General features: G+C 42.9%; 4 protein-coding genes across 4 annotated transcripts; 2 read left to right on the top strand and 2 right to left on the bottom strand.

The window, feature by feature from the left end:
* Positions 1-10838: 10838 nt before the first annotated feature.
* SERPINE3 (serpin family E member 3) lies at positions 10839-25163 on the bottom strand. The gene is made up of 8 exons (XM_063125849.1): positions 24902-25163; positions 23156-23389; positions 20598-20795; positions 17841-18039; positions 14532-14632; positions 13468-13554; positions 11824-11907; positions 10839-10882 (listed from the first exon to the last, which is right to left on the bottom strand). The coding sequence occupies exons 1-8, from the start codon at positions 25161-25163 to the stop codon at positions 10839-10841; spliced, it is 1209 nt and encodes a 402-aa protein (XP_062981919.1).
* A 28045-nt stretch (positions 25164-53208) lies between these two features.
* FAM124A (family with sequence similarity 124 member A) lies at positions 53209-67935 on the bottom strand. The gene is made up of 4 exons (XM_063125489.1): positions 67868-67935; positions 64649-64680; positions 58180-58919; positions 53209-54130 (listed from the first exon to the last, which is right to left on the bottom strand). The coding sequence occupies exons 1-4, from the start codon at positions 67933-67935 to the stop codon at positions 53333-53335; spliced, it is 1638 nt and encodes a 545-aa protein (XP_062981559.1). The 3' UTR covers positions 53209-53332.
* A 6775-nt stretch (positions 67936-74710) lies between these two features.
* Positions 74711-78537, top strand: C4H13orf42 (chromosome 4 C13orf42 homolog). Its single transcript, XM_063125488.1, has 3 exons — positions 74711-75127; positions 77075-77222; positions 78296-78537. Exons 1-3 carry the CDS (start codon positions 74711-74713, stop codon positions 78535-78537), a joined length of 807 nt encoding a protein of 268 aa, XP_062981558.1.
* Positions 78538-86070: 7533 nt separating this feature from the next.
* LOC134398234 (guanylate cyclase soluble subunit beta-2-like) lies at positions 86071-109128 on the top strand. The gene is made up of 16 exons (XM_063125486.1): positions 86071-86103; positions 86419-86492; positions 87704-87798; positions 88941-89101; positions 90919-91015; positions 92916-93127; positions 94778-94871; positions 97121-97224; positions 97541-97757; positions 99651-99971; positions 101224-101372; positions 102070-102216; positions 103559-103713; positions 106245-106399; positions 107475-107579; positions 109001-109128. The coding sequence occupies exons 1-16, from the start codon at positions 86071-86073 to the stop codon at positions 109126-109128; spliced, it is 2247 nt and encodes a 748-aa protein (XP_062981556.1).
* Positions 109129-109654: the final 526 nt, after the last annotated feature.

Genomic DNA, 109654 nt, shown 5'->3' with positions numbered 1-109654 from the left:
GCCACTAGGGAACGAGCGATATCAACCAAACTCACCAGACATGCATAACTAAATGGCAGGGATGCAATAGGCCACAAAAGTTGCCCCGAAACCACGTTCAGATACCCGTTCCGGGCAAAAACGCATATTGCGCAAAACGGGCCGTAACGGCAGCTTCCCAATGAGATAAGTGAACCAAACTCACCAGATGCACATAACTAGGTGGGACAAATACAGAAAGCTCCAAAAGTTGCCCCAAAACCACGTTCAGATACCCGTTGCGGGCAAAAATGTGTATTGCGTAAAACGGGCCATAACGGCAGCTTCCCAATGAGATAAGTGAACCAAACTCACCAGATGCACATAACTAGGTGGACAAATACAGAAAACTCCAAAAGTTGCCCCCAAACCACGTTCAGATACCCGTTCCGGGCAAAAACGCGTATTGCGCAAAACGGGCCGTAAAAGCAGCTTCCCAATGAGGAAAGTCAACCAAACTCACCAGATGCACATGACAAGGTGGGACAAATATAGAACGCTCCAAAAGTTGCCCCAAAACCACGTTCAGATACCCGTTCCGGGCAAAAACGCGTATTGTGCAAAATGGGCCGTAACGGCAGCTTCCCAATGAGATAATTGAACCAAACTCACCAGACACACATTACTAGGTGGGGCAAATATAGAAAGCTCCAAAAGTTGCCCCCAAACCACGTTCAGATACCCATTCCGGGCAAAAACGTTTATTGCGCAAAACGGGCCGTAACGGCGGCTTCCCAATGAGGTAAGTGAACCAAACTCACCAGATGCACATGACAAGGTGGGACAAATATAGAAAGCTCCAAAAGTTGCCCCCAAACCACGTTCAGATACCCGTTCCGGGCAAAAACGTGTATTGCGCAAAACGGGCCGTAACGGCAGCTTTCCAATGAGATAAGTGAACCAAACTCACCAGATGCACATGACAAGGTGGGATAAATATAGAAAGCTCCAAAAGTTGCCCCAAAACCACGTTCAGATACCCGTTCTGGGCAAAAACGCGTACTGCGCAAAACCGGCCGTAACAGCAGCTTCCCAATGAGGAAAGTCAACCAAACTCACCAGATGCACATAACTAGGTGGGACAAATATAGAAAGCTCCAAAACTTGCCCCGAAACCACGTTCAGATACCCGTTCCGGGCAAAATAACGGCAGCTTTCCAATGAGGTAAGTCAACCAAACTCACCAGATGCGCATTACTAGGTGGGACAGATGTAAAAAGCTCCAAAAGTTGCCCCGAAACCACGTTCAGATACCCGTTCCGGGCAAAAGTCTGTATTGCCCAAAACGAGCCGTAACGGCAGCTTCCCAATGAGGTAAGTCAACCAAACTCACCAGAAGCACATTACTAGATGGGACAGATATAATAACCTCTGAAATTTCCATGAAAGTCAGGTTCTGTTACCCATTCCGGGCCATAGTTCATATTCCCAAAATTAGCTGGAAAAGAAAATTATGGGTGAGGAAAATGAGGCACTATCTATTGTCGGGAAATTGCCTCGAAAGGCAACTTCTATGTGTGTGAATGCAATCAAATAAACTACTTTCATTGTACTAACTGGAACATTTAATAAACTTTCTCAGAATCCAGAGTGAAATTCTGCAAAGATGGTTTCCTACAGAAGCCCATAATTGTCATGTGGTTTGGTAGTGTGCTTAAAATATCAGTCTATGATGATGGCATTGTTGGGGTTGGGCTGTCTCATTCCATCATGAAGCTTACAATGACCTGTGGCTATTCACATCTTTCAACCTAACTTATTCCACAGGGTTATTACAAAATTGGGAAAGGCCATTGTAGTTCACCATGCGTTTCTGGGTGGCGGGTGGGATATAAATGTTCTGTCAAAAAAGCCCAGGTCTTTTGAGGATTGCCATGGGAGTACTGGAGGCTGCATTCCAGGAAGTCCAAAATCACGGCCCCCAACCCCTTCCAGGGCTGATGGAGGCCTTCCCCTTCAGCCCTTTCCCCCAAGAAATTGGGTGCCAGTCCCGGTTGCCCTGGAGATCTCCATTTTTCCAGAGGTCTCCCGGGTTTTCCGGGTCATCTGGTCACCCTTATCACACCAGGAGACAAAGCGTTAATGCCCACATTCCACAATCTTGACAGGTACCCCTCCCCTCCCCAAACATGGAATTTATTTTTAAAAGCCAATCACACAATTTTTAATTGTATGTTAGGTGTCTTGAATAGGTTAGCCCCATGTGAATAAGAGGGAGCTAGGTTGACCATTTGTTTGATTCAGTATAACCCATTGTCATTGGCTGTGATGTTCTGAAGCTTTATTAACATATATGCTTCTTTAGTCATATTCTTTATGAAAATATGAATACAAGAAAAATAACCACAAACAGTAAGAACAAAAACAATGTACATAATATCTATATACTCTCTCTCTCTCTCTCTCTCTCTCTCTCTCTCTCTCTGTGTGTGTGTGTGTGTGTGTGTGTGTAAATGTAAATGCTAACATATAGCACCTGTTAACATAAATTTTTGCCTACAGTGTAGATTATTCATTTCTCACAACACTTTGGACATTTGAATATACTACGAGAAGCTTGATTTATCTCAAGGCAAGAATGATGGTGCCAGTCCTGACATGCTCCCTCGCACAGAACCATGGTGTCCTCCTTTGGTTTCTTGCACTGATCACCCATTAAGCACAAAGACCAAGATGAAGTGTAATACTGTTGTATTGCTGAAGACAAGAACTGGATTGTAGAAAATGTTCCTTTCGGTGGTTTTCTAGAAACAGGACTATTGAATTGCTTAATTTCTCTCTGATTTATTTGCTTCTTTATTCTCTGCTGCTGTCTCTGCATTAAACTTGGCCGTGGAAGAAGTGATTTGTGCTTGAGAAGTTCATTTGCAATCCACTGCCGTACAGGCACCATGACTGCTGGGAAAGGGACAGGTGAGCCACTGCATAGCACATGTGCAAAGAGACATACAAAAAGTTTGGTTGACTATATTTGTCCCACCTTGTCATGTGCATCTGGTGAGTTTGGTTCACTTATCTCATTGGGAAGCTGCCATTACGGCCCATTTTGCGCAATATGCGTTTTTGCCCGGAACGGGTATCTGAACGTGGTTTCAGGGCAACTTTTGGAGCTTTCTATATTTGTCCCACCTTGTCATGTACATCTGGTGAGTTTGGTTCACTTTCCTCGTTGGGAAGCTGCTGTTACGGCCCGTTTTGCGCAATACACGTTTTTGCCTGGAACGGGTGTCTGAACGTGGTTTGGGGACAACTTTTGGAGCTTTCTATATTTATCCCACCTTGTCATGTGCATCTGGTGAGTTTGGTTCACTTATCTCATTGGGAAGCTGCCGTTACGGCCCGTTTTGCGCAATATGCGTTTTTGCCCGGAACGGGTATCTGAACGTGGTTTTGGGGCAACTTTTGGAGCTTTCTATATTTGCCCCATCTTGTCATGTGCATCTGGTGAGTTTGGTTCACTTACCTCATTGGGAAGCTGCCGTTACGGCCGGTTTTGCGCAGTACACGTTTTTGCCCGGAATGGGTATCTGAACGTGGTTTCGGGGCAACGTTTGGAGCTTTCTATATTTGTCCCACCTAGTTATGTGCATCTGGTGAGTTTGGTTTACTTTCCTCGTTGGGAAGCTGCTGTTACAGCCCGTTTTGCGCAATACACGATTTTGCCTGGAACGGGTGTCTGAACGTGGTTTTGTGGCAACTTTTGGAGCTTTCTATATTTATCCCACCTTGTCATGTGCATCTGGTGAGTTTGGTTCACTTTCCTCATTGGGAAGCTGCTGTTACGGCCCGTTTTGCGCAATATGCGTTTTTGCCCGGAACGGGTATCTGAACGTGGTTTCGGGGCAACTTTTGGGGCTTATTGCATCCTTGCCATTTAGTTATGCATGACTGGTGAGTTTGGTTGATATCGCTCGTTCCCTAGTGGCCGTTCCGGCCATCCCATTCTGTTCCGGACGTCGTTTTGGGGTTAATAGTGATATAATATTGGTATGGTTTTAGTCCTAAAATATTGTTCTTAAGTGTTGCTAACACATGCCACTGCTTTTGGTATAATTTTTTAATATAATGGGGCTGTTCCGGCCTGTTCCGTTCCGTTCCGGCTTTTACACCGTCCCTCCCTGAAGTTGCAAGTAAATACTTATCCTTTTACAATTATCTTTATTTCTGCCTCATCATAACCTCTCGTTTCTACCTCTTTGACAAATCATTTCAAAAAATCATTTTATAAACAACTCTTGCCCTGCGTATGGAGGAGTCTAATCGGAACCGAAAGTGAAGGCTTCTTTTTTTAATATCTCTTTGGTGGCTAGGATGGAGCTCTTTTGTAGCAACTTCATTCAATCGTGCTACCTTCGTTCACTCAACCCGTGCCGGATATAAATGGGAAGTTTGATAACAGGCGCTGTATTGCTTTGCTGGATTCATATACAAAGCATACTGTTAACTTGGCAGGGTTGTAGCTTGGGGGTTCTCCTAGAAACATCTATGTCTCTTGAGGCTCAGGTGGCCTCAGTGGCACAGAGTGCCTTCTACCAACTTCAGCTTATCTGGACAGGTATAACCTGGTTTCAGTTGTCCATGCTCTGGTAACCTCCAAATTAGATTACTGCAATGTGCTCTACGCGGGGCTGCCTTGAAGGCAGTTCGGAAGCTGCAGCTTGTGCAAAATGCAGTGGCCAGACTGATAAACCAGAACCAAAAGGTTCGAACATATAAGACCGATTCTGGCCCGTTTGGATTGGCTGTCTATACGTTTCCGAGCCCAATTCAAGGTGCTGATTTTAACCTATAAAGCCTTACACGGCTTGGGACCACAATACCTACCCGTACGCTACACTGAACATCTAAGGTCCTCCTCTGAGTGCCTACTCCAAGGGAAGCTCAGAGGATGGCAACAAGAGAGAGGGCCTTTTCAGTAGTGGCCCCCGCAATTATGAAATGATCTCCCCAATGAGGCGTGTCTGGCATCAACATCATTATCTTTTCAGTGCCACGTCAAGACTTTTCTCCCAGGCAGTTAACAACATATGCTGAGTTGTTTTTTAACTGACCCCAGAATAGTTGTTTTAAATGGATATTGTTGTTTTTATGCTTTTGATGGTTTTACATTTTTGTATATTTGTTTTTAATGTTCACTGTTTTTAACTGTTGTAAACCGCCCAGAGAACTTCAGCTATGGGGCGGTATATAAATGTAATAAATAAATAAAGCCGCTGTTGTTGAAAAAGCATGTCAGTTTTCAAGGTATCAAAACATACGGGGAAGACAGTCCAATCTTGCAGCTCCACCGAATGTCCTTGCACTAGAGTAAAGCTGCTGGTTTTTAACACAAACGAATTGTTACAAGGTAGCTTCTGTGAGCAGTACTGACTCCATTTTGAAGCAACCCAAAACCCCACCTACAGACTGAGAGCATTCACAGAAGGCCTAGGTCAAGTAACCATTTCCTGATAGACTTCTTCAGATGCCTTCCCCAGAGACAAAGGTAGGGGTAAAACTAAGCAGAATATGAATGCTGGATGGCAAGAGTTTTACCTGGTAGCCCTGTTGCTGAACTCTAGGCGAAAATCATTTTTTGTAAAAAGAATATTGTCAACAAGTACAGCCATCAATCGCCAAATCACCCTCTTTTGTTCCCATAGCAAGTAGATCTTTAGATAAGATCATACAAAAACCCTCAGGTTTGGGGGAAGGTGGAAGGAGGCTAGCTCCCTCTCTCTCTTGAACCAGAAGCACAGAATATACTACACATTCCAGCTTGTGAGAGCAAGCTGCCATGGGTGAGTGCTTTGCCTCGCTGTATTTTTTTCCTCTTCACCTAAGACCAGGAGTTGCAACGCTCCCCAGTTCTGGTCTACAGGAAAGGGCTGCAGCGCAAGGAAAGGTATATTGCCTTTAAAGATTCCCTCTACTCTTTCCCCTGCTGTCAGTGTGTGTATGTTCTTAAGTCTCAAAAAGTCTATTTTTCAGTCTTCAAACTGCTTCTAAGCCTCTACTTGCTCAGCTAATTTCCCCAAAACTAGCTTGTGCCTCTGTATTTCTTTCAACCTCAATAAATGTGTCATTGTGGCGTTATCCCCTTCAGTGCTGTAAGTTTCTTGAGTAAGAATCGCCTTACTGAGCCACAGACGCTCTATTGCTAATGTCAAAAGATTCCTTATAAGTGGGTGTAAGTCTCATTAGAACGTGTGCAAGTTTGTACACGGGTCTAATGAGAGCACATCACGTAACAAAATGGTGTTGATCTTCCCAGCAGGGTACTTTGGAACATTTACTTATGCCACAAATAATATCTTCACAAGTGTTCACATACATTCCTGCCAATAGATAATGCTAATAGCAATACCACATTAGATGTAAAGATGGGCTGGGGGAACATGAATGAAATTAAATTACTGCCAATCCTTTGGCTGTCAGCACCAAGTTTACTTCTGTAAGTAGGGCTTCAAAGAAGTTAACAGTAAATGTGATTTTCACAGAACCAACAGAAATGTTTAAAACTCTGAACCTAGTGTGTCCGCGTATATTTTAGTATACGTGAAGTATTAACATTAAAAAATACCTTCTTTATATAAGAACTTCTTTAAGTTACTCCTTTTAAGCACACTGCTAAACTCGAGAGTCACCAAAACAAAAGGAAGATCTTTTTTCAGGATCCACTTAAGCATTTTAAGGGTGTCAGCGGTCTTGAAAATCTACCCTGAGCCCAGGGAGATTTTGGATGGGCAGATCTGGTTGGATCAGGTGGAGTACTCCCACCACCAGTGTGTGTGTTTGTGTGTGTGTTTCTGTTTCTTCACATTCTCTAACCTACTGCTTTCATATACATGGTGATTTCCCTTCACAAAATAGTCATAGCCTTGCCCATTCATCTCATCAAACTGTCACCCCAAAATGGTGTAGTAAATGAGTTAATCCTCTTTTGAGAGGAGAAAACTCTAGTGGCTTTAGAATGCTGTATTAATTCTCTCCCCCACCTCAAGCCCCAATGTTCCAAGCTGTACATTGCGCTCTGCCTGCCTGCCACAGACCATAGTTGAAACTATGTGTTATTATGCCTGCATAAATGAGGAGACAAGGGGCTCATCTACACCAAGCAGGATATTCCACTATGAACGCGGTATAAAAAATAGGGATGTGCTCCGCTCCGATTAGAATCGGAGAATCAGAAGTGAATTGGCCTGCTCCGCCTTGCCCAGAGGCGGAGTAGAAGCGGACCACGGACCCTTAGAAGCATGGCGAAGAGAAGCGGCCATAGGCGGAGCACTTCTCTTTTCGCGGAGCGCTCCGACCGCCATTTTGGAAAATTTCGCCCATAGGATTGCATTGCGGAAAAGAATAGGGGATAACTGTGTTGTTTTTAAAGCTATCTTTCTGAAAGTTCGTGTGCTTAGAGAGTCATGGCTGGGGGTCATTTTGAGCCTACTCTCAGCTCTCTGCGTGGTGTGGTTCGCTTGCTATAATTTTTTTAAAAATCGGGTAAAAAAAGCGGGAGAGGTACCTTTTTGAAGTGCTGAGAGGCAGAGTCATGATCACATGATCCCAAAGTTGGAGGAGGGGATAGGCAAAATGGGATACTAGTAATTTGGGATACTGGGAAACTTCTCTTTCTTAGTCTGAACGGACTTTTCCCAGTGTTTTTTAAAACAGTAGCCCTACCAAATGCACAAACACAACCTGAAATCATATACTAAGCAAATAAATAACAGATAGGAAACACAGCACTGCTACCCACCCTAACCTTGGTGAACAACTGAATAGATGTGTTGCAAGGGGATGAGGTCCCCTAGAGCATGTGGACGTGCCCAGTGCACACACACACTGTGTCTTGCCCTTGGAGGGTCATCAGAGTCCTCCAAAGAGTAACCGGTGGAGAGAGACTAATGCCTATCATGAGTTGAAGTGTTAGTTTGCTTCTTAAAGACTGGTCCCTAGACAGGGCCAGTCAAATTGGCATATCCCCCTCCCCCTGGGCACGTCCACTTTCCTCTTACTGGTAAAAGACAGATATAGCCTTTTTTTAAAAATTCTTCCTGTTGTTTATTCAGCAACACTGCTGCTTTTAATTCTACCCCTCCTTTGTTTATTTATTTATTTATTCCATTTTATATTTACACCCCATAGCCCAAGCTCTCCTGGCTTTTCCTCTTCAGTGAGGTCAGGCAGGCTTTCATTGTGGTTCAACTCCTTGTTGTTGTTGTTATTGTTGTTAATATTAATTAGTACTGCTATTAACATTATTATTTTGTTGTTTAGTAATGGCTGTGATCACAGTGCAGTCAATCAACTCTGAAGCAAGGATCACAAAGCTTTACTCTTATCCTCCTAGCCTCCTAGTTATGGGATGCAAAAGAAAAGGCATCCCTCTGTGCTGCTCCCGCCTCACAGGGATGGTTTGCATTACTGGCTTTGAAACTATCCTTGGCTCACTTCCTTGTGCCCCCAGAAATGTCTACTCCATGCCTGCCTGCCTGCCTTCCCCCACCCAGGGTGCTGCTGTGGTGGGACATCTGCCGGGACTGACTCCCCCATACTAGATCTATGGCATATCTCTGCCTGGCTCTCTGCCCGCCTATCCTCCTCCTCCTCTGTGACTGCCTCGCAGGGATGGTTTGCACTTTGCAATGCATGACTTTACTGCTGGCTTTGAAACAAACAATCCTTGCTGCACTTCCTTATGCCCCCAGAAATGTCTGCTGCCTGCCTGCCTTCCCTCCCTCCTCCCCTGCCCGCCTCGCAGGGATGGTTTGTGTGTCTTGCTTTGACTCAGGGGATAAGTCCTTCCTGCGCTCACTTAGACTTTTTGAAGTTCCAAATCAATTTTTCAAGTGTGGAAGAAGATTCATATAGGTTTAGCTGTACTCCCCAATTCATGGCATGTTGGGATTTCCTTTGAAATGGCCCCATTGAGCTGTCTGCAGCTTTAAATCCCTGAGATACTGGGGTGTCCGATTTTCAAATATTCCCCCAAAATCAGGGGATGATGGGATTTGTTTGAGTCTTGGCATGCATGTGTATACATACATGAGGTGTAATGGTGCCTAATTTGACATTTCTAATGTGAAAATTGACGTAGTTCTAGCATGGGACTTGATTTGGGGTGAGTTAAAAGGTTAAAGCTCCGCCAAAAATCAGGGGATAATGGGATTTGCTTGAAACTTGCCATGAATGTGGATCTAGATGGCATCTGTGAGGGTGCCCACTTCAAAAAAATTTATCTGTCAAAATGTCAGAGCAAATCCCATGTTTGAAAATGGGGTGTCCAATTTTCAAAAATTCCCAAAAAATCAGGGGAGGCTTGGATTGGCTTGAGTCTTGGCATGCATGTGTATATGTCCATGAGGTGTCATGGTGCCAAACTTGAGGTTTCTAACATGAAAATTGATGTAGTTCTAGCATGGGACTTGATTTGGGGTGAGTTAAAAGGTTAAAGCCCCGCCAAAAATCAGGGGATAATGGGATTTGCTTGAAACTTGCCATGAATGTGGATCTAGATGGCAGCTGTGAGGGTGCCTGCTTCCAAGTTTTTATCTGTCAAAATGTCAGAGCAAATCCCATGTTTGAAAATGGGGTGTCCAATTTTCAAAAATTCCCAAAAAATCAGGGGAGGCTTGGATTGGCTTGAGGCTTGGCATGCATGCATGTCCATGAGGTGTCATGGTGCCAAACCTGAGGTTTCTAACTTTAACAGAAAAAAAGTTGTAGGGTTTTTTGGATTTCAATGCAAGCCTATGGGGGGAAAAGCGGAGCTCTGATTCGGATCCGGAGCTTCGCAGTGGAGCGGAGCGGACTTTAGGTAGATCGGAGCGGAGTGGACCGATCTGCAATTTGCGTATGTGGAAGAGAAGTGGATCGGGGGGTCCGTGCACACCCCTAATAAAAAAGACAGGAGCCACACCACTGCTTTATAGTGATATTGAAGTGCACTGCAGGATCTACACTACTGCTTTATAGTGGTACTGAAGTGCACTGACAACTGTTGGGACCCATGACACATCTACACCAAGCAGGATGTAACACTATGAAAGTGGTATGAAAGCGGTATATGGTATGTGTCATGAGTCCCAACCATTGTCAGTGCACGTCAATACCACTATAAAGCCGTAGTGTGGCTCCTGCCTTTTATATACCGCTTTCATACCACTTTCATAGTGTAGTATCTGCTTGGTGTAGATGAGCCCTTGGTGAGGATCTTTCAAATTGCTGGTGTTTTATAAATGAGATTAGCCATGAATGGGGTGTCATAGGATGTGCTACAATTTTGTTGCCTTTTGTATGCCAAGAAGATACTGAGACCAAGGAAAGCTCTAGATAGCACCTTGTTGTGTTGGGTTGAATGCTTGTCTTATGAGCAGTTATAGGTATTAACACTATCCTTAGACTGATTATCTTGGTAGAAAAAAGCTACAGATTGAAAGAGAATCAATAGATTGCCTAGGGGTAAAACCAGGAAGGGAGGAAGCATTAATGGTAGGGAAAGAGCCTGAGGTGAAAAGGTTAAGAACTTTTGCAGTTTTAAGAATGTTGCAGTTTTAGTAGCTGTACTTTGTAAAACAAAGGGACATCAGTGAAAGCAATCACATATCATGTAGTTCTACCTTAAGGCATTTTGTTTTTTGTTTTTCAGAAGATTGTAACTGCTTTAAACAAAACAATGCTATATAAATGGCAAAGAGCATCCTTTTTTTATTATTTATAGCCCTAGGCTCCCCACAACTTCCTCCTGATATTTGCAAGACTTAAAAAGTGCTATTTAAATATGCATTGTATGCTTTAATTGTTTGGGAAACAAGACAGGTGGAAGCATGGATCAGACAAGTTTACTCTGTAGGATTTGTAAGTCTTCCTATGAACAGAATTGAACCTGTAAAGAAACAAAAACAAGATCATTTGCTTATTCAGTCTCATTTTAGAAATGTGCTCACGCTAATGCAACAGTACTTAAACATACTTATACAACAGAATAAGCATGTGTAGGTGAACAGGGAAACAAATGTACTGCACACTTACACTTGGAAGTCAATAACGTTTGGAAATTAGAAGCTAAGATATCCATAATTTAACAGCTGGAATATAATTAGAATCATAGAATAGTAGAGTTGGAAGGGGCCTATAAGGCCATCGAGTCCAACCCCCTGCTCAATGCAGGAATCCACCTAAAGCATCCCTGACAGATGGTTGTCCAGCTGCCTCTTGAATGCCTCTAGTGTGGGAGAGCCCACAACCTTCCTAGGTAACTGGTTCCATTGCTGTACTGCTCTAACAGTCAGGAAGTTTTTCCTGATGTCCAGCTGGAATCTGGCTTCCTGTCACTTGAGCCCATTATTCCATGTCCTGCACTCTGGGATTACTTACTGGGATTAATTACTTGCATAAGATGGCAAACAAAAAAAGGACTCACAAGCAATCAGGCAAGCAACATTGAACAGAGCCTTAAAATGTGAATATCTATCTATCTATCTATCTATCTATCTATCTATCTATCTATCTATCTATCTATCATCTGTGGTGAGTGTGCAGGAAACAGGGCACTCATTCCATTGCAGCCCCACCAGTTCATTAGTTAAACAACCCAAGAATTGGCATTACATGTGAACCAGGTCATTGAGTCCTGCTGCATAAGGAGAGCAGAGGGATGAACATGCCTATGCTGACATATCACAATCTTTAATGATCTGTATATTAGTTTTCTAAAGTACAGAACTGGCCTTTATGAACTTCAAGCTATGTTATATGTTACAGAAAGCAAGTGCAGTTTGCTATCATAATAATTACTTCTATGAATAGTTTTTAACTCATGCTTACCTGTTCTGGCTTGTCTTAGGAGGAAATTAAAAGGTCTGTCAGCTTTGAAGACAGGCGCCCGGGATCTTTTTAGCAGTACCATAGCTGGATTATTAAAACATTTAGTGAATGCCTGGTTTCATTATTTCCCTTCGCTCTTTTCCAGAAGCCACACAGAAAAGTGAAAATTACCACTCTAGCATTGAAATATGCAGTGCTGATTATAGTAAGAACAAGTGGGATGTAACAAAATGTTGCAGTGTGGAGTGCGCCTGATCAGGGTTTCAGACACCCAGCCATGAGCTTTGTCAGAATAATCTATTTCATTCACAACAACAACAGACACTCAGTGTTCTGCAGTCACTGACCATGGTCAGTCCCCTACTTGGGCTGTTTTGGGGGTCTCCCCCCATTAAAGATTTTTAAAAATTATTCTATGGTATTTCTGCAAAGCTTGCTGATACCTCCACTCTTGCGCATGGGCAATGCAGTTTTGGCAACACTTGGAGAATGAGTGCACTATTAGTGTAGGATATGGGAGAATGAGTGCACTATTAGTATAGGATTATGTTACACTGCACAACTTCTCCTACTTGCACGTGGTGGTTCTGATTGATTGATTGATTGATTGATTTAAACTAAAGGTTCCTCCAGGTGGCAGTTTCTGGTTTGGGACCAGAATTGTGGGAAGAATCACCTAAAGAAAAACAAAAGTCTGAGAAGGTTTGTGCAAATATCCTAAGCCAATCCCGCATTTCTTGTGCTGATCCCATTAATTAGGGTGACCATGTGGAAAGGAGGACAGGGCTCCTGTATCTTTAACAGTTGTAAAGAAAAGGGAATTTCAGCAGGTGCCATTTGTATGCATACAGCACCTGGTGAAATTCCCTCTTCATCGGAATAGTTAAAGCGGCAGGAGCCCTGTATCTGGACACGAGGGAAGGGCTCCTGAAGCTTTAACTGTTGTGCTGAAGAGGGAATTTTACCAGGTGCTGTATGCATACGAACAACACCTACTGAAATTCCCTTTTCTATTCAACTGTTAAAGATACAGGAGCCCTGTCCTCCTTTCCATATGGTCACCCTACATTAATCTCATGATCTCAAGTTTGGACTGTGGTTTGAATTAGTTCAGTGCCTCTTTCTATGCCTTGGAAGTGCATAACATGCTGCCTGGAAGAATCAAATCTGTAGGTCTGTAGGACAATTGTTTATGAATGGAGTATAATTTAAGTAAACATTTGCTGTTATCCAGATTAATGCGTTGGGCCTGTTCAGGCTCTGTGGTTAGTGAAACTGTGGTTCTCTGGGGTTAGCACTAACAACAAGCCATGCTGTCGCAGACAACACTGTAAGCCATGGTTAGAGCCACTAACCCTGCTGCAGATGATCCGATTTGGGTTAGATACAGCCTTCCTCAACCTGGGACGCTCCAGATGTGTTGGACTACAACTCCCAGAATGCCTGGCTGGGGCATTCTGGGAGATGCAGTCCAACACATCTGGAGGGCCCCAGGTTGAGGAAGGCTGGGTTAGAAAATGACTAGGGTTTAGCAAAATGCATTACACACGACACCTTAAAACCTGCTGCTTAACCAAAAGCCTTAACCAGCAGAGTTTAAGGTGTCTTCTGAACCAGTCCATTAACAATTTTGATCTGTTCTACCTGTAGTACCCGAGGCTCTTGTACCATCTTCTGACACTTCAATCTTTGCTTTGTGGATGGCTTCCGAGACATAAAGACTTTCCTGTTCTAGCAAACAAAATGATTAATAATTATTGAATTTTTCAACGCAAAGCCAAGACAACTTAACTTTACTTCGTTATTAAAGAAGAAACAGTTACAGAGAGATTACATAGACATGGGGAAATTGGCATCAAAACGTACTGAAAGAGTTGACTGCTGTGACTTAACAGAATGAAATAAAAGCTTATGGAAGTTATACTATTTCCTTCTGGAAATGATAAGGCACTGGATTGACATCTTTTGGGTGTGTTTTATTCTTATTAGGCTACACTCAACATTAGAGAGTGGACTTCCACACAAGCAACAGGGCTTCCATTGAAGCAATGGAATTTCTCTTTTTGCTCTCCTCCTCCCTGCAGCCTGGAAATCTGCCCACAGCAGATTTGGGCAGCTGCAAGGGGAAGGTGGAAGCTGTTCTGCCATCCTTTTCCATTCTGTTGGGAGATGGAACAGTACTGGATATCAGTGAATTGTTGTGTGGCTGAGGATGTCCTGTGTCCTTCTGCAAAATGGCCCTTTCCTAAAGCACACAAGATTTGGCACATAATGGCATGCAGAAGATCCCTTAAGTACTCTGCTGCCTACTTTCTCCCTAATGCTTCTTCTTTGTCTGGATAGGGCTTTTCAAAAGGAACTGGCAGTGTTTTGATCAAAGACAACTTGTAGTTAGGCCTTCTGCAGTATGATCACATCTAAGGCTAAAATTAGCATAAGCAGACTTTTCTGCAGAACACTTTTTAGGTGGAAGGAATTGAAATTAAGCCCCAGGGTGGAGCAAAAGGACAGAGCATAAGGGATATTCTGGGGATCTCTCTCAGGACCTGGCTTATAACCCTCTCCAGATTTGGGAGCCTTGTGGTTGCTGTTTCACAGCCCCAGATCTCCAGTCAGAAGATTTGTTGTGCTGAATCACTGACACAAAATAGGAACTGTAAGGTGACTCGATACATTGCTCAAGCACGTTAGACAAGTAGTAGACTTACCTGAAATGCCTTTAAAATCAGCCTCAGTTGGATCAAACATGTCTGTAATCCCCAACGCAGGTAAAACTATTTTGAGGTCCAAGTGGTTGTGAATTTTGAATCTGAAAAATGGTGGATGGACATTTTTAGCCATGCCCCTCACAACCTGCCCCATTTTCGTTTTGCTCTTCGTTGTAACCCATCTGGTTACAATGGCCATGGCTTTAATTTATTTCAGTTTACTGTGTTCCATTGAACATAAGCCAAGGCAGGCATGGATATTGTGCCTTTTTCTCTGGTACGACCAATAAACTGAATGTACCCAGATAGTCTGATCAATCTGGTCACTTCTTCTTTTTCAGTGACTGGGTTCGCATGACACCTTCTTTGTCAATTTCTTTGTATGTTACCTATTCCACTTCTCTCCTCTCTCTGACAGCTGAAACTTACAAGGAAACTGACCAGGCTGCTGTCTATATGGAGGTGGGTTGCCCTGCGATGAGATCAAACCCTGTGCTTTCACTGCTGCAGGGCAGGGGCAGCGGCTAATTCCAATGCTGCAGCAAAAGCGCAGGATTTCTGGTGCTGGGCTTGCCCCTTGGACTCTGCCCAGGCGGAGATCAACAAATCAGGTGTTGCCATCTGCCCTGCCATGCCTCTGCTGCAACTCTGGAGTGAGGCTAGATAACGGATATGCTGTACTCTCATCGCTCCAGAGAAAAAAGTTGGGGTAAGTCCCACGATGGCTTTGAGGTGGTTGCTGTGTCATATAATTGATGCAACACCCCAGTGCAGTCACCCCAGAGCAGCCACCCCAGGGCTTTTGGCATGTATAGGCAGGCCCCAAGGAAGACTACACATATCGGACAGCTGTAAGTGTGCACTTGCAAAAGACCAGCAATCATGATTATCATGATCATGATAATAATCTGTCACCAGCATCACATAAAAAAACTATACAGAAAACCTTCAGAAACTGGGCCTGCCAAAATACATCCACACCAACATCCAGAAAGTAGGCATATTTAAAACATGCTCAATTGTCAGGAAATTCCTGGATCAGTAAAAGACAGCATGACCTGGCAAAACCCATCATGTCTGTCTCAAAAAAACTGCCATGAGCAAGAAAATAAATGATGATGATGATGATGATGATGATGATGATGATGATGATGATGATGATAAAAAATTACAACTCCATTTGAGCATTTTTGAGACATCAATTTTTTTTATATAAGTTGGGGAACAAAAAGAGATAGCAGTCAGAGTGGAGAGGGGGAGACAAGACAGAATTTGCCATGAAGTCCCCTGGGATACATGCCAGAGCCAGCTGGAGGGCTGGGGGAGAAAGAAGGCAAGAACAAGCCATGGCAAGCCCAACCATTTGTCAGCCACACCATGGGTTGTTCCGTGAACAATCTACTGTGGCTTATTTGCAGTTGGCTTAGTGTGATGTGCAAACCCACCCAGTGTTTCCAAGATGCAACTTTTTATTGCTGTACCTAATGCTAAAACCTAGTCCTTGTCTTGGTCATTACATCTAGTTTAAACTGTTGCCTCTTCTTGCTTACCTTCCATTCTGCTATTCCTGTCCAATTCTCTTGCAAACCCTCTTTCTCAATTGATGCTATGATAATATTAGCCAGGCCCCTTAAGACCCTATACAGGCCACCTGTCATGTTTTCATTGGCCCTGTTCAGAAGACACTTTAAACCATGGCTTTAACCATGGTGGTTAAGACAGAAAGTCAGGCTGTGTTCAGAAGACACCTTAAACCATAGCTTTAACCATGGTGATTGAGGCTTTCTGGCTTATTTATTTATTTATTTATTTATTTATTTATTTATTTATTTAATTACATTTATATACCGCCCCACAGCCGAAGCTCTCTGGGCGGTTTACAACATTTAAAAATAGTAAACATTAAAAGTATACAATTTAAAAACACACACACACACACACACAAACACACATAAAAACAGTATAAAAACAACAGTATCCATTTAAAAACAACAATTGTGGGGTCCATTAAAAACAAACTTAACGTTGTTAAATGCTGTTAAAATGCTGTTAAAAATGCCTGGGAGAAGAGAAAAGTCTTGACCTGGCGCCGAAAAGATAACAATGTTGGCGCCAGGCGAGCCTCATCGGGGAGATCATTCCACAGTCGGGGGGCCACCACTGAAAAGGCCCTCTCCCTTGTTGCCATCCTCTGAGCTTCCCTTGGAGTAGGCACTCAGAGGAGGACCTTAGATGTTGAGCGCAGTGTATGGGTAGGTTCATGTCGGGAGAGGCGTTCCATCAGGTATTGTGGTCCCAAGCCATGTAGGGCTTTATAGGTTAAGACCAGCACCTTGAATTGGGCTCGGAAACATATAGGCAGCCAATGCAAGCTGCCTAACAACCATGGTTAAAGCTGTGGTTTAAGGTGTCTTCTGAATGGGGCCATAGTGTACTTTTAAAGTTGTCCACATTTTTGTCCTTGCAGATGGACCAGTCTACAAATTCCCTTTATTGTGCAGACAAAGTTGGAATCTGCCTCCATAGGATCATTTTTCAGGGCTGGCGTCAAGGGTAGGTATGACTGAGCACCTGCTGAGGGACCACCCTCCAACAAAGTCCCACTAACAAGAGCCCCCTGGACTTACTCCTCCTCTTCACCATTCCAGCCTACCTTGTTCACTGGCTTCTTGCTCTAACCCAGAAAACAATGCTGGCGAGAAGGAGGAGCCGTAGATGCCACTGCCTACTTGCTCACTGGCTCTCTGCCTGTCTATCAAGCAAGTGGTAGCCATGCTGAGAGAGAAGGGGAGGAGCAATAGCCGCTGGTGACAACAGCAGTGAGAAGCAGGCTCACTGAGGTACCTTTTGAGGGCATCTTGTCCAAGGGCCCTTCAAAACCCAGAGCGAACCCTGAGATTTTTCCACATGATATCGCCTGGTGGAGACATGGCAGGACCGAAAGAAATGTTGTCTTTGGTTGGGCTTTGAAAGCATAGAAATGGCAGTTATGGTCCCAATACCCTGCTACTGTGCCCTTCTAACTGTTCATGTGCTTTTGGCTCTAATGGCATCCAAGAGGCCTTGTGGTTTCCTAGACCGGTTCTTAACTTAAAATTACACTCTTGCAAGCCTGCTGAACTGACTGAAGCTTGAGGAGCCCTTATATTTCTCGGCCCTCTTCTCCTCACCCCAACCATATTCAGAATCCCATAGCCATTACCATTTTGTCTAACATTCAACCATATCCATAATTGTCACACATGTACATCTCCCCCAAGTACTGCACTTAAAAAGGCCCATGCAGTTATATTCACATTGACCACTTACCTGGGGAGAAAGATATCCATCTTTGTTCTTCTCAAGCTGTTGGACCACAACGGGAAGGTCCGGGCTGACAGGTATGCCTCAATCTTGTCTAGAGATGTTCTCCTGTCAGATGGAAGCACCACAAACATACTAACCATCTCCCCCAAATAGGGCAACTCAACCACATTGATCCGTTCCAGAGAATCCATTAGGAATTCACCTGCAAGTTGGAAAACAAAGGTGCTGCATTGTATTCTTAAAGAATCGGTGGCTCAATGAGCACATTTCGTATTAATACTTTAACATCTGTATAGCACTTTCAAGGATTCAAAGAGTTTCACATGCATTATGTAGTTGTGGTCCTTACCACTATCCTGTAAGGTAAGTCAGTATTGCTATCTCCTATATTGCAGACAGGGATGGTTGAGGCTGAGAAAGAGTGGCCTGCCTTACTCCAGCTAGTAAGCTAATGGCAAAGGCGAGATTCAAACCAGGATCTTCCTGATTTCTAGCGCAGTCTTTTAGCCACTACACTGCATCAGCTATAGTAGTGGAGTTATATGTCCCCCTGGATTCTAATGAGTAAAATTCACCAGCAGAACAGTATTCAAAAGCTCATGTGAATTGAGGGGGACATTTGATATCCAGAGCAGCTTGCAAAGATAATAATCCCCACAGGTTTACAATATAAAAATGACAAGACATGGAAACCATGCTGCTTAGCCACAAAATGGTTAGAGGAATGTACCTTAATGCATTCCATTAACTATTTTCTGGTTAAGCAGCATGGTTTAGTGTGTTGTCTGAACGGGGCCATGAAAGGGAAGGGGACTGGGAGGTAGGAGGAGAAAAGTAAATTCAGGCATTAGATGGTCGGTTGTAAAGTTCAGCAGGTCATGAAGCTGGAAGTGAACCCAGCGGAAGAGCAGTGGCTGCTTCCTCTTCCCCTGAAGTCCTCAGCAGGGGCAGCTGGTATCAAGAGGTGAGCGGGCTCTGAGCTGGAGTTATGTTATCCATGCATGACAGGTGGGTGCCTGGCTGCTGCTCCCTCTCCTTCTGAATACAGTTTCCTCCCCCCACCAGAGTATACCAAAAGGGATTTGTAATGAAAAACATAATATGTGACCAACTTATACTTGCAACTCAAGTGCATGTTCTCAAAATCAGTGTAGGTGCCATGAGGACTTGGAACGCATCTTTTATGGTCAGTTCCAAACTCCACTGCAAGTTTTTTTTTTTTTTTTTGCGTGGGAGATACAATGTTTGACAAGGATGCTTTAATATGGATGTTCCTTCTAACAAAGTATATCTGAACGGAAGTGCAACAATCGCCACATGAGGTCTGTCTAATCTTGAAACTTGCACGCTTAAATTAGTCCACAGCTTTCCCTTTTAAAAATGCAAGGTTCTATCCCTTTTGGTAATCCATACAAGATTAAAATGTAAGAAGATTGTACTTCCAGGTACGATCTGCCTCTGAAGTATAGAGGGAGAGAGACATTAGCTGGCATTAATTCTTGGGCATGCAAGCTTGTCAAACCAACATTTTGTCTGCAAAATGTCCCCCCAAACCTACTTTTTTCATGCTGTTCACTGGCCCTTTTCAGCTGGTTTTGTGCCATTTTTGTTTCTTCAAAGTTCTGCTGGCAGTGTGATTCCAGCCAATCAGGGACCATGTGGTCAGCATGATGATGTCACATCACCACAATATCATGAAGCCAATTCAGAGTGAAGACAATGCTTAGTTGATGTTGCTGGGCAGTAAGCATAGTAGAATCAAGCTTTTTGAGAAACCAGAACATTTATTCTGAGGCTGCCTTCAGACAACCCGATAGTCAATGGTGGGGTTGTAATCAACTCATCAGTTGTTTAACTAGAGGGTACTCCCCACACAACACGACAATAATCATCCATGGTGTGGATTAAGATTAGCATTGAGTTGACTATTAGTCCACCTTGAGTTGACTCATTCATCCCCCATCCTCTTTCCTCCCATCAGCCATTGTTGCCAAAAATCTATCCAGCTGGAGTACAGTGGCAGCCACCACTTTGACAGCTCTACCCTCGCAACTCTGTGGCTGACGAAATAACCAAAGGTGGCCAAGGAAATAACCAACGGTACGCTCCACACAACATGATAACCAACGGTGGTTCAAATAGCCAACTCAGTGCAGCGTTGGTTAGTTGTGTTCATTATTTCAGCCAAATAACCAACCGTTAAAAAACTCCCTCCACACAACACAATAACCCATGTTGAGTTAAATAACCAAATGTCAATAATTTGAACCACCATTAGATATCGTGTTGCCTAAACCCAGTCTGAGAGTGACTGCTCTTTCCTGAAAGGCTTAAGATGGCTCCTTCCAGAATAATCATGGCTTGGCTATTTCCCCAAGTGGGTGAAGTAACATTTCCCCTTCCCTTTTCTTTTTTTAAACATCAAAGTACAAAGTTTACAGTCAAGTGGATCTAAGGTAGACCCACTGAAATCAATTGGACTTAAGTTAGTCATACTAATGTCCCTTTGGTTTCAATGCGTCTACTCAAAGTATGACTAAGTCTGGATCCAATTCATTTATATTCGCATAAATTAATTTTTACCGAATTACAAAACCCTATACAAAAATTAATTTGCCCAAAATAGTGTAGGAGCATAGCTTGCCCCATTGCATGTTCTGGGGCGGGAGGGTTCCTCTCCCTTCCAGCTTGCTTCTTCAGACAACATCCATGTGTTGAAACCTGTTTCTGCACCAGAATTCTCAAGCCTGATATAATTACCGTAATTGACTTCTGCGCTGAGATACATAGTAGGCACTTTTAGGGTGATGCCTTCTGTAGTGGTAAAGGACAAGGTCTGAGTATCTGTGAAGGTGAATTTCCTTTGCCAGGTGCTTTTGAAGTACATGGTGCTCACGACAGCTATCTGGCTAAGGGGGGAATCAATGGTTTCCAAAGGCAGACTATTCATTTCTTCATCTGAAAAGGAGAGAGTGCAAAATATAACGGCTATTGCTGAAGCAAATTTGAATTTGACACATTTGTCCTTCTATATCTGAAAGCATTATTCAGAATTAGAAAGGACTTCATCTTTGTTTTTAGTGAACACCATATTTTCTGGCCCTCCTTATGGCAATTTGGAAAGTAATCTTGTCAGGTCCACCAGTCATACCCCTCAGTCAAGTAATGAAGGCCACTGAAAAATGTAACAGGACCACCAGGGTAAAATTCCTCTGCTGATCTCCAGATATAGGTAAAGCAATGTTATTCATTCATATTTTATTTCTAGACTGACATTTAGGACAGTAACCCTCCTGTAACAACAGTAACATCCCATATAGTAATAGTTTTATCACATACAGTGATAAAACAGCAACAATTCATAAAATCAGCAAACACCAACAATAAAACATCTGGCCTAAAGTAAAGCCATAAAGAAAGTTCAAACATCAGTTATCCAGCTCAGAAAACAGAATAAGAGTTCAGGAACCCCATTTTCATTCTACTATCCCTGGAGTGATGTTGAGGGCACGGCTTCTTCTACGCTCCACTCACAAAAGGGGGTGATTAGACAAATTGACAATCAGGCAGGGCGTCCCATCTAACAATGTGAAGCAAGATCCCCCTGCCAGGGATGGGTGAGAATTTTGTTTTGAGGGCGGGGGAGTGTTTTTTAATTAAGAATGTACCCAAATTTTCAAATTTCTTCATATTTGACATGGAAAGAACTTGGGGTTAACAATAATTAAATGTGGGAGAAAGTGAAAGTGACAGATTTGTTCATCCAGGCCCTGGACTTTGAATACTTGGTTCTTGAAGGTCTGAGGGCTTCTTTAGATTAAGGGGAAATGGTGTTTCCTTACTGGGGTTTTGCTTCCAGCTTCTTCTGTGCAATTGTAATGGGCTTCATTACATGAGCAGAGGGGGCAACCACGTGGTCTATAATTGAAAACTTCCCCTTCTCTTGGTGCTAACAGCCTTGAATGGAACAGTGCCCTCTACTGGGTGCTTTGTAGCACGATTTCGGCTGCACATGGTAGGAAATCCCATGATATTTTATTATTATTATTTATTTATATAGCACCATCAATGTACATTTTAGAAGAATCGGGATATCCAGGTGGTTTTTTAAGAATGGAATAACCAGGAGATGTGCAGGGGGTTGATGTCATTGTCAAAAGGACCCACAAACGTCCATGAGTGGCCAGTCACAAGCATCCCTTATTTCACTCGTGTGAATAACCACTGACTTTGAATCTCTGCTTATTTAACATATTAATGCTTAATTAGCCTTATCTGAGTGATGTGTTTTTATGCAGTTCTTTTACATTTTATGGATTCATTGAATGCATTTTTAAATTTTTGGAGCAAGAGAGGCAGGGCAAAGAAGACCTCAGGGCCTGCCCCAGCTGGTCTCACAGTGTCCCCCACCTCCCTGACAGGGCTGTCTGCCATCAAGTTTCTGTGGGAAGGATCCCAGGAAGGAGAGAGAGAGGTACACAAAGATAATTCCAGACTGTTCAGAACCAGCTACCAGCCTTCCTCAACCTGGGGCGCTCCGGACGTGTTGGACTACAACTCCCAGAATGCCCCAGCCAGGCTGGGGCATTCTGGGAGATGCAGTCCAACACATCCGGAGCGCCCCAGGTTGAGGAAGGCTGAGCTAGACTCTCCCTGACCTCAGGGCCACTTTTTCCAATTGCCTTGTGGGAATGATGATGATGATGATGATTTTAAAATTGTTAGTGTGATTTTTTAAATGTTACTTTTAAGTGCATTGGTATGTTTTGTATCCTGAAATGTGGCATATAAATAATTGTAAGAAATAAATTAATAATAATAATAATAATAATAATAATAATAATAATAATAATATAGTTCTTATCTTTGTTGTAAGTCACCCTGAGAACATGGTAATTGTGCAGAATATAAATCTTTTGAATAAATGAATAATTCTATAAAAAAAAATAGGGATAGGGCCATAGCTCTGTGATACAGCACAGACTTTGCATGCAGAAGGTCCCAGGTTCAATCCCAGGATTGAAAGTCTGTGCTCCAGGCAGGGCTGGAAAAGGCCCCATTTGAATCTCTGGTGAGCTCCTGTTGCCAGTCAGTGTTGTCAATACTGAGGATGAAAAACCAGAAGTCTGACTCAGCATAAAGCAGCTTCCTCTGTTCATACGGGGACAGCAGGTGCCTCCCCCTGGGGCCTCTCCTCAACATGAGTTCCAGAGCGAGGGTGCCCTGCGGTGTGCTTGGCTGGCATCTCAAAATATCTGGTGCTAAACATGTACATTCCAAAGCGGCGAGAGAGAAACGTGGAGTCATTGTCCCTTTACCTCCAATGCTTGTGGCAATCCACTCATTGATCTGCACTGCGGTCCTGTTAGGCTCGCTGAAATTCGTCTGCTGCACTGTGTTGTTTGCCCAGAATGCAGCATGCTGAACGAACCAAGGTGAAAGATGAATTCCAGCTTGAACAAAGAGCGCGCAGGCTAGTTGTGAAATGGTGCCTTGGCTTGAGTTGGCCACCTCTTTGTATACGGTGTGCAAAAAGTCCTGCATGTCCTGATCTATGTACAAGAAAGGCCTTTGGGTTATCATTTTCTTGGACAATGTAGAAAACACAATGGTTAAAAAGAAATGCCATCCAACACTATTACTTGCCAACCCTATGATCTTTAGAAGGCCATTTCAGAGATGGAAGAGCACCTGCTTTACATGCAGAAGGTCCCACGTTCAATTCCCGGCATCTCCAGGTAAGGCTGGAAAAATTCCTGCTTGAAATCCTGGAGAGTTGCTGCCAGTCAGTGTTGACAATACTGGGTTAGATGGACCAAGGCAGCTCCCTGTTTTTTATTTATTTATTTATTTTATTAAAACATTTGTATCCCACCCTATATCATTGGGAACTCAGGGCGGAGTACAGATAAAAACAATTCAAGCAGAATAAAACAATAAATAATATACACAGCTAAAAACATATTAAACCATTCACATCCAATACTGGCAAAAATTTAAAGCAGTAAAAACAACTAAATTACATGCACCTTTAGGCAAATTTAGCCCTCAAAGACATTAATAAAAAGCCACGTTTTAACTTGGCACCAAAATGAAGTCAGCGTCTGCACCACTTGGGCCTCTAAGGGGACGGCATTCCGCAACGGGGGTGTTACAACAGAGAAGGCCCTCTCCCATGTCCCACCATAATATATGTCTTGCACTTGTGGGAAGTAGATAAGGGGTCCTCTGACAGATCTCAGATCTCAGGCAGGCTTATATAAGGAGAGGCGCTCCCTCAAGAACCAAGGTCCCAAGCCATTTAGGGCTTTAAATGTCATTGCCAACACACTGAATTCTGACTGGAAATGTATAGTATTCCTGTGCCCCAATCCTCTCCCCTGTTATCTGCTGTAGTCTTGCGATTTCTTTTCTGGTTCTCTGCCCAAAGACACATCAGTTCCCTTACAGATAAATGATTTAAAATCGAATGAAGAGCAGATGTTGGGAACGTGTATGTACCAATTCCACAAGACGTCTAGTCAAAGAGTACTTTGCTGAGACAATTTTGACAGCTTACATTAGAGAACCAATCTGTACAATAAAAGCAAGGCAACCAAGGATTAAAACATATTTTCAAAGACCAACTATCTGAATACTTGTTTTAGCCTTGAACTATGTGTAATGCTTACAAGCTATGGAAAGCGGGGTGGATTTTTTTAGAGGCCATAGCTAGACCTAAGGTTTATCCCTGGATCGTCCAGGGGTCAAACCTGTTCATCTAGGTGACACACAGGGGATCCAGTGCTCAAGCAGGGGCGAACCCTGGATGATTCCAGGATAAACCTGAGGTTTAGCTGTGGCCTTAGTTTCATTTTTTTTAATGAACGGTGCATGAACTCCAAAGGGGAAACAGCTTTTTAGGATTTTATCAAATGGTGAAATGATGGCAGCAGTACTTTAAAAATCTAACATTTCAATTTTGAGACTTTTAGAGTGCAATCCTATACAGGTTTAGACAGAAAGAAAATACTACAGATCCCAGCATCCCCCAGCCAGCCATGCTGGTTGAGATGGCACCTTACCATGAATGCTGTATCCCAGAGCATGCTTCAGCTGGGCAAAGGTGTTCCCTTGAGCTCCAGCCTGCAGAAGTTCCAAGGAGAGGGAAATACTGGCTGGGGAAACAACCAGGTTGGTTCTATTATCATCTAGTTCTGCCAAGCGTTGGTAAAGATTGAGGGCAAACTCCGTTTTCAGGTCCTTTGGGTCATCGTAGTGCTCGCAGCCTCCAGCGTTCAAAGAGCAAAGTGACAGAAGAAGGGTCATAATGGGAAGAGACAGCATGAAGGCAGACGGGTGCACTGCCCAAGGTTGGCCACACCTGCAAGCAGCAGTGGGGAGACACAGTTACTGGCACAAATGGCAACTGAATCATATTCTGACATAAGGTTTGTAATGGGCGAGAGTCTTCCACTGTACACATTGGAAATAGTTTCAAGTTGAGTAAACATTCCGTGTGTGCATGAATGTGTTATATTGATCCCAGAAAATAAGCGATACAAAGTAAAAGAAGAAATCCAGAATCCACAATGGGGCAGTATCTTTATTAAGACCAAGCAAAATTCCACAAAATTGTGCAAGCTTTTGAATTCTCCAGAATTCTTCATCAGTTGGTAGAAAAAACAGGGGGTGGGAGAAGAAGCAAGAGACAGGGAGTCTTTCTTTCCTCATCCTCTGCCTTTTGTACCACCTAGCCTGAAGAAGAGTTCTGGATAACTCAAAACCTTTTGTGGAATTTTGCTTGGTCCTAATAAAAGTAGTGCTCAGCTGTGAATTCTGGATTTCTCTCTTTCTCTTTCTCATGGATCAGCACAGCTTCCTTGGTTTTTTTAAGATAAAAAGGGAGATTTTTGGTTTTCGGACCTTGGTATGTCTATGACAAGAGTACACAAGCATTATATACACCAAGCTCTGTAATAGCAAAGGAACAGTTTTTCAGCTACACACAGACAGCACAATTACTACTCATGCAAAGTATTTTTAAATCAGGCAAAATAGACTCACCAGATAAGCATAAAAGCACTTGACGCGTCTCTCTTCACAATCCGAATGCACACTTTCAGGAACACTACACCTAGTTCTGTTGTGGGATTCTATGCAAATGTCCACACCTGTGTGCTTTTTTCTCTTGAGAGCAACTAGCTTCCTCCGACGTCTTTACTGTAAGCTGTATTCGATTGTGTTCGGCTGTGCTTCAGCTAGACTTATGCCTGGTTTTGGTCTATTCCCTACTGCAATATATAATGAAGTCGGGTCTTAGTCATAAGACTACACTGAGAGTCAGAGATCGTGGTCTCTGCCGGCGATGTCTGTACCACCCTGCCCAAATTCCACTTAGGCTCTATATGGCGACTACACAGCAAATCCCAAGCGAGGAACAAAAAAAGAACGGAGGGAGAAAGAGCCAGCAAGCACGGTCCAAGCCTCCAGAGGCGTGTGACCGGCTTCTACTAAGAAAAGTATCACCTACCAGCATCACTTCCCTCCTTCTCTCTCTCTCTCCCTCTCTTACCCTTTTTTACACATTCCATAGATTTCTCATTCATTCACTAATGGAGGTAGAAATCATGTCTGATGTGTACACTTATCTGAACAGGTTCTGGGGGGAAGGTGGAACAACCACTCTAGACCAAATTAGTTCCACAACTCCTCACTCCAATTCTAATGTTTGAGTCTTACCATCAAGTATTAAAGAACACTTGAAAGGAAAGAGGTCCTCCCAATTGATCGTTCTCACTTCTTTGGGTCTGGCTAATCATTCTCTCTTTTCTTTCCCTTTTTAAGAGAAAGAAGAAGGAAAACGGACAGAGGGATACACATCACACGGTGGCTAAAGTGTGATGTGGCACACGGTGTGATGTGGCACACGGTTGCACAGTGTAAAATGGGAGATTTGCAGATACGTAAGACATCAGTTCTGCTCCAGATTCAGAACTGCCAATAAGATCCAGAACCCCACCCCAAATTTGGAAACATTTGACAGATTTGGATAGGGATACTCATTGGACCAATTTGGGTAGGGATAAAGAACATAGTGGAAAGGACTGGAAGTTTGAAGGGGACCTTCTCTCTCTCTTTCCACCATCATTGACCTCTAGAGTAGCTTTCCCCAGCCTGATGCCCTCTAGATGTTTTGGATTTCAACTCCCATCAGCCGCAACCAGCATGGTCAATGGTCAGGAATACTGGAAGTTGTTGTCCAAAACATCTGGAGGGCATCAGGTTGGGGGTGGCTGCTCTAGAACAGGGATGGGTAGAAGGTAGGTCTACAGATGGTTTGGACTTCAACTCCCAGAAACCTCTCCCAGCATGGCCAATGGTCAGGAATGCTGTGAGGTGAAGTCTAAACATCTAGAGAACTTCTTTCTCCCACCCCGGCTCTAGAGGAAAGCATAGTCTGAAGTCATATGATGCAACAACTTTGCTGAAGCTAGAGTGGTCTGGATCTGTTCAGTGTCTAGATGGAAGCCCAAATACAGCAGTCTGAGTTCTACAGGGGAAAAGTAGTATGTAAGTGAAATACATACATTTTTTTAAAACCTGTACCCAGAAGTTGGCTGCATGACTGATTTGTTCAGAACCCATGCTTAAAATTGTGATAGTAAATGCATTTGAAACCAGGTTAAATGTTAAGAAGATGAATTCCATTGTAAGTGTGGCTTTGTTAGCACCATATATCTGGGGTGGGTGGGGAGGTGATATTTAATATTAGCAGCACTGCAAACAGGACTTAGCAGCAGTACAAGAATGACATTACTGTTACGATATGAATTCAATGTGCCTAAGTGTGCTCTAACTCTGACAGAAAGCTCTGGCGTGGGCTGGTCCATGAAGTCACGAGGAGTCGGAAGCGACTGAACGAATAAACAACAACAACACAAGTGTGCATCAGTAACCTGCAAGGAAAAAGAGAGAGGCAAATTGAGAACTGCAGTGAACGCCACATGTATAATGGTCTAAACAACGTACAGAAATAAAACATGGAAGAAGGCCAGATAGATAACACAGCTCCACAAACAAGAACAGGAAACTGAGAATCTGGGGCAGAATTCAAATAGGAAGATGACACTAGATTAAGAAGTTATAAACTCAACAAGGATGTTTAACTCTTTCCAGTTAAAGGCTTATGGAATTTCATGGATTGGCTTATGCTTTCAGGGATCTGTTCTTCCAAGAAGGGCAGTCCTCTACTTGAACGGCCTGTCCTGTCCAAGATATTTTTTAAAAAAAACCATATGAAACTGGGAGAACTGGAGCTTTGAAGTTTACCGTAAACAGTTAGCATCTGAACATCAGATTGAGCAGGCAAGCACGTATGTCATAATCTGCCCCACTATGGTGAAATATGTTGTATTTCCATTTAAGTTATAACAATCCTTTCAGTTCTGGAGTGGGGAGGTGCACAGAACCTTAACCAAAACTTAGGGTTAGATTCAGAGATGCACCAGCAGGGAAAATTCTGGGACTGATGCTATTCTGTGAACAAGCGGTAGCAGAAGACAACAGTTTGTAGTCAATATTAATCCTACTTAGAGTAGACCCATTGAAATAGATGAGATTTAAGTTAGACAAACATTGAATACCATCCATTGGGTGACAGTTTGCAAGACATTGCACAATGCTTTGAGCAAATGGAAGTGCACTTCTGGATTTCAATTGGTTATTCGTTGGGCAAGGATTTTATACTAATGGTGCAATCCTGTGCATATTTAGATGGGAAAAAGTCCTACAACTCCCAGCATTCCCCAGTTAGCATGGATTACCACCTAAGGCATAAAAAGCCCTTCTGCATGTGGAAGGGCACCTCTGGACCCATTTTTAGTCTGAACCTCCTAAGTATGTTTTCTTGGAAGTAACTTTCTCTGACCTCAGTGGGAATTAGTTCCTGTTGGGTGACTTTGGGATTGTAGCCTTAGGGTCATGACAAGATACTGCTGTCAGGAGAGTGTCTGGACTTACTTAACCTTGCCACATTCATGAGGGGCGGGGTGGGAGGAATGAGAATAGATGAAAAACCTCATGCTCCAGTGGCATGGCACAGCAAGGAAGGCTGTTTTGGATTACTCAAAAAAGAGTTTTGAAGGTGACATTATGACATGGGCAAGGGCATGGTGGAGGTGAGGGGGAACAGGAAAAGAGTTGTGTGCAGAAAAGGGCAACAAAAATGATCAAGGGTCTGGTGCATTTCCCCTATGAGGAAAGATTACAGCAGCTGGAACTGTTTAGCTTGGGAAAAAGTGAGTAAGGGGAGACATGATAGAGGTGTACAAAATTATGCAAGGTGTGGAGAATAGGAAGACATTTTTCTCCCTCTCCCACGATACTAGAGCCTGGAGTCATCCCATGAAGCTGATTGGTGGGAGATTCCGGACAGATAAAAGAAGTACGTCTTCACACAGTGCATAGTCAAATTATGGAACTCGCTACCTCAAGATGTAGTGATGACAACCAGTTTGGATGTCTTTAAAAGGGGTTGGATAAATTCCAGGAGGAGGAGGCTATCAATGGCTACTAGTCCTGATGTTAACTCCAACATCAGAGGCAGTAAGCCTCTATGCTAACTCCAGTATCCAACGCAGTAAGCCTATGTATAACAGTTATTGGGGGACATGGTTTGGAGGGTGCTGTTGCACTCATGTCCGGCTAGGCGTTTCCTGTTGACAGCTGGTCAGTCACTATGTGAACAAACGCTGGACTAGATGGACGCTTGATCTGATCCAGCATGGCTCTTATCATAGAATCATAGAATAGCAGAGTTGGAAGGGGCCTACAAGGCCATCGAGTCCAACCCCCTGCTCAATGCAGGAATCTACCCTAAAGCATCCCTGACAGATGGTTGTCCAGCTGCCTCTTGAAGGCCTCTAGTGTGGGAGAGCCCACAACTTCCCTAGGTAACTGGTTCCATTGTCGTGCTGCTCTAACAGTCAGGAAGTTTTTCTTATGTTCTTCTGTGTCATTCACTCATCCTTAAAAATTCCACACCCATTATCCAATAGGCACCTCTGGCAGTTGTGCCACAACATAGCGAAAACAGGACTAGGTTCCATTACACAAATGAGTGACTGACAACTAATGGATGCTCTCCCTCTCCCTCTCCCCCCCCCCTCTCTCTCTCTCTCAAACACACACACACACACCATCTGGAAGTGCCCTTGGTCATTAGTAGGAATCAACACATGACCTTTCACAATGTACACTGCAAATGTCAATCAATCTCAGTTACAACTTACAAGGCATTTTCCAGGTGCAGATCAATAGACAGTTTCTTCACTAAATTACATGCAATGTTAAATGTCAGTGGTAAGCAACTTTTGGCCTTCCAGATGTTTTGGCCTACAACTCCAAGCATCCCTCGCCATTGGCTAAGTTAGCTAGGGCTGATGGGTGTTGTAGGCCAAAACATCTGGAGGGCCACATGGTGTAAGAGATTATAATGTTTATTTTACTGTTGTGTAAGTGCTTACATAAAAGTAAAAGATATGATCACCTACATGCTAGACATTTAATGCAGTGTGTAATTTAGCCAAGAAACTATTTACTGAGATTGATGGTTAACCCCTTGCAGAAAAGCTCTGATGTTTTCAAAGGGAGGATCTGTCCAGCCTAGACTTTTGCCTTTGATTTTAAATCAGTAAATGTAGGTCAGCATCATCAAATCAAGACTGGGGGGTGGGTGATAGAGGGAGAAATAGTGCAGCTTCTTGATTAGTTTAGGTGGGTTTTTTTTAAAGAACTTGCTGTATTTGTAGTTCCAGTTCACATGTAAATATTGGATGCATTTTTTCCTATGTTTATAGCAAGTCAAGCACTCTTTTGTGTGTTTAGATCGTTATTGGATATCTCTGAGCTATGAAATGCTTTCGTTTAGATTTAAGTGTGACAAAAATATTATCTTGTAAGGATTTCGCCAGGGTTTTAAGAATACTGTACCGGTTAAAATTCTGTCAGATGGGGATTAGAATATTATGTCAGAGCTGTTGGTTGTGGGAGCCACTGCTCCTTGTATAATCACATCTTTTATATAAAAAAAATCTTCAACAGCAATTTTGACAGTTATCTTACTTAGGGCACAATCATATGCATGTTTAGACAGGAAAAAAACATTGGCTGGGGAATACTGGGAGTTGTAGTACTTTTTTCTCTGTTTAAATATGTATAGGCTTGCGCCCGTATACTTTTTATTGCTAGCATGTTTATATAATTACCAGACATTTACATAATGACAAATATTTGTTCTTTTGGAGTTCCATAGCGTTTCGCAGCTTATTTCTCACTGAAGGTCATAATCTTCTTTTTGTGACATCACCTTGGTCGCTGCAGCTAACATTGTGATGTCACCGATGAAGGATTATTTCTTTGAGAGGGGCATAAGCAGATCAGCTCCGAAGAATAAAGAACTTGCTTTGACGTAAATGTCTCTGGTAACGAAAGATGGTGGAAGAGGCTTACTCACCCTTTGCCTCTAAATCCCATAAAATATGACAGCAGAAGATTGGCCCCCAATTAGAATATTGCAGTAAAACTTTCCCATGATGCATCTGTTTTCTGTCTTTCGTATCTAGTTACCTCCACTTCTTTGAACTCAGGCTTTTCTCGTTTCTCAATAACCCAGTGCTATCAGATGCTACTTCTTAGACAGTAAGGTGTGTAGAGCTTCAGCACCTCAGGCGTTTTTTGTCCATATATCTATTTTGGCTTTCATTCACCCTTCCCTGGGGAAATGGGTGGTAACAACAACCCGTGACACCAGATCTCTCCAACCCATCAGTCAACTGCTGAATGCTAATGCATGCTACCAGATGTAGGCCCATAGGGCTAAACATAAGATGAGAGTATGGCTTATCTTGGAATTGGCCTAAGGATTTCACCAAAAGGGAGGCCTCCTTGTCTTCTGTCTTTTCATCCTATCTCCGGTTTTTATTAATACCTTAGAAACATAGGATTCAAAGCCTCTTTCCTCCTGTGCGTCTGATGGGAGTGATATTGAGAAACATACAGTAAAGGTAGGTTGAGAAGTATCATTACTTTATGTATAGACTGTGGTAAATGTGCAAAGAAAAAGAAAAGAGGTAAAGAGGTAGGTTATGAAACAATACTTGACAACAACTTAGGTAGTTATTTTTGTTCATGTTATTATTTCCAAATGATCTCTTCTCTTTATGAAAATGACACTTTTGGATCCAACTCTGATCTCAAAAAACTGCAAGAAACTACTCAGTGGATAGGAGGGAATTGTACCCTCAAGGCAGCGATACTGAAATCAGCTGCTCCAAACCCAGGGATTGGATCCAGATGTAGTCATACCAAGAGTAGAGTGATTGAAATCAATGGGACTTCAGTCTGAAGTCCCATTGACTTCAATGGGTCTACCTGAAATATGAATAAATCTAGATCTAACCCCCAGGTGTGGAATGAATTATTAAAAATGAAGGATATGCCCTAGGCAATTCTTGTGCTGAACAGGACAGTGTAGGCTATTGAGTTCTATACCCCCTATAGAAAAGCTCTGACATGTGCAGAAGGAAGAAATTGTCCAGCCTAGATTCTTGCCTTTGATTTCAAATCAGTAGGTATAGTTAGCATCAGTGACTGCAATTTCCTGGATTCCCATTGAATTCAATGAACCTCAGAACTGCAGCCATTACCTTGAGTAATAAAAGGGTTCACCTAGATGTGACATGGGAGACCTGGATCTCTTGTGTTTCTTTCTTAGTTAAAATGGCACTTTTATCTCTCTCCCCCTCCCCCAAGGCAAATGGCCATTTTGGATGGGAGTTAATGGGAAAATAGAACTATGGGGCTGGTGGGCTGAGGAACCCTCCATCTTCAGCACAATGGTCCTGATCCAATCACACCCACACCCATATCTGGCTGCTATTAATCTTCTTAAAATGTGAGATTCTGATCACTGATCTCCTTTGTCACATCTATGTTTGCCCTAGGACAGGGATATGTCGGGGGAACATGATGAAATGCAGTACAAGTGTGATCGACATAAAACCGCTCATAAAAATATTTGTTGTATTAATGTAAGACTTCACTTTTAAACAGTCATTTGCAGATTAGAATTAAGCTTCAAATTAGTCATTCTTCGGGTGCCCACCATTACAAAAGGCAAACTTGTGTTCTTGTTGCAGAAATGTACTAATATCATAAGTAATTAATTGTCATGGAGAAAGCTGTGTTGCAAGGGCTGCAAGATGTGGAATGTCCATGGATTGCTAAGGGTGCATGCATGTTTAGACAGAAATAAGTCCTACATTTCCCAGATCCCAGAAATAAGTCCTACAACTCCCATGCCAGCTGAGGAATCCTGGGAGTTGTAGGGTTTTGTCCCCTGTCTAAACATGCATAGGATTGTGCCCTAAATGTATTACGTTTCTTGAAGAGCGATCCCTAGTTTTCTTTCATTCTCAGGCCTTAGCTAGACCAGGCTTTATCACGGGGCGGACCCCGGGATCGTCCCTGTGCGTCCACATGACACACAGGGGATCCCGGGATAAGAAAGGGATCATCCCTCCCTTGCCCCGGGATATAGCCCTCCCCTTTGGACCCACTTTTTCTGCGGTCCCGGGCTGAGCCCGAGACTGAGGACCATCTGGCCCGTTTCCGCGGATTGACCCCGCTCCATGCGATTACTCACACGGGGCACAGCACTCCTCAGGAGCGCTGCACCCATTGGGGTTAGGGTGGGGGGAGCAGGGAAATGAAATGAAATTTTAAAAAGCACCTACCTTCACAGCGTGAGCGTTCGTGTGCTCCTCTCCCTTTAAAAATTAAAAAAATGGTGGGCGTGACGCCTCTTTTCCTGAGGTTGTCGCACCTTACGTGTAAACGGGGGCAAGCTCTCGCGTTAATCCCAACGCGAGGTCTCCCCTCCTCTCCCCCAGAACAAAAAGTAGGTCTAGCTAAGGCCTTAGCCTCAGTGCCAGACCATTCTGTTGCTGGTTCCCAGGTGGTCTTCTATCCAGACACTAATGGTGCCAAGATCTACTCAGCTTCAGCAGCAAGGTTGCTGCATCACCTGCCTTCATATCACGCCCTGGGATAACAAAGCTGCCCTACCATTAGGCAGCTGCCTCAGGCAGCTGTTTTGAGGTGTTGCAAAAGGGCAGCAAATAGTTATTTATTATTTTATTTGTAATGGCAGGGAGGAGGAGAGGCGCTTGTGGTACCCCAGGTACCAGAATAACACGGCCAACCTTGGGTACTATTGGGTACAATTACACTTTTTAAAGCTCAGTTGAAAACTTTTCTTTTCTCTAAAGCTTTTAGAACTTGATTTTGATCATACTTTTATACTGTTAGCTTTATTGTCCCCTGTGCCTGTTTGATGCATTCCCTTCCCTTTTTTGCTGTTTTATTATGATTTTATTAGAATGTAAGCCTATGTGGCAGGATGTTGCTGTTTTATTGTTTTACTATGTACAGCGCCATGTACACTGATGGTGCTATATCAATTAATAGTAATAATGTTCACCTTAACTTGAGGATGGGACCCTCTGCTGCTCTACCTCAGGCTGCATAATGTCTTGGGTTGGCCCTGTTTTCCTATTCACTTGTCTGGTTTCTTTTCTCCCTCATTCTCAGCTGTCGATTCGTCCAGCCAGGCACATGAGGCAGTCACCTTGCTGAAGCTAAGCAGGTCTGGGTCTGGCCAGTGCTTGAAGCGAAGATCACTTGAGAACCACATGTAGCCACCTGGAAGAAAGATGGGATATAAATACAAATAAAGAAATAAATAAAACAAGCATCTCTCTTCCTCTTTGCAACTAAAAATTTAACAATAATAAATAACAATCTTCTCCTCTTTCATGATATCCAAAGTAAACTTCATGAGGCATCTCCTTCATTCTGCCTAACAGGAACCACGGTGGCACGTGATCCCCAGGTTGAAACACTTCAGTTTCTGCTTCCCCTCATTCTTGCCTATGCATTGTAAATGGTCACACTCAGGTCTGATTCTGACCAGAGAGAACATGTGGGACCCCACTCATTTCCTCCCCCCAGTTTGAGAAGGTACCATTGATAAGCACTCTTTGAGTCCGATTCTGTAACCAACTGTGGATCCACCTAATAGTTGTTCCATCTAGCCCACTTTTAGCTAGTTTGTTAATCAGAATCTCATGGGGCACTTTGTCAAAAGCTTTGCTGAAGTCAAGATACATTATGTCCACAGCATTCCCACAGTCCACAAGGGAGGTTACCTGATCAAAAAATGAGATCAAATTAGTCTGACAGGATTTGTTCATGACAAATCTATGCTGGCTTCTAGTAATCACTGCAATATTTTCAAGATGCTTACAGATTGACTTCTTTATAATCTGCTCCAAAATTTTCCCAGGGATGGATGTCAGACTGACTGGTCTGTAGTTCCTAGGTTCCTCATTTTTGCCCTTTTTGAATATAGGGACGTTAGCTCTCCTCCAGTTATCCGGTACCACCCATTTTTCATGATTTTGCAAAGATAATAGACAGTGGTTCTGAGAGTTCTTCTGCTAGCTCCTTTATTACTGTAGGATGCAGTTCATTGGTCACTGGAATGCACATCCTCTGATCAGGCTGATTGGGGGTTGTGGCATGTCATGTGAACCTGGTTGAGGATTAAACAACCTGCACTCAACTCAACTACTAATTGAGGGTTAAGTGCAGGTTGTTTAACCCTTGATTAATCCATGATGGCCGTGTTCACATGACATGCAACTCCTGATTACCCCTCTTGGAGGTTACATATTCAAAATAAAATGGCAGCCACCTGCTCTGCAGCTAATCATGGATTAATTAACCCACAATAAGCTGCCGTGACATGCAAATTGGCCCCATGGTACAGCTATGACTGAAGAAGTATAATTAGCAATATTTAAAAAATGAATTTTCTGCATAGCTAAAGAGATTAAATTTAATGGTACCAAATGACGACTACCCAGTTTTTCCTAATTCTTTCATCTACACAAAGGACATCGATCTCCCTTAGCTTTTCACATTATGCAAGGAGACCTTTAAGGTACTTAGTACTTTCTGACCTCTAACGCCCTATTTATACACAGAGACAGGCAGTCAGCTTGGATTAATCCGACTCTAATTAAACCACACACTTCTGCTATTTGCTCATTGCAGAGTAGCGTGCTACCAGGTACGCAGAGGTAAAGTGAGGTGGATTATCTGCCAATGCATGTGCTTCCCAGAGGGAGCTCTAACATTTGCGTTTGTGAGTTACAGGCACGTTTAGCCTTAAAAACCCAAAGCATGGAAATTGTTGTGTAAAACTGCAGCCTCGAGTAACCATGGCACTGTCGGTCTCTAGCTCCCTTATGCATGAAGTCTGGACTTCCCAATTCTGCCTTTGACAGAAAGAACGAGCCCACAAGAAGGCAAGTCTATCCATTTTCTTTCCAACCAGTGCTGGCACCAGGTTTTTGAGAGCTCTTGGGCAACAACTTGAATTCATGTATTTATTTTATCTACAATATTTATATACTGCTCCCCATTCAAAATTTTGGAGCAGTGTACAAGATAAAATAAAACAAAAACAGAATAAAACACTTTAAAATAGATTTTAAAAGAAGCAAAATGTACAGTGAACCGTGGCTGGTCATTAAGGAAAGGCTTCCTGGAAAAATGACATTTTCAGGAGGCGCCAAAAGGAATATGAAGTTGGTGCCTGCCTGACCTCCTGAGGCAGGGAATTCCATAGGAGGGGGGCCACCACACTGAAGGCTCTTCCCCTGATGGACTCCAGTTGGAGGATGGGTCCCCTCCCTCACTGTGTCTGCCTTCTCACTGTCATTGCTTCTCATCCTCTTATTGCTATTGCTTGTTTGCTTAGCAGGCAAGAGAGCCGGTGAGCAAGCAGGCAGGGGCATCTGCTGCTCCTCCTCACCATCTCCATAGCCTGGGCCAGAACCAGAGGCAGGTGAAGAAGCAGATTGGAATGGGGAAGAGGAGGGAGCAGGTTCAGGGCGCTCTTGTCAGTGGGCCCCTGCTGTGGAGTGGGCCCCTGGCAGGTGCTCTGCTTCCAACCCATCTGAATTTCTTACCCCACTCCCTCATACATACTTTGTTTTTCTTCTTTTTAAAAGCACTGCCCATACATTAGTGATATTGCCGGCCTAGATTTACACTTCCCACATCACCTGTTTTCCTTTGGCCACCTGTCTATTTGTTTCCAAAATGTACCGTAAGCATGGTGGGGGTCAACCAGTAAGTGTCCAGTTTGCTTAGATATTATCATGCAGCTAGGCAGCACTAGGGTGACCATATGACTGGATTTGCCTGGGTTTTGATGGCAAATCCGGCAGGGGAGGGGAAATCCAGATTTTTTTCAAAGGGCAGCTCTAATGGGAATTAACAAAAATGCTTATAACTTCGTCATTTTTTAAGATAAAGACATGAAATTTGGCACAATGGTAGCTCTTATGAAGGGCTTTAGTCATACCAAATTTGAAAAAGATCCGTTCATCCAATGATTTTTTAGGATTTTTTAAAAAATTGAGGTTTTAAAATTATTATTTTTAAAATCGCCATTTTTAAAGATAAAGAGATGAAACTTTGCACCATAAAAGGATTTATGTAGAGTTTTAGCCACACCAAATTTGAAATAGATCCGTTCATCCATTGATTTTTTAGGATTTTTTTTAAAAATTGAGGTTTTAAAATTATTATTTTTAAAATCATCATTTTTAAAGATAAAGAGATGAAACTTTGTACCATGATAGGATTTAGGTAGAGCTTTAGCCACACCAAATTTGAAAGAGATCCGTTCATCCACTGATTTTTTAGGAATTTTTTTAAAAATGAGGTTTTAAAATTATTATTTTTTAAACTGTCATTTTTAAAGATAAAGAGCTGAAAGTTGGCACCATGATAGCTTTTAGGTAGAGCTTTAGCCATACCAAATTTGAAACAGATCTGGGGCCAGTAGCAAACCCTGTTAACAACAGCAGCAGCTTGCAATGAGTGAAGATACAGTCAGAAAAGTTATTTGAGGGAAGGGGAGAATGTAACACACAGAGTATAGCAAAAGCTTCAAAGTACAGCAAAACCTACAAAAGTAGGAGTGAGTGAAGTTAATTTCAGATACATTGAATCTCTCGCTTGTTCTTTATTTCAGTGATTTTAACATTAAGATGTTATGTAGAACAGATTTGTCTTAAATATGTGCTGTAAAATCAGACATGTGACCAAGGCTATGTTCGGGTGGGCATGCCCCCTTGGTGCTGGACACGCCCCCTTGGGGATGACCATGTCGTCCTCCTTTTTGGTTTCCAAAATATGGTTACCCTAGGCAGCACAAATGCCACAGCCTCTCTGGTTTACCAGGCTACTCCGATGCAACAGAAAATCTGGACGCAGCCTCGTGCTTGGCATGCAAATGGGCAAATCCTACAATTTGAACTGTGTGGGCTGTGAGCAACTTTTGGCCAAAATTATTCTCTTTATGCCTCAATGGGATATCAAAGCAAGTGAAACCATGACCTCCAGAAGGGCTGCAATACCTTTGCCTCTTCCATCCCATTGTCAGCAATGGAGCACATCAGTGAATGGCATTGAGAATAGTGGAGCAAGCAGAGATGTCATATCAGCCAAGAAGATTTCAAGAGTGAAAAGGTCAGGAGGAAGAGACTACAGGTCGAAGGAGGTTCCAAAGGCATGTGAACATTTGGTTTCTTGGATTTGCCACTATGAGATACCGCAAACATCTTAAGTGGTGCCTCCAAGGACCTAGGACAAGATGTGAGTGTTGTTCAGCCATATAGTAACTTTGACTATAGTGCTACCAGGTTTAATTTAAATTTAAGAGGAAAATTGCCAAGGAAATCCAACACAGTCACATTTGGCTTCCAAAAAGAAATCTTCTAAAAATAATAATGAGGGAACTGGTTACTCAAAACAACAATAATAGAAGCTCAGGTAGAATGTCAGGAAAAGTAGCATCAAGTCCAAGAGGTCACCAGCATGGTTAATAAGCAGTGGTCCCAGTCAGAAGACACCTTAAACCATAGCTTTAACCACGACGATTAAGCCAGAAAGCCAGGCTGTGTTGAGAAGACACCTTAAAACACAGTATTCACCATGGTTAAAGCCATGGTGTCTTCTGAACACGGCCTGGCTTTCTGGCTTAACCACCATGGTTAAAGCCATTGTTTAAGGTGTCTTCTGAACAGGCCTATATCAAGGAAGCAATTGGAGAAAAGAAAGCTTCTTCAGAAAATGGAAGTCTTGGCCAAATGAGAACTAAAAGGAACATACACACGAATAAAGGAAATGTAAGCAGACAAATAAGAGATGCAAAGAAGTTATTTTGAGATTTGTTTGATAACAAATTCCCTTGTTATCAAACAGTTAAACCTGCAGGAGCCCTGCTCTCTTTTGTATCTGATCACTCTAGTATAGCTCCTGCAGCTTTAACTGTTAGGATAAAAAGGGGAATTCCCTTTTTCCTAAAACTGTTGAAGATACAGGAGCCTTGACCTCCTTTTCATATGGTCACCCTACCTTCTGCTATGACACCATCTTTCATCATCATATCCCACTTTGAATATTCTTCTTGAGCCCACCTCACAAACCCCAGGTTACCATGGGAACAGCAATAAACAGTTTTATATCATTGCAATTGCGTGGCCTATTCCTTACCGGACATTTGGACAGTAAGGAGTGCTGCTGCTTGACTCTACAGTGTTTGGGAAGATTTCCAGAGTTGTGGCCTTTTCTAGCATCATGGCAGGTAAGAATTTTTTTCTTAGATGTGGAGGATAGAATGAGGAATAATGTAATAAAGAATTTCTGTCTGTTAGTTTTATAAACGTTTTTAGACGTAAGTGATCAGAATGGCGGTAAACCCACATATCCAAAAAGGTAATCTCATTTCTATCTTGATGAGAGGAAAATTTGATGTTGCTATAGTATTGGTCCAGGTTACAAATTCAATGAAACTGTGTCGATTTGCAAAAATTAAAAAAATATCGTCTATGAATCGTTTACAGAAAAGTATTTCCTTATAGAATGAGATTTGAGCTGGATGATAAATAAATTTCTCTTCCAGCCATGCCATGAATAAATTGGCCACACTAGGGGCAAAAGGGCTTCCCATGGCAACACCTCGAATCTGCAGGAATTTTTTTTCGTCAAACCTAAAATAGTTTTTTTCTAATATGATATAAGTTCTAATAGGACAGAGGTAGGTGGAGAAAGATGATCCCATTTATTGAGATACCATTCAACAGTATTGCGTGCCTCATCATGGGGGATATTAGCATAGAGGGAATTGACATCCAACGTTGCCAAAATGGTATTGGGCGGAATATATTTAGCCTCTATTTTATTGATGAAATCAGAGGTATTGTTTAAATATGAAGGCATTTGAACCATGAAGGGGCACAAGAAATGGTCAATGTATTGCAATAAGGGCTCTAAAATAGAATTACACCCCGAGATTATTGGGTGTCCTTGTGGTGGGAAACTTGATTTATGGATTTTAGGTAAAATGTAGAAAACCGGTATGCGAGGGTGTGATTTTTGTAGAAACTTTGCCATTTGTTCATCTATATATCCCCAAAGCATGGCTTCATTGCTTGCAGTTCTTATAAAAAAAGAGATATGCTTGGTAGGGTCTGAGCTGCAGGGTTTGTAGCAAAATGAGTCCTGTAGTTGTCTCAACACCTCTTTCAGATAATCCTGTTTGTCCAGTAGGACAATCGCACCCCCTTTATCTGCTTCCTTGATGATTATAGACGGCTCATTAGCCAGGTTCTTTACAGTTTCCCAATCTTTATTTGATAAATTGTGCCAAGTTGATGGGATGTGTAGTTCCAGTTGATGTAAATCTTTTAACACAAGATGTTCACATACTTGTATTTTTAATGCGGATTGTAGGAAATAGGATTGAACGTAGAGCACGGGCGGAAGATAGAAGAAGTGTCAGGTGCACTATCACCGAAAAATTCTCTCAATTTTATTTGATGCACCAAACGAAATAAATCAAGCCTTGTATGAAAAGCATTGTATCATGGTGTAGGGACAAAACTCATGCCCAGATTCAATATCCTTCTCTCTTCATTGGATAGTGTTCGGGAAGATAGGTTCACAATCAAATCTTGTTGCGACCTCAGCGACATGGACGATGGGTGGAAAAATGCTCCCTTCTGGGGTGTAAAGATCTGTCCCAGGAGGTTCTATTTGAATCTTCATCACTGGAGGTCCCAATGGATTCTTCCGTTGTATCCATACTATCCAGGTCTGTAGGAACATATGATGCATCCTGCCAAGACACTTTCTTCGTAGGCTTCCTTTTAGGGTGTTCATCAGACATCTGTTGTTCAGAAGGACCTTTGCTTTGGGGGCCCTCAGAGCGCTAGAGTAAGAAATGTGTGTGGGAATGAAGTGCCTATGAAGACTTCCTACTTTCCTGCTGTAATCCTAAAATAGCATTAGAAGACAAAGAGTCTGGCTGTGGTTTCCCGTGACCGCAACTCAAATCTCATTGGGGCTTTTGAGTGACGGGTCCAAGGGAGCCGGGAGCTCTTATGTATTAATCCAGAGCAAAAAGTTCCAGAAAGTCAAGGAAGGTTGGGAGAAGAGTGTGATGTTTAAATAGATAGCTCTCTCTAACAAGAATCATAGCAAAATATAAAAGGCGAAGGAAATTTGGCTGGTGCCCAGGCCTGCGCCGAGATTATCCATTCACATTTGGGCGAAGACTTTGGTCAAAGCAAACACTTATTTCTCAAACTTACTGTGTGGTTTGACTTATTCTTTCGCTTCCTTAACAGCCTCCCTCCCCACCTCCCAGCATCTTCCATTCAGGCCAAGCGGCCATCCCTTCTTTGGACTCCCGTTTGTATTGTGAGAGTCTCTGGCCTGGTAGAACCTTGGGATTCCAGTGGGAATGGCAGTAAGCAAGTGCAGAGGATGCCCGTTCCATGGGTTCCTCTCTACTTGAGGGTGACACCTCTTTGTACCAATTCAGATGTTATTGAAATTGGCAGGCTGCAAAGCAAAGGGCTGCCCTCTAGCTCCATCTTGATGTGGGTTCAAAGGAGTGTTTTTCTGTTTGGGTGCTCAGACTCCATGTCCGCCTCGTATTTGGTTCCTGCGCAAGTGACCTTTCGTTGAGTCTTATTTTGTAAGTGTGCCCAAAACACCCTTTCAAAATGCCAAATGTGCCCACCAACCCCCAAAAGTTGGGCACCCGTGCCCTGGCAGCTCCTATTGAAGCAGCAGCATGGGGAAAGGACTTTGCCTGGGGGGACCTGAGAGAATGGCTGCCAATCAGCAAAGACAGGGAAGCCCAGTGGTTTGGCCCAGTATTAGGGGATTTCCAACACACCACCTACGGGGCAGCAAGTGGGCTATCACCTTTCTTGCAGGGGGAGGGGTACTAATGAAGAGACGATGGAGCAGAGACAACCATCTCAATAATATTTATTGATTTATTAGGATTTATGGATGTTTTACATCCGCAGATTTCAAAATAGCGATTTGAACACAAACCATAAAAACATAAACACGTAAAAACAATATGTAGAATAGATTGTATGTATAGTGTAGGATGAATTACACACAGAACTCTTGCATAAACTGATGTGTCTTCTTCCCAGCAGAATCCAGAGAGGATTCACGACTGCCCCGGATCCCTCAGGAGAGAGGACTGTGCAGCACAGTGGGAAGACCTCTGCCAAGGCCACGGCCCAATCCATGGTCACTCCCCAAAACTCAACTGCCAACTCCTCAGCCGAAGAAAGTGCCGACCAGATTGCCAAAGGTGGTGGAGGCCTCCTTGCCAAGGCCCCTGGATGAAAGCAAGACCACTTGGCCCAAGCCAATACAGGCCCTTTGGCGAATGCCAGCGCCAACTGTACAGAAGCTGGTACTGCCTCCAACAACTGTACAGACGCCGGTGCCGTCTCGTGTGTGGACCCCAGATATCATCACCTTGTGGGTAAACCCACTCTACATGTCTACTCCGAAGCCGGTGACACCCCCAATGCAGATCCTAGGAATAACTTTGCTGAAGAAGCCACTCCTGGCATCTCTCCCAAAGTCGAGGGCGACCTGCGTCGAAAAGGTCGTTGCGCCAAAACTAGGAGAGAAACCTTGGAGAAGGTCAGTGGCGACCGATGGACCCAAGCCATCGGTACAGCCTAAGATTTGGGACATCCAACCCCCCTAATTTAGATGGCTGTAAGAGAGTCGCTTGATTGACACGGATGCATTGGCCTCCTCCACTGAACGTGGCTAGCGCTTTTTGCAAACGTTTGAACTCATTTCCAGGAATCTCTACTGGCAAGGTATGAAACAGAGAAGACAGTTTAGGAACAAAGTCATTTTCAGGGCCACATTCCTCCTTAGTCAAGATAATTTAAGTTTCTTCCACAGAATCACTTGAAAACCCTTTTGTTTGAATGGAAGACTAACATGTTATGCCTTCATTTTTCCAGAGCGCCATAGGATTTATTCCATCCAGCTTGGGTCCATCGGTCAGCCCTGGCTTTGCCAGAGACATCTCCAAGGCCTTTTCCACGCAGGTCACCATCGATGTCGGGAGAGATGTCAGGCATGGCTTCGGCGGCAAAGTTGTCACTAGGCTCTGCACACGGGGAGGCACTGGCTTTGGGGTAGACGTCGGGGGTGGCTCTGGCCACCTGGTGATATCTGGGCTCCACACAGGAGGCGGCACCAGCTTCTGTACAGGCGTTGGCACTGGCATTTGCCAAGAGCCCTGTACTGGCTTCGGCCAAGGGGTCTTTCTTTCAATCACGGGCCTTGCAAGGAGGCCTCCACCACCTTCGGCAGGCTGGTTGGCACTTGTTTCTGCTGAGCAGTTGGCAGGGCAGCTAGATGTATTTGGGGAGCATGCAGGGTTCGGGACATGGCCTAGGCAGAGGTCTTGTTGTTTCGTCCACTATGCACACTCCACTCTCCTGAAGGATCTGGGACATTCTCCAATCTTCTCTGGGTTCTGCTAGGAAGAAGACATATCAGTTTATGTCAGCATTCTGTGCGTAATGCATCCTACACAATAGATACAATGTATTTTCAACATAGTTTTTTATGTTTATGTTTTTATGTATTTTGTTCACTACTTTGAAATCTGTTGATGTAAAACATGTATAAATACTAATAAATCAATACATATTATTGAGATGGTTGTCTCTGCTGCATCTTCTGTTCGGTAGCACCCCTCCCCCTACAAGAAAGGTGATAGCCTACTTGCTGCCGCAGGTGAATGTGTTGGAAATCCCCTAATACTGAGTCAAACCACGGGGCCTCCCTGTCTTAGTATTGCCTGTGTTCCTTTGAAGTGGGTAGCACTCCTGCTGAGAGGAAATTTCCAATTTATTTAAGAACTTGTCAATCACGGCTGCCAATATACACGGAGCTTTCTGAACTTGGCTAAAACTTTTTAAAAATCACTAAAAATCAGCAGATGGACCTATATGCTTCAAAATTGCCATGCATCAAGCCCTTCTAAAGACCTACCATATTTAGAGGCTATCATGGTGCCTAGTTACATGGCTTTACCTTTTAAAATGACAGAGATAAATGCATTTTTGTAAAGGGAGAATGGCAAAACCTTTAAACAACTACTAAAAATCAGCGGATGAACCTATGTGCTTCAAAATTGCCATGCGTCTAGCCCTACTTAGGTTCTATCACACTGCAAAATTGCAGGTGTGTATCTTGAAAAATGACTGTATTTTTAAAGAATATTTTTAAAAACTCAAACTTTAAAAAAAACCTAAAAATCAGCAGATGAAGCCATGTGCTTCAAAATTGCCATGCCTAAGGATATATTTAGAAGCTATCAGGTTGCCAAGTTACGTGTGTTTACCTTTAAAAATGATGGTGATAAATGCATTTTTGTAAATGGGGGGATGGTTTGAGGGTAAAATCTTAAAAATAATTCTAAAAATCAGCGGATGAACGTATGTGCTTCAAAATTGCCATGCATCAAGCCCTGCTTAGGTTCTATCACAATGCAAAGTTAAATGTGTGTTTCTTGAAAAATGAGGAAGTTATAGCACTTTTAAATGACTGGAACTCACATTTTTAAAAATTCATTGCAAGAAAACCGATGGACATATCTGTCTAAAATTGGAAATGCGTAAGCATCTTCTGGGTATCTGTAAGCTCACCAAATTTCATTTTTATATCGTTAAAAAAGTTATAGACATTTCTTTAGGCCAATGTAATCCTATGGCAAACCTCCCTTGACAGGAGGGGGTTGCACTTGCTAGAGAAACATAGGGAGCTCTTCGTCTTCTTTGTATTCACTAAACTCCATTGAACTTACTTCTGAGTAGGATTATGCTACACTGTCTAGTCAGTCATACAAAGTTAACCAGAACTAACCTGAACTTCACACTGACTATCCATTTAATATTGCTAGTATATTAAATGTCTGACTTGTGGATTGTGGTGTAGTGGCTAGAGTGTTGGACTGAGAGTTGGGAGATCTGGGTTCTAGTCTGCACTCAGCCATAGAAGCTCACTGGGTGTTTTTGGGCCAGTCACAGACTCTCAGCCCATCCTACCTTGCAGGCTTGTTGTTGTGAAGATAAAATGAAGATTATGTACACTGCTTTGGGTTCCGTAGAGGGAAAATGGTGGAATATAAATGGAATAAATAAATACATAAATAAATAAATAAAACCTAACTTGTAGTCAGATGTTTTGATAGTGGTAGTAACAGAGTTTGGTAGAAACTCAACACTGAGGCCTTATGGTGGGGGCTTCTCACCAGTTCTCCCACTATTGTACAGATAAAAATCTGCAAAAGGCTATGCCTGGAGCAAGACCTTTAATAGAAATTGTGAAAATCTAGTTTATATTACATCTCAAGTATTACAATATTTTAAAGAGAGACGCTCTTGCTCAATATTAAATCACATTGAGAAAAGATTGCTACAGTGACCCAATCATTCTTCCGCTCTTCTTTCTCCACCATTGACTAGGAATAAGTCCTATTAATCTCAGTGAGGTTTACTTTTGGTTAGGGCACAATCCGATGCATGCTGTCTGTGCAGTGCTGGGAGTTGTAGGACATTTCTTTCTTTACTGTCAGTTTCCCATTTTCTGTTTAGTCTAGCAGTTGTGTACCAGGTCCTAACCACAGTGTTCTTTGGCCTTTCCACCCCCTCAATCCAGGACCTGTTTTCTTTAGAAAAATGGAAAATAATAGATTTTCTTTTGCATTGATCTGCTATGAGGACAGCAAAAAGAACCTCCACAAAGGTATTTGTACAGCAACTAAAAATACATGTTAATTTCAGATACATTGAATGGCTCACTTTATTTCAGTGGTTTTAACATTAACATATTTTGTAGAACACGTTTGTCTTAATTGTGAGCTGTAGAATCAGACATGTGACGAAGGCCACACCCCCTTGGGGCCGGTCATATCAGGATGGGCCCGCCTTGGGGGCTGAGCAGGTTGGGTTGGGCACGCCTCCTTGAGCCACGTTGTCCTCCTTTTTGGTTTCCAAAATATGGTCATGCTACCTATTTCATACAAAATGGACGTTGAAAACATTCAAAACCTATGAGCAGTAAACATGATTGGCTTCACAAAAAGCGTTGCAGTTAAAGCAACACAAATTTCTGGACTCTCAAACTTCAAGAAAGAAAAAGGCAGCAATCAAAATGAAAACCTGCATTTTATTTATTCATTTATTACATTTTTCTACTGCCCATCAGCCGAAGCTCTCTGGGCAGTGCACAATTCAAAACCATAAAATAGAAGTATAAATTTTAAACATTAAAAGTTTAAAAGGCAACATAAACCAGCTACGTTAAAGACCAGGGAAAGCTTGTGTAAAAAGGTATTCTTCGGGAGACATTGAAAGACAACAGACACATCTATTTTGAGCTGTGTGTAGACGGAAAATAATGGGTGCTTTCAGCCAAATCCAAAGCTACACATTAGCATCTTTAAAACACAGCAAAACCACAAAATGGTGCCAGTGGCCCTTTCAGTTCAACCTTCAGCTCTTTCTAATGCACAGAGGAGGGAGGGAGGGAGGAGAAATTCATTCAGTTTTGCATGAAAATGCGAGTGAGGTAAATTTTGCACTTTCACACTACTACCTGAACTGAAACTCAGTTATCCTTTGAAATTCTCACTTCTCTGAATTTTGCAATGGAGTTTGCCAATTTTAAAAAAAATGTGTAAAAAAGTGTATATTCAGGAAAATGTTTTAAAATGCAGTATATGAGGGAAATCGCTTGCAAAATGTGTGTATAAGGCAAAAATGCAAACAAAATGCATGTATTAAGAGAAATGTGCACAAAAATGTTTATTTTCAGGAAAACTCTTTCCCCACCCCCTCTGAATCTCAGTGTTTGAGATAAACCGAACTCAAAACTGGAGAAATTCTCAAAGTTCAGAACAAACTTAAGATTGGAAAACTAATCATCCATTACAAATTCATCCATCCCTAAAACGGAGTGAATAAGAACTTCTTTTTTAGATGGTTATGAATCACATTTTGGCATTCCTACAGAAATCTCAAGAATCCAAACATCACGGGGGTGTCAAACCTGGGGCCTGAACAAGCCATTTTAGGTTTTCCAACGTGTCCCATGGAACCCCCATGTCTTCAGGACTAGGAATAGGATTTTTAGAATCAACTCCTTGGTTTCAAACTCTCTCCTTTCTCTAAAAGATAAGCAGAGTAAACTGTTCATGCCAAATTTTCTGGAGGCCTTTGGAGAAGGCATCCCCTGAGGGCCGCCTCCCCTTAGTCACTGCTGTCCAGATGCTTGTATGCCCTTCCTCTCTGGGCCAGCTTTCTCCAATCTGGTATCCTCTAGATGTGTTGGGCCAGAATTCCTTAACTGGGGCACGCTGGGACTCATAGTCCAACACATCTGGAGGGCACCAAATTGGGGAAGGCTGCTCTGTGTAGTATTTGGACCTGGACCAGGGAGGAGGTAAGTAGGAGCAAGACTTTTTCAGGGTGAGCTCAACAGACCTTTTCAGAGTGAGCCAAAGGGCAAAAAAATCAAGGCTGCTGTTCCTTTTCTTTATTCCCCAGGGCACTTGCGTGCCCCATGGAGGATGTGCAGGTTGAGCTACAATACTCCTCCCCCTTCTGTTTTTAGAACATTGTAATATTTTAATCACAACTTTTTAAAGTATGCTGCTACACTTACATTTTATTTTATTTTTTGCTTTGTTTTGTTTTGGTTAAATTTATAATTAAAAATGTTTTTTTAAAAAAACAACAAGAAATAGCAAAAAGGAGCAGCAGGGGTCAGTGGTAGGAGCCCTGCAAGTATGTGGGCCTTGGCAGCTGCTCAAGGATGTTGAGCTCTGATGCTGCCAGTGATCAAGAGACAGAATGGAAGAGAAGAGTACATCACAACGTACTGGAGAGATGATGGTGAATTCTGGTGGAACTGGTCTCTTGTGGAGCGAACAAATCATGAGCACGTCTCCTGGCTTCACACCTTCTGTGTGCCAGGAATTTGGCCTTTGAACCCATTTGAATTTGACACTTCTGCAATGCTATGCTATCTAGCACCCAAACATTAAGAAAAAAAGAAACAAAAAACTGAAAGACAAGATGCTAAGCAGCAATTTCTCAATTCTTTAATTACATATGGTCACGTGAACTGAAATGCACTGAGGATTTTACATCAGCAGAACATCATTTTTAAAAGGGTTAACAATGGTACTTAATACGATCTCGTACATCATTACTAGGGTGTATCACAACAGATTTCTATGAAAGGGAAGGAATAGCAGTGTCATCAACATAAAGGAGTGGAGGCAATTTCTTTCTAACAGCAGATGGCAAATAGAACATCATCCCTGAGGTCTGGTTGTAATTTCATTTATATAAAAAGTTAAACAGGAAAAAGAGACAAGATCGATTCGTGCTTAACTTCCCTGAGTTACAGAGTCCTGCTACAGTGGTCTGTAGAATGCAAAGTCTTTATTATTCTCAAGAGCCCATGATCCCGGTTGGTTCTAGAAAGTTTCTCCCATGTCATTTCCATGACATGTGTGTCAAACCCTTCTAAAGCAGATGTGTGCAACTTGTGGCCCTCCAGATGTTTTGGCCTACACCTCCCCTCATTGCCAGTGAAGAGAGGAGTTGTAGGCCAAAACATCTGCAGAGCCACAAGTTGCCCGTGACTGCTTTAAAGCCACAATGCAATTCTTCCTAACATTAACATCTTTGTATATATGGTGTGCAAACAAAAGACAATGATCCATAACTTCAATCTGAATACAGGAAAGTAATTGTAAAAGCAGATATTTGGCATATAATTTTGTGTAGACACCAATTAGGCTGATTTATCTACAGTTAGAATAACACCTTTCTTATAAATAGGTACCACTCAATTTCTACCTCAAAGGAATGGAGTCAATGGGATCCTTTTTTTAAACTTTGGCAATGACTGATACCTACTACCAATCTAAACTGTTCTTAAACTACCTAGACAGAGCGATATCCCGGGGATCACCTTGGGATCGTCTCTGTGCATTCACATGATGCACAGGGGATCCCGGGAGCAGGGAGGGATGATCCCTCCCTTTCCCCGGGATATCGTCCTACACTTCTAGCCTGCTTTTTCCGTGGCCTTGGGATGATCCCAAGACCGTGGAACGTGTGGGTGGGTGTCACAGTTTGTCCTGGCTCCTCGCAAGTAACCACGAGGAGTGGGGCACAGGGCTTCTCACATTATTATTTTTTTTAAAAAAACCTCATCATTTGCGCACAAGCGCCCCACCCCCTTTAAAAAACAAAAAAAAAGTCAGCCGCAATGTCGCATGCCACGTGTAAATCAGGCTGACGATCTCGCAATCATAAAATCACGAGATCGCCTCCCTTTGACCCCCTCGTCTAGCTGAGGCCTGGGTGAAAGATTGAGATAAGAAAAGCTAGTTTAGATCAGACCTTCCCAACCTGATGGCCTCCAGATGGCTTGGACAACTCCAATCGTTTGGACAATTCTTGACCATTCACTAAAATCAGATTAATAGTTTCTTGTAATAGCAAAGAAGTGCTGTTCCAAAGCCCCATTTGATATTTTTGCTAGCCAAAACTATTCTACAATGGCAATCAGTATTAACACATTTCCCCCCTGAAATCACAAGTTCCTTAGGTTTATTTCTGTAAACCGCCCAGAGAGCCCTGGCTATGGGAGCGGTATATAAGTGTAATAAATAAAAATAAATAAATTATCTGCATACTCCAGGCGAAGCCTCTGATGCCAGGACTTTATTTAACTTAGTAAGCTTTTGTATTCCCTCATCAATCCAATAAGATCTTTAACTGGAAGTTCAGAGTTATCTCCTTTAATCTGTTTAGCTGTGCTTTTCTTAGCTTCATGGCACTCCTGATGAGACTAAGTAACACCATTAGAATGTGTCCTTCTATGGGAATTAGGTGGAACTACTAGAGATGCTTTAAGATTATCACCTAAGATACTCGTTGATAGAATCTCAACATTCAAGAGATTCTCATACCTGTGCAAAAGCAATAGGCCAGGGTTGATCCTTAATACTCTGCTTGAGTAGCATATCATTTAAGACAACTAGTACTTGCTAATTAAATTTCAATAACATGTAGCATAGTTTTTCTTTCCAGTTAGAAAAATAATCCCAATTCTAATTGGTTGATAGTCCCTGAAACCAAAAGAAAAGGAGCCCTTGGGGGGAAAGCACATTCACTGGTACACAATGGAACACAATGCAGTCCACTACACTCACTTCTCAAGCAAAAATAGGTATCAAATCACCATATATATTGTTAGAAATGCTTCTATTTAATGATTTAGAGCAGAGGTGCAGAACCTCAGTCCTGGGGTCCCAATCCAGCTTTCTGGGGTTCTCCAAATGGCCATGTCCCCATCCCCTTTTTTCTTACTACCGATCATTTGATGATTTCAATTGTTTTGTGCATTTTCTCCCCATATTCTAAGATTGACATGCCTCTCCTAAGTTTTAATGATTAGCAGTAAGAGCTTAAAGCTGAAATATGCTGGCAATTTTTTTTGATGTTTTGGCCCTTTTCTTTTTGCTTTGGACCAATCTTTTTGCCTTTGGCCCCACCTACCATTAGAATGTGGCCCCAAGAGAACCTCCGAACTGGAATTTGGCCCTTGGGCTGAAAGAGGTTCTACAGTCCCGATTTAGATGCCAAATTTGAACAGGCTATTTTTCAGTTGCAATCCGGCAGGACTGTTATCGCTTCTTGAGTTGCAGATGCAATAGTGGCAGCAGTGGTGTGTGTGTGTGTGTGTGTGTGTGTGTGTGTGTGTGTGTGTGTGTGTGTGAAATAAGACCCAGTCTACATATGCAGCTTGATGAGCAGGTAGAACCTTGAGATGGATTCTATGAGATTTATAATCTAACTCGATAACAGAGCAGAGTTTACGGATTCTATCACTTTGTGACTACAAGTGTGGGATGCTGTTTGAATGCTGTCTGCATGGGGTTTTTTTGTTTTTGTTTTAAAACCCTGTATTTAAAAACAATTTCACAAAATATGTGTAAAAAACAGTACACACACACACCCATTAACATAGTCTGGTCATACAAAATTCTATGTTTGATCAGATTTTTTAAAAATATCACAGTTGAAAGAAACTACTCTGCAATAGTGGGACATTTTAAAACTGCTAGAATTGGGCCTATCACAATATTAGGTTCAGGACTGAAGGGGAAATGTATTTCATGGTTACTCTGTTAGACTGGATATGAAATATTATTAAGAGGTAAGACGTAGTCAGCCAGAAGCTTTCTACTCTAATGGAAATTCAAGAATCCAGGAGTTCCTCTCCATATATAACACAAGAGCCAAGAGGCTACTTCAGTTTGTTGACCCTATCACATGATTCGATCACATTACTCAACACCACAGCTCACCAGGAGGTGATCAAGGCAAGTGAGAAAGCAAGAACCATAGAATGATTAATGAATGGATACAAATATATTGCCTGTGAAACAAAAAACTTAAATCCGCTGCAGCTGGAATAATTGAACACTGAAATGTTTTTCCTCAGAAATACCACAAATAACACAGCACACAGCGACCTATTTTACTATGATAGCTTGTTGGAAGTGTCAACGTTCAGAGCTCCACTTTTACCTTGCCCTCTGTGTCTATTGCTGCAGCAGGGAAGAATCATTACCACCTGTGAGGAGGGGCTTGGGGTGGATAAGGGCCTCTATTCCTCACGAGCTGGATGGAGGAAGGACTCTTCATCATAGCCGGGCAACCACTCTGATCTGCCCTGTCATTTTGTACCACACAATCCAGTGTGGTCACTTTGTATCTAAGGCAGAAAGTGCCATGGGCAATGGACCCCTGGTGCTACTTTCAGGTACACTACTTTTATAGTGGGAACAAAATGGAGTGTCAGGTATAGTAATATTTAGCACTAGACGGGGCATTTTGTGTAGCTGCACCGTTTGTAGCACTCCCTCTCTAGAGAAGTTAGGTTAGCTCCCTCTTTACTGTCCTTCAGACGGCTGGTGAAGATGACCTTGTTCTGCCAAGCTCTAATTGTTAATGCCACACAATCTGACAATATTGGTGCTCTCTGGTTTTACTGTAATGTGTTTTTCTCTTGTTTGCCTTCAGTGCAGTTTCACGAATTTTGTTCCTTTTCATTACTCTTATTTGTCCATCGCCTCGAGTGTCCATTGAGTGGAGGAGCTATCCCAAAGTATAGTAAATAAATAAATAACATCAGTGTATAAATAGCATTTTCTGTGTTCAAAGTGCTCCACATATCTTGTCATAGTGCTCCTTAAAATTGCCCAGCTTTGCAGACCTCGTGTGTAGAATGGAAGGTGAGAATTGAGGCTGCATAAATGGCAGCTAGCGGGTTGTAACTGAGGTTTAACCTGACAGTCTCCTGGATCATGAATGGCAGATTTTCACAACTATGGCAAAATAGTAAAACCTGGCCAATAGGTCCATTAGTAATATAAGACGTAAGGACTTCCTCATAGCAGCTTGCCACCTGTCTTTCCCCAGGATAGGGGGCTCTAGAGCCAATCATTCAGAAAGAGAAGCAAGAAGACAACAAACAATTCTACTGAAGGAGGTAAGGTTGTTTTTTTTTACTGTGAATATAGGAAGGAGGGCAGAATAATTTTGGCAGTATCAATATCCTATGTCTGGTCTCACCAGTTCTAGTGTGAATGGCCACGAATAGAAACTACGAGGAGGGGATTTGCCTTGCAGAAAAGTGGGTAAGAGGATAGGGGGAAATTGATCCTCCATTTCCTCCTCCCCCCAAAACTACAATAGCTCAAGGAAGATACATGTGTACTTAGCACAAGCCACCAGAGATGGCCAGGAAGCAAAGGGTGGCACACAGTCTCAGACCTTGGATAGCTATTGGCTGAATACCAAAGCCATATAACAAATCCCCCCTCCAACCCTGCTCTCTCCCTCTTCATCTCCCTCTCTCTCATACACAGTGGAAGTTCAGATGTAGAATTCTTGATTAGTTTTCCCCCCACCAGTTGTTCTGCTGTCATCGAAAGAAAAAACTGTTCCTCTTGGCAAACACTTGATCTCAAAGTGGGCTGCTGAAGGAGAAGCTGAAGGGGATGTAGAAGAGCTGGAAGACCAATCAAAAGGAAAAGGAAGGGAGCTGGAAGAAAACTCAAAGGGGTTGCACTTGGCTGAAGACGATCTTCCCCTAGAGACAGCCTGCTTGAATCTATTGATGCTGTGCTCTTGTGTTGGCCACTTTCTCCTTGCTTCCATCCCATTACTGAAACCGTCAGGAACGGAATAAGCAGAGACTACAGATAGATCAGAGTAAGCAAGTTTCATCCCTGTGTCTACATCAGTCTCCTGAACTCCCTCCAAGTCATCAATGTTCACTCTGATTCTGGTCCGGTGCCCAGAAGAGAAAGTGCTTAATGAATTTGGCTCACTAAAATGAAAAGATTCAAGGACTAGGGAAGAGCTTGTTGTGGGCAAACAAGCAAGGGACTTGCTTCGCTGAAATGAACCTGAATTGGTAGAGGCACTGCTGGATCTTCTGGGAAAGCGTTTTCGGTTATAGGTTCTCAGGTCCTGGTGTGAAACACCCAGGCACGGGTTGGTGTGGTGATATACAATTGAATCAACTGGCTTCAGTGGATCACTGTCTTTGTTAAGTGTTAACTTGTTGCTGTCGGGAACAAAACTTGGCAGTTGTGCACCAGGAAAGCTCCTTGATGGCGACGACCAGCACAACTTGGTCTGCTTAGCACTCTTCTTATACCGGGCCTGCTGCAGAGAAGAGGGATGAAACTGTCAGATGCCACATTAACATATATATGCTGACAGGGCCGGCTCTACCATTAGCCAGGCTGATGACAGGACCCACCTCTTCTTTTTACTGTGCACGGCCATGGCTGGCCTCACCCTGCCTGCTAGGCCAGCTGGCTGCTCCCTCACTTACTCAGCCAGCCACCCCAGCTGGCTGCTCGCTCCAGTCTGCCCAGCCCCTGCTCCTGCCTCGTACCCCAGCCGCGGGATTCCTGTAAACTATCGTGAGAGGCCGGCCAACCTCTTGCGATCGTTCGTCCAGCTTCTTGCATGAGCCTGCAGCTTTGGCATAAGGCAGGAGCAGCAGCCAGGTGAGTAGGTGCTGGTGACCACAGCAAGACATGGGCAGCAGCAGGGGCAAGATACCTTAGGATGGGCCTATATACTGAATTTCTGCTACATGGAAATTGCCACTGAATGCATTAATCAGTAACAGAGAAAGATGCACATCCAAATGCGTAAGCAATCATTCCTGGGGGGGCGGGGGGGAGAATGCTATTGCACTCACAATTCAAAGGGAGTAAATAGGATTGGCATAAGTGGCATCAGGCGCATGACTGAAAGCAGGGTGACGGAGCAGCATCCAAATGTGATACGCCTATATGGCTAAGGAGAAGAACTGCCTGCTCCCATATGAATCCACGTGTTTGTTAAATTTTCCTTGCAGGCCTGCATTCAAGGCTCCCACCTTCAGAGATTAGACGTATGTTGACCAGGGATAGGATCCTCTCAGTAGTGGTTCCTTGATCGCAGAATATTCTCCCCGGGGGACTTCTGCCTGGGACTTTATTTGCTTCATGGTACCAGGAGAAGAATTTTACTGTCTCAGGTTTTCATGGGTAATATTTTATTGTGGGGTTGTTTTGTTCTTGGCCACCGCTTACTGCTGTTTACGTTGTTTTCAATGCTGCACTTCTTGTAAATGGGATTGTTTTAATTTTTGTTTAGCAACTTCCACCTAGGAAGTTATTTGACTGAAAAGGGGTTTAGAAAAAGGGTTAAATAAAATAAAAACAAGGCTGCGATCCTATATGCATTTCCTTGGGAGTAAGCCCCATTGAAAACAATGGAACTTACTTCTGAGTATTCGTGTATTGGTTTGCACCTTAAATCTCTTTTTTAAGGATGCAACTTAAAAGAATAAATTTGAATTTTGCTAGAATTTTGCTAAGGGCTCAGGCTGGGAAGGGCTGGTTAACTCTCACCTTAACTGGTACAATAGGGACATTTCCAGACATCATAGGCCTGGGGGTGGGGAGTCTTTTTCTGTCAGAGGGCCAGAGGAACTCTTGGGGGCCACATTCCAGTGGTGGGTGGAGGCCAAGGGATGGAGCCAAGGCAAAAATATCAAACACGCCAGCATAGTGCTGCTTAAAGCTCTTACTGACAGCAAATAAGCCTTAGGAGAGACAGGTCAACCTTTCAGCATGGGGGGAAAACCTGCACAAAAGCTGAGAAACCACCACCAATGGAGGGTGGGTGGGTGTAGAGGAAAGGGGGTGGAGCCAGGGAAAGAGTCATGGCCTTCTGGGGATTCCAGGAGAGCCGGATTGGGACCACAAGAGGGCCAGAGGTTCGTCACCTCTGCTGTAGGCTCCTGCCACTTTTTTTGATTTCACTTGTCTAGCTGGAGAGTTTTGGACCAGGAGTAGGGGGAGACCACACGGCACATAGCAAGCTGTGAAAAGTGGCTTCCACAGTCTACTCCCCCTCCTTTTATCCTCTCCATGCTCTGCTTCCGAGCACAGAGAAGGAGCTGGCACAGCGAGAACTGCACCAGTTATGAGGGGGCAGGGACTGTGGTTTATCGGAACTGAGGTCAGAGCCCTGGCTCCAAACTTGGTTCCCAGAAACTGAAAAAATCCTATGGTCCTCTAGACAGTGTCTAGCGGCCATAGGATTGCACCCTTAAACTCTTTTATTTTATTTCTATGTAACTATTTATTAATCCAATTTGTACTTAATAATTTTACTTATATACATGTAAAATTTGCTCTTTAAATACATAATAATATGAAGAAGGTACGGAGCAGGCAGGGACAAAGTGTTTTGCTGTTTGCATTTTTTGGGGGAGGGGAAAGGATCTAACAACAGGAGGACAATGAACATCATGAGCCCTAGAATAAGATGTGTCCAATATCAGTGGGAATTAACTCCAAGTGGATCTGTTTAAAATTAGGGTATTATTAATACTTAGGTATATTGGGAATGCACCTTTAAAGATAGAGTAATCGTCTAGCTTTTGAAGTTAGTAGGTGGACATTCTTATCTTTATATTATTCTGCTTCTATGATTTTAACTCACAGATTAAATTAAACTGCCATTCTTACCTGGGAGTAAGTCTCCTTGAAATTAAAGGGGCTTACTTCTGAGTAGACATCTATTACATTGCCCTGTAGAACCAGAACTTATTTTCAACAAGAGAGTAATGCTAATAATATACAAAGCTTCTAAGTTTTTTCTTTTCTTTTTTAATGGTGTTCTGGAAATTCTTAGTTTGTGAATTGATCTGGTAGGTAACTCTTGATTTCCCTGTTTTAAGAACTACCCTCTCTGTGAAGAAAGTCTTCCAGCTGATTTAAAGGAAAAACCACTATTGCCTTCTCTTTGTCTTTTATATGTTTGGTTAGTGCTGATAAGAGAACTGCTTGTTTTCTGTGTAGCCGGTCAGAAACAAAGAGCATTAATGACACTGCTAGACTGCCTCAGCTGTTTGAGAGGACAAAAGTGCCATGTACAAACTGATACACTTATTATCCATGAGGTTACAAAGGACCTCTTCTGTTTTAAACTGAGCTGCACAGTTACCAGCTTTTGTACCCTTTTCTTTTGATTGTACTATTGCTTGGACTTGCACAGTCTAACTGCACCATTCTTCAAGGGTAAGCATGACCCAGGGGTGGGATAATAAGACTGAAATTTTGCCCCAATTTACAGGAGTTTCACACAATTCCCACAAACTGCACATAAGCCTTGGAATAAAATTATGCCACCCTATTACTACACATAGCTGGCATGGCCTCAGCTGCTTCCTTAATCGTTTCGATTCCCTGACTATACTAAAGAAATGACCTATTGAAAAGTGTAGCTGTGTATTAGAACTTGTATGAAAGTTGTAACTTGCATGAAAATTACTTGCAGTTTTATAATTACTTGTGTATTATATAACATGTAATGAAAGTTACTTGCAGTTATAATTTACCAGCAAAAGAGCAGTGATATTTTAGATGTTCTATTTCCAGCGTTCTCTTTCGAGATTGGCATGGTTTACACATTCCAACCCATGGTTAGTGTTACGTGTAAACCAGGACACAGAAATGTGGTGGGTGTATTTTTGGCCATGCCCCTTTTCCCTTCAGCTCCACCCACCACTGGAATGCAGCCCCCAAGAATGTCTCCAAAATGGAATGGTATGGGTTATTGAATTGCCAGTTCTGTTGCGGGCCCAGCTCCAGTGACATTAAAAGCAGCCTGGGACACAGAAATGTGGTAGGTGGAGCTTTTCCCACCAATATCTCCATATTAGGAAAAGCTTCCTCAGCCAAATTTCTTCATTAAAAGCAGAGCATCTCCCGATTCCCGGTCCCATACCAAATCCAGCTCATCTGGGGTCCTAATCTGGTCCTCTGAAGTTCCCTTTTCCTCAACCACCAGTCATTTGGTGGTTTCTGGCTTTTGTGCCGTTTCTAAAGGGCTGAAATGCCTCTCCTAAGGCTTAGTAATTGACAATAAGGGCTTTATGGTAGAATAGGTTTGTCATTTTGGCCCCGCCCATTTTGCCTTCAGCCCCGCCCACCACTGGAATGCAGCCCCCGAGAACGTTTCCAAAATGGAATGTGGCCCTCAGTCTGAAAGAGGTTCCCCACCCCTGAAGCAAATCACACACAGAGGATCATGCTACATGTCCTGATAACGCATTCTGATTGTTTTGGTCTCGTGCAAAATCACTTAAAACACACATTCTGCATTTCTGATTTGCCAGATGGAAATTGAGAGACGTTAACAAGTACCTGCAAAAGGATCTTATTCCCGTCAGGGTCTTCAGTTTGCCATCTGCCTTCGCTGATCGGGCTGCAGGGATTGGGCAAGTGCGGTACCAGCTGCCCGACATCTTTCACTCGGAACTCCAGCACAGCCGACTCGGTGGGGCTTGGGGCTTGGCCTCTTGGGAGCCTCTTCAAAGAGAACTGAATATCAATGTCCACATTGGAATAGACAGGAAACACACAGAAGTCTGCCTTCGCCTGACAAACTCGCCTTCTCAGAATTAACTCGTAGATCTTCAAAGTGTTAGCAAAGTTCTCGTTCCTGCAGTAGATGGTGAAGCGTATTATTTCCTTCCCATAATGCACTGGCCGGATGGCCCACAATGGAGTACCCTGCGCCAAGGTGAAGAAGTCCTGGCTGCCTGGCATGTAAGGGAGGAAATTGCCCTGCACTTGCTCGGTGTGGTGGTAACACCAGGGCGGCCTCTGAAAGGACTCGTGGAGCTGCAGGATTGGCGCTTCGTCACAGTCTTCTTGCAGAAAGAGAATGACAACAAGGGCTGGCTGAGATGCTACAGCCTTGTTACGCTTCCTAGGCTTCCTTGGTACCCGCCTTTCCGAAACCCGGAAGAGCTGCAGATCTGGATGGATCCATGCCAGCAGGTTATCAATAGCTTGCTGGAGAGCACCAGATTCTCCTGGGTCTGCAATTATGTGTACGCTGACGAGAAAAGGATCATGTACATCCTCCACAGACAATTCACCTTGAACGGAGAAGGAAAAAACAGCAGTTTTTAAAAATGTTATTTCAGTTATTTTGCAATGATACTCTGGTTTAGGGAGAAATTTAACATTAAGCAAAATAAATAAATCTGAAATTTGTACCAAGCCATAATTGCCATACGTTTGGATCTGAAATAGAGAGTTCAAGCAGTGTCTGCCATCATAAACGTCTATAGACTAGATTAGAGAAGCTGTATATTTCAAACCTGTGTTGAGTTGTTTCTGGCCCACAAGGCTGCCATGGTTGAAGTATGTCAGGTTCTACAGTGTTATGGTGCCCAAGGGATCATGGAGTGAATAGTTGTTTCTTAGCTATATTTGAATCCAAATTATATAGCCAATACGTATTGGAAAGACTGGAAGAATGGGGCGATTCCAACGATCTTTACTGAGGAACTGGAAAGTTTGAGGAAAGGAGGGGGTAAAAGTACAATTGATGGGTGTTTTATAGAAATATGCCATGGATTCCAAGAAACACCTTTATGTGGTCTCAATATATTTAACAGCTGCCTTTGATAGGATCAGCGGCGACAATTCAGTCCTAATTGGGTGTCTAAACCTCACACAATTGCTAAGGCATGAATGAGGAAGTGGGACTGTACTTGCTGGCTCTTATGCCCTCCTTCATCTACTGGGGGCGCTGAAGGTCTAAAGTCAGAAGCCTGCTACATGCATGTTCTAAACGGTGCTGGCAGTACCGGCTCCAGGTTTTGGAGGGCCCTTGGACAAGACACCCTCAGTGGCCCCCCTCCCACAGTGAGTCTATCTTCTCACCAACACTGTCACCAGCTGCTATTGCTCCTCATCCTTTTTCTCATCATTGCTACCTCTGGCTTGCTTGACAGGCAGAGAGCCAAGAGAGCAAGTAGGCAGTGGCTTCTCCTCCTCCTTCTCACCACCACAACTGTCTGGGCCAGAGTGAGAAGCAGGTGAACAAGCAGGTTGCAATGGGAAAGAAGAGGAGCAACTCCAGGGGGCTGTCAGTGGACCCCTCCTGACCTGTGGGCCCTCAGCAGGTGCCCGATCACGTCTACCCTTGATGCAATCCCTGGGTGAAGGGTTCTAAATGGCGCTGCAAGTCTACATGCAATACAGCAGGCTCCCCACTTCAGACCTTCTGCCCAAATGCATGGAGGGACGTAATAAAAAGGGACGGAGCCACTGAGCACAGCCCTGCTCTCCCTGTCCTTTGATGGCTCTCATTGTCCCCAGCCAGCATGGGGGTGTTGACAAAGCTGTATCCCTATGTTCTCTCTCTAAAGGTGTAATCTCGATTGGGGGGGAAAGCCCAATTCAGCAGAGGTGGACTAGATTGTTAATATATAGGTTGAATAAGAAGGGACCCAAAAGGGTTCCCTTTCTTGTTCTTTTTGGAGTGGGAATTGACCCTGAGAACTGCCCATCCACCCTTCCCAGAACTCTCATGAAAGTACCCATATGGAGCCACCTGTCAAAAGTATTTTTTAATTATTTATTTATTTTATTGCATTTGTATACTGCCCCATAGCCGAAGTTCTCGGGGCAGTTCACATAAGATAAAAACACTTAAAAACAACATTTTCCTCTGCTGCTTCCAGACTGTGAAATGGCCTGCCGGAGGAGATTCGTCAACTTAACAGTCTTTTAGCATTTAAGAAAGCTATAGAGACTGATCTCTTCCGGCAGGCCTATCCAGTGGAATTTTAGGATGCTTTTAGGAAGTTTTAACAATATATATTGTGTTTTGATTAATATTTTATGTATTTTATACTTGTTGTTGTTCCCCATCTCGATCAGGATGGAGAGGCAGGTTAGAAATAATAATAATAATAATAACAACAACAACAACAACAACAACAATTGTTATTCAAAAATTAAAAACCACAAAACATGCAAAATGCACATACATTTAAAACCACTATAACAATGATGGGCCAAAAAACAGGCCCAGGCTCATCACGTATTGCTAAGTGCCTGGGAGAACAGAAAAGTCTTGACCAGTAAAACGATGCCCATTATAATATTTCTACTCCACAGCTTCAGCCACGAGCTAGTCGTATTTCTCAGGAGGCCTATGTGGGCTCTCTCGTGTGTTGTGATGCCGAGATGTGTGCGTGGAGGGCGTGTCCCCATCACTGCGACTTCACCGGCTCCCCCTGTGTGAGGGTGGAATGTGGGTGTCATTTCTGGCACAGTCCCTGACTGATGTGCACTGGTGGAGTTTTCAGGGATGCCTGTTATTTTTGCATGGGATTTGTATTTTCTACTTGTGTGTTTTTCCCCCTCCCAGTCTGAGTATGCGTTGGATATGGCGGCCGTTCTGACAGCACACTGCCATGAGTATGGGATTGCTCTGTTAGGCAAAATGAAAGGCTTCCGTGCAACTGAAAGCAGCATTCCTTTTAGTTTCTCTTTAGACAAAAGGAACGGGAGACCTAGGGCTGCTGCTTCTCATGCTAGTTCAGTTCAATCTGACCTCTGGCAAACTGTCACCAAAGCAAAGAAAAGATCGTCCCATATTTGCATCAGGCTTCTTGGACCAACAGTTAATCCTGCAGAAAATGGCACAGCCCTGAAATGCCTTTTTTCAAAACAAACAGTGTAGTTCCTACTGTTTCCACTCAACTACCTAGCGCCTATACTTGTTTAACAAAAGCAGTTCTTTAAAAAAAAAAAAGAAGAAGAAGAAAAAGAAAAAAAGAAAGAAAAATTAGCGAAGCCCGAGAAATCCAAAGCATAGCTTCACACAGGAGGTTTCTCTTCCACAGAAATCATTGCCGTGCAGGAGACAATATAGCAATGAGACAACTGTACAAGCTTTCACAGGCGAGGGTTGGGAATTACTTCGGGTGCCAAAGTGCCATGCAAATCCCAAGCCAACCTCATCTGTTTCTTAGAAACCTTTAGCAGGAGCATGGTTCAAAGCTTTCTTCTTTGCCTTCGTTAGCAATATCTATTGCGGGGGTGGGGAAGCTCTTTCATCCCAAGGGCCGAATTCATCCAGAAGCTCTCGGGGGCTGCATTCCAGTGGTGGGCAAAAGGGGCACTGCTAAAAATTCAAAATTACCGCAACTACTGGCATAGATACCCTGTTCAGATGACACATTAAGCCATGGTGGTTGAGCATTTTGAGCTAAACATTATGGCTGAGCATGTCGTGTGAACCATGACTTAGTGTGTCATGTGAACTGTTCCTAACCGTTGGTAGCTACATAACCAGGGTTTAAACACGCTTACTAAAAGGGTTAGCTGCTTAACCATAGCTTAGTGTGTTGAATGAAGAGGCCCTTAGTAGTGCAAAGCCCTTGCTGTTAGTATCTAAGCCATAGAAGAGGCATTTCTATCTTTTAGAATGGGGAAGAAACTGCACGAAAACAGAAAACCACCAAATGGTTGGTGGTTGGGGAAAAGCAGATGGGGCCTGAGCAATGCCACTTGGGCAACCCCAGAAGGCTGGACTGGGACTCCAGGAGGGCTGGAATTGGCCTTTGGTTCCCCACCCCTGATCTATTAGAAACTAAGCCGGAGACCTCAGAAGCTCTCTGGTTTTGAACTACAAGCCTTATTCAGTCATTTATAACACAATGGCCATCTAGGCTTATAGCTGTCTCCATTCTTCAGCAAAATCGGGGAGCCAACTCTCTTAAATAGGTGATACAATGCAGAATTCCACATCCAAATGCCAGAATGCTGGAACAGGTAAACCAGACTTAAAAATCCACCCTCTTTTACACAAAGATCACGCTGGAGATTGACAGAAAATACACATCAATGTGGGTGGGCAATGAGATTCCTGCTTGCCACTTCAAATCAATCAATAGCCTGCCACAAACAGATGACAAGATACTTCTGCCTTTGGTATGAAACATAAATGTGTCACTTCAGTCAGTACAATTTAAAGAGCTTGCAGTGATTAGTCATTGCCTTTGCCGCTTTGCAAATTTATCTCACAATTGAGCTGACGTGTTGAAAGCTCAGGCTGACAAACTGGAGAAAACACAACCCTCTAAATTTGGCATGCACATTGGAGCTAAACTGGAAGCCAACTTCATCTGACACAGTGGATCTAGCGGCCTCACTTGCTGCATGTAGGTCAGTAGTAAAGCCTCAAGTTAGATTGTCCTTTTGTGTTTGACTCCTGGAACTGTAACCACTTTGACATGTGTCACAACCATTTAAAGACAGAAATCAAGAAGGAGAAACTCAGAAACCCACTGTACAAAGAACAATGAAAGCACCCCTGAAATAGGAATGAACAAATATATTTGAGCAGCAGACTAAATTTTCAGATATCTATACATGCTAAAGCACAACCTCTTTCTCACAGTACAAAAATACACTGAGAAGATAATTTTCAGAAAATAGTAAATAAATAAGCATAAAAGGCAGGAGCCACACCAAGCAAGATATAGTGGTATATGGTATGTGTCAATGGGCCACAACAGTTGTCAGTGCACTTCAATACTACTATAAAGCAGTAGTGTGGCTCCTGCCTTTTATAGAACAAGTTTTATATACCACGTTCATACCATTTTCATAGTGGAATATCTGCTTGGTGTAGATGAGCCCTCAATCAACATTTGACAGAAGCCACATCTTCACTCAAGCTGAGCCTGCATTTAATACCAGCAGAGTCCAGGGTTGCAAAAACTAGCCTGCACCCCGTGATATTCTGAGACAAGGGGGAGGCACTACATCCTTTGCCGTTAATATTTTCTCCTCCCTTTCCTGCAGCGTATCTTCCGGCACACTAGGATTTTAATGGGCTCCCCATTTCCAGCTGTTCCCTAACTTGCCCTTGCCCTCCAGTCACAATCTTTCTTGGTCCCCTGAGGTATGCAATACCTTTCAGCAACTTTCCCATACTGCTGCCTTTCAGATGTTTTGGGCCTCAGCTCGCCATCAGACCCAGCCAGCACAGTTAATGGCTTTTTTGGTGGCTGCTCCTAAGCTTTGGAATTCCTTGCCAAGGGAGGCTAGATTGGCTTCCTTCCTGTTCTTCTCCTATAGGCAGGCAAATACATTTTTACTCAAGCAGACCTTTGGCATATAAGTTGATCTGTTGAGCTGATTTTATTCTTTTTATTATTGCATTTTTATTTGTGTTTTTAAAGTACTTTTTGTTATTTTGTTATTTTTTAATTTATTATGACATTTATATCCCGCCTTTTATTTTCCAAGGAAACCAAGGTGGCGTACATAATCCTACTCCTACTCTCCATTTTATCCTCGCAACAACCTTGTGAGGTGGGTTGGGTTGAGAGTGTGTGTCTGGCCCAAAGTCACCCAGTGGGTTTCCATGGCTGAGTGAGGACTAGATCCCGGATCTCCTGACTCCCAGTCCAACACTTTAGCCACTACACCACACTGGCTCTCTTTTTTGTTATGAGTATTTTAATTACGTTACTTTAAATGTTGACTTTTATCGTTGTTAGCCGACTTGAGTGCCATTTCCTGTTAGAAAGGTGAGGTCTATAATAAATAAATAAATGTTCAGAAAGCCTGGGAGTTGGAGTCCAAAACTTCTGGAGGGCAGTAAATCAGGGAAGGCTGCCTTAGAGCACAAGAAAGTAAAGACTCTCACTTGGAAGTGGCTAGAAAATTCCTGCACCCCTTCCCTCTCCCCCCCCCCTTCATATTTCCTCCTTGAAAATACCCCTACCCAAAGTTCCTTCCAGGCATCTGAAGTATCATTAGACAGACAGTAACAGAAAAACAAAGTTATACTCACTGCTAGAAGATGACACACAGCTGTATTCTGACCTGCAGTATAGAAAACATAAATGCATCAGGGTTGCTCTTTGTAAGTGTTTGCTAAACAATGAGGATTCAGTTATGTTATTATAGTAAGAGTGCCAGACCAACACTGGGGAGACTCAGGTTCAAGACTTCACTCAGCCATGAAGCTTATCGAGTGACCATCTCAGCCTAATTTACTGCACAGGATTGTGGTGAAGATAAAATGGGTGGGAGAACCACAGGTACCACCTAGCATTTCTCAGTGGAAAGTTGGAATATAAATGTAATAAATACATACATATGTACAAGAAAACGAATACAAGTGAAAGCAACGAAGACCCAAAGGCACAGTATTATCCATGCTGAAGCAAGGTCCTTAACTTGCTTGAGAAGTTGGGTGGAGACACCCTTTTGAACTGCCTGTATGAGAGGAACCCAATTTATAAACTCATAATCAAATTGTGTGTACATCACAAATATCTGTATTATTATTATTATTATTATTATTATTATTTATTTATATAGCACCATCAATGTACATGGTGCTGTACAGAGTAAAAAAGTAAATAGCAAGACCCTGCCGCATAGGCTTACAATCTAATAAAATCATAGTAAAACAATAAGGAGGGGAAGAGAATGCAAACAGGCACAGGGTAGGGTAAGCAGGCACAGGGTAGGGTAAAACTAACAGTATACTGAATCTGCCTGCATATTTTAAGCCTTACTTTGCCCTCATCCTGTAGATGCATTTTGCTGTACAAACATGATTTATTTATTTATTTAAGGATTTTTATTCAGCCAAAAAAGGCTCTCACGGCGGCTTACAAAAGTATTTCTTGACAGTCCCTGCCCACAGGCTTACAATCTAAAAGACATGGCACAAAAGGAAAGGGGATTGGGAGGGAGGAGGAGGAGGAGGGGGAAAAGGAAAGCAAATTCAGGCACTACAATCTTAGTGATTTGACTCCTACCTGCTGCAGTAACAAGCAGCTTTGGACTATAAGGCTGTCAGGCTCTGAATTCAAAATGAAAATTGTTATCCAATTTACATACAACTGAATGCACAGGAGTCTGCATCCTACATGCGCACACACACAACCACTAGAACAAGCTATACGATTCAGTGCAATCTGAGATTCAATACAATCATGTGTTTGTGCAATCTGTCTGCTACAAAAACAAAAATGGGTAAGCAGATCAAATGGGTAGGTATGCACACTTGTTCACACAACACATTTGACACGTAGAGGTCAAGATGTATTAGCGCAGCTGAGACACAATATGGGATGGCACCAAAATTCTGAGGCACTCAAATTCTCACAGGCGTGCACAAGTGGAGTGCCCAGGCACACCCTAATGTCTCAAGCAACAAGCACCAAATTGAAGGGGCCTTTGAAAAGGGATCCAGAGGGGGGATCCAGAAGGAGTGAGAAGAGTCCTCTGGCTGCCCTCTGACTGCTCCGCTGCCCCCCCCCCCAAAGCACACCCTTACTCCCGGGCAGCAGTAGCAAAAAGGAATCACTTGCTGGCCACATTTCAAAGAGGCCAGGAGGAGGGACCCTGAAGGCTAATATCACCTCATAAGCCCCTCCTCCAGCCAGTGTCACCAAAAAGCCCCACCAGTGCTGGGGTTTGAGCAGTGTCTCCTCATTCCCAACTCCTCACCTGCAACAGCCTTCTGCGCTCAGGCAAGCCAAACGCAGAGGAGGGCCTTAGTGTCTACAGTGTTTAATAAATAAAGGAATAAAAATAATGTCATTTACAATTGAGTATTCAATAAATGTTCACCTTTAAAAAAAAATTAAATTCCCTGGGTGCGCACCCTAATGAAATGTGCTGTACACGACTATGCAAATTCTACTGTATTTTCAAATGTTGAGTGCATGTATTTGCGTGGAACTCGGCAATTCTGATTGCCAGCTGACTGTATATGCACCTCCCCGGGTTCTGCAAGTTCCGTAGCTTGTGGGAGATGGAAGCCACAGAAGGGAATATACTGTGAAGGGCTGATATATTCCATTCTGTTCTGGAGGGCCCCTGCAACCCTTAGGAACAGCATCTGGGGGCTGGGGAGAGCTTAAGTGGGAAGGCCTGTGTGTTTACCCAAAATCAGGGATCCTCTCTTGAGTGAATGGAAGCACTGTCTGCAAAGGCAAACTCACCACTGGATACATCCCGCTCTTCTTTGAAAACACTGTACATATTTTAGAAGGACAGACATAATAATGCATCTATATATACATCTGTTAGGTTTACATTCAAGTATTATTATATTTGTAGACGTGTCCCCGAAGAAGAACGCACCTGTAAACTCAAAGAACTGTTGTTCCCTGCCTCGATCCAAGTGGAGAGGCGGGTAAGAAATAAATTATTATTATTTTGTTCAATCACTGATTTTATTTTATTTCCATTTCGCCCACCACTAGGGTGACCATATGAAAAGGAGGACAGGGCTCCTGTATCTTTAACAGTTGTATTGAAAAGGAAATTTCAGGTGTCATTTGTAGATATGGGAAACCTGGTGAAATTTCTTCTTCATCACAGCAGTTAAAGCTGCAGGTGCCCTGCCCTCTTTTAAATCTGATCACTCTAGTATAGCTCATGCACCTTTAACTGTTGTGATAAAGGAGGAATTTCACCAGGTTCTCCATATATACAAATGATACCTGCTAAAATTCCCTTTTCTATGCAACTGTTAAAGATACAGGAGCCCTGTCCTCCTTTTCATATGGTCACCCTGCCCACCACCCCACTACTCTTCACTTTTCCAGAGCCTTACGAACACGCCTAGTCCTCCATCACACTTCATATAAACCTTCACTTTTAAGACCAAAGGACAAGTTGCATACAAAAGCGTACAACAGCAGCCCACCACACGCCCTTTTGGGTGGGGGGGAATTGGGGTGGGGAGATGAAAAGCCGCGTAAGGAGAGAAGAGCGAGGGGAGCGCGACCATCACCCCGCTCCAACTCGCCCCTGCCGTCGTCCGTACACGCGTGTTTGCTCGGTTTATGTTTTTCAAAGGTTGCCTTTAAGCCCCTGACCGTGGCACCACGCCCAGACTGAAGCGGATCCAGGTCTCGGCTAGCAGCGGAGTCCCCAAAGGCGCCGATCCGTAAGAGAGAACGGTCAGAACTCTTTGCGGAGCGGATGGGGTGGCGGGAGGAAGCCCCACGCGGCGCTCTCCCCGCCGGCCTGGCAGGACACTCACCCGCCCGTCTCGGCTCCGGAATCCGCGCCTTGCTCTTGGCCGCCGCCGCTGCGCCCCTTCCGCTGCATGGCGCTGCTGCCGCCGCGGTCGCTCCCACTGCCAGGGACGGATCAGGAGGATGGAGGCGAGAAAGAACTGGGCGGGATTACCCCGCCCCTGGACGGGAGGCCCTTCCGCCTGCCTGCTGTAGATGGAGATGTGCTTGGCCCACCTTCAGCCTCCCGACGCCTTTTCCAAAAGAGTGCCTCAGCTGAAGACGGGCGGGAATACTGCGAATCCTCCTCCCCAAGCAGGATACGACACTTTGAAAACAGTTTGAAAACAGTATTTAAAGTGTGTCCTGGGCCCCAACAGTTGTCACTACTGTTATAAAGAGTTTTAAAGCAGTTGTGTAGATCCTGCCCAGGACTCAAATGTAGCGCTCACTAAAAAAATGCACCAATGAAGGTTGCGCGGGGTGCCTGTGCCATTTCTACATACGTATGTGTGTGTGTGTGTGTGTGTGTCCGTGTCCCCTCTTCACCTCATCCCTGACTACAGAAATCCCAGAGCTACTTTACCGTAGGGGAGCAATTTATTTAATTTAATTATTTGATATTTATTATTTATAAAACTTTAAAACCACTTAATATACTAAAATCCCTAAGTGGTTCTCAAAAAACAAAACCGAAACAACGCCAACATAGCAAAATAAAACATAATTTAAAATATTACAGCCACATAATAAAACAGGTTAGCAATAGCGTTCCTCATAAAGAGCCCATAGGGGCTAGTGACTTGTGTAAAACACAATACACCACGTAAACAAGATTAAAATCGTGACTCTAAAATCTCAAATAATAAAATATAATAAGGGTATAATTGTCTGAGGGGCCATAGGATAGTGAGGATTCCTCCCTGGGAGGTTGGAGACAGTACTTCAACCTCAGAAGAGAGAGTCAGAGATCTGACCCCCACCCACGCCATCCCCTCACAGCCAGCATGGAAAAATCCAGACTGGCTGCCCTCCGAAGTCGGAAAAGCAACCTTAGATATGGGGGAAAGGGGGCATTTTGGTGGTCAGGGAGGGGAAGAGATTGCAGAGGCCAGGATATGAGTTATCCTGAGACCTTCCTAGCCCCCTCCCCTCCCCTCCCCTCCGAAGTGCCCCAGCTAGATGGGCAAAAAAGCCTGTCTAGCGAAAAATGCAGTGTGGGAGGACGGGGAGGCAGATCACCTCCACTCCTATTCCCACGCTGCATTTGATGATCGGAAGCCTCTAAGTTCAGGGGCTTCTGATCATCGAGGGCACAATCAGTAGGACTGCACCCTAAAACCATCAACACAATTAGTCAGTCAACCAGTGTTCCTTGCCTTGCACTAAATCTGCTTATTTTGTTACACACAAAAGTATAAGGTCAGACTATTGGGCAGTTTATTTAGATTTAAAAAAGAAGAAATAATGCACATTCTGGGCCCTACCCAGAATTGTTTACCTTATTATTTTCAGTTATTTAAATATGCATACATAGATTTGTATACATCTATAGCAATGAATACATATGAAATGCCTATAATCTCCAATAAAAGTGGACCAGATATCCAAAGAAGTATCCATTTGAAAATAGTGTCTATACACCACCCATTCAAATATTGAAAATGTAAGCTTCTCAATCTGTTGCATCATAGGAACTGAGCGATTATTCTTCCAATGCTATAATAACAGCCTTTTGGCTGTCAAAGGGTATGGAGAATCCATTTACACAGATCATTTGTTAATTTCCAAGCAGTCGGTAGATAACTTAAAAGAGCATGTACATCAGTGAATATTAAAGACTGTTCCAGTACAAAATTTATCCATATAATATCCTCTTCCCAAAAAGGAGCAATTCTTGGACATTGCCAAAACATAAGTATGAAAGATACATTAGCTGTATTAGGCAATTAGCTGAATTAGACAAACCTTTATTAAATTTATTTATTTATTTATTACATTTTTATACCGCCCAATAGCCGAAGCTCTCTGGGCGGTTCACAAAAATTAAAACCACAGTAAAACACCCAACAGGTTAAAACACAATTACGAAATACAGTATAAAAAGCGCAACCAGGATAAAACCACACAGCAAAGTTGATATAAGAGACATTGTGGTGTCTAATAGACATGAAACAAAGGTTTTTGGATCAGACACAGGTTAAGATCCACAGACATGACAGCCGTACCCAAAATGTGCCCAGGCAAGAGTTAGCTGTAGAATTGAAAGGATAGCAACAGCAAGAGCATTTTGCTCATAGTGCTACATTTTGTAGACTTCTGGAAAAGCCAAAAGACGCTCTTCTCTTTTTATATCAGATATGGAAAAGCCTACAAAAAGAAGAAGAAGAAGGACAACATGTCTAGGACATAATTCAAATCCCAATAATCATTACAAGATAAACTACAGAGTCTTATCTCTTCACTTAAAAGGGATAAAGAAGTATTACACTCGATTACTATGCAACCTGAGGAAAACATTGCAGCAGATGCAAGAAGTGGTGGTAGAGAGAGGAACAGAAATTAGTTCATCAGTCAATTTACCTAATAACTTAACATGAGTAACTGGCAATGAACACACATATGTATGTATATGTATGTATATCAGAGGTGTTAATGTTTATTAAATGAATTGATTTTGGTCACAGCTTGAAAATATATACCTACAGACCTGTTTAATCAATTGTTACTGTATGAAAGAATTCATAGGGCCTTGCTAGACCTACCTGATAATCCGGTGGGGAGTCGGTGCGAGGCCACGCTGCAGCTAGCGTGGGCCGTCGCCCCTAGCTAGACGTAACACACGACGGGGTAAGAGAAAGCCCTGTCGCGTCGGCCATTTTTTAAAATTAAAGGGGCCATGTGTGCAGGAGCGCACCAACGGAAAGGTAAGGCTTTTTTTAAAAAAAATAAAGGGTTCCCCACTCCCCCTGACCCCGATTTCCCCCCCACAATGTCTGATACCCCCCCGCCCGCTCACTCGCCCGTCCTCCCCCCGCTCGCCATGTCCGCCCCCAGCTCGCTCGCCCGTCCCCGATCTCCGTGCCCTGGCCCCGTTCTTCCTCCCCCCCATCCGCCATGTCTGATGCCCCCCTGCTTGCTCGCCAGCCCGCTCGCCATGCCCGCCCAATCACCCACCCACCATGTCCGATGTCCCCTCGTCCGTGATCTCCCCACCCTGGCTCCGCTGTTCCCCCCCATCTCTCCTGCCGGGTCCACTCTTTTCTCCCCGGCCCCCATCTCCCCCCCCCAGCCCGATGGGCACAGTGCGGCTTCTCCCAGCTACTCACGAGTAAGCGAGCACCCGGGAAAAGCCATGGAAGTAGCTAGACCTTCCGCAGCCCCAGGCTGTGGAAAAACTGGGCCTCAAGCAGATCCGGTTATCCTGGGTCAAGGGAGGATTTAGCCTGGCCTGACCCCAGGATCCCCTGTGCATCATCTGCATGCACAGCAGGGAGCCCGGGCCTTGCACCGGGCTAAGTCCTCGTCTAGCAATGGCCATAGTCTAATGATATGAAAGATCAAAAACTCTTTTCCCTTGGATCAGGGCTGGTACAAGACATTTTGCAGCTGGTGCTCACCTCATATACAGAAGCTAGCTGGGTTAGCAGTTGAATCTTATACCACCCCTCAGGGAAGCAGCCTAGCTTAGAGGGCATATAGCAGGCAACAGGGCAAACACATCTTTGTCCTCCAACACCCCATCAACACTTCTCATCCTCTACCACTCTGCAGGCTGAGGCAGCCACCCCATTCTACCTAATGGTAGGGCCAGTTCTACTTGGATTTCCACTCTATCATATGTAAGATGATAATAATGTCAGTATTAAGAAAATGTTTGCTATATTTGTGAGTATATGGGGTGCAATAAAATGATGATAGGTTTTATTTTGGTCTCTGTTATTTATTTATTTATTTATTCGTTTATTAAATTTATATACTGCTCCATAGCTGAAGCTCTCTGGGCAGTTTACAAAAGTTAAAAACAGCAAACATTAAAAAAGTATACAAAATTTAAAACCATCAAAAACATAAAAACAACAGTATAAAACAACAGAATCCATTTAACAACAACAGTTCTGGGGTCCATTAAAAAACAAACGAACTTAGCATATGTTGTTAAATGCTGTTAAATGCCTGGGAGAAGAGAAGAGTCTTGACCTCACGCCTGAAAGATAACAGTGTTGGTGCCAGGCGAGCCTCATCGGGGAGATCATTCCACAGTCGGGGGGCCACCACTGAAAAGGCCCTCTCCCTTGTTGCCATCCTCCGAGCTTCCCTCAGAGTAGGCACTCGGAGGAGGACCTTAGATGTTGAGCGCAGTGTATGGGTAGGTTCATGTCGGGAGAGGCGTTTCGTCAGGTATTGTGGTCCCAAGTCGTGTATTTTAAATAAATATTGTTAAATATTGTTAAGACCGTTCTCTTCTCCCAGGCATTTAACAGCATTTAACTACATTTGCTGAGTTTGTTTGCTTTTAACAAACCCCAGAATAGCTGTTTTATAAGGATGCTGTTGTTTTTATGCTTTTTATGTTTTTTAACTTTGTATATTTGTTTTAATGTTGACTGTTTTTAACTTTTGTAAACCGCCCAGAGAGCTTCGGTTATAGGGCGGTATATAAATGAAATAAACAAACAAATAAATAAACAAGCTTATAGAATCATAAATTGTGTAAAGATAGGTGGAGAAAAGATGGCATGGCCTATATTACTAGCAAAGTCCAATGCTGGAAAGCAATCATGAAAACATTTCCAGAATGAATATACTTGATGATATAATGCTGAATCTAAAAAAAATGCTTTACAAAAAAAAAGAAGAAGTAATAATGGCTGCAAGGTGGAAATTATAGCTCATAGCAGTATATTAAGAACACATATTGCCATAACTATGTTGGATTTAAGCAGCCATATGAATGAACAAGATACAAGAGCTGCCTTTTCAAAGACAGTAATCTTATATGCCATAAAATATTTAGCTAGTCCACTTGATCTGTTCCCTGCTACTTCTTGTGAAAAGTCTGTAGTTATGGTTAAATGGCTGTATATTCATCTTATGGTTTTAAGAGTCTGGACATACCTCTTCCAATATTTTTGTGTGCTACTGTGGAATTTTCTGTGCAGATCTGCAATAAGGTAGCAGTTTTAAATCTTCCCTAGCCCAGGCATGTTCCAACAAGTCTGTAAATATGATGGCTAGTTTTTGTATGGTTTGAAGGTCCAACACAGGTAAAAACAACAACCATAATAATGTAATTGGATACATTATCATTACTTCAGTGCATTTTCATATATTGCTCCTGACTGCATGGTGATTTTAGGAGGTCTGAAGACTTTTCACAGTCCTGACACTACTACCACCATGAACAGGACTGACCCTACGATTAGACAGAGTAAGGCAGCCACTGATTGCAAAATAAAAATTGCTATGATTTCGAAGAAGAACTTCCAGAGGTTTGCGCTTAACAAGGATTTCCCAGGGCTTTGCAGCAATATTTCCACACCTTTATTGTCATCTCCAGCAACCATTCCAGCAGACTGTACTAAGGGAGTTGAGTGGGGAAGTAGGGCCATTCCACCAGCCCTGCTGAAAAACAACTTATTTTTTCCCTCTTCCCTTCCCATCTCCTTTTCCTTGTGTGTCATGTCTTTTTAGAATGTAAGCCTATGTGTAGAGAACTGTCTTGTTTTACCAGTATTTGCAGGAGGGAAGAATACCATAGTAAGATACTATGAGTTAAGAAATATTTAAAAGTAATGTCAATAGTCATTTATTCCCGTCGAACTGGTTTGCTTTCCTTCAATCTTTGTCAAACATTTGGCTTTTACCAACTAAATTTGCACCCTAACTTCATATGGAGTCCAGGTCTCAATTGCTCTTGGCCCTCCTCTGCTCAGCCTGCATAAAGATTTGAAGGCTCACATGAAAACAAAAAACAACACTGGAAAATGGAGTGCCAGACTTTTTGCCTGTTTGAGTCTCCTATGGCAGAAGTGAGAGCCAGAAGACTGCTGGAGTCTACTCACAGGAGATTAGAACAAAAGGTGTGTGATGTGGTCTTTGACAAATTAACAGAGTTGGTGGGATCTCTGTCTGTTAGTACTGACAATCTGTTAAACTGGATTTGTGAATTATTATTCTTAAACGCGCTTTCTTCATTAGGTAAGTGTGTTTTGGAAGACAATTTTATTTGATGGCCAACCTCCCATGCTCAAGCTTTTGTGCTGGGTGTAATGGATATGGATCTCTTAGTCCACCTTACTCTACACAATGATGTGCTATCAGATAGCTGTAACCATCTCTCTGTTGTCATAGCAAAGAAAACAAAACCCCTCAAACAGCAGTTGAACTGCTGCCTGGTTCTACAATGTGCTTATCTAATACAGAGGCGAGCCGTCGAAATGCGGTGGGCGAGTGGGTTGCTGGTTTGTCGGCATCTCTTAATTCAGTCTTATGAAATGCTCAGCTATACTTAACCATCTCTCGTAACAAAATGGTGTTTCATTTTATTCCTTATTTATAAGGGTAGTTCAGTACCATGGTCAGCACAAGGAAAACAATGGGTTGTGCAACCATGAGGCGAACTAAAATGCTGGCGTGTTAAGGGAAGATATGACTGAGGAAATTTGAAGTATTTTCATCACTGACAATGGTCTGAAATAAGTGAACGAATGTAACAGAAGAAGTCTGAATCAGCAATAAAGTGGATTCAAGTTACGAACTACATGTGGCAAAGTTTTCCTTTCTGCTACAGGCAACAACCATGCGCTGAAACAGAGCCCTAAGTGAGGATTAAAGATAAATGGAGGCAGTGAAAAAGGAGCTGCACTATGTTGAGAAAGATACACTCAATATTTCATCCCACCTCCCGCAGGAGGAGTCTGTCCGATGGGATCCCTACCTGTGGTGGTTCTGCCGTCCGGTTGATCCGTAGCACCTCTATGTATGTTCTCGGAGGTGAGGAGCATAAATTCAGCGAACCTTTAAAAAAAAGCAAAAGTACCACCAGCCTAGATTCAACTGCCGGCCTCCAGCTGAAGGAAGACGAAAGGGCATGGATGTATGCAAAGACACAAGACTGTTTGCAGTACTTACAAGATTTGTTAGCCTTGAGGAAGAAATACCTGGAGAGCATAAAAGATTTGAAGTCTATGGACAGAACACCTGAAATTTCCCCTCTGTCTACAAAATCTTCCAAGACAAGAAAAAAACCACCAGCTCCACCGCCTCCTGTACAATCTTTCAAGGTAGGGAATATTACATCTCAAGCTTAAGAAAACATTCTTTTGAGGAGTTTAATAATAATGTGCCTAAGTGGAGAGAGACCCTCAAAAGTTGTCCACAAAAGCCTATGCCATAAAAAAAATAAATGTGTCAGCCTCTGTATTTTTTGAAGCAACAAAATAACATGGCTACCCCTCTGAAAGATGTTTTTGTTTGTTTGTAACACTTTATTTGGGTCCATTTCTCATCAGTGCCTCTCACGCATCCATTCATATGACTCGCATGTAACACTCACATACATCGTAAATAGAGACCCCCTATTCACCTCTTACTCTTTCACACGCACTCACCATTCACACACAATCTAAAAACTGATTATCGTTGTAGTAGAACTGCCTCTAATCTTCTGTACATCCCTTCTAGTGAGATCTACTCAAACTAGTGAGATCTCAAGGTCCCACTACATCTATTGAAGTGAGATCACCCAGTCTAGTGGGATGGCAGCTTGTTGTTGTTGTTTTAACACATCTGACCAGTTGGAAAATGAAAGTTTCTCAGGAGCTGAGGCAATTAATGACAGGAAGGCGCTCATTTCAGGAAATTAAAGTCATGCCTCTTATAGTCAATGGGTAAGGAGGTTTCAAGAACTGCAGACTGTGTTTAATGGAGGGTTTATTTTTTCATGAGTTTTTTTTTCTTTTGTCAAATTGACCAAATCATTATTTTCTTGCAAATATATGTGTTCTGTATTTCATTACAAAACACATTTTGTGTCAAATCTGTACTTAAGGCACTTAGGTTTACTGTAAGGCTCACTGAATTAAATGGGTTTCATTCACAGGTAAGTGCATAGGATTGCAGCTTCTAATCCTTCTTTTGTTTGCTCAGTGTGAATTCTTACAGCGCTTTTAAAGGCCATGATGATGAATCTAGGACTTGTGCTTCTAGATTCATCACTTTGCCTGGTCCTCAAACTGATCTACACACTCAAGCAAATCATCATCATCATCTTCATCATCATCATCACACTGTAGAACCCTTCTGGGATTGTATCAATTCAGGATTTTTTTCCGGACTAGAGAAAAGTCATGACAAGCTGCCTTAATCTGTCCTGACTGGTCTTCAGCTGGTGGAAAGATATAAATTTAACAGCTGTTGACAATAATTCAGGAAGACATGGAAATGCAGTAATGGGAAGCTTTACCCACTGAGTTTCTCCCTGTACTCCCATTGTTAAGGGTGCAGGACTCTGGCAGGAAAAGAGGTGGCAACCACAGATATCAAGTTGCATCAGAGCTGTTTTGAGAGATGGTTCATTAAAACAACCGTGGAGAGAAGGTTCAAGTAAAAGAGCCAATTAACACACTTCATGGCAGTGAAACATTTGAAAACATAAGGAGACCCAGGACTCATTGATTCCCATGACACTGGCATTCTGTGCCAGTGAGTACAACATTGTTTTGACTGAATTCAGTTGAGCAGTTTCCCAACAATGCACTATCATTACTCACCACTCCATCATAGTGCTGGCATGCACATGCTGCATATACAAACTTCCCCAAGTTTGTTTTTTGAATTTCTAACCTGTTGCTGGACCAAAATCAGCTCCTCAAGGCTGCTTACAAACAATTAAAACAATAATAAAATAGATAGATAGATAGATAGATAGATAAATCAAACCTTCATACAAATGATATAAAATAGCAGCATAAATGGTGCTATATAAATAATAATAATAATAATAATAATAATAATAATAATAATAATAATAATCCTGCAGCAAAGGATTCCAAGTTCAATTTAGCCAAAGATCAAATATTGTTGTGACAAATAACATTGGCAGGCCTACTGCCAACATTTGGATCCTTCAAGAGGCCCACGTTTTGTATCCTTGAATGTTGGATTGTACTTTACAACTGTAAAGTCAATTTAGTCTAATGGAACTACTTTCATGTTGTTCTGTTCAACAGATCTCAGCAGAGAGAAAAGTCCCACAGCTCAACTCAGATGTAACTGAGGCAATAGCTTATTTTGACTCAATTATTGCAGGGTTGGATGCAGAAAGGCATCGGAAAATAATTGTGAGAGATCATCCACATGCAGACGTTGATTTTGATGGTAAGTATTAGGGGTGTGCTTCCGATTCAGATGAATCCTGAACTGAGTTGGGCTGATTTGGACAGTTTCGAGAAATGTCTGAATCGAAGTGGGGCTTCTCCAAAGCAGACCAAATCCAAATCGGAACACTCATGAAGATCCAGGATTCAGGGATGCAGAGATACAGTTTGGCCTAATCTACACCAAGCAGGATATTACACTATGAAAGCGGTATGAAAGTAATATATAAAAGGCAGGAGCCACACCAAGCAAGATATAGTGGTATATGGTATGTGTCAATGGGCCCCAACAGTTGCCAGTGCACTTCAATACTGCTATAAACAGTAGTGTGGCTCCTAACTTTTATATACTGCTTTCATTCCACTTTCATAGTGCAATACCCTGCTTGGTGTAGATTAGGCCTGTGTCTCCAAAAATGGATACATTTCTCCCCAAGCTCTCCTTAGAAGGAAAATACCAGAGGGGGGAGAGGAGGAGGGACAAGAGATGGGTGGGTAATTTGTGACTGACAGCTCTGGCTTCAAATCACAGTGAACAGTTTTACCAGGGCTTTCCAGTCCCAGTGCTTTGGAGGAGGGATGCTGAAATAATATATTGCACTCTGTTTCCAGTGATCAGTGCACTTTGCTAGTTCTCTCTCTCAGTAGCAGGAATGTTAAACAAGAGTTGGTGGGCTGATAGGAAGCTTAATCTACTGAGTTTCTCCCTGTAATGTAATTATTAAAGATACAGGGACTCTGGCTGAAAAAGTGTTGGGGGCCTTTTTGGAAAATTTAAGTCCTTCTGCCTCTGCCACTGCATGCTCCACATGTATCATCAATCCCTGTCCTATTACACTTTCTGGATGCAGGGGAGCCCATCCATGGGATCTTTCTGGAAAGGGGAAAGTATCACGTTGCCTTTCCATGGCTGAATCCTTTTCCTGAGCTCTTAACTCTGGAGCCTCCCCAGAGGACAAGGAGCCAGGATCCTCTGAGGATGAGGGATTAGGGTCCTAGACCATGACAACACTATGTTAAAAGTTTACATTGTTATGAATGTGTATTCATTGTAACTTTGGTTCTCTATGTCAGTTGTTACTAGCTCAAGAGAACACAGCTTACATTCCAACTGGATTCTTCGTGCCCCTCGGAGATATTCTCAAGATGCTGCCCAGGCAGCAAAGTCAACAAGCCAATTGGAAAGAAGCAGCCAAGGAAGAACCATCAGCTCCAGAAAGAAACTACAAAGATATCCGATATATCTACCTAAAGCTGTGGAGGGAGCATTCAATACTTTGAAATTTAAACCCAAAACGTGCCTAAAAGGACAGTGATGATCTGGAAACAATATGAAATACCCAATGTGGAACCCCTTCCATCTGTGGGCAGGCTAAACTCTTACGGGTCTTTCTGCACAATCAGGGTCTTTTTGCACAGTAGTAGTTATTCATTTGATGCATATGGCTCACAGATATTCACTTGAGATTGCACTTCCGTAGTAGGGTTATTTCACTTCCCAAGGGCAAAATTTTGTAGGCGGGGATTGGTGTCACTCCCTCCCCCTCTCCCTGCCAATACACTCATACAATATCACATCTGTTTCAAATTATCCTTGCCATATAGAAAATGGCAGCACAAGCGTCATGACTTTCTGTTAGACATTTCGTGTTATGCTGTCAGAGATGGACTAGACAACACTTCCTTCCCTATGATCATGCCATTTTGTGAGCTTTGTTTATATCATTTTTTAAAATTCTTTGATGCCGATGCATTAACCTACTTAGCAACCCTAATGCTGGAATACCCCCACCCAGGATTTAGAGCTCCATCAAACGAGCATTTTATTGTGCACTCATTACTGGGCACACACGGATTTTCATGGGTCCCTCTCACGACATCGTCTGCCTCCTGCGCGCCTCCTGCCCCTTCTAGCCTTATTTGCGTGACAAAAAATCACCCCAGTAAGTCCAACTTATTTTTTGAAACAGAACTTGCTGCTATCCCCTGTTGTGCGCAGGAGAAGCAGCACGACCCAAACAGCCCACTAAATGGGCCACGTGTACATTGTTTACTTCCTCTTTCAAAAGAGGAAGTAATGAGGGACAAACGCGTGGGCAGAGAAGCAATGGTAAGGAAACATGATTTCCCCTGTGTAATGACACTCTTATTTTTGTAAGTGGCAAAGAGCAGCAAGACTACCTGCTTTCCTACAATTTTAATGAATCTTTTAAATCAATTTAAACCTGCTTATTTTAACATTTATTATCTACTTTTCTTGACAATTGTTGCTCTTTAGAATATGCATGGTTTTTCCTCTTCTGCTGGAGCTCAAAGAAACCATACATAAAGCAGCTGCAAGACTATCTTTACCATCTATTATGTACGGACAGAGGCCCAGATCCAAAGAAGAATCACGAAAAGTGCAATCATATGCATGTTTAGCTAGAAAACAAATCCTTCATCTCCCAGCATTCCCTAGCCAGCCATGGAAGCTGGAGGATGCTGGCAATTGTAGGGCTTTTTTCTGTCTAAGCATGCATAGGATTACACCATAAACTTGTTCCAAGAGCCCAAGATATGATGTATTTATTTAAAGTATTTATAGGCTACCTTTTCAATACCCTTACAAGGCAGCATATGCAACAAAGAAAGACACAGTAACATACATCACAGATATCAAATCATAATACAGTTCAGAAACTTTAAAAAGGGGATTTAGGCTGGTTTTCTTGAACAGCAGCCCCTGCCCCCACTGCATGGCAAATTGGTTTTGAAACGGAGGCTGATTTCAAAACCAGTTTGTGATACGGTTTGGAGGTCAACCTTTCAAAGTCAAAAAGAGAAACAATTCCACTGGGATAGTTCCATGCTAGTTCCATGAGCCCAAGCAGTTCTCTGGGTCCTGCCCAGCATACAGAATACTGCCATTGATTTAGGATCAGGATAGTGTAAAGAAAAATGTCTAATTTGGGACATATGTTTTCTGATTGTGTGGAAAGGCCCAAAGACTTTTCATTTTCGAAAATCTGAAGAGATGACAGAATTATGAATAAAATTGAAGGAAATGTCCACAGAGGACAATTGTATACTCTTTATGAAATATGCTACCATGAGAAAGAACTCAGTGAAATGAACACTGAGAGGTTTGCGACGAAGAACACCACAACACATGTAACCATGGACTTTTAAAATTTATTTTATGCCTTTGGAAGTTCTAAAAGCAAACTGTGTTACCAACAAGCAAATTCCTAGCACACTGGAAAACCTGCTGTTATTAGGACAGCCTCTTAGGGTAGGCATCCCATCCCTAGGGCTGTCCCCTGTGTGTTACAGTGACACTGGTAATAGACAACAGGTAATCTTTTCGTGCCTTGCGTGGTCAGGAGGAGCTTGGCTCGATGGACCTTGGCTATAACCCAGTAGAGTTGTTCCTTTAATATTCGTAATTCTTGCATTTGACTTTACCCTGGCCCTTTTCTATCTTTTCATCTGCAGTACAGTGCAGGTTATCTAACCAAGGCACCTCTTTCTGTAATATGTGTAATATTCAGAATGTTCTTAATAATTAACTGACCAATTAAATTCAAGGAAGGGCACATAGAGCTCCATCCCCATCGGGGCCAAATGTTGCTGTTTCTTCCTTCTCTCAAATTCAGCCTCAAAATGTATGTTCATGTTGGGAAAGGCCTAGGCATGTTTAAAGTGTTTTATTTGTTCATTGTTGTCTGGCTTAAAACCCTACCTGCTCCATTTATGCTGCTGCAATGAGCAGTCATAGAAAGAGTTAAGGGACCCTGACCAAGTGCTAACCTCCCTCACTGTTATCTGCATCCCTTCCCTTCCCTTCCCTGTTTGAGTCTTGTTTGTTAAATTGTAAAGCACCGGCAGGGACTTGTTTTCTTTTAAACTTGTTCAGCACCTAGTGCGATATTAAGTGCTTTATAAATAATAAGAAATAAGAATAGGAATGATTTTGTTGGTTGGTTCTTTTATGTGCTTGCGTGGAAGGGGGAAGTTCTTGCAAAGGCACCTCTTTGAAAAATTGGGTCCATCGTGCAGAAAGGGTGAAGGCAGAAATTAAGGAATGGTGCATTGTTGTTGCTTATTATTTATTTATTTATTTATTTATTTATATAGCACCATCAATGTACATTGTACATTGTATTGCTTGCAATAGAATAGACAGTTTGGTGGGATGGGAGGAAAAATCAAGGAAGGATCCTTTCCAAATGCCAGCATCACTCCCATCTGCAACCTATAAAAATGCCAGAGAGGTGTGATGTGTGGAACTCTGGAGAAAGGATTGCTGAAGAGTCACCAAGAAGAATGCCTACTGTACACCGCCATTTGTGGCTTACCCTGTTATAATATAACACGTGTACCCCAGCTCCTCTGGCCACCATGTATTTATCCCTTAACACACCTTATCCTTCTCTTTGTACACACATTCAGGGAGATAAAAAGTTGATTCCCTTCCCACAATCCTTAATGCAAGGGTTGACAACTTGTGGCCCTCCATATGTTTTGGCCTACAACCCCCATCATCCCTCACCATTGGCTATGCCGGCTAGTGCTGATTGGAGTTGTAGGCCAAGACATCTGGAAGGCCACAAATTGCCCATCCCTAGCTGAATGCATCTTTGTATGTGCGTTTTGGGGGTTGTACCATGCATTAGAAAGTTTAAACAAAGGTTTCTGGATTGAAGAGTAAGGGTGCTTTTGCCCTCCCTCATTCATGGAATTTTACTGGGCGAGCAGAGGACATCTTCCAGTTGTAAGCCTCCAGTGTTTTCCCACTACGCTTGTCTTTTTTTCTTACCACTGAAAATCAGTGAAGAAGGGAAACTAGTTAAAATGTATTATTACATTAATAACCTGCCTTTTTTTCCCTCTTGCAAGAAACCCAATGGTCCTCCTCTTCTCTATTTTATCCTGGTTTTATCATGTTTGTGAAAAGTTAATCCTATATAGTCAAAAATAGTGAAGACTGTAGTTATCTATAGCAGTGTTCAACAGGGTGATGCACTGATAAAACAAAATGTGCAGAGATTTAAGTGAGCTTTGCTCCTGCATGTCTTTTGGGAATCTCTGTAAATTCCGAGAGCATCAAGCTCACTCCTACAAACAGAGCTACACAACTTCATGACACTACTGATTGCAAACCAGTAGAAAACATCCTAGAAAGTTCAACTACAGGTGCTATTGACAGGTCACTCCACTGGGGATAAATAAGTTCATAGCATTGATATAGAGCACCTTCAGATGGGAGAAAATCATGTTCCCTTACCGTGGCTCTGCTTCCTCCTTCTCTTTCATACTTGCAATGAGCCATTGCAATGAGCCATAATTATTTAAGGAAGAGAGCAGTAATCATGTGGCCCATACAATTCAATGGAACAGCATCCTCTAGTGGGCGTTTTATAGCACAACTTTGCCTGTACATGGCAGGAAAATCCAACAAATACTGATATATCTCAGAAGAGCTGGGTTTTCTGAGGTTTATTTTTTACCACTAAAACTGGGAAATGAAGCAGGAGATGCGCAGGAGGCTAACGTCATCATCAAAATGACCCATGAACATCCGTGAGTGGACAGTCACTAGTATTCTATAAAACACTCATTAAAGAAGCTCAGAATTTCTTTCATATAAGATAGTAGGAATTTTTCCTTGGCCAATAGAAGGCACTTTATTCCTAAGAATTCTGTAGTCACAGCATGTTCCACAGAGGACTTTTTCATGTAACTAATATAAGACTTTCTTGTTGTTTAAAATATATACATTCCACTCTTGTACTTTAAAAAGAATCCTAATCACCTAATGATATAAATCCACCAATTAAAACAACACACACACACACACACATACAAATATGATCAATCTAAGCAGCAGTTATGATTAGTAAACAATAACATAAAATATCAGATACAATCAGATACAATCACAAAAAAGTGTCTTTTAAAACTTGTCAGTCTTAACTTGAGATCCAGATGCTAATGATCCACTTGTGGATGCTGTTCTGAAAATGGGGTGACATCACTGAAACTTCTCCCTAGTCACCACCTGCCTCAAATTTAAAAGTGGGGAGGACAATGAGGAGGGCCTCTGAAATGGATCTTAAAGATCAGGCAGTTTCATATGGAGGAAAACAGTATTTCAAGGGGGAATCCGCACGTCGTACCGAGATCGCTTCTAAGCGACCCCAGTGCGGCGTGAAAGCGATCGTGTAACTTGCCTTTGGAAGAGCCGACGAAGAGACGTCCTTCCCGCCGCCCCCGCCACCCACAGACCTCCTTGCCGGCTAGGATGGAGAGCTCGGGGGAAGAAGACGGGGTGGAGAGCTTCTTCCGCTCTCAACCCCGCCTTCTTCAGCCGAGCTCTCCTCGCCGGTCGGCAAGGAGGTTTGTGGGCGGCGGCGGCGGCGGGAAGGACGTCTCTTCGTCAGCTCTTCCAAAGGCAAGTTACACGATCGCTTTCACGCCGCACTGGGGTCGCTTAGAAGCGATCTCGGTACGACGTGCGGATTCCCCCCAAGTATCCTTGTCCCAAGCCATTTAAGGCTTTAACATGCAGTACGTTCACCTTGAATTTTATTCAGAAACGCATGGTGTCCAGTCAGTGAAGATCATTTACATGGGGGAGATATGTTCAGAACAAGCACATTCCAATTAGTAAGTCATGTCCAGAACCACTTGAAATTTCCGAATGGTCTCCAAGGGCAGCCCCATCTATAATGGATTGCTTTTAGCTCCCTTGTAAGAACTGAGGAAGAAAAAGCTGGCATTTTTTCTATGTTTAGATTCTATCCAATCTAAACAGATACTGCATTTCCTCAGAATGAAATATTAAATTAAATTTGCAATTGGAACCCACCTTCTTACTGGGGTTGCCTATTTACATGTAATTCAATAAACTATACCACTACAAACGTGGAGCAAAAATCCGGAAAAGTTGCAGTTGCAAACACTATTGATAGCAGCAGAATACTCCTGTGCTTTGCAGAAGTTATGCCTAGAAGGCCCAAGAGATGCTATTTGCTGTAGGAACAGGGATGTGGTCTATACAGACTTCACAGAACATGATAAATAATTAGCTATCAAAGTGAGGCTTACCTGAGAGAGATTCTCAGATTCCATAGGGTAAGTTTCCTGAAAGAAAACAAAATAGAAATAAACAATTAGGAATGTAATACAAAGCATGTAGAATGGCACAATTCACTATTCATTTTTAGGTCCAGGATGCATTCTGTATTTTATTATTTCTAATTCTTTTGTTTCTGGTTTCTACAAATCAACATTTGTGAGTCACCCAAATAATTTCCATGGCTTTGTGCCATCAGTTGCTATTCTTCACTTAAAGTTAGGGTATGTGCTGAATATTAGATTCTGATCTGGTAAACCTATATTGCAACATGCAAAGGCATTTTATGGTTTCTATGAAACCTCTGGCCAGGATTGGCTAAAATCCATTAATGTCACAGACGGAAAGGGCAACTATTAGGCCATAGCTAGACCTAAGGTTTATCCCTGGATCATCCAGGGGTCAAACCTGTTCATCTAGGTGACAGACAGGGGATCCAGTGCTCAGGCAGGGACGAACCCTGGATGATCCCAGGATAATCCTTAGGTCTAGCTGTGGCCTTAGTGCCCTCTCTGGCTGCCATTGGCTTAGGTCTTCCCCCAACATGGCATTGGCCAGGCTGGCTGGGAATTATGGGAGTTGCACTCCAACACATCTGGAAGGCACCAGGTTGGGAAGGCTGGGCTGTTCCCAGAGACATCAGGGTCAAAGAGGGAGTTACGGTTGTTTTACAACACTGTGAGGGGGATGTTACTATAAATCTAATTTGGGTACTGACCTCCTGGTCCCCAACTGCAAAACCAGGCACCTATGGTATTGTCTCGATTCCTTTCTTATCAGTAAAACTATCAGTGAGCCAATTGTCAATTACTGATGGCCTGGAACTTCTGTCTTCCATCTGGGAAGCCTCAAAGATAAGGTGACTTTAACTCCTCCCATGCCAAGAGGCCAAGCTGTGTTGCATTAGCTATTGGGATTCCATTTCTCTTGGAGGTATTTAATTACTGGATTTCCAAATAGGGCAGCAGGAAGAAGGTGGTGAGAGAATATGCAAGATTTGCCTGATCTGCCCCAGTTTAAAATACCTAGCCTGTATATTTGGCTGCAGGCCTCTAGAATTTGTAAGATCCTGCTCCAATATTAAGGAAGTTCCCAGATTTCTCTGCTTTCCTAGGGACTTTGTCCTCAGCTATTGCTGAGCTGAACTACCATAACAGATTTTATTTCAAAGTATGGTTATATATACTCCAGGGAGGGTAACAAATCACTTCTGTCATCCCGACACTGGGCATTCTGGTTCTGAGCTCTGCTGAGACTCAGTACACCAAATCCATTTCTGCCTTGGCGTCCCTATGGGCCTTCCTGGTCTGTGTTCACTGGGCATTTAAAACTGTGCCACCAAGCTTTAGATCAGAGCATCACCAGCTCCAGAGAGGGTCTGTTGTATCTGGTTTAAGATAACGGTACCATGGTAAGCATTCTTTCCTATTGTCCTGTTTTGACAGTTGCAGATGCCGTGGGGAAAGCATGAAGTAGTTTGATTAAATGTTTTCATGCTGTAGACAAAGTGGATAGAGAAAAGCTTTCCTCCTTTTCTAATCTTATTAGAACTCCAAGTTAGCAAATGCAATTGATTGGTAGTAGATCCAGGACAGTCAAAAGAAGATGCTTCTTCCTATAACGCACTAGGTGTGGAATTCACTCTCACAAGATGCGGTGAAGGAATGCATCACGGCTTTGAAAGGGGGATTAGATGAATTCATGAAGGAAAGCCCTTTCAATACTAGTCATGATCACCATATTACCTCCATTATCAGAGCAAGTATGCTTCAGTTCCTTGGGAACATGGGCTGGAGACCGCTATTGTCCTCATGTCTTAATTATGGGCTTCCCTTTGGCATCTGGTTGGCCTGCTGTGTGGGAATGGATGCTGGGTTAAATGGGCTTTTGGTCCAATCCAGTAGTGCTCTTCTTATTTAGCGATAGTATATTTTGAAAATAGAATCATTAGTAGGCTAAAGGACGTCTAAAGCACCTCCCCCACAAAAAAGTAATTCCATGGAAATTGGACATATGCAATGCAGTATTTAGAGAGGGAAGGTCATTAGTCTTTGGATAACTGTCCATCTCTCTCTAGTATGGATTTATCAACACTTGCCTGAAGTCTCTTCTTATAGAGAAATTTGGTGAAGAAACATGGGAAACTCTCAAGTAAGTATCAGTACCTCTACTACATTATGTAAGTGAAATGTGAAAATTAGGATACTGGTGTGAATTTGGTGTGAACAACATGATTCTCACAGAATCACGGCCTGAGCAACCCTCCGCTGTTCATTTCGCATTGCTCAAGGCTCTTTGCTGCCTTGTGTATAATGTAGACATTTACTCTGAAATAGCCTCTCCTGTCCTGGGCATCCACAGGAATGTTTCTGGGGGTGGGGTGAGGGCGATGAGAGAAAAGCTGCACAGCAGTTTGTGGTGCACTTTCCTTACGTGTGCTCTTTGTTGTTTAATGTCACATTTCATGACATTTAGAAGCCTACACAGAGTAAGAGGAAATCCTGAAAATGGAACTGCACTAATGCAGAAGAGTGTTATATTTTTAAAAAATGAACTTCAACAAAACTTTAAGTGTAGCGAGGAATGAAAAACACACACACCTAGGAACAAGAGAGAAAAAGCCCAAATGCACAAGCACAGTACAGCTGTCTTAAGAAGACCATGTCGTATATTTTATAGCATCACTGCCCTGATCATAACATTGACAACTTCCCATGACTCATCCTAGAATAATTTCCTTCAATTTGGAAACACTGGTGAACATGCTCTACTACAGTCTTCCCCAACCTGGTGCCCTCCACATGTTTGGGACTGCAAGCCCAGCATTTCGAACCATTGGCCATGCTCACTGCGGCTGACTGAAGTTGAAGTCCAAAACATCTGACCAGCATCAGGTTGGGGAAGGCAGCTCTAGAAAGTAGCAGTGGAGTCTCTGTGTGTGGTGTGTGTGGTGTGTGTGTCTTCGGCAGTGGAAGGAGAAATGAGTGTGCCTGATCAGGTTTTAGGGTTCTAGAAGCATCTGGACTACCCACTTTCTTTTTCACATTATTATCAGTGACTTTTTACATCAGCTGGCAATACAATTCTTGCAAGGCATGAATTTTGAACAACAGCACTGTTGTTTTGGAATTGCATATTTTTCCTTGAACTGTACATGACAGATAATTATCAGGCTTGGGTGTTGTTGTTTTTTAAAAAATCTCTGTCCAGTTAATTGGTTGAACCTTTTAAATTGAATCAACTAAACATGGCAGCCTTATTTAAAAGTTTTTAAAAGTATTTTGGTTTCACTGTACTGTACAAACCGGATTGTAAACAATGTTCTTCATTTAGCTTCATACTCATCTTTGGCATTTTCACAGAATACAGGCTGGGGTTGAAGACACCTTTATGACATATACAGTATATGACGATGCTGTCACAGTAAAGTTGGTCGAAGAAACCTGCAAAACACTAAGTACTGAGATAACTGCTGGTTTTATGTCTTATTTTCAGATTATTTAAACTTTGCCTTATTTTTATTCAATTTCTCTTTTGCTTTATTACTTTACTTCATCTTGATTCTGTTATTTACGTCATGGTGTAGTTCTAGGAACAACGAATCTTGTAGCCCAACCCTGTGCATATTTACTCAGAAGCCACTACAACTAAGTTCAGTAGCACTTATTCAGAAACAGCTGAGGGTAGAACTGTAGCCCATATACACACTTACCTGAGAGTAAGTCCCATTGAACTTGGTTAAGGTGGGCCTGGCAACTTCAGAGGAAAAGCATACTGCCTCTGAGGTGACTAGGCCTTACTCCAGTTGAAGACACTGGGGCTTTCTTTTACTTAATCATCCCCTTCAGCCCTCATCACCTGCACTTCCCAACCCCAGCAGTTAAAGAATCATCCTCTTAAAACAAACAGCCAATGTTGCTATTAAGCATTTCTGCTTTCCAACCTCTCTCAAGAAGACTCAGGAGTTATGAAGGTTTGTGTGCTGTTAAGATTTAAGAAGGTCTCTGCTACTAAGATTTATTAGCCCCTGAAGAATCTCCCCCCCCCCACACACACACACACAAACACACACAAAAACCATATCAGCTTCAAATAAATATGTACACATAAAATGGGGAGAAAAGTCTCAGGATGCTGCAGACAAGTTTATGGTGGAAAAGCCTGATGCGTTTTGACCATCTTGCTTTGGGTTAAGCCTTCCTCAAAGGGCTGTAATAATACATATATAACAGTCAGGAATGAGACTACACAGAACATTTTTTTTTCTTTTTACAATTGGAAAAGCACATTGCAAGCACAGCCTGTGCATACACGTAAACAATAAAACAAATAAACTGTAGTCACTTTTGGAAGTTTTTTCCCCCTCTGTGTGTTTTTGTTTTCTTTTTTTGTTGCTTTCAAGCTGTCCAGCCCAATTACCCTGTGGGAACTGCACACATTTCTCTGGGCGATTGCACATTAAACGTCTCATCTGGAAGCACCCCAGAATATTGGGCAGGCTTGTGGTCCTTTCGGCAGATTCAGTGGCTGCATTCTGCTCATGCTCCAGGTTTGAGTGATTCCAACCCTGTTGTCCCTTCATCGTTCATTTCCATTCAGATGTGTCGCAAGAAGCTGTCCTGAAACTTTTTGGGGAATATTTTTTCGGTTTCTGTAAGATGTCTGGGTACGATAGAATGCTGCGGACGCTAGGCGGAAACTTGATGGAGTTTATTGAGAACCTTGATGCCCTTCATAGCTACCTTGCCTTGTCCTACCAGGTATCTCCTTCTGCTGTGCAGTTGTAATACATCCTTCTTAAAAAGAAAGTTGAAAAAGATGTGTGTACATGTATATATGATGCTCAAACTTTACGTCATGAGTACAGAACGGGTTTCAGCCTGAAGGCTATTCGAACTCAGAGAAGCTTTTGGAGGTCATGTACCAGTGGTGGGCAGGAATTAAGACAAAGCAGTCAGAGCTAAAATAAAAATATGAACATATTTTCAATTTAAGTTCTTATACCAGTAACTAAGCCTAAGGAGAGATGTTTCAACATTCTAGAATGGGAATACTGCACAAAAGAGGGGGGGGGGACTACTAAATGTTCAGTGGTTAGGGGAAAGGGAGCATGGCCCTCTGGGAAATCCCAGAGAGTGAGATTGGGACCGCAAAAGGGCTGGATTTTGCCCCTAGACTTGAGGGTCTACACCCCTGCTTTACATGTTAGCTGGAGAAAATGCATGTAATTTTGGTGTTTCCTGCAGTATTTCTAATGTTTGGGGCTACTACACCAAGCAGGATACAACACTTTGAAAATGGTTTGAAAACTGTCTATGGAGTGTGTCCTGGGCCCCAACAGTTGTCACTGCTGTTATAAACCATTTTAAAGCAGTAGTGTAGATCTTGCCCTAGCTTATATAGAAGTCAAGCTAAAATAATTATCAAGAGACAGGGGGGGTCTTTTACTTGGAAGGAATAAGGATTCACTGCACCAGAGTTATATCTTTATTACAATGGCAGACAAATTTTAATTCCTGCCAGAGCCGGCCTTACCATTAGGTAGAGGGGCCAGAGATCAGCAACCAGGAGTTGGAGGACAGAGCTATGTGAGCCATGCACCCATTAAGGTGCCCTGCTATCCCCAGGTCTGATGAAGGATGCTGTCCCATTGCCAGGGTTGAAGTAGGATTCAGCACTCAATCTGGTTGGCTTCTGTATTTGGAATGGGGGAGGAAGGGCAGTGTCCGGTCCTTTGTCTTAGGGAGCAAAATGTCCTGGGTTGGCCCTGCTGCTGGAACAGTTTGAGAACTTTGGGTGAAGTTGTTCTGAGTTGTCAGTGGGTACGTTAACAGAAAGGACAAATGTTGAGGCAGAGGGCAGGCTGCTTGTGATTATTATTATTATTATTATTATTATTTATTTATTTATTTATTTATTTATATAGCACCATCAATGTACATGGTGCTGTACAGAGTAAAACAGTAAATAACAAGACCCTGCCGCATAGGCTTACAATCTAATAAAATCATAGTAGAACAATAGAGAATGCAAACAGGCACAGGGTAGGGTAAACAGGCACAGGGTAGGGTAAAACTAACAGTATAAAGTCCGAACAACTTGAAAGGTTGTCACACAGAGGAGGGCCAGGATCTCTTCAGGATCATTCCAGGATGCAAGATGCAGAATAATGGGCTCAAGTTTGATTACTTTTCTCTGTGACATAACTGCATGTAAAATGGGGGAAATCCCAAGTATTATAATGTTGGATTTGGTTGTGTTAATGAAACATTGTGTGATTACTAAATTATACCTCATTCCACGGACAAATCCTCAAAATATAAAGTAGTAACTCCACATCAAGCAAGCCACAAGGACTCATTTAAAAACTATATATGATTTTTCTTTGTTTTTCCATCTGTTGATACTTTTAATATATTTAATGGAAGTGGACATGATATGGTGTTGCCTTGTTTACCTTAATGGAACCACGGCAGACGTTCAAGTTACATTAAAAATGCATATTTGAAGTGTGTTGGGTATAGAACTGTATATGGGAATTTATTCAAGAACATGAAAACATAGTTTTTCTACTTAGGAAATGAATGCACCATCATTTCGAGTGGAAAGAACAGATGGCATGATGTTACTCCACTATTACTCTGACAGGAAAGGCCTGTGTCACATTGTCCCAGGTACAATAGCACAAGATCTTGTCCCTTGTCAGGTTTTACTCTAGAATGTGAATTATGCAACTATATTCTTACAGGAAAGGAACATTTTCATAAGGGCTTGTCCTTTCTATACAAGATGTTTACTTTAAGGGGAGTGGAGGCTGGCGGCTCTGATTTCAGTGGGGCTGTGAATCCGTTCTGGGTTTTAGTCAGAACCAGACAGAACTCTAAAGATGCTGAAACCTATCCCCAATATAGGTTCAGCACCTTGGATAGCTCCTTAAGGGCCTAGCTATCTGCACAAGTACACCCTACAATCTCAGTTGGTACTTCTGAGTTAAACAATTTGGCATGTGCGGGAAGGAGTTCCTGAAAAGTGAAATTGTGATGTGGTGTTTTCCCCGCCCTGTCTAGCCCCTGGAAACATCACACAAAAGGCTGGGAGGACCCTGCTGAATGGGCTGACCCATGGTGTGGAGGTGGAGGCAGGATCCCTGAAAAGTGGGCAGAGGCATCTTCGAGCCCCTTCCATCAATGAAAGGTAGATCTTGGATCTAACCAAAATGTTGGGATAGAGAGAAGGAATCCCTTTCTCTCTCACAAGGGCACCTATTAGGAAAGGGCAATCCACCAATACACAACCCCCTCCCTCAACCTGGGTGTGTGTGTCTATATGCTCTATTAACCCCGTAGTGGCTGTGAAGTGGTGCTGCGTTGTTTAAATAACACAGCCGCCAAGTCGCAGATACATTGGGATCCCCCCTCCCAAAACTGCAAGTTTTCAAACTCTTGATTTACCAAGACTTTTACCTTTCCTCCAGGTTATCCACTGGACATAGCTTGGGTAAGCACAGGAACACAGGGCAGGGGGCGGGTTTGACAATGGAATGGCAGCTGGCACTGTGGGTTTTCCAGCTGGATAGCTCGCACCCCCTCCTGCCCCATCTAGCTTTATCGATTGAGCCTTGCAGCAGCAATGCTGCAGGCTTTTGAACTGATCCCCTTCCAATGCGGCAACGCATAGACACCCCCCGCCCTATGTCTATGTGGAGTGGGGAGGTTGCTGAAAGAGCACAAAATACTCATCACTTTGGAAAGATGCTATGATCTGCTGCTAGTCGTGATCTAATAGATATCTTCATCTTCTAAGCAATCCCTATGGAGGAAGGACGGCAGCTCAACAAACCCTAATCCAGTCACCCCTCCACATTCTCTGGTCCAAGGCCCATGCCCATGGCCTTGCCCCCTGCGATCACATGTAGGATCTTTGTGGAGCCCTGAGTATTTCTGTAGCCATTTTGCTTAAAAACATTTAAAAGTTAATTTCGCACAAATACCGCAGACACCTCGGATCCAGAATAAATTTGTTGGTCTTTAAGGTGCCACAAGTCTTTGTTGTTTTTGCTCCAAGAAATGAACACGGCTAACCCCCGAATTCGTTGTAATAGAAATTGGATTTAAAACAAAACAAAACTGGGACTTCAGCTTCATGATAATTTATTTCATTGCTTCAATAACACTGCCTTGGAACATAAGCTAAGATAACTTAAAGAAGTTTCTGGAAGGAAAGCTTATACCTTTGCTCTCCTCCTTCTGTGTTTACTGTTCTTCACACACACAAAAAGCCTCTCCAGGGCACTGAGGGGCTCTTCTGAGCAATGTGGGATGTGGGGCTAGAGGCCGCTGGGGGAGGGGGAATCATAGAATAGCAGAGTTGGAAGGAGCCTACAAGGCCATCTAGTCCAACCCCCTGCTCAATGCAGGAATCCACCCCAAACTGACCCCTGATCCCCCCCACCCCGGAGAAGCTTTTTAGAGGTTGTCGGTGGGAGGAAGGATGGGAAACGCTTTTTTATCAAGTCACGCTCTGTGGGACATATTACCTAGAACCATGGCCTGCCCTACGATCTTTCTTACACAGGCATTCTTGAAGCTGTGGCCAGAGATTTCTTTGACAGTGAAGTGACACTGGAAATTCTTAATCAAAACGAAGAAGAGGAGCGCACCGGCAAGAAGGAGCACGTGATATTTTTTATTTTGCAGAAGAATAAAGAGGCAAAGGACAGGAGCAAAGAAAAGGCAAATTCTGCCTGTGCAGATAACTCTCAGGAGGATAAGAAGGTGATGAAATTGGTCCTGTAGAAGAGGAGCTTCAAAACTTAGTTTTGACTTAAGCCAAACATTCTTCATCTATAGAGGGGAACAGCCATGCAGATGACTAGGGTACTGTGTTCGTTAGAAGCAATTTGGTAGCAGCTTTCAGAAGTATGAGGGAATTCTTGAAGAGATGAACCAATGTGGAACAGGATTCTAGGAGACAGGATGTTTGAAAACCAGTCTATTGAGTAATTGGAGAGTTGTAGTCTCTCATTTCTTGGAGACTTTAAAAGAAAGGATTGGGGGGGGGGGGGTGACGACACACAAATACTGACCCTGTTCAGACGACACACTAAGCCACAGAGCTTAAGCATTTAGAGCTAAATGTTATTGCTTACTGTGTTGTGTGAACCATTCCTAACGATGGTTACTACATAACCATGGTTTAAAGATGCTCACTAACCATTTGCTGCAAAAGAGTTAGCGGTCTAACCATGGCTTAGCATGTTGTCTGAACAAGCCTGTTGTGTAAGCTTAAGTTACAGTATATTCTGCCTTAGATTATCCATAGGAATCCTTCTGTCAGACCTGGGATGTAGGCAGCAGTCAGATGTGAGTCAGGAGCCATGGGACAAAGCCAGAAGCAGGACCAAAGAGTAAGCCAGAAGCAAAGGACAATTCAGGAGGCAGGATCGCAGAGCAAGGCAGAAGTGAGAACTGAAGAACCACCAAGGCTATGGAAACATGCTAGAACTCAGGTAGACTGTGTTGCTCAAGCAAGGCTCAACTGGATCAGAAAGCCCTCTTATATCCCTTCCTGTCCAGAAGGCCAACCTAGTGGGAGGAATCAATCCATGGGCTTTGGATATTCCACTGAGAAGCTGCCACCTGCAGTTCAATGGCTCACCACATGGGGCAGCTATCCACAGATCCAAGCAGCTCTTGATACCTTCCTACTCTATGATTCTGTAGCCCTTTATGAATGTAGAATAAATGTGTGATGGGTATGGGTAGGTGGTAGTAGGCCCCACCTCTAATAGACCCCTATTCTTTTCAATATCTGAAGTGAGTGTACAACTGTACATGTGTAGGACCCTCAGTGCTAGTGTTCAGGTGTTTGCACATAGGCTCACTTCAGACATTGAAATGAATGTGTTTACATTCATTGGGGCCAGAACTTATTACCAGAATGCCTACACCTACTGGGGTCAGTTCACCCATTAGAATGTCTGAAGGACCAACATCAAGAAACAATGCATGATGGCATAATAATAAAGGCATCACCCACCATATGTGCAGTGAAACTTGTGTATAAATCTGTATACATCAGATCTGCTGTGGCTATAAGTTTGCTCTAACATAAACTTATAGATCCTAGGTAGGACCAGGGAAGAGGAGGTAGAGACAGGAAGACAATCTGACAGGCCAGATGGGAACCCGTAGGCCATGGGCCAGATCTACACCAAGCAAGATATAACACTTTAAAAGTGGTTTGAAAACGGTATATGGAATGTGTCCTAGGCCTCAACAGTTGTCAGTGCACTTCAATACCGTTATAAAGCAGTAGTGTAGATCCTGCCCATATCAAGCTAGAGGTTCCCCAATGCCTGTTATAGAACATAAGTATGAATTGTTTCATTGCAGTAACCACAATGTTCCATTCTTTTGACAATTTGTTCTTTTTAGAGACTTGATGCAGCTTTTCATAAAGGAAAGGAAGAATCTGTAGAAAAGGAATCCCACTGGGACACTGTGAGAAATATTGTGAAATTTGGGAAAGGTCAGTTAGTTCCTGTAATGAAATATGGACCTCGGGAGTGTAAATGAGAGATGGTTGGATGTAAGCACCATTACAGAAAACCTCCAGGTGATACAGGAGGGGGTGTCTGGCTTTCTGAAAAGCATAGTTGCTTATTTATTTTCAGACCATTAAATGCAATTCGTTGATTGATTTGCTCTGCTTAGCAACAAGCTTCTCCATTTCACCGATCCATCCTTATGTTCAGGATGGCAAACATAAGTCATAGGCAGGAGTACCCAAGCTTACTGATTTTACACATTGATCCTGGCATCAAAATTCGGACAGTTTGGGATTGGGACATTCAGGAAAATCCCCTTTCATTAAAAAAACCAAAAAAAGCCCCTAAGTTTTTAAATATGTTTGAAACTGTACAGGATTTTTCTTCTGAAGACTTTACTGTTCAAAGGGCAGAGCTTCAATATCATGTACGTATTCTACCAAGGGTGCATCTAGATCGGCCTTCCTCAACCTGGGGCGCTCCAGATGTGTTGGACTGCATCTCCCAGAATGCCCCAGCCAGCTGGCTGGGGCATTCTGGGAGTTGTAATCCAACACATCTGGAGCGCCCCAGGTTGAGGAAGGCTGATCTAGATGGTGGTCTCCTATCGTTTACAATAAAAAGGCATTGTGCAACTATTTCATCTTTTCTTCATGTTTTTTTCCCCTGATAAGAAAAAAAGATGGAAGGAGTAGTGATAAAACATGGGAGCGTTACAAATTGAAGAGGATGTTCTTTGGACTCCCACCACCACCACTCCCACACAATTATCCTGGAATAACTAGTATCACAGTTTACTACTTAAAATTACTACTTAAAAGTAGTAATTTTAAGTTACTACTTGTGCCTTCCAAAACAGAAACAGATGCAGGGCCTGCCAATGTAGGCTGTTGGCTCTGGTTTTGGTGGGGCTGTAAATCCATTCCAGGTTTCAATCAGAACCAGCCAGAATTCTAATGAAACTATCTAAAGTGCTGAACCCCATCACCAAAGTGGGTTCAACATCTTAGATAGCTCCTTTAGAGTTCTGTCCGGTTCTGACTAAAATCCAAAATGGATTCACAGCCCTGCTGAAATTGGAGCCGACAGCCTCCACAGGGGCCAGCCCTACCATGCAGTGAGCTGAAGCAGGCTTCTTCAGGTGGTAGAATGTAAGGGGGTAACTAAAGCAGGAATTGATGTCTGAATGGTACAGCAAGCCTTCTTAAAATGGGTGCAGAACCTCTTTCAGCCCAAGGACCAAATTCAATTTCAGAGAAATTTAAGGGGCAGGTAGGTCCAAAGCCAAAAAAGGATCAGAACCAAAGGCTAAAGGAGTGGGGCCAAAAATACCAGCATTTTAAAGCTTAAAGACCTTGCTGCCAGTAACTGGCCCCATTCAGACAATACGGGAAACCATGCTGCTTAACCACAAAGTGGTTAATGCATTCTGTTAACCATTTTGTGGTTAAGCAGCATGGTTTAGCATGTTGTCTGAACGGGGTCAATAAGTCTTAGGAGAGGCATTTCAACCTTTTAAAATGTGCAGGAAACTGTATAAAAGGTGGGAAACTATTGGTAGCTGGAGAGGGAGGGGTGTGGCCTTCTGGGGAAACCCATGGGAGCAGATTGGCACCTTAGGGATCCAAATTTGGTCCCTTGGGTTGCGGTTCTTCACCCCTGTTTTAAAGGGTTGGCTCTGGTATGGGGGAGGGGGGAGCCAGTTGCCATTTTACCTCAGGCAGCAAAACATCTTGAATCAACTAGGGTGACCATATGAAAAGGAGGACAGGGCTCCTGTATCTTTAACAGTTGCATAGAAAAGCAAATTTCAGCAGCTGTCATTTGTATGCCTGAAGCACCTGGTGAAATTCTCTCATCACAACAGTTAAAGCCGCAGGAGTCCTTCCCTCTTTTGTATCTGGTCAAGCAAGCAGGGCTCCTGCAGCTTTAACTATTGTGATGAAGAGGGGATTTCACCAGGTGCTGCATACATACACATGGCACCTGCTGAAATCCCCTTTTTTATGCAACTGTTAAAGGTACAGGAGCCCTGTCCTCTGTTCCATGTGGTCATCCTAGTCAGCAGTGAACCAATGGCTGGGATGCCCGCATCAAATCGACCTCAATACTGCTCCTTGAAAGGCCTATGGTGTGTGTATGTGTCTGAAGGAACCCATATACAGTTCAAATGTGCAAAGTCAAGCAAAGACACTCTCTCTCTCTCTCTCTCTCTCTCTGTGTTTCATAGGCAACTTTTTACGTACATTTGAACCACTTTTCCCTGAGAGGATTTGGGTGGAGGAGAGAACATTTTGCTGTGCTTTTCCTTTTCACATAGTGTTTGATGAAACAGTAAGTTGGCCCTTTGGGTGAGTATTTGTAGTTAAAGGTTTGGACTAAAGATGGCTGTTGCGTTGGTCCCAGAGTCCTCATCCATTTTTATTGGATCAACTTCTGTTGTAAGTGTGTGTAATGCTTTAAAATCGCTTTCCTAGTAAATATATGTAAATGTTATTAGGGTCTAATGCTTAAGATCAGTCTTACCACTATGCAAGTTGTAAGTAGGATCTGTTTTGATTTTGAGGTAAGTTTTTGCTGGTTTGTTGCTTGTAGAGAAAGTTTGAAAAGTCTTTATTTATGCAATACTGCCTTTCTGTCCTGTTCTCAGTTGAAGATTAAGCAAGCAGGCGTTAATCTTCAGAAATTTGTACCAGGATTGAAGATACTTGGAACCAGATTAGACAAATATTTTTCTATTGTTCATCCACAAGTTACATTCACGATTTTCAGCATACGGAAGTTTATCAATAGCCAGTTTGTTCTCAAGACACGAGGGGATATGTTGCCTCAGTCGTGGAAGAAGCAGCCTGCACTAAAGCTCAGAGGTACCAAGCTAAATTGCTTTTTGCAGACATTTGAATTGTAAGAATCTTTATGTTCCTTTAAGGAAAAGGAAAGCACAAGAAGCAAAACTACATTCATGCACTAGCTAGGAGAGTCAGATCTAATACAGTAGTGGCTCACATTAATATACTAGCAAACTGACCCAGCTTCGTAGAGGATGCAGTAGCCCTTAGTTTAATACTGTGAAGCCTACAAGGTTTGCTATGCAGCAGTCAGAGCTGGGCACAGTATATCTGTCCCGTCTAAGTTAAGCCACGCCTGCTGGTATCCCTAGGCACGGCCCCTGCCATTGTGCACTCCTATAGTCCCATGACAGAGAGTTCTGTCCACTCCATTCCCCTAAGGGGGAGGGGCTCCATTGGAGGAAGTAGTCCCTCTACTAATTTCTCCTTTTGCTAATCTCTCCCACTACTAATCATTCTTGGCTTCAAACTATATGGATTGCAAAACTTGCACCAGTTAAGGAACCATGCCCCTAGTGGCTGATGCGACTGCAGGCTTCAACCACATGGACACACTTAAATTAATTAAAAACAAAATAACTCTGAAGTGCATGTTCCTAGGGTCCTCTTAGTATACATACCACAGGTGTCTAGCTTTCATGGTCTTGGAGCTATGGCAATGGACAGACAGACAGATGGACAGAGACACATCCTCTTTAATGATTATAGATAAGCAGGTGGTTAAAATATATGCTTAAAATGTGCTAGCTGTAATGCTGAATCATCATGCCAAGCTTGGCTGGAATCAATCAAAAGGTATTAAAGCTATAAAAGTTTCATTGGCCACCATTTTGTTTTAAAATAGTGGACACAGTTCTATATGGCAAAAAATTGCTTGCTGCAGTGCTGAATCAGGATTCAATGTTTGGTTAAAATCAATCATATGGTATTGAAGCAGTCAATCTTTTTTTAAAAATTGATTGGCCGCCATTTTGTTTCAAGACGGCAGATGAAATGTTTGCATGCCTAAAAACATACCAGAGAGAGGTAGAACCAATCCTAAAGTTTCATAACACTCAGATGTATGGTTTTCAAGCCCATCAAGGACACACAAACACCATTTTTTAAACAACAACAACAGACATACATAGAAGATTAAAGATTAATATATAAATAACTTTTAAAGAAATTCAAACTGGAGTTCTATAAAAATAAATAAAAATCACTTTGGAATGAGACTTAGGAGAAAAGTCTCTCACAGTTTCTGGCAATTAGTAAGTAGAGCCTGTGGAAAGGGCAATTTCAAGTATTAAGCTCAAATTCCTAATCATTCTGAGTGGTGACAGCACAAGACACCAAAGGTTAATACTTCTATTTTTAAAAAACAAAACTCCGTACCCCTGAGACTTCATGAGGCTTGATCATGTCAGTGTTGTTTACCCTCTAATCACACAGGGATTTTCCTTAACAAATGGAATATCAGTATAATTGTACTCATATGCAAAACAAAACAAAATATATTTTTGAAAAATCTACAGATCAGTTAGCCTTTTGATATTTTGTGATAAAATTATATATGTCTATGCTATATATTTGTATATTTTACATACTATTAATGTAGCAAAGGCCAACACAATCTGTTACCCAGCTATCTCTTATGAGCCCTTTGCTCTTCCTCAATTCTTTCAATAACTCACAAAAGAATTCCAGATTCTGGATTCCAAATTCTAAGAAAATAATAAATAAATAAAAGGGTATGAAGCATTTGCAAGATTTGATTTTTTCATCTGTAAGATCTGAAGTTTTTAAGCACACAAAAGCTCCCTATGCAGAGGTTATGGACAGCTTTCCAGTTAAGATTCAAATTTGCTGCTAGTAGGTTTACACATACTGGAACATCACACTATAATACTGTATGTTTATTATGAAAAGGACAAATGGTCTGGATGGATTCCATCCAGTGCATGATGTACTTGTGCTCACCAAAGCTACGCAGTTTGGAGGAGCTGGAGGACCTGCAGATGCACCTGTCTGACCTAGCACAGCATGACACAACAAGGGACCTCATCCTCTTCAACCAGCAACGGCTGGCAGAGATAGAGCTCTCCAACCAGCTGGAGAGGAAGAAGGAAGAGCTCAGGCTTCTCTCCAAAAACCTGGAGGCAGAAAAGAAGAAATCAGAAACTCTGCTGTACGCCATGTTGCCAAAACATGTCGCCAATCAACTGAAAGAGGGCAAAAAGGTCGAAGCAGGTACAATGCTTTTGTAGTCCTTAATCCTTAGGTATGGGGGGGTTGTTTGTTTTTCAGAATTCCATCACTAACGTTTTAAAAGTTTGCACAGCTAACAAACAGCAAGTGAAAAATACTAATAAAAGAAGAGTTGGAGGCCCCAGTAGATGATCTGGGAACACCAGCTGCTGCGGCATTGCTGAGGGTAGGTGTGGACTTGGTTGGCAGTCTGAGTGGAGGACTGCTAGAAACTCCTTCCAGCGAGGCTGCGCCATATGTTTAATTCAGAATTTTTAATAAATACATAAATAAAAGGAAGACTGATATGAGCAGCCTCAGTGCTTTCAGTTTTGCTTGTGCAGCTTGGCCTCTCATGTGTTTTGCGGCTTCAAGAGTGCCGGATGGTTTGGCATCAAAGATAATCGCTTGCATGACCCAAAAGGATTCAGACAATGCTTTTTTATTTGCGTATTATCACTTACATTGTTATCTTGCACGTTGTCGTTGTTTTAAACCAGGGAAGCTTCCAGATGGAGGGCTCTTAGCACTACCAGTCAAAAGTCATTGTGCAGCAATGTGGTCTTTTCCCTCTTAACATATTTTCTGTGGTGGAAAAACATCGGAGGGATTCCAGACGACGATGTTCTGTACAACCCCACCACCATAATACTTTGAGAATGAGGCACAATAAAAGCCTCATCTGGAAGCACCTCAAGAGGGTTTTGCTGATGGGGTTTACAAATGACTGATGCAGTATCCAATGCTACCCGTGCACCAGTGGGACCCACCACTGGAGCAACGGAAAACTAGCGCTTCCTAAAGCAACCAGAAATGAGTCAAAACATGTTTCCAGAATGGGACAGGTCAGCGGAGTCCCTGGAAATGAGCCTTTTGGCTTTGTTTCCATGGTTGCTATAGGAAGCAGCAGCACAACAGCAGCATTGGAAATCGCCCCTAGATTTCAAGAAGTATGAAGAAGAAAAAGAGTGTCTGCTTAAAGTTTCTGAGATGATGCAAAGGTTCACTACCTTCACTAACTTGTTGGGTCGAATAAAATGTAATCTCTAAGCCATTTGAATCCTTTGATAACTTTACACAAATGAAGTGGACTGTGCCTGTTGGGCTTGGATTTTCCTCTAAGCTAACAGAAGGATAGAAGTGAGAGAAACTTTTGACTGGTTGTCCTTGGTCTTACTGGTAAAACAGCTGCCCTATGTGTTATCCTGGTCATAGTGATTTAAAAATGGCAATCCCTCTTTTACTTATTCCCTAGGAGATTTTAGTTCCTGCACGATACTTTTCAGTGATGTCGTGACTTTCACAAACATCTGCTCTGTCTGTGAACCTATTCAGATAGTGAAGATGCTTAATTCAATGTACTCCAAGTTTGATCGACTAACTAGTGTCCATGGCGTTTATAAAGTAAGTCTTCCTTCTATTTATTCACATTTGCAGCACATGCTGCAATTTCCCCCCTCATGTGCTGCTTAGAGCCGCATGGATACGAAGAATTGTTTTAGACGGCAGCAAGAATGAGACTATTCACTTTAAATACACATTAAAGTGTCAAGCCCCCCTAGACTAGCTAGCCGTACCCATTTTACTATGACTTCTTTTTTTTTCTTTTTTGAATTTTGGGTTGGATCCAGAAAAGGGTCTAGAAATGCAGCCAATCAAATCCACCGCCAACTAATTTTCCAGTCGTTCCTTCCCCATCTCCATTCTTGTGAAGATTTCCATTTTGTACCCAGCAGATAAAACCCGGTGCCAGAAGCCTTTTGTTCATTTTTGTTAGCCAGGATAGATTCATGTCTCCATTCAACATGGCCCCCACACTGCTTTCTCAGTGGCAACTGGCAATGGGCCTTCATGAGTTAGCAGGCCCCAATCCTTAGGTGAAATACAGGAAACATACCTGAGATATCTCTCCCTGCAAGGGTTAAAAAAGGGAGGAAGAAGCATGGCAAGCATAGGGAAGCAGTTTGGTATGTTCCTTTAGAGAGTGTGTGTATAAGACAACCCTGCGTATATGAACAGCTAAAAGATCCAGCTTTCTCCTTGGCATCTTGCAGGGTTAGGCCTTTCCATGCTGACAGTATGCCTCCTTGTTGCCTTACAGGTGGAAACGATAGGTGATGCCTACATGGTTGTAGGAGGGATCCCCGTGCCTGTCAGTAGTCATGCTGAAAGGGTGGCTAATTTTGCCCTGGGCATGAGAATTGCTGCCAAAGAAGTTATGAATCCTATTACTGATCAACCTATACAGGTAATCAACCTTTCAAAGTTTTCCAAGCCAAGCTGCTCACCATCCCAATTGGAAGGGACCACAGTGTGCTAGGAGTGTTCCCTGCCTCATGTCCTCCCCAATGGGGCAAGGTGTGGGGCAGGCAAAGTCGTCCAGGACAAAGCACCAGATGCAGAAGCACTCCGCCACCTTGGCCAGGGCAGCTTTGCTGTGTGCCGGCTTTCCCAGCCCCCCCATATGATGCCACCAAGGGACTGGGTAGAGGAGGGAAGAGTGGGGTGTCATCCAATCCCCCATCCAATTTATGTTCCCCACCCCAGCTATACACACTTCCCTGGGAATAAGGCTTACTGGACTTAATAGGACTTACTTCTGAGTAGACATTTATAGGATTGTGCTGCAGAGCTTCAATCCCTATCTATAGTCACTTGGGTGTAGGTTCCATTAAAATGGGTAAGACTTGCTTCTGAGTAAACCTGCACAGGATTTGGCTGCATACGTCGTTATGACTATAGTTTCGGAACATAAGTATGGCGGAACACCAAAGGCATAACTGCACAAATAGCTTTCTTTGCCAATACAACTTGTGTTGACTTGACAACTTTTGGGACCCCAGACATCCCTATATTTCTGAAAACAAGAGATCCAGCTAAGTTGTCGTCAGAACCAAGCATAAGACAAGGTGTATTTTCTGTTGAGTTGAGAACGTATCGCTGAAGATGAACATGTGCATTTGAAAGCTTGCCACAATGTAAGCAACTAGTTTGTCCAGTAAAGATATTTCACTTAAGACCCATGGAGGTGTTACAGTCCACATGAATAGGAAGGGGCTATGGGCTGCAAGTTCAGCCCCATCTCCAGGTTGTGAAGATCCTCGCAGCACCTCACAAATTGAGACATAAGTTCTTCGTAGGGGAAACTTATACCTTCTAAGCTCCCTCTGCCATGTAGACTTCTCATTTTTTCAGGGTTCTACATCCACCCTGGGGGTGGAACTAAACACATGGCTGCACGGCCCCTTCCTATCCATAAAAACAACAAAGAGTTTTGTGGCAGCTTAAAGATTAACATATTTATTCTGGCATACACTTTCGTGGACTATAGCCTACTTCATCAGAAAGTTTCAGGTTTTTATGCAGCACATGTAACTCCAGCACAGAAGTTTATTCTGTTGTCACTTTGCTATAGGAGAGAAAGAATTTTGAATGTACTGTACAGATATATTTAAACAAAAATCCTCATAGTATACTAAAACAAATTAAGGAGGGCCAATGAAAGACAACTTATTTCTTTCAGAGCTATAATAAAAAGCAATATTCCCCCTGCCTCCCCATCATATTTCACGTTGTGTTTATGCCAACAGATTAGAATTGGGCTACATACCGGACCGGTGTTGGCTGGAGTAGTCGGAGAGAAAATGCCCAGATATTGTTTATTTGGTGACACAGTTAATACAGCTTCTAGGATGGAAAGTCATGGGCTCCCAGACAAAATCCATGTCAGCCCAACAGCGTTCAGGTAAGAGACCAAAAATAAATAGTCATACAAGAGAAAATAAAAGATTCTCTTTTGAGTCTTCTGTTTGTTACATTGTCTGGAGCTCTCAGGCTTCTTGGGGGTCCCCATTCCAGCTTGTAGCACCCCAACACATTCCACACAAATGGCCACGAACAAGTAGCAACGGTAAGAACAGACCACGGAACAACGGACTGGTTGAAGATTGGGAAAGGAGTACGGCAGGGTTGTATACTCTCACCTTACCTATTCAACTTGTATGCAGAACACATCATGCGACGTGCTGGGCTTGATGAATCCAAGGCTGGAGTTAAAATCGCAGGAAGAAACATTAACAACCTCAGATAAGCAGATGACACCACTTTGATGGCTGAAAGCAAGGAGGAGCTGAGGAGCCTTATGACGAAGGTGAAAGAAGAAAGTGCAAAAGCTGGGTTGCAGTTAAACCTCAAAAAAACCAAGATTATGGCAACCAGCTTGATTGATAACTGGCAAATAGAGGGAGAAAATGTGGAGGCAGTGACAAACTTTGTATTTCTGGGCGCAAAGATTACTGCAGACGCTGACTGCAGCCAGGAAATCAGAAGACGTTTACTTCTTGGGAGGAGAGCAATGACAAATCTTGATAAAATAGTTAAGAGAAGAGACACCACACTGACAACAAAGGTCCGCATAGTTAAAGCAATGGTATTGCCCATAGTAACCTATGGCTGCGAGAGCTGGACCATAAGGAAAGCTGAGCGAAGGAAGATAGCTGCTTTTGAACTGTAGTGTTGGAGGAAAATTCTGAGAGTGCCTTGGACTGCAAGAAGATCAAACCAGTCCATACTCCAGGAAATAAAGCCAGACTGCTCACTTGAGGGAATGGTATTAAAGGCAAAACTGAAGTACTTTGGCCACATAATGAGAAGACAGGATACCCTGGAGAAGAGGCTGATGCTAGGGAAAGCGGAAGGCAAAAGGAAGAGGGGCCGACCAAGGGCAAGATGGATGGATGATATTCTGGAGGGGACAGACTTGACCTTGGGGGAGCTGGGGGTGGCGACAGCCGACAGAAAGCTCTGGCGTGGGCTGGTCCATGAAGTCACGAAGAGTCGGATGCGACTGAACGAATAAACAACAAAATAGGGCGAAGCAGCTGAGCTGCTAAAAATGCAATCCTATGCATGCGCTGGCTGGGGAATGCTGGGAGTTGTAGAACTTTTTCTGTCTAAATACCCATAGGATTGCACCCTAATGGCTGCTACTGCCACATTTCTGTTCCATCCATCCATCCACACACACCCCAATCCATTCTCTATACCAAGAGTGAACTCACTTTCTAAGCGTGGATACTTATGTAGCCAAAACAGCTCCATCCATACAAAAAAGAGAGGTATCAGCAGGCTGTAGGGAACCTCAAGCTTTGCAGTAGTGCAAACAAGCTTTAGAAATTAAAAACTTATGAAAATAGGAAAGCCCACAAAAAGCATGCTGAGTAGATACGGAATGCAAACCCAAGGCCAAACAAGATCATGGCTTTTTAAAAGTAAATTGCAGGTGCAGCCCCGCCCCAGTCCAGATTGGGTGCCTGGTATGGGGGGGGGGGATAAGGGGGCTTTAACTGATTGGTCTCTGCTGTGGTCTCACTCTGTGGGGCTGTTTATACAGCTGCAAATCAGCGCTGCATTGGTTATACGACACAGCTGCCGATATACAGCTACCAGGGGGTTCCCCCCCTGAAGCTGCACTTTAAAAAAGTCAAGGACTTGCCCTTCTGCTGTGTGAACTTGCTCCGTCGTCGATCTGGGGGATGTCCTGGGTCGGAAGGCAATTGATCATTGGTCGCTGGAAGCCAGGAGAGGGCAGGAGGTGGACTCTGGTACCTGGCTGACCACCAGAAAACCTCGTGGTCCCTCCTAGCATGGGGATTCCTTGCCCCCACCCCACAGCAGTGATACCGGGGGGGGGGGGGTGTTCAGGGGGAAGGAGCAGCGAAGAAGCACTATGAAGACAGGCCTTGGAGTTGTTCTTTCTGTATCTGCTATTTGCTTTAGGGGGGTTGGGGCAGGGGAGAACTCCCATTGGACTGAATGAGAGCTTTTCCTAAATGCAAATAGTAGCTCAAGAGCTCTGATCTGGTTTGGGACCATAGTGGCAAATTCTTCACACCATGCTCCAGATCCCTTTATGCCTGCAAGCCCCACCCCAAACACACATAATAAAACAGGGCAAAGACAATGGAATGGAGTATTCTGGAAGAATGTCTGTCTGGCCATGGTGCAACATTTTGTTGCGGGTACCACTTTTATTTTAATTTTAGATCTATTGTAAGATCTATTAGCAATGTAAATGTCAAGGAGGGTGGAATTTGCCAACATCCCAGCCAAGGGGAAATGATGGGGTGGTCTTTGGACCAAAGACAAAGTGCTATCGGAAAAGGGTGCTTAGGCTGACAGAACCCTGAGGGGCAGCTGTTTGCTCACATGTTTTTCGAGGTTTAACAGCGAACATGTTGCTAACCCCACATGTGTTGTGTTTCTTGCACTGCACAGCGCATTACCCCAACATGCGTTTGAGATGGTGGAAAGGGGAGAAATAGAGGTCAAAGGCAAAGGGAAAATGAGAACGTATTTCCTGAGGCAAAACCTCTATGCTACTGAAAATGAAATAATGGGTCGAGCCGAAGAGACTTCTGGTAATGCGGATGGTAAAGGCATGTAGAGATCAATACATTCTGATCCTTACTTATGTGATGCCTCTTCTCCCACCCACCCACTGACCCCGTACTTTTGTAACTCTATTGAAAGGCTTAGCTCTGATAAAATCAAGAATTGTATGTCTTGCATTTTATTTAGCTTTGAGCCTCAGCACCTCAAATGATTTCTCTTCAACTGTAAATAAAGCTACCAATTTTCTAAGCCCTCCGTAGATCAGAATAATTTGTGCCACTTTACAATTGTTAGCCTCTGAAATGCAAATGATTCTTGGTTTCTGTGCCCATCGCCCCAATGCCAACTTCTATGATTAATCTCTTATGCTGGGGCTGGTTGGACACAAAATGGAGCTGTTGTCTACCACATGTTCTAGAAGCCGTTTACTGCTACTTAGCAATAGTAAAGGCCAGGTGTATTTGAAGCCCAAAGGGACACTTATTTATTTCTTTATTGGGGATCTTTATAGGCTGCTCTTCAGCAAACTCTCCTAGAGTAATTTACAAAGTAACAATATCACAATTAAAACTTCATTATGGAGTTTGGAAGGGTATGTTTGATAATGAAGCATGCTGGCTACTGGAAGAACAGAATGCTGAGCTAGATGGATCCACCATGCTCTGATCCAGCATGGCTCTTCTTATGTTCTTAAATGAAGTTGCAGGCAGTGTGGCAATAACATGTCATTACTACTTTTTATACCAGTCGTCCCCAACCTGGTATCCTCCAGATGCGTTGGTCTCTAACTCCCATGGCCATTCTGGCTAGGAATTATGTACATTGTAGTCCAGCACATCTTGAAGGCACAAGTTGGGGAAGGTTGTTTTATAGATATGCTCACATGGCAGTAGCACAACACTTACCCAAAGTTTCCAGCATTCATTATTTGGCTTCCCTTCTTTCTTTCCTTATGAGTTTATCTTTTAATGTAAAGATTTATTTCCCAAACATAATAGATTTTTTGTTGGGTTCAAACTGTATTAAACACATTTTGCAAAGAATATATTTTCCACTACATAATCCCAGCATTTACCGGTGTTGCTGACACCTTCTGTCTGTTTGTCAAGACAGACGCTTTGGAAAGTCAAGGCGGCAAGGAGATTGTAATGATGAAGTATGCTGATTGTCAAGAGCGGCTTACTGCCAGAAATGTAGAACATGGAGAAGTTGTCAAAGGTTTGTTTCAACATTCCCCAGATCATCTAGTGCACTGAAACAGTAGAATGGATTATCAATACTTATGTTTATTTCCCCATGTGTGTGTATGGGGTGAGTGGGGAAAGTGTAAAAGGACAGAGGTTAATAGCCTCCCCCTCCCTCATGATTTCCAGTGGCCTCAAATAAATTTGCTGCCATAATGGATGAAGATGTACTGATAATATACAACCATTATGTAATCCACATGGTTTCAAATTGAGTATTAGATACCTTTAATTTATAATTTACTTAGTTCAAGAGGGCAACCATGGTCTATTTATGTTGGTACTGCGGTGTTGATTTCGGTGAACTTGCATACAAAGATGCAATTCCACTGAAATCAACACTACTAAGATACAGTTGTGTGTGATGTATTGTATTTTTTGTACCTAGCATTTCAGCGGAGGGTGGAGCCAAAGACAAAAGGGGCGGGACCAAAACTACCAGCATATTTTAGTTAAAGCTCTTACTAAGCCTTAGGGGAGGCATTTCACTTTGTGAGAAGTGCGAGGGAACACTGCACAGAAGCCAGGAAATCACCAATGATCAGGGAGGGGCGTGGTCACCTGGGGAATCCTGGAGAGCCAGATCGGGCTTCTGGGCTGGAGAGGCAACAGCAAATACTCTGGCGGTACCCTGTTCATAGCAACAGCAACCAACTCCCCCAAATCCAGGGGGCTGTCTATACGCAGGGAAAGCTGCACAGTGGCTGTGGATCTGCGCAGTGTCAGTTAGTCGACGCAAGGACAGCTGTGCAGCCACCATGGGGCTTCCCCGTGATACTGCAATTTGAAAAAGTCAGGCATTTACCCCGACTTTTTCAAATGGGGCGACATCAATACAGTGCTTCCACTGCCTGGTGTTGCTCCGGGGTCAACCCAGGGGTGGTGACTGATGGAAGCAGACCAGCGATTGGTCACTTCCATCAGGAAGAGGGCGGGGGCAGCTCCGGTACCCGGATGGCCACCCAGAAACTGCGTTCCCTCCTCAGCATCGAGATTACCCAATGCCGCCCCAGGCGAGGGAAAGAGCCGGCCCAGCATCTTGAAGGCAGCCCCTTGAACACAATAAATCCACTACCCCTTATAACTCTACAACTGAGTGTTAATGGCGAGGAGGGATATCTTTTCACTTCGTACAACTCACAAAACAGCATGTCTAGAGCAGTCTGTTTTCACAAATACAATTTTATTGTTGCTTGGTTTACTTAAGACACACGAACCCATCCATGCAATTTCAAGAAAAAGAGTTGAACTCTGTCCAATAAAGTTGTGCTGTGAAAAGGGTATACGGTGGGACTACCCAGGGGATGGCTAACAAATTGGTTTTAAACACTAAGTGGGAATCATCCAAATTGTTTTTCTCACACCTTTGTTTTCTTCTCTCTGGTTACCCATTAGGGTCTGAAAGCTATTGTCCCCGTGGAGATGAATTGCAAGAAGAAAATGAACCATCACTTCGGAATCAGTCGAGCTCAATCCATCTCGGCAACAACCACACTCCCTCAGCACTTTGCATTATGTTTTAGAAAAAGTTTGGCGGTCATGGTATGGACTTTTAGCAAAAACATCTGCATGTTACCTCCAGTAGAGTTTGGATCTTAATACTGTGCAATGAATTAGAAAGAAGCTAGAAGAGCAGTCAGTGGTTTGATGAGAATGGATGGACTAATTACTATTTTTCTCTTGTAGATTTTGCTCTCCTTGCATCATGGGTGCAGCACCTCAAGGCCAGGATCCAAATCCGGCTCTTCTAGTTTCCTGAGGCCATGCCCCCTTCCCCCAGACACAGAATTTTTTGGTAGTGTCCAAGCTTTTGTGTGTTTTTCCACATTCTAATAAGTTAAAACGCCTTTCCTAAGGTTTATTTCTCGATAGTAAGAACTTTAAGCTAAAACATGCTGGTATTTTTAGTATATTAGCTCCTCCCCTTTTGCCTTCAGTCCCACCCACCACTGCGATTGGCTCTCAGGCTCCAAGAGGTTCAACACCCTCCCATACAATCCGCCCCACACACTCAGGTCCTCTGGGAAGAATTTACTTCAGTCAGCCAAA

The sequence above is a fragment of the Elgaria multicarinata genome, chromosome 4 (assembly GCF_023053635.1).
Source record: "Elgaria multicarinata webbii isolate HBS135686 ecotype San Diego chromosome 4, rElgMul1.1.pri, whole genome shotgun sequence".
NCBI classification, from domain to species: domain Eukaryota; kingdom Metazoa; phylum Chordata; class Lepidosauria; order Squamata; family Anguidae; genus Elgaria; species Elgaria multicarinata.
The sequence above is the reverse complement of the archived record's forward strand: the minus strand, read 5'-3'. Positions and strand labels throughout refer to the sequence as shown.

Coding starts and splice junctions, on each gene's coding strand:
- SERPINE3 (XM_063125849.1), bottom strand. CDS start 25,163: ATGCTGTCTCTTCCCATTATGACCCTTCTTCTGTCACTTTGCTCTTTG. Junction 13,555..14,531: donor TGATTTTAAAGGCATTTCAG/GTAAGTCTACTA, acceptor TTTGTTTGCTAG/AACAGGAAAGTCTTTATGTC. Junction 11,908..13,467: donor AAGAGCCTCGGGTACTACAG/GTAGAACAGATC, acceptor TTAATAATCCAG/CTATGGTACTGCTAAAAAGA.
- FAM124A (XM_063125489.1), bottom strand. CDS start 67,935: ATGCAGCGGAAGGGGCGCAGCGGCGGCGGCCAAGAGCAAGGCGCGGAT. Junction 64,681..67,867: donor TCCGGAGCCGAGACGGGCGG/GTGAGTGTCCTG, acceptor TCTATACTGCAG/GTCAGAATACAGCTGTGTGT. Junction 54,131..58,179: donor GGAATAAGATCCTTTTGCAG/GTACTTGTTAAC, acceptor TCTTCTCTGCAG/CAGGCCCGGTATAAGAAGAG.
- C4H13orf42 (XM_063125488.1), top strand. CDS start 74,711: ATGTTGAGAAAGATACACTCAATATTTCATCCCACCTCCCGCAGGAGG. Junction 75,128..77,074: donor CTCCTGTACAATCTTTCAAG/GTAGGGAATATT, acceptor TCTGTTCAACAG/ATCTCAGCAGAGAGAAAAGT. Junction 77,223..78,295: donor TGCAGACGTTGATTTTGATG/GTAAGTATTAGG, acceptor TCTCTATGTCAG/TTGTTACTAGCTCAAGAGAA.
- LOC134398234 (XM_063125486.1), top strand. CDS start 86,071: ATGATCACCATATTACCTCCATTATCAGAGCAA. Junction 86,104..86,418: donor TACCTCCATTATCAGAGCAA/GTATGCTTCAGT, acceptor ATCTCTCTCTAG/TATGGATTTATCAACACTTG. Junction 107,580..109,000: donor ACATGGAGAAGTTGTCAAAG/GTTTGTTTCAAC, acceptor GTTACCCATTAG/GGTCTGAAAGCTATTGTCCC.